We start from the raw sequence: 113,524 nt of genomic DNA on the forward strand, positions 1-113,524 counted from the left end.
ACCAGGTGGGCTTCATACCCGGGCGGGAGGCGCGTGATAATATAGGTAAAACCCTCCTAGTTCTGAACGCGGCTCGTGCGCGCTGCTTCCCACTCTGCCTTCTCTCTGTCGACGCCGAAAAAGCGTTCGACCGGGTCCACTGGGGTTTTTTGAGGGCGTCCCTGGAGCAGGTTGGTGTCGGGCAGGTGTTCCTTCACAGGGTACTTTCGCTATATGGGGATTCCTCTGCCAGGGTACGTGCGAACGGTATAATCTCGGAGCCTTTTCTGGTCCGCAACGGCACTAGTCAGGGCTGCCCCCTCTCTCCCCTTCTCTACGCTCTTGTGATGGAGCACTTGGCCGTGGCTATACGCTCTCGCTCAGACATTACGGGATTTTCGGTAGATGGTACCCAGGTTAAGGCTGCTCTGTACGCAGATGATCTATTGCTCTATGTTTCCCAACCCAACCGCTCTTTCCCTGCTATCCTTGATGAATTCCGTCGCTTCGGGGAGGTCTCCAACTTCAAAGTTAACCTTACCAAGAGCGAAGCCCTTAATGTCTCTCTCCCGCCTTCCGAAGTCGCCGGTCTGGCCGCCCAATTTCCTTTTCGTTGGCAATCCCGCTCCATTAAATACCTGGGGATCCGGGTCGCCCCCGACCCTAAGGATTTGGTAGATCTCAACTATTTTCCCCTCTTAGAGAGGACCACCTCCGATTTGAGCTCCTACGGCTCCCTTGGTCTATCCTGGTTCGGCTGTATAAATGTCCTGAAAATGGATGTCGTTCCCCATTTCCTCTACCTCTTTCAAGCTCTCCCGATCTCGGTTCCCGGGCATTTTTTTTCTGCGCTTAGGTCCCTTTTCGGTCGTTTCGTCTGGGGGCCCTTCCCGTAGTCGGATTCGCTTTAGGACCCTCACTCGGCGCAAAACTGCTGGGGGCGCTGGCTTGCCGGATCCTCTTCTTTACTACTGCGCAGCGGTCCTCCTCCGCTTGATTGATTGGCGCTATAGGTCCCGCGATAAACAATGGGTGTCCCTAGAGGCAAAGCTGACGTCTTCCCACCTTCCTTCTCTCCCCTGGTTACCCTCGCACTTCTGCCCTGCCTCGATCCGCTCTTCTCCGTTGGCCTCCCACTTCCTTTCAGTGTGGGACTCTTTGTGCAAATCTGCTGCTCTGGCTAGGGTACCCGGCCCCATGACCCCACTGTTTCGAAACCCTATGTTTCCACCGGGCGTAGCTGCCCGCCGCTTTTTGGTTTGGTCTGCGACTGCTGACACTAAACTGGGCAATATTCCCGATTCTTCTCCCTCTCTACCCCCTTTTGCCCACTTCCAATCTTCCTGTCCGGACGTTGCGCTCTCCTGGTTGGCGTATCATCAATTATCCGCCTTTTGGCACAAGTATTCTGTACAATCCTTCCTCTCCCCTCCCCTCACGGACTTAGAGACTTTGCTGAGGGGCGCTGAGTCCCCCCCGCACGCCCTCTCCCTTTTGTACGATATTCTACTGAAAGCTGCCACCCCGGGCCCCCCCCCCCTTCGTTGGATCTTGGGAGTCCGATCTGGGGTTTAGTCTATCTGCTGCTGATTGGGACCGTTGTTTTCTCCTTTCACACAAGCTGCCTTTACCTTGTAGTTCCCAGGAAAAGAACTTCAAATTGTTGACCCGATGGTATCGCTGCCCTACCCTCCTCCATAGGATTTATCCGTCGGTCTCTGACCGCTGTTGGCGCTGTGGTTCTGCGGAGGGTTCTCTCCTTCATGTATGGTGGGAATGTGAGGTGATCAAGCCGTTTTGGTTGGCTGTGTTCTCGCTTTATGAAAAGGTCACCGGCCGCTCCCTGACTCCTTCCCCGCAACTGGCCCTTCTCTCCCTTATCCCCGGCAAGCTCTCCAAGGTTAAGGGTGATCTTCTGCGTCACTTTCTCACGGCTGCCAGGACGGTCATTCCCCGCCATTGGCGCAGCCCTGTCCCTCCCTCCCTCCTGGAATGGCTGCAGGAGTTTCTCCTTATCCGTAGAATGGAGTTTCTTGTGGTGGAGGATATACCCGATACTTCCAAATTTAACGCCCTCTGGCAGCCGTGGGTGGTGTTCCAGGAGTCCTCAGATTTCACCTCCCTTTTTGCCTGATTTCCCTTCCTCCTTTGTTGTTTACCCTGCTCCGGGTTGTGCTCTCTGGTTGATTTTCCTCCCTCTCCCTCTGGTTCTGTTACACCTTCTGTTCGTCCTACCCCCCTTCTGTGTCCTGTACATTCGCCCTGTCCTGTCCTCCCCCCTTCTTGCCCCCTGGTTTGATGCCTTTTTTATTTTTCTGCCCTTGATTTCTCTGCTGGGGTTTTTCCCCGGTTCTGTACCTTGTCCCTCGGCCCTGCGTGGTCGCATTGTTTGTTCCTGGACCGTGCTTTCCCCTCCCTGCTGTTTTGTTACATTGGATGTTTGTTTTCTTTAATTGCAAAAACCTTAATAAATTCTGATTACACCTAAAAGGAAGACCTGTACAAATACTGGTCTCTTGATCCCTGCAGCTTGTAGGTTGCAGGCCTAGAACTAGGACTGGGGCTCCTCTTCTGGTTTCGGGGTATATGTGTTTTTCCAAAATGCCACCCCTTCATCAGATCTATGGGAGTCTCAGTACTTTTTTTCTTTTAGACCCACATGGTGGCTACAAAAAGCAATGGTTTTGTAGAAAGATTTGATGACTTGCAAGTGCAACAGGCTTGTTGTTATTTGGTAGACAAATTTGTGGCAATGAGAATATTTGAAAAGTGATTAGTTGGCTTTTAAAAAAAATAAAAAAGCACCAAAAATGATCCCTTCATAGGAGCAGATGTGAAATCAATTTGTTTGGTTTTGGTAAAAAACAACCCATGCAATGTGGAATATTTAGGTAGAACTTTGTTCATGCTGAATAGGTTCACCCATCTGTACATGAAATACAGTACATCAGAAAATACAAAAATTAATTAGCCACTTCCGGGCCACCCATAGAGTATTTACATCCAGAAAGCGGTTGCCTTGTTCTGACAGGAAATACCGGTACTTCCAATCAGAACACAGCAGCTGCATGGAGATGGTACACAGCTTCTGATACTGAGTGCCGGCTGTAATTTAAGGGGGAGCTCCGAGAGAGAAGACAGGGAAGGTTTATTACCTTCCCTGCCTTCTCAATCGCTGTGTATACAGCGTGCAATCAGCATTGTATACACGGCTATGGGTGCTGCCATGATGCGGCCACCCTCTGACCCGGTGGTCACGTGATCCGCCGGTGTCAGCGTCTTGCAAGAGCTGCTGGGTCCTACATGATCTGGATCAGCTCTGTAAGTCTAAAGAACAGTGTGCAGGAGGCTGGATTCCTCCTGCAACTGAGGCTAAATGTAGCAGCCTCATATAGGGGAAATCAGCCTCCCTAACAAAAAAAAAAAAAAAAGTGATCAGATGTCCCCAAAGGTCTCTTATGACATTATGGGGACACCATCTGAAAAAAAAATATTAAAGTTAAAAAAATAAATAAAATAATTTAAAAAATAAAATACGCCAATAAAACTCAGCTATTAAAGGTTATAGCACCACCCCCGACGACACCGTACAAAATAAAAATTACCATAAAGGAGAGGAAAAACTATTTTTTATAAAGTTTTTCAGTAGCACTTTGTGTTATTAATTTTTTTTTTTTTTTTTTAAAGTGAAAACCAGACACAATTTCCCTCCTATTATGTTTATATAAATGTAGATATAAAAAAAAAAAATGAAAATAAATTCTAAAATAAAAACATAAAAATAAAGCCCTATGTGTCCCCGAAAAAAGACGCAAAAATTAGTTGAATGAGACGTATGAGAAAAATGTTACAGCCCTCTAAACTGCACATACAAAAAAAAACCTAAAATTTGTCTGGTTCTGGACCACAAATTGGCCTGGTATAGAAGTTGTTAAGCTGTAATACTAAAGAATAGTAACAAAATGCAGAATAGTTAAATAATAATGAACAGAGTGCAAACATTTTATTTGCCTGCCAATCTCTTATGACACACCTTGTCTGACTTGCCAAAGCTAACTTCGCTGTAAAAGATAGCTACTGTATAACTGACTGCTGAACGTATTACCTTCTCCAAGCGATTGGAAACTCCAGGACACACCTGTGGCTTTACAAAACCTCAAAGTGACTTGTCAGAAATGTTTATAAGTACAGGTTTTGGTGCTTTGACTCCCACTGATTCGATGAAATAAAAGATCAGGAGCAAACACCTCAGGGCTATGCCTTTTGGCTACTTGACTGATCCTCAGATGTGTATAGGCTTCATGCTAAGAATATACTATTTGCACTTTATGGCTCCCTTTAGCTGTGTGCACCTTTTATTCTGCGGTATATTTTTATTCATGCCATTAATTTACAAAAAGGCATACAATGCATATATAGTGCACAAATTCACCTTGAAAGGAATGTGTTAAGAAAAGTACCTGGTTTTGTTTTTTTTTTTTTGTTTAAATCAAGTTTTGTGTTAAACATATTTTTAATAGGGTTGAGCCGATCTTGAGATTTCAGAATTATTTTTAAAATCCGATTTCCGATCATTTTCCATCCGAACCTGATCCCGATCCCATTTCCAATTCTAATGCAAGTCAATTGGATTTTTTAATGATTGAAAATCGGATTTTAATAATGATCCTGTTCACTACACAGCATGGAGTCCAAAATCTGAAGGCTTCAATTTTTGGACTCCATACTGTGTAGTGATTAAAAAATCCCCTGGCTACTTAGTCCCCCCCACTTACCTGCACAGAATTGCTGCTGCTGATGCTCCCCGTTGTTCTCGGTGCAGTCTTTTCTCATTCACAGGCCTGCAGACGTCCCCACCACCCAGGGTAGTTTTACTGATGCTGGGAGTAGGCGGGGCTTGTTGTGGGCGGGTGTGTGGAGTGTGGGCAGGTACAGGGAGGGGAGACATGAGTGCATCCTAGGTGAAGGCGGTAGGAGAGCTCAAAAAAGAACACTGCTACCATGGAGGACTTGATTAAATTACTTGGGCAGACCCAGCAGGATGCTGAGAAGCATCAACAGCGTGCTATGGAGGCGACTGAAAAATGGCAGTGAGAGATGACCGCCATGTTCATGAAGCAGCAGTCTGTAATGTGTGAGACCTTGGTTGCTCAGAAGGCGGTAGGTGAATCTTCTGCAAAGACCCCTGTCAATGAGATAGAACACAAAGTGCCAAGGTAACATATAATGTGACTGGTGGCCTGAAATATTTACCTGGTCTTCAAGGAGTCTAGATGGTCATCCCTGTTTTTGGAGAGACACCCAGAGCATTTGGGAGAGTTGGGATATATACAGTCGCATAACTAGGAACTTTTGACATGGGGCCCCCACCCCTACCAAAGACCCTGACCGACCCCCCCCCCCCCATTCCTCTCTATTATGCCCCATAGTGGCCCCTGCACACACTATTATGCTCCATAGTGGCCTCTGTACACAGTATTATGCCCCATGGTGGCCCCTGCACACAGTATTATGCCACATAGTGACCCCTACACACAGTATTATGTCCCATAGTGGTCCCTGCACAAAGTATTACATCCCATAGTGGCCCCTACACACAATATTATGCCCCACTGTGGACACCCATGAACAATTTGCAGACCCCAGAGTATAATAATCGGAGACCGAGAGGGGATATTAACATAAAAAACACTGTTATTTACCTATCCCCAGCTCTGCTGCAGTCCTCGCTGGTGTTGGCCATCTTCAATGACATCCGGGACATCACATGACCCGGGACGCAGGCCCCGATCATGTGACGTCCAGGAGAGTCACAGAAGTAGGCCCGAACCTGCCTGGAGAGGGAAGTAACACGGTTTTTTATGTTACCTTACCTCCCGTGGACCTCCGATCATTATACTCGGGGGGGGGGGGGGGGGGGGGGGGATCTGAGGACAACTAGAGGGGGACATTAAACCATAGGGGTAGCTGGAGGGTGACATTAGACTGGGGCAACTAGAGGCAGACAGGTCCCCTCCAGCTACCTCCACGGTTTAATGCCCCCTCCCTTTCTCTCCCAATTTCAATCCCCCTTCATCTGTCCCATTTCATGTCCCCCCATCTGCCCCAGTTTCATGTCCCCCCTCTGCTCCCAGTTTCATGTCCACCCCTCCATCTGACCCCAGTTTCATGTCCCCCTTCCATCTCTGCCCCTAGGTTACTGAGACACACACACACACACACACACACACACACACACACACACACACACACTCTCCAACCTGCATGACACAGACACGTGTTACTACTTACACAGGGAGACGCTGCAGGTAGTTCTGCTTTGCTTTGCTCTTCTCTGCACAGGACTGTGGAGGAGGGGGGCTCATAGGTCATGTGTTCAGTCTCCTCTCCTCTCTCAGTGGGGGGTGCGGCGCTATGCCAGGGCCCCGGGTAGGGTGGCATTTTTGCTCACCTAAGCCAGTTCAGGACAAGTTCCTGGACTGGCTTAGAGTCACCGTCACCAAGCAGTGGATTGGGGAGGCCACTGGAGCCCTCACGCTCAGACAGAGAGCAGGTCCTCTCCCTGCCTGCTCTCTGCCTGCTAACGCCGCTCCACCCCGCCCCCCTTCACTCCGCCCACCCCCTCTGCTCTGCCCCCTCCTCCTGTCTCATGCTTCCTCACAATTTTGATTCTCAAGTCCTCAGACAGTTCTTTGGTCACCTTTCTTTTCTCCATGCTCAATGTGGTACACACAAGGACACAGGACAGAGGTTGAGTCAACTTTAATTCATTTCAACTGGCTGCAAGTGTGATTTAGTTATTGCCACCACCTGTTAGGTGCCTCAGGTAAGTAACAGGTGCTGCTAATTACACAAATTAGAGATGCATCACATGATTTTTCAAACAGTGCCAATACTTTTGTCCTCCCCCTTTTTTGTTTGGTGTGGAATTATATCCAATTTGGCTTTTTGACAATTCTTTTTGTGGTTTTACATTGAAGACACATTAAATGAAGTTAATAATACCAAAGAATTTGTGACTGTAATAATTTTCTGGAAAAAAATGAGTATTATCTGACAGAATTGCAGGGGTGCCGATACTTTTGGCCAACACTGTATGTCTGAAAAGCAGAGCATTTCACATTGTCAAATTTAATTACATATTCCAAAGATATATCAGCAGCAATACCGGTTAATCCAGAAAACGCTTTAAGATTAGCACTAAATAGTGAAATGTATCCTATGACAATAGGTCGCACCGAAGATGCCCAACTAAAACAATTCATTTTGGGAAGACATTGCCCTTAGTCGTCACATGATTTTGTTTGAAGGGGATGAAGAGCGTAAGCCTATGAAGGACGTGACATGGGTTAGCCTTGTTGATATATAAATTCTGCAATAGGCTGTCTGAAAAGATATCACTCATTGTCATGGGTAAAATGGATGGGTTATCATAGTTGCAAAATTATTGGCAGTTAGCCAAGCATGGCAGAATTTCTGAAATGTTGCAGTTTTTGAACTATTCATATTCTGCTGCTGTAATAAAACTGCATATTGAGTGGACAAATGACACTATTGCATAATTACTGATGTGGGAAACAGGTGCCATTGATGTGAGAGGTGAATGTCGGCTATGATGAGGTCCAACTGATACGCTACAGTCGAGTAGTCCATGTGGAAGACACTCAGAAATGGTTTGGGCATAAATCCATCCTTGCAGATCATGTCCACCCATACGTGTTGTGTGTCTTCTAGGAGGCAGATGGAATCTTCATAGGACAATATGATATATATCACATGACTACAAGTATCCGAGAAAAGTAAGAAAAACATGTCTAAAGACTTCCAAGTACTTCCCTGGGCCTTTTGTTTTCCAGACTTGAAACCAATTGAGCATTTGTGGGACCACCTTGTTCACTCTATGGATCGTCCCCATACACCCTCCAGCACATGCGCAATGCACTGCTGTCAGCAAGGCTCCAGATACCTTAGAAAACCTGTCAGCACCTTATGGAGTCGCCGCTGGCCTTGCTGCACATGGCAGTTACTATGGATATCAGTGGTTATAATAATGTGACTTGACTCTATATATTTTAATATGCCTAGCATTTATTATATATTTATATATTTTTATATATTAGAGACTAATAGCAATTGTTGTAAATGTTTTTATGTATATTTTTTGAGAATTATCTTATTGTATCTCCCAGAATATAAAACATTGTACAACCTACTAATGTTAACAGCTATATCGCATTAATCTTGAGCCTGTCTCTTTAATTCTGCAATTCAGCTTATTAAAGGAGGAGTCTAGGACACTAGGGAAACTTTCGAGCTCTTAGAAATTCTCCCTGGACGGATATTTTTGTCATCGCACAATGAGGTAACTCAGTAAATGCATTGCTTTCCTAATACAGAACATGTATTGCTGTAGAGTATTGCATATAAGATATTAGCAGCTGTAAGACTTTTGTTATTAGTAATGTTACATGCTCCCTGTTCTATCATAAGGCTTAGTATTTCTGGGTTATCTAAGGACGTCTGCATTGTGTGATTACACACATGTCCTAATGTTAACTCATAGTGTGCTGGGCGTGTAGTGGCGTAATGTTGATGCAAGTTAGTTTTTTATGTACTTAGGCCAAGTTTCCTGTCAGTATATAAAAAACAAAAATGGTTACATTGAATATATGTTAGAAGGTTTCTCCTGGTTTCATTATGTTATTCCTGAAGCTAGTGTTTTGGCAATTGACTTGGGGTCTAAATTCTATCATTCTGCTTTATTATATATGTACAGATTTCTAGTCTTAGCTGATTGTGTTTTTAGTTGTTGGCTGGCAGGGCTCCTGGTCTATTACCATTCCAATAATAACACAATATGACTCTACTTAGAACTAAATCATATTTGTAGCTATTTAGATCATACAATTGTTGTGTTAAGGTTGAAATTTGCTTTGCTCGCTCCTATGAGAAGGATATTTTTCTACCATGTACACTTGATTTTGAATGGATTTTGAATTATTGGTGTTGCTGTTTTTTTTTTCTAAAATGTGCCTGTTATGGTGGCCTTGAGAGCACAACACAACATAAGGTCACCTGTTTGTTGGTTAGTATTTAGGGCAAAATATTTGTCTAACATAGTTGCAGTTTGAGGGGCATAAGAAGGATGGTGTAATACAAAATTATTAAGACACTATATTGTACTAGCAATCATCCGGTGGATGATCAATGGATAGAGGATGAGCAGGAATAATTTGACTACTAACAAGAATATAATTGATTATGTATAGGTCTTATGTTGTGAAGAGTAAATGTGACATTCCGTTCACCAGGATTCTTAAGGTATGTTCACGCGGTGGAAAATGAAGAGTAATTCCTCTTCATTTTCTGCCACTGGCATTTTCGCCATGGTCTAGCTGTGACAGGATGCTGATGCATCTCGCTGCTGATTGGGCCCAGATGAATGGGCCTAATCTTCAGAGAGTCTCGAGCTGTGTCTGTGGCAAAATGGAGCAAGATGCTTCTTTTTTTTTTGCGTTCTTCTACGATCTCTGCCTCCCATTGAAAACAATGGAAGGTGGGGGGAAATTTGCCCCCAAATCCGCAGCAAATTCCTCTGTGTTTACACAGCCTTAGTGTGTATTCTCCTCATTGCAATACTGCCTGCTAAAGTTACTTTTTGACTGCCATGCCGATATATGAAGTTTTTCTAACTCTGTAGCTAATCGGAACTTTGTGATGCTGAACCAGTCAGCAGCTGATCAGGATCCCAGGTTTCAGATACTCTCCATGATTCCTTAGGACTTTTATTGCCTATTACATAGCTAATTCCAGTGAGGTCCAATTCCTTTGTCAAATGTGACTACTACATCCATTGGTAGAGGGGCCATCATAATGGGGGTGATTCAAACTTCCCCCTCACTAAACTCTCCCCTCTACAATCTATTCTGAATGCAGCGGCCAGGCTCATCTATCAGGCTAGACGCTACAGTGATGCCTCTGGTCTGTGCCCGTCGCTACATTGGCTGCCTATTGAATATAGAATAAAATATAAAGTTATCACCCTCATCCACAAGGCTCTCCATAATGCCGCACCTCCCTACATTTCCTCCCTCATCTCTGTCTACCGCCCAACCCGTGCTCTCTGTTCACTCAATGACCTAACACTTACATCCTCTATTATCAGAACCTCCCACGCTCGTATACAAGACTTCTCCCGAGCTGCACCACTTCTCTGGAGTGCTCTACCCCGAACAATCAGATTAACTCCCAATTTCTACAGCTTCAAGCGCAAACTAAAGACGCATCTTTTCAGACAAGCCTATCACAATGTCTAACGTAAACCCTTAACCCTCCTCTGTCCCCGCTCCCACATTACCCCACATGATATGAGGCCATCTCAGGATAACTTTCTGTCCAAGCTCCATCCACATGTTAAAGGACACGACTGTTGACGGCTCATAAAGTCTTATATTTGTGTAATGACAGTAACCTCTATTACAAAAGTGTCTGACCTCTGCATAAGCAATACCGCCCCTGCTACCTCTTGTATCACCCCCTCTACCTCATAGATTGTAAGCTCTTGCGAGCAGGGCCCTCAGTCCCATTGTGTGAAATGACTTTCTTTGTAATGTATCTGTCTGTATTTGAACCCTACAAATTGTACAGTGCTGCGGAATATGTTGGCGCTATAGAAAATTTATTATTATTATTATTATTATTTATTATTATTCAAACTTAGCTGTAGACATTTCTTTAGACAGATCTGATCTGTATACCCCAGACTATTCCCACCTAGAGATGAGTGCAATATTCGAGATTTGAGATTCGTTTCGAGTAGAGCCTCAATATTCGACTAATCGATCGAAAAAATGCTCATTTCAGGGGAAACCACTATTTGACTAAAGGAGTGTCACCAAGTCCACGAGTAGCAGGAGGAGAGTGTTTAGGAGGAGCGCTGTGCAGTTAAAGTGCACAGACCCATTATAGTCTATGGAGTCCGTGCGCTTTAACTGCACAGCGCTTGCAGTTGCACTGATAAAAAGTAAGCTCCCTCATAACCGCAAGCTGCCAGCTCTCCCGACTAGCAAAGATGAGCCTGCGGCAAATCAACGCTGGTTGTGCAGCAGGCTCATCCTTGCTAGTTTGGAGAGCTGGCAGCTTGCTGTTACGAGGGAGCTTACTTTTTCTCGTTGGAATGCATTGAACAGCGTTGATTGGCCAGTGTACAGCATTCGGCCAATCAATGCTGGTTCTGCCGGAGGCTCATTTGTGAGGAGGCAGAGTCTAAGATCGGACCACAATGGAGACTGCTGTGGTCTGATTTTAGACTCCGCCTCCTCACAGACGAGCCTCCAGCAGAACCAGCGTTGATTGGCTGAATGCTGTTCACTGGCCAATCAATGCTGGTCAATTCATTCCTATGAGAAAAAGTCAGCTCCCTCGTAACAGCAAGCTGCCAGCTCTCCCAACTAGCAAGGACGAGCCTGCTGCAAAACCAGCGTTGATTTGCCGAATGATATACATTGTATAGCATTCGGCCAATCAACGCTGGTTCTGAATCGAATATTTACTGCAAATAGCTAGTAGTATTCGATCGAGTACAAATATTTCGAATACCTACTCGATCGAATATTAATCGCTCATCTCTATTCCCACCCAATAAGATGAATTTATCTTTGGTCCTTCATTCATTCTATCAATATTTTACAATTGTGATACAATTGTAATCTTACTTCAAGGGAATATGCTTACTTAGATACTTCCTCATCTCAAAAGATCCATACAAAAATAAATAAGTTCACTTTAAGAATTCTCCTATGACTTCGTCATGCCAACAATCTGAAACCACTAAAGTGGCCCTATAACTGTGTTTCACTAACAGAGAAGAGAAAACATCAACAATACGTAACTAGAGTTGAGCGAGTACTGTTCGGATCAGCCGATCCGAACAGCACGCACGCATTGAAATCAATGCACGCAGCCGGCACGTGGCGGGTTAAGCGGCCAGCTGCCGTCAAACCGGAAGCACCAGGTGCTTCCATTCATTTCAATGTGTGCGTGCTGTTCGGATCAGCTGATCCGAACAGTACTCGCTCAACTCTATACGTAACCTCTCAAGAGCCCTAGAAAAACTTAGGAAATTCCCATATCAATTATTATCAACTCTACTCTAAGCCTTTATCTCCAAAAGGCTTTTGACTCATCACCTTGGGAGTATTTATTTCATGTCCTACTTCAGATGTAGTTCGGTTCAACCTATTTATCCCTTCTGAACAATATCTATAATGATCCAATTGTACACATTTGCTTCAAAGGTTTTTTATCTCATATTATTTCCAAAGCAGGGGGCATTTTCTAATGCAGTGTCCATCTTAAACTAAGTGCAGATTAAACAAAGTACACTTATACATGGCAATTAGATAGGGAACCAGACAGGTTAACCATGGAAGAACATCAGGTAAACTTAAACCCAAAACAACAAGCTTAAACACGATATCATGACCTGTACTGTCACTTACCATCTTAGCAATTGTCTTCCTGCAGACCTCCCCCTCCATCTCTACCCCCAGTGCATACTATCCATATCAGTCACTCTCTTCTTCCTTTTCCAATGTACAGCTCTCATACACTTCTCGCTCTTTTTAACCACCCAAATCTATATACTTCTCTTAGCAGTGAAAATAAGCATTTTCATAAGTCACTGAACCACCGTCTGTCTCTGTCCATTTTGCTCCTACTAGCTGCTGGGGACATCTCTCCAAATCGTGGCTCTTCTTATGTTTCCCCTGTCTCTTTTAACAGCTGTCTCTGGAACACACACTCAGTTTGTAACAAACTAGAATATATGAATTACTTATTCCTCAGTAATTCTCTCAACCTGCTCACCTGGATCCAGTAGTCTGATACGGCCTTCCCTGTGCTCTGTCTCATGGTGGCCTACAATTCTTACATACCTCTAGGGCTGACAACTGGCAGGGTGGTGGGGTAGGCTTACTTCTGTTGCCACAGTGCATTTTTCAGGCCATTCCACCTGTACCCTCACTCACTTTCCCCTCATTTGAAATCCATGCCATCAGACTTTTTGACCCACTCTCCTTACACATGGCTGTGATCTACCAGCCACTTGGCTTACCCTACCGATTTCTGGATCACTTCTTGGCTTCCCCTCTTTTTATCCAGTGAAACTACTACCCTCATCATGGGTGACTTTAACATTGACACCCCTGTCTCTGCAGCTGTCTCACAGTTTCTCTCAATAACCACTTCTGTTGGTCTTTCACAATGGTCTTCCTCCACCACACATGTAGATGGCAACACGATTGATCTTGTCTTCCATCGACTCCTCACAGATTCTAAATTTATTAATTCTTCTCCGCCGTTCTCTGATCATAGCTTTCTGTCACCGTCAAAGCTTTCTCTCCTTCATAGGATACAACTACTCACCATACATATAGAAACTTACATGCTATTAACACCCAGCACCTCTCAGATACTCTACAGTGCTCTCTGGCCTCTTCACTCTCCTACCCGAATTTGGCCACCAGTCACTATAATGAAACCCTTAAAATTGCTTTGAATAGGGCGGCTCCCCCCTCCACTCAATAAGTTCGACGCAGGAGGCAGCAACCCTGGCATGCCACAGACGCATTTTCTTCAGCAGTGCTCTAGGTGTGCTGAATGTGGAGAAAATCATGTACACCTGCTGACTTCCTCCACTTCAAATGTATGCTTAAAACCTCAAGCTCTGTCCTTCACCTAACAAAACAAGCCTATTTTACCACTTTCATCTGTCTGATGAAGGTTGTGAATAGTCAACCAAAATGTTACTGTACTATATATGGATTGTACAACACAATAATACTCAATTTATTTGCCTCTGAACCCCTGCAGTGCCAAGTTCTATATAATATTCTTTACATGGGGTGGAACCCTACTTGAGCATTGAACGCAGGTGGAGTGACGTATATTCCTATGCTAAACACATCTTGTGCCACGCTAGACTAGACAATTTTCTGTGATTCTGGACTTCAGGCTGATACATTTTACTTACGAAGGAGCGCAATTTGTAATGTATATTTTTAGCTTACAGAAGTCTGGATACAAAGGTGTCCACCTTTTAGGAGTGAGAACTATTAGGATTGTCCTAAGTTTTAAGTTCTGGATGGGAACAAGAATGTTTTCCCGTTATAGAAGAAATCTTACAAGTGGTGAGGACTGAAATATCAAGAATATTAAAAAGTTGCATAACTTTTTATTAATATAGCAATTGAACTTTACTTCCACACAAGCCCTTACACTTTATTATAGATATTTATACAGTCACTTTAGTGAATAGTAGAGATGAGCGAGTAGTATTCGATCGAGTAGGTATTCGATCGAATACTACGGTATTCGAAATACTCGTACTCGATCGAGTACCACTCGCTATTTGAATGGAAAAGTTCGATGCAGAATCAGCATTGATTGGCCGAATGCTATACAGTCGGCCAATCAATGGTGGTTCTTCTCCTACTTTTAGAAGTCTTCTCCATGCAGCTTCCCCGCGGCGTCTTCCGGATCTGAATTCACTCTGCCAGGCATCGGGCCTGGGCAGAGCCGACTGCGCATGCCCGCTTGTAGTGCGGGCATGCGCAGTCAGCTCTGCCCAGGCCCGATGCCTGGCAGAGTGAATTCAGAGCCGGAAGACGCCGTGGGGACGCTGCATGGAGAAGACTTCTCGGAGGATCCAGCCCGACCCTCACTCGTGGACTTGGTAAGTATAATTTGATCGAACGTTGCCTACCCCTGAAACGAGCATTTTCCCCCCATAGAGTATAATAGGATTCGATATTCGATTCGAGTAGTTGAATATTGAGGGGCTACTCAAAACGAATATCGAATCTCGTACATTTTACTGTTCACTAATCTCTAGTGAAAAGTGAACATTTAGTAGAATCTTTGAGCATTCCCCATATTCAGAAATGCCAAGTCACAGTGAAAATACATCTACTGATATTCATCATTTATATCTGCTCAGTCATTGCAGATTTGGTTATTAAGCTGTGCATAGAAATCAGTTATGCCTTTGGCACATGTAACACAAGTACAAACCCATAACTAAACATAGTGTAACAAGTGTAAACATAGGCAAGGTTATAAAGTGAGATTAATGTTTCATTGTTAATGGTGCCAATTAAACAGCGTTCTGGTGGAACCACCCTTCTGGACATCCAGTATTAAAAGACATATAGTAGCCAGACTCACTGGTTCTTATGACTCTCAGCCTTCACAGAATGGTGCAGTCTCGTGCCTGGACCCTCATCAAACACTTTGAGGGAGCTCCAAAGTTGTCAGACTTCAAATTAAAGCAGGTGCAATTACCAAAGCTAAAAAATGGAGGTAAGTACACTAACTGAATTTAATGTTTTATTATAGAAGGAATTCTTTCAGAATTGGAGAATGTTATAACGTGTAATACAGCATGACTTCAAACAATGGTATCCCAACCAATATTACAAATTTGTGTGAAGTCTTTATAGAATACCTAGGCAATGTGCTAGATTTAAATGGTCTCATATAGTACTTTTCTGCAAACTTTGTAGTATATCTTTCCAAGTTAAATAGCTCTTTCTCCATTTATAAGGGTCTATTCCTTCTCCCCCTCCGAAGTCCAGTTTAATACAGCCAACTACTCAAAAAATGGCATGATGAAAACTAGATTTTATTGCTAACCAATTAAAATAGAAATGCTGGGTATAAATATAATAAATGAAGAAAATTCATATCTACACTACCTAACACAGGAAAGTGATCATCCCTTATTCCAGATATTCATATAATGAGGGTTCCTTCACTACCAAAGGAATATATTGGTTGCTGGTACTTCAGCTCTCAATATTGACATAAGCACAGAGCACACCCCAACTATGGGTCACAATTCATGGCGATATTCATTGTGTACTTAGGTGCACCTTAGATATCAATTAGGTTCCCATGTTTAGTAGTGTAGACAAATAGAATGAAAAACACATTTCCCCATGTTACCAAATAATATCACAAAAGGAAATAAATACCCCATCAGAAAAAGTTGTCACTAATGGGATATTAGCCATTTAACATTCATTGCAGTACATCAATCAAAAACAGCTTGGGTATAAAGTGGTGCTAGACATGAGCCATATATGATTATTGTCTGGCCGAAGCTCTATATACAGACTTCTCTGATGGACACAACTACAGGCTCATATGCACTCTCTTGATATGGAACGCAGCTGTGAGCACCAACTCAGTGTGTTAGCCGCATGTATGCATCAAGACTCGCTAGGGAGTAGGTAGCGGCTACAAAATATCATTGCCTAAATCAACTCGCTATCGGAAGGAGACTGTATCTCAATCAGTTTCTCCTCACAGAGTCAATTTAAGTCAAAAGTGAAGCTAGATGGTAACTAGCCCCTCTAAAAAGTTGCTCTTTAGAATGTTTATATTCTCTATGTGTTTCTCTCCCGATGGTGGGAGGAGACTTAGTTACTAATGACTCAAAAAATTTGTGGAAGACTCATTTAACAATGTGAGTTTTTCACAGAATCTGTCCAGCACATGATAGCGCAAAAAGTGCCTGGATATGGCGGTATAAGGTGATATTGGTGGTAAAAACCACCCTAGTCTTCCAAAGGGCCTGCCTTGTACTATCACCTTGTAACACCAGTATAGTACTCCCCAGTGGCTCACATACAGTATAATGGTCTCTATTGGCCCACACAATATAATGCTCTCTAATGATCCGGCATGGTATCATCCTCCCAGAGAGAAGTCTCTAGTTGTGTCATTAGTATTGATGACACTGACTTCTGTGTTAGCTCTAGTAAATAATAATGAAGCAAGAAACTCATCCACTTGCTCCCTGTCCTATTTTATCTACACGTTTTGGCAGGCACATTTGATCTTTTACAAAATGGATAATAACAATGGTGCCATGTTCATCATGACTTCTATTTTTACAAGAGAAATGAGGGATTATATATGCCGGACCCATTATACTGCAAATAGGTATGTAGTAGATTTTCAGATCTACAGGAACATAGGGCTAGTATCAAAATAGAATATGGACAATTTATATGTAAAGGAGAAAAAGCATTTGGTGGTATTAGTGATTTTATTATAGAAACAGTATATGCCACTTAAACATATAATCTAAAACGTGATAACTTGAATGGTGCTTAATTATTGTATGCCATTATGTTATGAATTTTTCTTTTACAGAAGTTTTGGTGGAAGCTGAGTATTTCAGTGTTGATCCATACATGAGGTATTAATATATTATTTTTTTCAAAATTAACTAAAATGTATTCAGAAATGCTGAAACTGAAGTCTTGAGCAACACAGAGCTACTGTAATCCCTACATTAATCACTAATAATCTAATGATTAGAGATGAGTGAACACTGTTCGGATCAGCCGATCCGAACAGCACGCACCCATAGAAATGAATGGAAGCACCTGTGACGCCGGCCGGCCGCCGGCAAAGTCAGCGTCACAGGTGCTTCCATTTATTTCTATGGGAGCGTGCTGTTTGGATCGGCTGATCCGAACAGTGTTCACTCATCTCTACTAATGATGTCTAGTAAGGCTGGGTTGACATCTGCATCGAGTCTCCGTTTAGAGCTCAGTGACTATTGAAAAAAGCGAATCCCATTATAGTCATTGGGGTCTACTGTGCACTATTGGTATCCACTAATTTAGCAGTCCCACTAATTTAGTAGTCCATGTGCCTGTTGTTCTGGTCCTTCGTGGGTCAGCAATTGTTCATTTTTGAGATTGGTTCTCATAATCTAGTTCATGAAAAGATTAGTTCACTTAGTTCATTATTTATGTGGCTGTGGTATACTGCTGGGAACATACACTCACCGGCCACTTTATTAGGTACACCATGCTAGTAACGGGTTGGACCCCCTTTTGCCTTCAGAACTGCCTCAATTCTTCGTGGCATAGATTCAACAAGGTGCTGGAAGCATTCCTCAGAGATTTTGGTCCATATTGACATGATGGCATCACACAGTTGCCGCAGATTTGTCGGCTGCACATCCATGATGCGAATCTCCCGTTCCACCACATCCCAAAGATGCTCTATTGGATTGAGATCTGGTGACTGTGGAGGCCATTGGAGTACAGTGAACTCATTGTCATGTTCAAGAAACCAGTCTGAGATGATTCCAGCTTTATGACATGGCGCATTATCCTGCTGAAAGTAGCCATCAGATGTTGGGTACATTGTGGTCATAAAGGGATGGACATGGTCAGCAACAATACTCAGGTAGGCTTTGGCGTTGCAACGATGCTCAATTGGTACCAAGGGGCCCAAAGAGTGCCAAGAAAATATTCCCCACACCATGACACCACCACCACCAGCCTGAACCGTTGATACAAGGCAGGATGGATCCATGCTTTCATGTTGTTGACGTCAAATTCTGACCCTACCATCCGAATGTCGCAGCAGAAATCGAGACTCATCAGACCAGGCAACGTTTTTCCAATCTTCAATTGTCCAATTTCGATGAGCTTGTGCAAATTGTAGCCTCAGTTTCCTGTTCTTAGCTGAAAGGAGTGGCACCCGGTGTGGTCTTCTGCTGCTGTAGCCCATCTGCCTCAAAGTTCGACGTACTGTGCGTTCAGAGATGCTCTTCTGGCTACCTTGGTTGTAACGGGTGGCTATTTGAGTCACTGTTGCCTTTCTATCAGCTCGAACCAGTCTGGCCATTCTCCTCTGGCATCAACAACGCATTTCCCCCCACAGAACTGCCGCTCACTGGATGTTTTTTCTTTTTCGGACCATTCTCTGTAAACCCTAGAGATGGTTGTGCGTGAAAATCCCAGTAGATCAGCAGTTTCTGAAATACTCAGACCAGCCCTTCTGGCACCAACAACCATGCCACGTTCAAAGGCACTCAAATCACCTTTCTTCCCCATACTGATGCTCGGTTTGAACTGCAGGAGATTGTCTTGACCATGTCTACATGCCTAAATGCACTGAGTTGCCGCCATGTGATTGGCTGATTAGAAATTAAGTGTTAACGAGCAGTTGGACAGGTGTACTTAATAAAGTGGCCGGTGAGTGTAGATCTAACTTATTATATATTATAGTTCTGTTTAAATAATTAGATAGATTTAATATACCATATATACTCGAGTATAAGCCGAGTTTTTCAGCACAGTTTAAAAAAAATATAATAAAAAATAAAATAGTTCTAAATCACTCCTTTCTCTAGAGTAGATATAAAAGTAGAAAATGACTGTGACACACATACACATTAGGTATTCCTATGTCTAAAAGTGCCCAGTCTACTGAATTTAGGGTATCTGCAGTGCTCCTCTTCCGTCGGGAAGGGGTTAATAGGAACACTGCAATTACCAGGCTGAATTCCAAGTGGGGTGAAAAAAAAAAACAGTCATCAAGCTCAGGGAAGGGACAGATTGAGAACCAAAACACCCCCTCCCCTTCCCCAGCACCCAGCAACTACTGCACCCAAAAACGCCGACCATTTTAATTTTGGAAATTTTCCAGTAGCTGCTGCATTCCCCCCCCCCCCCTCGGCTTATACTCGAGTCAATAAGTTTTCCCAGTTTTTTATGGTAAAATTAGGGGCCTCGGCTTATATTCGGGTCGGCTTATACTTGAGTATATATGGTGTGTTATATTTATTAATGTCTTAAAAGAACAATCACTAACACTACATACCAGAAGCATCATATAAGTTATTAATATTTTCATTGTCAATCTTATAACCTGGAATTATTGTCTAACATTTTGGTGACAGACAGTATAGTAAGCTTTGAGTTTTTAAGTAAAAGGAGAAGATTTGAAGAAAGAGGTGTGAATCCACTTCTTAAAAATTAGCCTTTAATCCATAAATATTAAAATTGCTTCACAAAGTGCAAAAAGACAGAAAAACATACATAGTGGAAAAAGATTTAAAAGACGCCAAGTAAGATTATACTAATGAATGTATTGGCTACTTACCTGCGGTACTGGATTCGCTTCTGATGAAATAGGATGATAAAGAGCTACTCCGCTTTTGAGTTTGAATATGCCGATATTGAGTATACGAGCTGTATCCTTATTGGCCAATTTACATCACGTGGGAATGAGGCAACAGGATGTATTAGGGTATAGGTGTCCGTACGTTCCTATGGGAACTGGTTGGGTTGTTACGTATGGGTTGACGTTTACACGTGACCCGGAGTCACATAGAGGAAAGTACGCAATCGCCCACCTCTCCTTTGTACATTTACCCTTGGAAGGGGGAAATCCAGAACAACATCATAACTACACATTCCAAAGGTACATATATATATATATTGATATTTATGTCAAGGCTTTTCTGCATAAAGCTTCCATTTCTATTTCCATTTGTATTTCAATGGGTATCTAATATGATGAGAATAGGGTAGCAGATTAAAAGTATTTGATTTGGATTCATTCAGTTGGTAGATGTGGTATAGTCCGTGGGAAGCCTTTAGGATTTAACTTGGTTGGAGGGTTTAGGCTTGGTGTCTATATAGAAATGGAATCCTCTAATAATGTGTTTTCTCAATCGTGAATACAATATATGAATAGGATATGTCGGTAATGTATATAATAATGAAATGCAATACATTTATGGTACGTAAAGAACACGTGTAGGCGATTTTGAATCTTTCAAACAACTTTATTGCAACTAGGAATTATAACATTGACGTAATGATCTTATGAGCAACAGGTGTTCATTGTGGCTATTTAAGAGGATGTTGGTTGAATATTCTTAGATGCATTTCCTTAGACCATGCTAGGACTAAGGGATCAAAAGGTCCCGAAACGCGTCAGTGGTGTCTTTTAAATCTTTTTCCACTATGTATGTTTTTCTGTCTTTTTGCACTTTGTGAAGCAATTTTAATATTTATGGATTAAAGGCTAATTTTTAAGAAGTCGGGCTGTGGATTCACACCTCTTTCTTCAAATGTACTAATCAGCTTCGACAGTCCCGAAGCGTGGATCGCACACCCCGAAGACCTCTTGATATATGGTGAGTGGCAATTGGATTTTTTCATTTTTTGTATAAAAGGAGAAGATACCTGGTGGAGCAAACAGACATTGTAGCCTATAGCATTCATACAGCTTTCATCTCTGTGTCTTGATGTGGCTTGTGAACTGAATGAACTATTGAACTAATAGGGTTAGTTCACGGTGCAGTGCAGTGCACGGCATCCCGTCGCGGCTTTCCGCTCTGGATTAGGCCCAAATGAATAGGTCTAGCCCGGAACGTGCTGCCGCGAGGCAGACGCTGCAGCTAATGCAGCCGCAGAATCTGCCTGAAGAGAGGGCAGCTTGTTTCTTTATTCCGCTAGCGGCAATATGCCTAAGGTAGTTTAATGGTAAAGGCTCATGGTGTGTATGACAGAGCTCAAAAGCTCTTGAATATTTAGTACAACGTAGACTGGAATTCTGGACAAAAAATATAGTGATACTATAACAAAACAGGTGACTTTTATGAAGATACTCACACATGCTGTCTTTCAGTAATGCATGAGTTTTTCTTATTTGCTTTTTTCTTTCATTAGCAAAAAAATATTTTTAAAAAAGGTAACAACAACACCATATTAATACCTCCATCCCAAAATGTTTCATAAATTAAAAAAAATAAATACATTACACAAATACTAGGTGTTGCGTTGTCTGTGAGGACCTTAGCATTACAGCTATAATGTATTTTTACATGCACGAGTGGCGGCATTAAAAAAAAAAAAAAAAATTTATGCCAGAAATGACATTTTTTGTATGTTGACCACTGAAGAAAACACTATGAAATGTGATCAAAAAGCACTCTGGTTCTCCAAAATGGCATCAATAAAAACATCAGGTCTTCCCACAAAAAATAAGCCGTCACACAATTCGGTTAACAAAATTTTTTTTTTTTTTTTAAAGAGGATCGTTCTTCACCTTTAACAAATTTAGCTCTCAATAGCTACTATTCCACTGATTCTGACATTGTTGCAATTTTTTCTGTAACCCCCACTACTCCTAAGCAATCAATTCTGGTAGTTTTGGTGCCTCATATTTTATTTAGGCTCTGTACTCTGAGCAAAGAGTAGGCAAAGAGTGTGATTCTGAGCACTGACATTCGTCCTGCAACCATGCCTACTAAAAGTTATATTGATAGAAAAAAAAAAAAGTTATAGTCCTTGGTATTTATTGACCGAAAAACGCATAAAAAAAAAAGTTTCATAGAAAAAGATAAAGCGGCACTACTGGAAAGAAATTTTATGGTCCTAAAGAAGTTCTGAAGCAACTGCAATACATGGAATATATAACGGGTAACCACGTTGTCGAATAAAAAAGCTAATCACTAGAGATGAGCGAGTAGTACTCGATCAAGTAGGTGTTCGATCGAATACTACGCTATTCGAAATACTCGTACTCGATCGAGTACTACTAGCTGTTCGAAGTTAAGATTCGATGCAGAACCAGTGTTGATTGGCAGAATGCTATACATTGCCAATTAACGCTGGTTCTTCTCCTACCTTTAGAAGTCTTCTCCCTGCGCAGCGTCCCCGCATCCTCTTCCGGCTCTGCATTCACTCTGCCAGGCATCGGGCCTGGGCAGAGCCGACTGCGCATGTCCACTTGTAGTGCGGGCATGCACAGTCAGCTCTGCCCAGGCCGATGCCTAGCAGAGTGAATTCAAGGCCGGAAGAGGACGTGGGGACGATGCGCAGGGAGAGGAATCCAGCCCGACCCTCACTCATGGACTTGGTAAGTAGAATTTGATCGAATGTTGCGTACCCCTGAAACGAGCATTTCCCCCCATAGACTATAATGGGGTTCGAAACCCGTTTGAACAGTCGTACAGTGTGCGGCTGTTCGAATCGGATTTCGAACCCTGAACATTTTAGTGTTCGCTCATCTCTACTAATCACGCTTCCCAGGTGGTGCTCTCTGTGTATAAAGTCCATACAAAAATAGTAAAAAAGTAGAGCAAAAAACAGGGCACTCACCAGACAACGGGTCTAAAATCAGCTTGCCTGATGAAATGCATATCGCATAAAACGATCGTCGCTTGAACTACCGGTATATGTCTTTCCATCTACTCTATTCCCATGCTCTGGAATTTTTTTTAAAGAGATGAAATAGTCTGCTGGTTTTAGACCCGTTGTCTGGTGAGTGCCCTGTTTTTTGCTCTACTTTTTTACAAAAAATAGTTTGGTCATCGCCTAAAATAGATCAGCCACTAAAGGGATAAACAATACCTAAAATTTTAAAACTTTTTTTTAAATTCATAAATCAGTAGAAAAGTTGAATATAACAAATATTATCATATACTTTATTAAGGAAAAGTGATTCAGTTTTTAATTATCATCCTCTTTTCTCTGCTCTTAGAATTCTTTGCATTTACTGATCGTATCCATACATAGAAGTCTGTACACAGACAGATCAGTTTCCAATAAAGTCTATGGAGAAGAAAGGGGGAAGGAGGGCAAGGCAGACAGATGGAGGATAAAAGGGACAATCTACATCATCTAGTGAATCATTTCTCTAACAACAGATAATCCAGCTCTATTGTAAAACAAAACAATCTCTCTATGTCTCTCTACTGTGTCTCTGCCTCCAGGAGCTTTTTATACCTTCCCTCTCCATAAACTTCTTTTGCCTGAACAGATTTCTGTGAACAGATTTTATCTTGAGCAAAATGTAAATAATGATGTACAAACACCATTCTTTAATAAAATATATTACACAGTTTATTATTATCACCTGCATTATTGAATAAAGAGTATTAAACATTTAGGTATGTTTAAAGAGGACCTTTCATGGGTTTAGGCACATGTGGTGTTATATATTGCTGGAAAGCCGACAGTGCGCTGAATTCAGCACACTGTCGGCTTTCCCGATCGGTGAAGAGCTAGCGGTGCCGGTACTGTAACTCTTCATCGTTAGAAGGGCGTTTCTGACACTCTGTCAGGAACGTCCTTCTGCACAGCAGTGCCTATAGCGCTGTACAGTGTGAGCAGGGAGGAACGCCCCCTCCCCTCCTGATAATACTTGTCTATGGACGAGCACTGTGAGCAGATTTTGGTTTCACAGTCACAGTTTGCAAGGTGCAGCATATTTTTAACATATTAGTGGATAACAGCAAAATCCTGCTTGTCTTCTGTATTAGAGTTTTTGGGAGTCTGAGCTCTTGTTGTAGTGGATGTTTGCAGTACATATAGTATATATATACACATTGTCTACACCTTAAAGGGGCTCTATCAGCAAAATCATGCTGATAGAGCCCCACATATGCGTGCATAGCCTTTACGGATCGTGCACCCTGGGCGGGCATTCAGGGTGTGTCTTCATCTTCCTCCATGCCTCTTCTTCCTCCGATCCTCCTCCGGCGCTTGCTCGCGGACACTGATATAAAAAAACGGCCTAGGCGCATGCGCAGTAGCATGCGGCTTCTACTACAGCTACTGCGCATGCGCCCAGGCTATCACTGTCCGTTCGCGAGTGCTGGAGGAAGACGGGACTGGAGGACATCGGAGGAAGAAGAGGCGTGGAAGAAGATGAAGACACACCCAGAATGCCCACCCAGCGTGCACTATCCGTAAGTAGATCACATTCTTTTTTAGGTTATTATTTTAAAACAGGGGGGGTAGTTTAATATAACATTTACGGTGCCTGAATAGCCTTTTTAAAGGCTATGCACGCAAATGTGGGGCTCTATCAGCATGATTTTGCTGATAGAGCCCCTTTAAACTATTATTTTAAATGTATTTTGTATATGAATCTGAGATTGAACATGAGTTTTAGGCTAAGGCCCCACGTTGCGGAAACACAGCTTTTTTTGTTGCAGATTTTGAGTGGATTGCGTAGAAGGGAGAATTATAAGAGTTTCCTATAGATCTCCCATTCCTCTTGTAGGCATTTTTGGCTTTGGCTAAAAAAAACGCAACAAAATCTGCAACAAAAAAAGCTGTGTTTCCGCAACGTGGGGCCTTAGTTCAAGGTGCAGATATGTGTTTTAGCGCATTTTTTCACTCCTTCACACGGAGTTTGCGCTCCGTGTATTCTGTACATTTTACACGTGTAAAAATACACGTGTAAAATGTAGTTAGCCATTGAGTTCAATGGCATGTTCGTATAACATGCGTCTTTTTGCGTGCGTTATACGAACATGCCATTGAACTCAATGGCTAACTACATTTTACACGTTTATTTTTACACATGTAAAATGAACAAAATGAGCGAAGCGTATACAGAATACAGGGAGCGTAAACTCCATGTGAAGGGGCCCTAAGTCACAAAGTTGCATGAAGGTGGATGTGGCTATTGATGACCCATTAAGACATTTGTAATATTAAGGTTGTCCACTTTCAAAAAATATATAGAGTTTAGGGGTTCACTTACTTCATGGTGTTTAATCCCTACATTTTAGAGGATACTTTTTTAACATTTCCAGCTTCAAAGCAGATTTTTGTTCCTTCCAGTTCTAGTGATTTTCTGAAGATATGTGCATGCGGGTGTAGGCCTTAGTGATATGAATGAACTCTGCACATGTTGAACTCTTATTTTAAGGAGGTTTGGTACATTTAATTTTTTGTTTGGTTTCCGCTTTTAGCAACTAATATACATTTATTTGAATTTTTTCATAAAACATTCACTTTAAATCAAAATTGCATGAAGGTGCCTGTTCGTATACAGTACCAAGTGGCATTGAGACAATGCTGCAGGTGTCCACTTTAAGAAAATATATATGTATGGGGGGGGGGGGGGGGTTGGATGCTTTTTTAATGTTGCAATTTAGGTTTGATTTGTCCATCTCAAAACTGTGAAAATTGCTCTGGCTACTGGAGGTGCAAAATTTCCAGAGACCCTTGGCAGTGAAAGGGTTAAGGTAGATATTATTAGAAAAAAATGTATGATTTTCATTCGAATATCCCTTTACCAATAACCATATATTCTTTATTCACATTTGGACAATGACTTCATAATGTGTTCAACTGAGTAATGCAAAAGCATAGCGTGTGAAAAGTATATTTGAAAAGTACATTGATCATCTGTACTAATTCGAATAGGGATCAACTAAAGGTAGACTACAGCATCATTGAGTGACTGCCGCTATTGTAATTGACTGCCGGTAAAATTGTAAATTGTATTGAGCAACACTTGTGATCACCATTGCTATGTTTTCAGCATTTTAATGCATTTTGGGCTATGTTCAATTGTATCTTTTTTGTGTGTTTTAAAAGGGCTTACAGTAAAACAAAGATGAAGGAGGGAGATGTCATGATCGGGACACAGGTTGGAAGGTAACATTCAGACATATCAATCTGTCAAATCTGTCAATCAGCAGTTTCTGGCCATACATTACATAGAATAAAATGTACTGTAAATTCTCAAAACTGCTGCACATTAACATATAAGTGACAGACCCCAGATATCAGATTGTCTGTCACTACTATATGCAGCCCTCTCTTTAGGCTGGTATGCAACGTGGCCAAACATGCGGCATTTTACAGTCCCTGCAAAGTGAACTAGCGAATCCCATCCACACACTGTAGAAAAAAACCCGCAGCAGTAATGCAGCGATTTCCAAAACCGTTGTGTTTTTGGAAATTGCAGCATGTTAACTATACCTAAGGAAACACTGTAGGTTTCCCTATAGATGTAATTGAAACGGAAAGTCAGCAGAGTAAAACTTCTGTAAAAAGCGGACTTTCTGTAAAAAGTGCTGCAGGAAAACCATGATGCGTTTCAGCCGTGGGTTTTCCCACAGCGCTTTTTTTCTGTGGGCCGCTACATGGAGCCTTAGCCTTAAACTATGATTTCTAAGGTCACATACTCCAGCCAGAAATCCCAACCACCCATAGATGCCTATTGGCACACAGTTTTGCGCGTATTTGCCTTTAAAGTGGGTCACATATGACACCAGATCCTATAGTCTTCCTTTAGTTTTTTGTCATTGTGTTCTATTGTTTTTGTGTTGAAAAAAAATCAGGTCACCACAAATGATTTTTCTAAAAGAATTTGGTATCAGATAGTTTCTGCTTCATTTCTTATTGTTTTGGTGGAGAACTTAGTGTAGTCTGCTTGCGAATATATAATGTAAAAATTATCTGATACATATGAATGTGGGTGTTGCTGACTCAACTTATGTGTAAATAAACACCCCTATAATATTGACTGACACCCTATAATAAAAGTACACTGTTGTGCAATGCATTGCAGGATATGTTTTTTTTTTATGCTACATCACCTACAATTATGGTTTTTTTTTTTATGCTACATCACCTACAATATAGTGCCCTGTGACATACCAGTAAACTGTTGGGTCATGATTAGAGATGAGCGAGTACTATTCGGGGCCGGCGTCCTGCTGCTTAACCCCCTGCGCGCTGGCCGCTCCCATTCATTCCTATGGTAGCGTGCTATTCGAAACTACCGTTTCAAATAGTACTCGCTCATCTCTAGTCATGATGCAAAACCCTGTAAGAGCCCCCAACCTACAGTGTCATTTGTAGTTTTGATGGTTTTACATGAAGCAGCAGGGTCTTTTGGCCCCTGAGGCACCAGTGACCAGTTATGACTCCTACCTCTATACCCCCTATAGCTATACCCCCGTCTGTACTCTTTTTTAACCATTATGTTCCCCAAAATCCTGCTTAACAGAACATGCTTTACATGGACACTGAATAAGCAAGAGCCGAAACTTCCAAATATAAGCAATGTGTTACAACTTCCATAACATAAATAATGATAATAACAATTATTACAGATATGTTTATTAGAGATGAGCGAACAGTGTTCTATCGAACACATGTTCGATCGGATATCAGGGTGTTCGCTATGTTCGAATCGAATCGAACACCGCGTGGTAAAGTGCGCCAAAATTCGATTCCCCTCCCACCTTCCCTGGCGCCTTTTTTGCACCAATAACAGCGCAGGGGAGGTGGGACAGGAACTACGACACCGGGGGCATTGAAAAAAATTGGAAAAAGTCATTGGCTGCCGAAATCAGGTGACCTCCATTTTAGACGAATAGTGGATTTCAAATCCGGGTCATATGAGAATGTGAACTTTGTGACTATGAGACAGGGATAGCTGTACAGGCAGGGATAGCTAGGGATAACCTTTATTTAGGGGGGAATGTTATTAAAAATAACTTTTTGGGGCTCTATCGGGTGTGTAATTGTGATTTTTGTGAGATAAACTTTTTCCCATAGGGATGCATTGGCCAGCGCTGATTGGCCGAATTCCGTACTCTGGCCAATCAGTGCTGGCCAATGCATTCTATTAGCTTGATGAAGCAGAGTGTGCACAAGGGTTCAAGCGCACCCTCGGCTCTGATGTAGCAGAGCCGAGGCTGCACAAGGGTTCAAGCGCACCCTCGGCTCTGATGTAGGAGAGCCGAGGGTGCACTTGAACCCTTGTGCACCCTCAGCTCTGCTACATCAGAGCCGAGGGTGCGCTTGAACCCTTGTGCACACTCTGCTTCATCAAGCTAATAGAATGCATTGGCCAGCGCTGATTGGCCAATGTATTCTATTAGCCTGATGAAGTAGAGCTGAATGTGTGTGCTAAGCACACACATTCAGCTCTACTTCATCGGGCTAATAGAATGCATTGGCCAGCGCTGATTGGCCAGAGTATGGAACTCGACCAATCAGCGCTGGCTCTGCTGGAGGAGGCGGAGTCTAAGATCGCTCCACACCAGTCTCCATTCAGGTCCGACCTTAGACTCCGCCTCCTCCGGCAGAGCCAGCGCTGATTGGCCGAAGGCTGGCCAATGCATTCCTATGCGAATGCAGAGACTTAGCAGTGCTGAGTCAGTTTTGCTCAACTACACATCTGATGCACACTCGGCACTGCTACATCAGATGTAGCAATCTGATGTAGCAGAGCCGAGGGTGCACTAGAACCCCTGTGCAAACTCAGTTCACGCTAATAGAATGCATTGGCCAGCGCTGATTGGCCAATGCATTCTATTAGCCCGATGAAGTAGAGCTGAATGTGTGTGCTAAGCACACACATTCAGCACTGCTTCATCACGCCAATACAATGCATTAGCCAGTGCTGATTGGCCGAATTCCGTACTCTGGCCAATCAGCGCTGGCTCTGCTGGAGGAGGCGGAGTCTAAGGTCGGACCTGAATGGAGACTGGTGTGGAGCGATCTTAGACTCCGCCTCCTCCAGCAGAGCCAGCGCTGATTGGCCGAATTCCGTACTCTGGCCAATCAGCGCTGGCCAATGCATTCTATTAGCCCGATGAAGTAGAGCTGAATGTGTGTGCTAAGCACACACATTCAGCACTGCTTCATCACGCCAATACAATGCATTAGCCAGTGCTGATTGGCCAGAGTACGGAATTCGGCCAATCAGCGCTGGCTCTGCTGGAGGAGGCGGAGTCTAAGGTCGGACCTGAATGGAGACTGGTGTGGAGCGATCTTAGACTCCGTCTCCTCCAGCAGAGCCAGCGCTGATTGGTCGAGTTCCGTACTCTGGCCAATCAGCACTGGCCAATGCATTTCTATGGGGAAAAGTTAGCTTGCGAAAATCGCAAACTGACAGGGATTTCCATGAAATAAAGTGACTTTTATGCCCCCAGACATGCTTCCCCTGCTGTCCCAGTGTCATTCCAGGGTGTTGGTATCATTTCCTGGGGTGTCATAGTGGACTTGGTGACCCTCCAGACACGAATTTGGGTTTCCCCCTTAACGAGTTTATGTTCCCCATAGACTATAATGGGGTTCGAAACCCATTCGAACACTCGAACAGTGAGCAGCTGTTCGAATCGAATTTCGAACCTCGAACATTTTAGTGTTCGCTCATCTCTAATGTTTATTAAGAGAAATTAGATTACTCCCTTTCTTTAGGAAATTCCTATATAGACACAAACTACACATATCATTCTAATAATTTTTTCCATAGAGTTTTGGAAAGTAGTAATTCTGCTTTTCCAGTCGGCAGTTATGTGGTTTCAGATGCTGGTTGGACAACTCATTCAATCTCTCAAGGCAAAGATATAACTCCTTTACTACCAAACTGGCCTGACCATATCCCTAAGTCCTTGGCTCTTGGAACAATCGGAATGCCAGGGTGAGTAAATATGAAATATGCTTTGAGATTATTTTTTTTAATATATATATCGTAAATAGACTTACATTTATTTGCTAACATTCTATCTATCATATATATATATATATATATATATATATATATATATATATATATATATATATATAACCTTTATACTATTCATATATATAAGACATATAAGAAATATGCATCAGCACATATGCTATAACATAAATTGCTATGTTTTACAGTTTAACGGCATATTTTGGCCTAAAAGAGATCTGTTTTGCGAAAAAAGGTGAAGTTGTTTTGGTGAATGGCGCTGCTGGGGCTGTCGGATCTTTAGTTGGTCAGATTGCAAAAATCATTGTGAGTGCTATCAACATTGGAAGACACAAATCTTCAGTTGTGATATTTGTTATGATTTCACTAATATATTTTGTTCTCAAAGTGGTTGTCTCATGTATTGAAGATGTAATGAAGATGGCAATCGGAGCACCAGCTGAATGTGGCAGGGACTGGTGATGGTTAGCGCTTCCGGTCACTTCAGCTGAAGTGCAGCTCTCAGGTCAAGTGTGGAGCGGGAGAAAAGTCCTGCAAACTTCACTTCATGCGACAACCCCTTTAATTATAATTTTTATTTACATCTATTTATATTACATATTTTTTAGTAATTAGACAAAGGAGAGTAACATTTTTTTATTGGAAGTGTACTCATACGACACTGTCATAGATCTTATAAAAAACCCTCCATATAGTGTAAAATTTCAAATACTATTATCTTACGGTCCCTAAATAAAACCATAATAAATAAACACCTTTAGCATTCTGTTCTCGAATAATACTACCTAAGGCTGAGGCCCCACGTTGCAGAAACAAAGTTTTTTTTCTTGCAGATTTTGTTACGGTTTTTTGAGCCAAAGCCAGGAGTGGATTGGAGAAACGGTAGAAGCATATGTATTTCCTACATATTTCCCATTCCTTTTGTACCCATTCTTGGCTTTGGCTCAAAAAACCACAACAAAATATGCAACAGAAAAAGCTGCATTTCCGCAACGTGGGGACTCAGCCTTAGACCAGGGACACAAAGTGGAACATGCTGCAGAATGTCGCACAAGGACACTCTGCAGCATGCACTTCTCCAAATTGGGTGTTTTTTGCTGGGACTCACCTGCAGGTCTCTCTGCAGACACCCTATTGTTTTCATCCTTTACATTACAAACTTTGGCATCTGCAGGTATAACCCACTGCAATAAGTGAAATGCTGTGCATTTAAAACCTGAAGTCATTTTGCGATTTTGATTTGTCATAGTATGTGTATGAGATACTCTATAACCATATATTGCAAGCCACCTATAGTCAAAAACTAAAATGCGTCTCTATACATAGTTGTAAAGTGTTAGTCAAATTTTACTCAAATAAAACCACCAGACCTAGCCCAAAAAATACTGTCTTCTACCTCGAAGCCCCCTGATGAAGCAAAGGGGTGAAACATACGTAGGGGCTTGGGCTGGCAGATGTTGGACAATTTAAAAATACGATAGTTGGATTTTAAAGGGGTTGTACCTTTATGGGCAATTGTCACCTATTCACAAGACAAGGGATAAGAGTCAGATCACAGGGGCCCCAATGACCAGGTCCCCCAGTGATCAGGACGATACAGGGCTGAAAATCCCCCTAAAACCTTCTTGCGAATAGGGCTGCCAGGAATGTATTTTCTAGCAGTGTCCACAGCCCCATAGAAGTGAATGAAGCAGCAGTCATACAAGTGCACTGGCGCTCTATTCACAAGAAGGCTTTCAGTTCCCCATTCTCCTGATCACTAGAAGGACCTGTCAATCAGACACTTATCCCCTATCCTATCCTTAGCAACAAAACATCTTTCACTTTGCCAATAGCTTCTAGCATTGGATATCTCCCCTCTCACCATTCAGGACATATGGCTAGTACAAGTAAGTATTGTACTTGTTAGCATTGTGCTCCTGGTTTTAGGTTTAAAGGGGTTTTCTCAAGAATGTAGCCATATTTAAATTTGTATACAAAGTTATATATTTTTTGCAAATATAAATTAATAAAAGTTTTGCAAGGTTCTATGCATTTTCTCTAACCTTTTCTCTAACCATTGTGAGAAGGTGACAGAGTGCTGGAGTCATGGTATATCTCCCCAGATTTCTGACATACATGTGGTCCAGGGTGGTTCTTGAATAGGATTCAGCCCTAGGTGTTGGTCCTGCGGCTCGTTACTGGGCCATAAGAGGCTGAAGAGCCTGCACTTCACGGCTGTTCCTCGGAGTGGGAGGAACTGCCTGGGTCTGTCCTGACACTGTGAATCTGGTGAGACTATATTACACTCTTTTTGTTGATTCATATGGCTGGTAGTAAGCTACCCATACAGTTAGTACGTATTGTCTAGTTAGCGCTCAGATGAGCAGGGTTTTATTTCACACATTCTGTATTTTATTTTGCTCACCACACCATCTTAGTGATTACAGTCTTTTGTCTTGATCAGCTACCAATGGATACAACCATGATTGCAGTTATTTTCTATAGTCAGGAACCCAGCAAAGATTTTCTTATTGTGGACAGATTATCAGACAGAGGTCACAACAGGAGAAGATAATCTATTCACAATAAAGAAATCATAAGTGTATGACATGTACCAGACCATAGAAAATTAGAATCATTAGACCATAGAATGGATAATTTGTATATAAATAAAAAGATGCCGGACTGCATAGTGATCTACTGGACCTCCGTCTGCAAATTACCAACACAATACAGGATGTCTGCCTCAGAGATAAGTTAATACAATTGATCATAGTCATATAATAATTGTTCTCTGATTGTTTTTCGGTAAAAGGTGCAATGACTTCACAATTGAAATGTATTAATTTTATTTCATATGTTTAATGGTTAACATTATTGCCAACTGAAATGTGCTTTTCCCCCTAGGGTTGTAAAGTGGTTGGCTCTGCAGGCTCAGAAGACAAGGTTCAGTATCTGAAAGATATCGGCTTTGATGAAGCCTTCAACTATAAGACAGTGGGTTCATTGGAGGAGGCATTAAAGAAGGCATCGCCTGAGGGTTATGACTGTTTATTTGAGAATGTAAGATTATTATTATTTTGGCTTAAAGGGAAAAATTCTGTTCGATCTGTAGGTACCATGCTAGGATGGGGACCCACATGGCATAAATGCTGCAGTTTGACGGGACAGAAATGTTGTGGAAAAAAACACAGCGTTTTTCAGTAACATCAAATTGGATGGGACTTTTGTGAATCCCATCCCAACTGCGCATAAAAATATGTGCATCACACATGCTGCAGCTTCCAAAACCATTGCGGTTTTGGAAATCCCAGCATGTCAATTACACCTATGGAAAGGCCGTCAGTTTCCCTATAGGTATAATGGAAGCAGAAAGTCCACAGAGGAAATCTCTGCGAAAAGTGAGAAATGTGAGAAAAGTGATGCAAAAGGAGCTGACCAGTTTAATATCTAGGTTTTTGGGAAAGTTTTAGTAGAATTTTTTTTTTTTCTAGAGGTCAGAGGCAGTTCTATCAGTGAATGACAGTTATCTCTGTATGCACAGTAATACCAGATACCAGTCACTGATAGACCTCCTTTACTTCTCAACATACAAAAAACAGAGATTTCAATGGACGAATGACAGGTTTTACTGAATATTTTCTTACAAACAGATAGCAGTCTGCTTAGGTCGCTACTTCTGTTCTATGACATACTGCATTCAGATAATACAGCATTTTCCATATGAGAGTTTCCCTTTAAACAATGTGGAAACCTAACTTTGCTTCTCCTAACATATGGCAGCCAAGCTAAAGGGATTAATAAGCTATTACTGTGCTTTCCTATAAACAGTGGCGCAACTAGGAATGGCGGGGCCACGTGGCGAACTTTTGACATGACCCCCCCCCCCCCCCGACCAACACCGAAGACCTCGACCGACCCCCTCCTACACATTTCTGCGCGTTCTATTATCCCCCATAGTGGCCCCTGCACACAGTATTATGTCACTTAGTGGCCCCTGCACACAGTATTATCCCCCCATAGTGGCCCCTGCAAACAGTATTATCCCCCATAGTGGCCCCTGCAAACAGTATTATCCCCCATAGTGGCCCCTGCAAACAGTATTATCCCCCATAGTGGCCCCTGCACACAGTATTATCCCCCATAGTGGCCCCTGCACACAGTATTATCCCCCATAGTGGCCCCTGCACACAGTATTATCCCCCATAGTGGCCCCTGCACACAGTATTATCCCCCATAGTGGCCCCTGCACACAGTATTATCCCCCATAGTGGCCCCTACACACAGTATTATCCCCCATAGTGTCCCCTCCAAACAGTATTATCCCCTATAGTTGCCCCTGCACACAGTATTATGTCCCTTAGTGGCCCCTGCACACAGTATTATCCCCCATAGTGGACCCTGCAAACAGTATTATCCCCCATAGTTGCCCCTGCACACAGTATTATCCCCCATAGTGGCCCCTGCAAACAGTATTATCCCCCATAGTGGCTCCTGCACACAGTATTATCCCCCATAGTGGCCCCTGCACACAGTATATCCCCTATAGTGGCCCCTGCACACAGTATTATGTCCCTTAGTGGCCCCTGCTCACAGTATTATCCCCCATAGTTGCCCCTGCACACAGTATTATGTCCCACTGTGGACACCCATAAACAATTATTATACTCTGGGATCTTTTCAGACCCCAGAGTATAATAATCGGAGACCCAGGGGAATAAAAACATAAAAAACTACTGCTACTTACCTGTCCCCTGGCTCCTACGCCGTCTTCTCCGCTGCTGTCCTTGTACAATGACGTCGGACGTCACATGACCCGGGACGCAAGCCGGGTTCATGTGATGTCAGAGACGTCAGGAAGGAGGCCTGGCAGGATCGTGGAGAGGTAAGTAACATGTTTTTTACGTTTCTTACCTCTCCCGGTCCGCCGATCATTATACTCGGGGGTCCGAAAAGACCTCCGAGTATAATGATAGCAGCGGTAGCAGCTGTCACCGGGCCCCTAATGTCCTGGGCCTGTGGCAGCTGCCTCCGCTGCTATGGCGGTAGTTACGCCACTGCCTATAAATGTATATAATGTAGCATGGAATGGGGCTGTTCACACTTTGGAAAACGAAGAGGAATTAAGACCTCGGCCCCATACTCCACTTAACTTTCCAGCCCTCCAGTTCTAGCTTTTGCCCATGACGAATTGGGCTGATCAGCTCAGTGTCTCATGATGCCCAGGCTGATCATCCCTAGTAGGATTGAGCAGGATGGTTATATTTTCAGCATCTTGGTTTGATCTCTGCATCCTATTGAATACGATAGGAGGCAGATGCAGGGTGGAATTTGCCCCTGATTTTGAGGCAGAATCCAAATTCCTACATATGAACATACATATATACACATGTACGGTTACGATTTGATGAGCTTCTCAACCATTGATATAGAAGATGATTCATTAAAATGGATGCCTCAAAGTATGATGTTTCCACATATTATCCCTTATTTAAGTTTTCAGAAGGATATTAATTGGTCTTTTCACTTTTATCTACTTTTTCTACCCTCTACCTTTTTTTTCTGTAATGTTCAGCATGTAAAAATTATTAAGCTAAGGCCCCACGCAGCGAATCGCTGTTGCAGATTTTGCTGAGTTTTTTTGAGCCAAAGCCAAGAATGGTTACCAAAGAATGGGAAATATATAGGAAGTTCTTATAATTCTCCTTTCTGCTCAATCCACTCCTGGCTTTGGCTCAAAAAAACGCTACACAATCTTCAACAAAAAAAGCTGCATTTCCGCAACGTGGGACCTTAGCCTTAGGTTATTTTTCTGGAATGTATTATTGCAGTATAATTTCAAAGTCAGAATAATGTTAACAGATGAGTCTTTTTCGTCCTATGACATGTTATTGAAGAATGTATGTTCTGTTCCTATATATAATTTAGGTTGGGGGACACTTTGCAGATGTGGCCTTACTACAGATGAAAAAATATGGAAGAATTGCTGTTTGTGGAGCTATTGCCCTATACAATGATACAACACCCAGAAAAGGTAATTATGTTATTTGTAGGCATAACATGCAAAAGGTGTTTACTTCAAAACAGGTAGGGTATACATCCCCTTAACAAAATACATCTTCTTCTCTTATCATTGAAAACTAATAGGTCTATGAATACACCTACAAAGGTACTTAACACAATACTTACCGTATATACTCGAGTATAAGCCGACCCGAATATAAGCCGATCCCACTAATTTTACCACAAAAAAACTTGGAAAACTTATTGACTCGAGTATAAGCCTAGGGGGAAATGTAGCAGCTACTGGAAAATGTCAAAAATTAAAATGGTCGGAGTTTTTGGGTGCAGTAGATGCTGGGTGCTGGGGAAGGGGAGGGGGTGTTTTGGTTGTCTGTCTGCCCCTTCCCTGAGCTTGAGGACTAGGTTTTTCTTCCCCCACTTGGAATTCAGTCTGGTTGAATATAGGGTATCTGCAGTGCTCCTATTAACCCCTTCCCGACGGAACAGGAGCACTGCACATACCCTATATTCAGTAGACCGGGCACTTTCAGACACAGGGATACCTAATGTGTTTGTGCTTCAGTGTCATTTTCTACTTTTGTATATATTCTGGTGAAAGGAGTGATTTAGAACTTATTTATATATATATATATATATATATATATATATATATATATATATATATATTTTTTATTTTTTTTTGCATTACTATACATTAATATTGTGGCTAGTCCTAGACCTCCCTCCTAAAAAAAAAAAAAAAAAAAAAAAAAAAAAATGTATTTGCTGACTCGAGTATAAGCCGAGGGGGGCTTTTTCAGCACAAAACCTGGGCTGAAAAATTTGGCTTATACTCGAGTATATAACGTATATACTCGAGTATAAGCCGACCCGAGTATAAGCCGACCCCCTTAATTTTACCACAAAAACTGGGAAAACTTATTGACTCGAGTATAAGCCTAGGGGGAAAATGCAGCAGCTACTGGAAAAATTAAAATGGTCGGAGTTTTTGTGTGCAGTAGTTGCTGGGTGCTGGGAAAGGGGAAGGGGTGTTTTGGTTGTCTGTCTGCCCCTTCCCTGAGATTGAGGATTGTTTTTTTTTCCCCCACTTGGAATTCAGCCTGGCTGAATATAGGGTATCTGCAGTGCTCCTATTAACCCCTTCCCGACGGAACAGGAGCACTGCAGATACCCTATATTTAGCCTGGCTATAGTCAGACTGAATTTCAAGTGGGGAGAAAAAAAACAGTCTCAGGGAAGGGGCAGTTAGACAATTTTATTTTCTAGCTACGGCGTGTACCGTACAGGAAAAATATTTTTATAGATTGGTAGAGCGGGTGTTTTCGGACACAGGGATACCTAACACACAGTTTCACAGTATTACTTTTATATGTGTTCTAGGGAAAGGGGGGGGGGGTGATTTGAATTTTTTATACTTTATTTTTTTTACTTTTTTTTTTTTTTTTTGCATTTATTAGACCCTCTAGGGGTCTTGAACCGCAGGGGGTTTGATCACTAATACAATGCATTACAATGCTAATGCATTGCAATACATTGCAAAAATGGTCATTTCTTTTGCAGGCTGCATAGAGCAGCCTGCAAAAGAAAAGCACTGCAGCCAGGGAGCCTTTACAGAGGCGCTGAGGGGAATCCCCGACTGCTGGAGCTGAAGGGGAACTGTGTTCGGTCACCTGCAAAAGCGATGAGGGGAATCCCCGGCAGACTCGGCTGCCTGGATTTCCCCTCTGCGCTTCTGCTGGCCTTAGTTTCCCTTCAAATCCGACAGCCGAGGTCTTCAGGTCTGCGCTCCTGCCGGGGATCTCTCTTTCAGCTTCGGCAGTGGATTACTTCCTTCAGGTACGTGCTCCTGCCGGGGATCCCCCCTTCAGCTCCGGCGGCCGGGGATCTCCCTCAGCGCTTCAGTGCCACATTTGAGAGAGCGGTCGCATCCGCTCTCTCCTCTCTCCAGGGGAATGACGGCGCCTGCCGCTTCCCCGCAGTTAAGGGCATCTCCACTGTAACTCCGCCATTACCACTGTAAGAGTTACAGTGGAGGTGCCGATTCTAATGGCGACCGCTCTGGAACAGAGCGGTCGCCATTATAGCTACAGACTACGCAGCTACCGTAGTTACAGCCCGGCATCCAGACACCGGGGCGGGTGCCGGGCCCCGCAGCATCGCCATGGCGATGCTGTTATTTCAAACTACAGAAGTACTTACGGTACCTCTGCTAGAAGGCCCCAGTACTTCTGCCAGGAGCGTGGGGCGATGCTGCGGCCTGGCACCCGCCTCCGTGTCTGTATGCCGGGTCTGTAACTACGGTATTACCGTAATGACCCGAATATAAGCCGAGGCAGACTTTTTCAGCCCAAAAACTGGGCTGAAAAACTCGGCTTATACTCGAGTATATACGGTAATATAATTTTTATAAACAAATTGGGTCCCAATATCCAGACTACTATAAAAATGGGATAGAACTTGTTGCTATTGTATTAGTATGGCCTTCTTTCTAATTATATCAATAAGATATTTGTATCCTAAGGCAGGACCTCACATTGCTAAAACACAGCGTTTTGGCTGTGGTCAAAACTCTGTGGCAAGAAATGATGCTCTGCGGACTTTCTGTGAAAAACGTTGCAGAGAAAAACGCAATGAGTTTCCACCACTGTCTTTTCTGCTTTAAACAAGGAGTATAGAGATCACTGTACACTTATCCTATGAATGGAGAAACATCTCCCTCTAGGAAATAAAGGGGTCTAGGCTAAGGCCCAACGTATCAAAATGTAGTACAAAAACATCGTGTTTTTCTAACCAAAGTGTATTAAATAGAATTTTCGCAGAGTATTCCTCTGCTGTCTTTTTGCACCTGTAATACCTATATGGAAAATACCACCATTTTCAGACATTTCTGAAATCATTTCATTTCCGTTGTGAATTTTTTTTTTTTGCAACGTGTGGATGGGATTAATCAAAATCTCAATCCACTTTGCTGGTAGTGTAAAAAGCTTCGTTTTTTTGCCACAGCATTTCTACCACAGCCAAAATGCTGCATTTTCGCAACCTGGGCCCCAACCTAAAAGTTCTTAGGCTAAAGCCCCACGTAGCATCCTGCAGCCAAAAAAAGTGCTGCAGGAAAAACCACAGTGGCAACACATGGCGGTTTTTCCTGCAGCACTAATAACAGAAGGATCACAGAGGTTAGCTCTGCAGACTTTCCGCTTCAATTTTATGGGGAAACTGCTGGTATAATTGACTTGCTGCGATTTCCAAAACTGTGACAATTTGTAAATCGCAACGTATCCGTTTTACTGACTGTAAATTAACTGTAAAATGCTGCAGTTTTTTTCCATTGCTTTTACGCTATGGGCAAACTGTGGCTTTTACACCCTGTGGGTCCCAGGCCTTATGTAGGGCCGTGTGATTTGTCTAAAAATAAGAACTGGCTTTTAGAGCTGCTTGGGCTCTTCTCAGGTACCAGGGACAACGCTTAATTCTGCCGATATCTTCACAGATTTTTCATTCATTTCACAGTAAATGTGTTGATAAAGTATATCCAGAAATGACTTTATCTTTCAGGAGAATATGTCCACCTTCCTTTGATCTTTCAAGAGTTGCGAATGGAAGGCTTTGTAGTACAACGGTGGCAACACAGATATAATGAGGGTTTGGAGAAACTGATGCAATGGGTTGTTGAGGTAACTTCTTTATTTTTAACACTTAAAACTTTTCAGTAATTCTAAGGCTGTTCACACAGAGGTACACACAGGTATTACAGAGCCACAGTCCGTCCATGTACAGTATCATAATAAGGGACTTGTATATGGTGCTGTATTATGGATAAAACCTCAGAGACATACAGAAGTACAGCAGGGTCCAATGTTTTGCACATTATGCTTCTATGCAACTCAGTTGTATATAATCACAATGCGCTACGCCCTTTGTTCTAGACTCTGTCTGAGTTTTTCATACAATGACTGCACCATCTGAATATACTGTAGTTCTTCTATAAAAGCACAAACATTTTGTTAATGTTGTTAATGGTACTACGGAGAGCGACTCGTATGGGGCTATACATCAGAACATAGAATAAACATATTCCAATTGTTGGAGGGAGCATTTGCAGTCTTGTATGTGACTATTTACTTATTAAAAATAATAATACAAAATTAAATACAATACTTTATTACAGTATTCTTCTTCCCAGGGTACATTCTATGCATGCTGCAGCTTAGTGCTTTCTGTCCTGCCAGGACAGTAAAATCTCCCTATAATCTCCCTTCCTTTGCCTTTTGGAAGTGACGCATCCAAGTCCGGACCATATTTGCAGAGTGTCAAGAACAGTCACTTGCCCATGTAGTTCTACAAAGCTGGGCTTTTCGTAGAAGCCAGCCGAGTGAGTGACTGTGATAGCCTGGAGAAGCAGTTTTGCACGAACCTGACGCATCCTCTATGTGAACAGGGATACTGCTGTGTTTCTGCAGGCCAGCAATTCTAATGCAGTCAGTGAAGGTTTTTACCTGCATTCTGTGTGGCTGCTGCAAAACTTCTGTGTTCATCTTGAGTGAAGACAGAGTATGTGTATTGAGATATTGTCCCCTAAATGTTTTTTTTTCTGTTAGATTAATATGGAATCTGACAACAAAACGCTCTATGTGCCTCCATATAACATCAAACATATATAGATGTACAAAAGAGAACTTAAAGGGATTCTATAATGTAAAAACACGTTTTTAAACTAAAAGCATGTAGGAATAGGCTTTATAAAGATTATTAGTCTCTTACCTTTATTTTGAAGGTCTGCGCCGCTGTTTTTGAATTTTTGTTCTTTTCTTCATTATGGTAATTGAGCTCAGAAAGCAGATGGGGCGTCCCCCTGTGCTCAGAGCAGTGCATTGGCATCCATTTCAGTGCGCCTCTGTCTTCTGTTCTGTTGGCCAGTCTCCTTCTCTTCACTCTTCTTACGCGAGACCACCGCAAGTGACCACCGGAGTGAAGAGGAGGAGAATGACCGATGGAACAGAAGACAGAGGCGGCCCTGAAATAGATGACAACGCTGTGCTCTGAGCACAATTACCATAATGAAGAAAAGAAGAAAAATTCCAAAACGGCGGTGCAGACCTGCAAAATAAGGGTAATATATGAACAGACCAACAAGTAAATATGAATGCAAAAAATATGTGCAATAATTAGAAAACTAACAAACCAAAATTGAAATGCACGAAAACTTGACCTTTATTAGTAATTTTAAAAGCCCAAAAAAGTGGTACCGTTTGACTACCACCAATAATAGGAGATATTAAAAGGTGGAATGGAGTGGTAATAACGTCCTAAATATGTAAGTCTTTTAGGAAAAGGCCTTAATGTTTGACCTATAAAATCCACCTGACATTGACTCACTAGCCTTCGGCTGGGTTACTGGTCTAACTGGTTTTTGTTATTTGGTTCCATGAATCACCCACAACCCCCACATGCTAGAGGACAGGCACGCATACAATCAGGCTGAGCCAATATTAGGACCTAATACACACTAGCAGGGCATGTAGTTATCACTCCCTCCTATTTAATACCCTCCACCCCACACACGCTCAATTGTCAGCACATTGGTAGATTAAAAGCTCGGCCTGAAGGTCCGTTTCACACAAAAGCTGGTTCATCAGAGGCAATAGGAGCTATTTAAATAATGCCTGAAATGTTGCATAGCATCAGTATGTGTTAGTAGCGTGTATTCGCTCAGGTAATGTATAGCTAGTGAGTCTATGTCAGGTGGATTTTATAGGTTGAACATTAAGGCCTTTTCTTGAAAGATTTAACATATTTAGGACATTATTACCACTCCATTCCACCTTTTCATATCTCCTATTATTGGTGGTAGTTAAACGGTACCACTTTTTTGGGGGGCTTTTAAAATTACTAATAAAGGTCAAGTCTTAGTGCATTTCATTTTTGGTTTGTTAATATATGAACAACCTTTATAAAGGCTATTCCTAGGTGCTTTTAGTTTTTAAAAAAAACCATTAAAAAGTGTTTTTTAATGATAGAATCCCTTTAGGCATTTTTATGGAAGTCTTATGGAGGAAAAGGAGTCGTAATACGGTTGTGTGCATGAGCTCTTAGTATTTAGATGACAAAGTGTTATTAGTTTATGTGCTATATATATATATATATATATATATATATATACAGTCCTATGAAAAAGTTTGGGCACCCCTCTTAATCATTTTTAGTTCTAAATATTTTGGTGTTTGCAGCAGCCATTTCAGTTTGATATATCTAATAACTGATGGACACAGTAATATTTCAGGATTGAAATGAGGTTTATTGTACTAACAGAAAATGTGCAATATGCATTAAACCAAAATTTGACCAGTGCAAAAGTATGGGCACCTCAACAGAAAAGTGACATTAATATTTAGTACATCCTCCTTTTGCAAAGATAACAGCCTCTAGTCGCTTCCTGTAGCTTTTAATCAGTTCCTGGATCCTGGATGAAGGGATTTTGGACAAACAATTCAAGTTCAGTTAAGTTAGATGGTCGCCGAGCATGGACAGCCCGCTTCAAATCATCCCACAGATGTTCAATGATATTCAGGTCTGGGGACTGGGATGGCCATTCCAGAACATTGTAATTGTTCCTCTGCATGAATGCCTGAGGATTTGGAGCGGTGTTTTGGATCATTGTCTTGCTGAAATATCCATCCCCGGCGTAACTTCAACTTCGTCACTGATTCTTGAACATTATTCTCAAGAATCTGCTGATACTGAGTGGAATCCATGCGACCCTCAACTTTAACAAGATTCCCGGTGCCGGCATTGGCCACACAGCCCCAAAGCATGATGGAACCGCCACCAAATTTTACAGTGGGTAGCAAGTGTTTTTCTTGGAATGCTGTTTCTTTTTGGACGCCATGCATAACGCCTTTTTTTTTATAACCAAACAACTCAATCTTTGTTTCCAAAATGAAGTTGGCTTCTCCAAATGTGCTTTTGCATCCCTCAGGCAACTCTATTTGTGGCGTACGTGCAGAAACGGCTTCTTTCTCATCACTCTCCCATACAGCTTCTCCTTGTGCAAAGTGCGCTGTATTGTTGACTGATGCACAGTGACACCATCTGCAGCAAGATGATGCTGCAGCTCTTTGGAAGTGGTCTGTGGATTGTCCTTAACTCTTCTCACCATTCTTCTTCCCTGCCTTTCTGATATTTTTCTTGGCCTGCCACTTCTGGGCTTAACAAGAGCTGTCCCTGTGGTCTTCCATTTCCTTACTATGTTCCTCACAGTGGAAACTGACAGGTTAAATCTCTGAGACAACTTTTTGTATCCTTCCCCTGAACAACTATGTTGAACAATCTTTGTTTTCAGATCATTTGAGAGTTGTTTTGAGTAGCCCATGATGCCACTCTTCAGAGGAGATTCAAATAGTAGAACAACTTGCAATTGGCCACCTTAAATACCTTTTCTCAAGATTGGATACTCCTGGCTATGAAGTTCAAAGCTCAGTGAGCTTACAAAACCAATTTTGTGCTTCAGTAAGTCAGTAAAAAGTAGTTAGGAGTATTCAAATCATTAAAATGATAAGGGTGCCCATACTTTTGCACTGGTCAAATTTTGGTTTAATGCATATTGCACATTTTCTGTTAGTACAATAAACCTCATTTCAATCCTGAAATATTACTGTGTCCATCAGTTATTAGATATATCAAACTGAAATGGCTGTTGCAAACACCAAAATTTTTAGAACTAAAAATGATTAAGATTAATAGGGGTGCCCAAACTTTTTCATAGGACTGTATATATATATATATATATATATATATATATATATATACACACAGTATATATATGTAAGTGAGCCATCGGTTGGGTGCGGTTTCTCTGGCCAGCACCCGTCGGTCTCTAGTATCTCCCAGTTTCGGGGGTCTGCTGACTCGGGGCACATTTCGACAATCACTGTTTACCTTCCACTTCGTAATCACATAGGCCACTGTCGATTTTGGGTAATTCAGTTCGCTTGCTATGTCCCTTAAGGGTCGACCATTTCTGTGGTACCTGACAATTACCTTTCTCAAAAATCGGACAACTCTGCACTTCGGGGCTTCTTGCATGTGACGAATGCCAATGCACTAATGCCAATGCTGTTTCCTATTTAACGGGGGAAGGCATGACATACATCACGACCGCAGATATCTTCATTTGCATGGGTGTCCAAATACTTATTGGTAAACAGTGTATATTTTGTAAGTTCTAGTATCCCACATTCTCTTATACTTTACATTATATAATAAATAATGTTCTATGCAACTTTTAACTTTATTAGTCCTAATGGTTTACTTATTCTTTTACAGGGTAAACTAAAGTACCATGAGCACATAACCAAGGGATTTGACAACATGCCTTCTGCATTTATTGGGATGCTGAAAGGGGACAACATTGGAAAAGCCATCATAACTTCCAAATAATCATTTCAGATGCCTTCACTTATATTAAAAGTTCCTAAAGCAAATGGCTTGAACTGCATTATTCATGTTTTACAAATATATAGCATTGAGTATATTGAAAAATAGCTAAGACATAAAATAAGACTGATGCTCATTGTAATCAAATTCCAACAGTCCTTTTTTATTGGAGTGATCACGTTGTTCTTCACATGACACCCTTTTTGTATTTTTAATATTCAAATACTTATTTCATATACAAATAAAACAAACAAAAACCATGTAATAACTGGTGAATTGTGTTATGATATTTTGTGCAATACTTGTTTCTGCCACATGTGGCTGCAGGGTGTCCTGCACATATTAGTGTGCAGTTAGTGTCCCTCTTATTACTAGGCTGACAGTGGTATACAATACCTCCCTAGATCATCACACCAGCCATTGGAGCAGTGTGTTGTTCCATAGCAAAGGTAAGGTTAAAGCGCTTACCACATTGCCTGTGCACTTGAACCTCAGCATGTTATAATTTCTATTATATTACAGGGTCAACGGTTCAAACTTGGAGATGGGGCCTTGGAGGCTCTGACATGCCCCATTGTACTTGAGTCTCATTTGCATATTAATAGAAACAGCTTTTTCATGAAAATGGTGCATCTTTTGGACTATCTAAAAGTGTGATGGGACTCAGCATAATTTTCAGTACAATGCACCATGACTGGTTAAGTCTTGCTGATAGAATGTCAAAACATATTTTATGTCCCAAACAAAAAATAAATGCAACAGCCCAAATCCGTAGTAAAAAGGTAACAAAAGGTTAAGTACAAATCCACTCACTTGATCCCGTTGCTGATATAACGTAGGTTAATGGATGCAATGCGATCGGTGCTCGGAGATCTCTCCCGGCAGAGACAGGAACAAATTAATGAAAAGTAGCAAGGTCCAGCACTAATGATCAGCCATCCATGTATCATAAAACGTAGCTTTTATTTTACATATATATAAAAAAACTTCATGTGCAGCAGTAGGGGTTACAAGAGCCTACATGTTTCGGGGTTGCCCCCTTACTCATGGCATATGGATGCGTGTTAAGCTGCAGTCTTTTAAACAATAAAAGAAACACAAGTAAAAACAAAGCCCCTCCCGTCTGCACAGAAACAGAAACTGAAACTGATTAATTAAGCATCAAGTGTGGTGCTGGAGAGACAGAGGAAAAAGAAGACATAATAATTACTTGTGTTTCTTTTATTGTTTAAAAGACTGCAGCTTAACACGCATCCATATGCCATGAGTAAGGGGGCAACCCCGAAACATGTAGGCTCTTGTAACCCCTACTGCTGCACATGAAGTTTTTTTATATGTACAGTCCTATGAAAAAGTTTGGGCACCCCTATTAATCTTAATCATTTTTAGTTCTAAATATTTTGGTGTTTGCAGCAGCCATTTCAGTTTGATATATCTAATAACTGATGGACACAGTAATATTTCAGGATTGAAATGAGGTTTATTGTACTAACAGAAAATGTGCAATATGCATTAAACCAAAATTTGACCGGTGCAAAAGTATGGGCACCTCAACAGATAAGTGACCTTAATATTTAGTAGATCCTCCTTTTGCAAAGATAACAGCCTCTAGTCGCTTCCTGTAGCTTTTAATCAGTTCCTGGATCCTGGATGAAGGTATTTTGGACAAACAATTCAAGTTCAGTTAAGTTAGATGGTCGCCGAGCATGGACAGCCCGCTTCCAATCATCCCACAGATGTTCAATGATATTCAGGTCTGGGGACTGGGATGGCCATTCCAGAACATTGTAATTGTTCCTCTGCATGAATGCCTGAGGATTTGGAGCGGTGTTTTGGATCATTGTCTTGCTGAAATATCCATCCCCGGCGTAACTTCAACTTCGTCACTGATTCTTGAACATTATTCTCAAGAATCTGCTGATACTGAGTGGAATCCATGCGACTCTCAACTTTAACAAGATTCCCGATGCCGGCATTGGCCACACAGCCCAAAGCATGATGGAACCTCCACCAAATTTTACAGTGGGTAGCATGTGTTTTTCTTGGAATGCTGTTTCTTTTTGGACGCCATGCATAACGCCTTTTTTTATAACCAAACAACTCAATTTTTGTTTCCAAAATGAAGCTGCCTTCTCCAAATGTGCTTTTGCATACCTCAGGCAACTCTATTTGTGGCGTACGTGCAGAAACGGCTTCTTTCTCATCACTCTCCCATACAGCTTCTATTTGTGCAAAGTGCGCTGTATAGTTGACCGATGCACAGTGACACCATCTGCAGCAAGATGATGCTGCAGCTCTTTGGAGGTGGTCTGTGGATTGTCCTTGACTGTTCTCACCATTCTTCTTCTCTGCCTTTCTGATATTTTTCTTGGCCTGCCACTTCTGGGCTTAACAAGAACTGTCCCTGTGGTCTTCCATTTCCTTACTATGTTCCTCACAGTGGAAACTGACAGGTTAAATCTCTGAGACAACTTTTTGTATCCTTCCCCTGAACAACTATGTTGAACAATCTTTGTTTTCAGATCATTTGAGAGCGGGTTGTCCATGTTCGGCGACCATCAAACTTAACTGAACTTGAATTGTTTTGTAGAAAGAAATGGTCCAAAATCCCTTCATCCAGGATCCAGGAACTGATTAAAAGCTACAGGAAGCGACTAGAGGCTGTTATCTTTGCAAAAGGAGGATCTGCTAAATATTAATGTCACTTTTCTGTTGAGGTGCCCATGCTTTTGCACCGGTCAAATTTTGGTTTAATGCATATTGCACATTTTCTGTTAGTACAATAAACCTCATTTCAATCCTGAAATATTACTGTGTCCATCAGTTATTAGATATATCAAACTGAAATGGCTGTTGCAAACACCAAAATATTTAGAACTAAAAATGATTAAGATTAATAGGGGTGCCCAAACTTTTTCATAGGACTGTAAAATAAAAGCTACGTTTTATGATACATGGATGGCTGATCGTTCGTGCTGGACCTTGCTACTTTTCATTAAAACATATTTTATGTTTGTACATATTGTACTGTATCTTTACACTGAATAATAATCTGTTGTATGGAAAGCTATGTACCCTTAAAGGGGTATTCCTCTTTTATTAATTATGGATATTTTCATAGGTTATGCCATAAATACCTGATACTTTTGGGTCTCAAAAAAAAACTAAAGAGTAGAGGGGGTTAACTAGAGGTAGTGGTGCCCTCAGAGTGACTGCTCATAAGGGCTTTGTGAGTGGAGTTTAGACAAGGAGCAGGCAGCCTGAAAGGTACATGTGTGCATGAAGCAGAGCTGGAGGACGGTGTTGGTGGTAAAGGAACCTGATACAAGAGATGGTACCTACGGTATGTTTCTCAGCTGGAAGAATAGACTGCCCAGCTGTGAAAGTATCACAGAGAACACCGATCAGCAGACTATATGTAGTTGCTGTAAAAAGTTGTTTTTTTTTTTTGTTTTTTTTTTAGATTGTGAGCCCCATATAGGACTCGATCGAAGATTTTTAAAGTGTTGCTAGGAGTCTGTTTGCATTGTGGACTTGAACCGATTGTGTTACTGAAGAAGCGGCCAGTAAAGCTAAAACATTGTCCTGTTTTTTTTTTCCTGCTTTTTTTAATTCATATTGTTATTATTTATGAGTAGCCCATAAACATAGAAAATATTACTCACCTCTCCCCAGGCCTTCCAGCAGTGGCAGGTCTAGTCATTTAGTGGACCACCAATGCCATTATTTTTTCCATATTGTCTTGTGAGCAGATCTTGCCGGATGAAAGTCTCCTGATCAAAACGTTGCATTACTTGGATCTGCAACCTCACTTTACCACATACTATTAAAAATGACGTTGTTATTGATTGTGAAACATATTTTTCATGAAAGAATGTGAAAAAAAAATATATATATATTGTCTTCACCATAAGAGTGTGTCCAGCAATATTCTAAGATTTACATTATAGGATGGAGAACCTTTTTTTGCTTAGCACCACAATTAAGAGAGTGTGATACCAGTTATTTTTCTCTGGATTGTTTTATTATTTAGACATCAAGCTTATCGTGTTCATGGTGGCCAAGTATAGCTCTATTATGACAAACAATTTTATGAGTGGAAGGCGGTTCGGACCAGTTTACACTGGGGCAATAAAGGTATAGGTCTAATTGGAACAGTTCTTTCCAGGAGAGCCCAGGGGGTTCTGACACTTTAGGACACTCATCCATATCCCTTAGGGATGTCTATTTTCTGTATAATGAGGGAGGTTGCAAGTTTGGCTGCAAGTGTGAGTTCATACTTGAGTGCTCCTAATGTGGGAGCACACCTCATGTGGGAGTGCACATGAGACTAAGTCAGGGGTAGGGAACATACGGCTCTCCAGCTGTTGCAAAACTACAACTCCCAGCATGCATACTTGCTCTGCTGTTCTTGGAACACCCATGGAAGTGAATGGAGCATATTGGGAGTTGTAGTTTCACAGCAGCTGGAGAGCCGAAGGTTCCCTATCCCTGGACTAAGTGATGCTTTAGAAACAAACAGAATGGAGCCACATCGTATTTATAAGGGGTGACTCGGGAGCATGTCTGGTCATGCAGTGGTGCAGACACGCTTGAATCCAGCTCTATCTCAAACCTTCTGTTTTTAAGGTCTCTAAGAATTGATCCATGGGCAAAACCCATACTACACGGGCCATAGAAGGCCACTCCTCATCCTAGACACCCGAAGTGCCCATCACCAACTTATATTTCTCCCACTAGGAAATCTTTGGCAACCTACCAACAGTGACACTGTGACCAAGGTGCCGACTTACCCAGCTTCCTCTGGCGGTCTTGTGCTGCAGAAGCTGGCACTCATCGCTCCTCCCTCTGGGCATCCCGAGCCGGCCGCTACAGCCCCTTCTCCATTAATGCCATCAGAGTCCTATGTCCACCTTTAAAGAAGCCCTGGTGAGTCTCTGCACCATGGCTTTGCTGTCCTCTTCCTCCCCCTCTCTAACAACAGGAACTCAGCGGCCATCTTGGCCCTTTCCATGTGCTCCTGTCATAACCCTGTCCTCTGGACATCCCACTACCCCACATATTGACAAAAGTTCCTGTATGGTCATATCCTGATTCGATATTGCTAGGGCCCACCAAGCCCTTAGACCTAGAAGCTCTGACCTCGGGAAGCCTCAAGACCAGTGGCGTAACTACCACCATAGCAACGGTAGCAGCTGCCACAGAGCCCGGGACATTAGGGGCCCGGTGACAGCTGCTACCGCTGCTATGATTATTCTCTGAGGTCTTTTCGGACCCCCGAGTATAATGATCGGGGCCCCCTGTTGGTGGAATACTTTCCACCAACAGGGGGCCCCGAAGCTGCAGCAACGGCTGAGACACAGGAGCTGCAGGTCTGGCTCCTTTCAGCGCTTCAGGACGCTCCCCCTCTCTCCCCCCCCCCCTCCCTTTCTCTGTCTGTCCTCTGCCCACCAATGAGAGGAGGAGGCGGGGCTTATTCCTGCCGTCCTGCACTGGAGGAAGAAAGGAAGAAGGAAAATGAAACTAAAGCTACACAGGTACGTACTGGGGTTACTTATTAATGTCAGGCATTTGGGGTGATTACTTGTGTTTTAGTAACTCCATGTGCCTCATAGTAATAGCAGTTAACCCCATCATCTCCCTAACATTAACCCCTGTGTGCCTCACCATAAGAGTTACTGATATGTGAGACATGTGGGGGTAATAGTAATGAAGATACTTTATTATTACCTCCATGTCTCTCACATATCAGTAACTCTTATGGTGAGGCACACAGGGGTTAATGTGAGGGAGATGATGGGGTTAACTGCTATTAATATGAGGCACATGGAGTTACTAAATTGTAATGCACATGACCAGATTTTTTATCCACAATTTGTCCTGGTATAGCGGTCAGCGGGTGACGTGACAGTATTTAGTCCTGTAGGGGCCACTAAGGGACATAATACTGTGTGCAGTGGCCACTATTGGGTATAATACTGTGTGCAGGGTCCACTATGGGACATAATACTGTGTGCAGGGGCCACTATTGGGTATAATACTGTGTGCAGGGGCCACTATGGAACATAATAGAGCGTGCAGGAATGCGTAGGAGGGACTCGGTCGAGATCTTCGGTGTCGGGGGGGCCCCATGTCAAAAGTTCGCCACGGGGCCCCGCCATTCCTAGTTACGCCACTGCTCAAGACGACATAGCTGAATCAGAGAGCAGGGTTGAATACTACTGGGTCAGAGAGCAGAATTGAATACTATGCTCTGAAGGAGTAAATCATGCTTAAAGCTGGGGAACTTAAACTCATTATTATGAATAATAATTATAATCATAATCTACCAATATACTTTCTGTATTAATTCCTCACGGTTTTCTAGATCTCTGCTTGCTGTAATTCATTCTGCTTACTCCCAGTGAATAAAAAAATAAATCAGTCCAACAAGCTGAGATCTAGAAAACTGTGTGGAATTGATTCTAACAAATATACTGGAAAATGTTACAACTTTTTTATTATACAAGCAATAACATTTGTCTCTCAATATTGGTCTGAAAATGGACAACCTCTTTAAGTTATGACTTTGTTTGGAAGGCAACAGAGATTTGATTTTGTTTTATTTCAAATAAATAAAAATGTTTGCCACATATAGTGAAAAAAAAATGCTGACAGGAATTTATGATACCCAAAATGTCTTTATTTATTTAAAATTGCAAGTCATTAGTTCTGGAACCTTAGCTCTTCCACTTTGTTGCACATGAAGTCAGCATTTCCTCCATGGAATCTATACTTCTAGAATGGAACAAACAAGTTAGAAAAAGTGAATGGCCCCGATTGTCCTTTGTAATTGTTGATTGCACTATTACATGTGACAGAGGTCTTACATACATGTATAATAATTTAAAGGGTTGTTTTCTGGACTTAGAAAATGTGACTAAATTCAGGAAATGCTTATTATACGAATGAATAAACATATCTACTTTAAGAACTTTCATGTGTGTTTGGACCATTTTACCATTCCTCATATTTTCAGACTCATGCAATACTTTTTGGTTTACACTTCTTGGTTGTGTGAGTGTCTGATTTTTCAGGAAACCCCTCCCAGGCATCTGCCCACTACGTTTTCTAGCGGTTTTTCATTCATGTCCAGTACACCCTCTGAAGTTGCGCAAAACTCTTTACTTTCTATATACATATTTAAATATATACTGTATACATATTTACCTATATAAATGTGTATATAATGAATGCAGGTTTCCAAGTTTTGGGGAAAAAAAACTCACTATGTGAACATAGCCTGAGCAGGATCCTGCATGAAACTAATACTCAAGAATTCACATCTATTGCACATTCTGCTCATCTCTTTAACTATCCCTTATCTATATACCATACTGCAAGTCTGTTGGTGTCCATAAAACCCATCCGATCACTCACAGAACAATGCATGTCCAATGGAGGCAGAAGAGAGTCTTGAATAGTTAAAAATAAGTAAATAAAAATGTCTTTGTCTACCTGTCCTTGTTACTGCTGCTGCCTCTAGTCACTGCTGTGATCATTTAGATGTGTGGAGCAGGTGCTGGCTTGTCTGGGGATCTGGACTAGCCCTCATCTCCTACTGGCTACTCAGGCAGTCAATAAAGTTTATACAAATGCTGCTTTCAACAGTAATGATATATTGTACATGATTGGTGTAGTTAACAAGTACACAAAGAATGGACCAAATCAGGGGCAAATAAAGATCATATCTTTTACCTCTATATATATTGAATTTTACCATGCAAGAAAATAAAAAATAAAAAATACTGTATTTTTGGACAATAAGACATTTCTGCATATAAGATGTAGATTTAGGGAAGCATAACTGAAAAAAAAAAAAATATTTCATACTAATTAAAATTGCCCTAGTGGTAGAAAGGAGTAGAGGGGTCAATGTCACTTGTCACTAATTGTTAAGATAAATTAGTCAAAGGGAATTATTGGCTAAGAGTGTGCGCCTGCTACTCACAAACCACATACAGAAACCGCTCTTCTGCACATACAGTACACATAAACACAAAGCTCATGTGCACACACAGTAAATATACACACAGACAGTTCGGCTGCATAGACTGTAAGCATACATGCCAGAGTTGTAGATAGAGTAGGGAAACAGGGGCATCTACCACAAGTGCTAAGTGTCATGGGGGCATCAGCAAGCCACTTTGCCTTGGTCAGAGTATTTAAATGCTATAAAATCTAGTTCCACTTCTGCACATGCACACATACAGCACTTTTGCATACTTTGTAAGTATTCATACACACAAAGCTCAATTGTTTTCACACTGAATTGCTTCTAATTTTACAATGTATTGTGATTAAATATACTTTATTAACAAATGTTGGATCATTTCTGCCAAATCCAAAATTTTTTTACTCTTCCCCTTCCTTCTGTATTGAGAGATTTTCCTGCCTATCACTGAATGTTACTGTGAATGGAGTATAGGCCTGAAGTTGGAGATGTGTAAAATATAGAGGAAATGAGAGTAGAGGAGGGTCACTTCAAACAGTTATACAATGATGAGCAAAAGGGTAACAAGGTTTCAAAGTTTTGTCTTTCGGGTTCCATATCTCACCATCCACTACAGCTTCAAATGTGAGACTACCATTATCTTATAGACAATTATCTTGGCTATCTCATACATAAATTGTAACTATTTAACATATGATTATAGTTATGCAAATTCTTGTCATGTAACTGTATTGCTACTGTTTTGCTCCTGGTGGTGGAAAAATATTTTTCTTCATGTATTCTACAAATTACAACCTGTTCTCACATTCTCTAATAGCTCAATGTGTTATTCGGTTGATTCCCAAGTGAAAGGTCACTGGTTCAAATCGAGTATCAACTATGATTTCCTAGGACAAGAGAAACAGCATTATCCAGCTCATCGATGGAGATCGCTCAGCTAAGAAAATAGCTAAAATGCATGCAAGTAAGTGACATGACAGTTGGAAAAATACAAAATGAAGTCCATCTATCCATTCAAACTCCAAGAGGTGGATGTCCAGGAAAAATATCGCAGTCAAGTCAGGTCATCACAAGGTCTATTAGTTCTGGTACAAAGATGACTCTAAACTTTGAAATAGTGCAATCACTGAGGTTCATGCCAGTCTGGAATGGTGTTCAGAATAAAGGTGAAGAAACCTCAGCTTCAATATTGTCATAAAAAGTGTCAGCTTGAGTTTTCCAAAAGGTACAAAAAGTGGACATTAGAAGATGGAAAAGGGTTATTTGCAGCAGTGAGATGAAAGTCAATAGTCTGGGCTCTGATAGGTGAAATGAGTCTGGGAGAAACAAGGGAAAAGGGGGCTAACAGATCAAGAAATTGTCAAGTTTGTGTCATGACCTAATTGTTTGTATATGTTGGTGTGTGTTTCTATTGGGGATTTGATCCGGGCTCCTGTGTTGTGCTGGTGGTTTCTTTGCCACTGGACCATCGGTTTGGGTATTTGGTGTCAATCCTCTGAGAATACTTGAGGTTCCAGGAATCGAACCTCAGGTGTTAATTATTGCCATCATCCTATGGGAGGTTTCTGGGGCCTTTATAAGGAAGAGGGCTGGCTCCACTAGTTGCTGGTTTTTGTGGTCCCAACCTAAAATTCGTGGCCCTGGGAGGAGGAGTGTTTTGCTTGTGCTGCAACTGTCTAGGAAGTAGTTTGTGTGTGAGTTTGGTTTGTCCCTCCACACTTCTACTCTGCCCTGTCCTTCACTTCTGTTTGCCTGGCACTATCTGGTTGTTTGAGGTGGGTTCCAGTTTATTTTGCCCCAGTCCTGTGTTAACCCTTTCCTCACCTCTCCACTGTCCCTCTCCTCATTCTCTTGTTTTGTATTGTGTTGTGCTGCGTGTCTGTTGTCCAGCACATCCCATCCTGTTTGTCTGCAGCTGCATCTTGATTTCTGTAGGGGTCACCACCTTAGAATCCCCAGTCCCTAGCTCTCTTGTAGCTCTTGCCCTATCTGTCGGCTAGGTCTTCGTGCTAGAGAGCCAGGAGTTGTCGGGGCCAAGGCTAGCTTGGGGGCAGCTGACCACCACCCGTAGGCAGGGCCTAGCTAGCCACCGTAGTGTCAGGGATAGTCTCCTTCCCCTGTTTCCTTAGCGGTGCAATCTGCAGTCCGGAATCTGGGTCTGAACTCAGACACGAACGTGACAGTTTGGTGGAGGAAGCCTAATGATTTGAGGTTATTTCATAGACAAAGGTGTTGATTAGAGATGAGCGAACACTGTTCGGAACAGCCGTTCCGAACAGCACGCTCCCATAGAAATGAATGGAAGCGGGGGGTTAAGCGACCGGCCGCCGGCAAAGCGTATGTGCCAGGTGCTTCCATTCGTTTCTATGGGATAGTGCTGTTCGGATCGGCTGATCCGAACAGTGTTCGCTCATCTCTAGTGCTGATATCTGACAAGGACTGTTGATGATCTCAATGTTGAGCTATATGTTAGTATCCTACAAAACAAGTTACTTCGTACATTCATGTACTTTGGATATACTGTAATGTTCCAGCAGGACAACGACCCAAATCATACGCCAAGATAAGCGAAGAAATGGTTCAGTGACAATGAAGTAGAGGTGTTGATATGCAGGGTGCATTTCATTTGCAGCATGCATCTTCACCAAATTGCATCTTAACCAAAGTGCAGATTAACCAAAGTGCACTTATACATGGCATGATTATGACCTTCATTCTTCTCATCACACAGGTATATGATCATCTATTTAATCCACCTCTGCTTGCTGTTCTGCATCTCCCTTCAATCATCTGCTGTAATATTGAATGGTATATGATCATCTATTTCATCCACCTCTGCTTGATCACTGAACTATATTCTAGCATTTCCATGTGTTCTTATCTGTACTAGTGTCAATCTTTTGATTCTCACTGATTTTATGGCTGATCCTGACCAAATGTTTACTTGGAGCCACACTGCCAGTCTCCTCATGTGTCACAGTTTGTAGATTAATTAGTTAACAACTTAAATTAGTGCTAGTTCTGAAGCTCTGCTTTCCTATATAAGTAGATATAGCATATGGGAAGCATTTCATTTGCAGCATGCATCTTAACTGAAGTGCAGATTAACCAAATTGCACTTATACATGGCACTTAAACAGGGCACGGAACAGGCAAACCATGGGAGAACACCAGGTAAATTGCAACCTAAAACAACAAGTTTTACCACATGGTATCCTATAGCTGCACTGTCTCTTACTATCTTAGCCATTGTCTTCCTGCACACCTCTCCTCCATCTCTACCACCAGTACACTCCATCCATATCAGTCCCTCTCTTCTTCCTTCTCCCATGTACAGCTCTCACACTCTTTTCAGTCTCTTTAATCGCCCCTTTACTACTTTTAGCAGTGAAACCAAATATAAGCACCCACATAAATCACTGAACCACCTTCTGTCTCTGTCCATGTTACTCCTCCTAGCTGCTGGGGACATCTCTTCTAACCCCGGCCCTCCTTCCTTCACTAACTCTTCTTCCTGCACACATAGAAGGCCTACAAACCTCATCAATATTTACCGTGTTCCTTCCCCTCACCTCTCCCCTGTCTCCTTTAACTGCTCTCTCTGGAACGCCCGCTCTGTGTGCAAAAAACTAGAATATATTAATGACTTATTCCTTAGTAAATCCCTCAGCCTGCTCGCCCTTACTGAAACTTGGATCCAGCAGGCAGATCTGCTCTGTCTCATGGTGGCCTACAATTCTCACATACCTCTAGGCCTGACAACAGGCAGGGTGGTGGGGTAGGCTTACTTCTGTCACCACAGTGCATTTTTCAGGCCATTCCAACGGTACCCTCACTCACATTCTCCTCATTTGAAGTCCTTGCTATCAGACTTTTCCGCCCACTCTCCTTACGTGTAGCCGTGATCTACCGTCCACCTGGCTCACCCAACCAATTCTTGGACCACTTGGCTTCCCCACTTTTTATCCAGTGACATTCCTACCCTCATCATGGGTGAATTTAACATCCCTATTGACACCCCTCACTCTCCAGCTGCCTCACAGTTTCTCTCATTAACCACTTCTTTTGGTCTTTCACAATGTTCTTCTTCTGCCACACATGTAGGTGGAAACACGATTGATCTTGTCTTCCATAGACTCCTCACAGTTTCTAAATTTACTAACTCTGCTCTGCCCCTCTCTGATCATAACCTTCTGTCTCTCACCATCAGTGCCCTCTCCCCTTCACAAGATACACCTATCCAACACACATATAGGAACTTGCGTACTATCGACACCCAGCACCTCTTAGATACTCTACAATCCTCTCTGTCCCCCATCTCCTCAATCTCCTGTCCCAATCTGGCCACTAGTCACTATAATGAAACCCTTAAAAATGCATTGGATGAGGTGGCTCCCCCCTCCACTCGTAAAGTCCCACATAGGAGGCAGCAAACCTGGCACACGCCACAGACACAATTTCTTCAGCGGTGCTCTAGATGTGCCGAATGTCTCTGGAGAAAATCTCGTTCACCTGCAGATTTCCTCCACTTCAAATTTATGCTTAAAACATATAGTTCTGCCCTTTACCTTGCCAAACAAGACTATTTCACCGCCCTCATCTCTTCTCTCTCCAGCAACCCTAAAAGGCTTTTTGAAACTTTTCACTCCTTACTCACACCCAAGGTGCAGATGCCATTCACAGACCTTAGTGCCGATGACCTTGCCACTTATTTCCATGATAAAATTGATAAGATCCGTCAGGAAATTACTGCCCAAGCCCCAGGTGGCATTGATCCCACCACCTACCATAGCACTGATTCCCTCACCAACCGCACTTCAGACTGTCCATTCTCATCTTTTGTAAATGTTACAGAAGAGAAAGTCTCCCAACTACTTTCTTCATCTCGCCCTACAACCTGCAGCAGTGATCCCTTCCCCTCACACCTTCTCCAATCTCTGTCGCCTGCTGTCACTACTCACCTTACTAAAATATTTAACCTCTCTCTCTCTTCTGGAATCTTCCCATCCTCCTTCAAGCATGTTGTTATAACCCCGCTATTGAAAAAACCCTTCCTGGACCCATCCTGTGCTGCTAACTATCGACCCGTCTCTAACCTCCCCTAATCCAATGGTGACTTCTCTCTTCTTATTCTTCTGGACCTCTCTGCAGCTTTTGACACTGTTGACCATCAACTTCTCCTCACTATGCTCCGCTCAGTTGGCCTCAATGACACTGTGCTCTCCTGGTTCTCCTCTTATCTCTCAGACTGCACTTTCAGTGTATCATTTGCGGGCTCTGTTTCCTCCCCTCTTTCCCTTGCTGTTGGGGTTCCTCAGGGCTCGGTCCTAGGCCCCCTGCTCTTTTCTCTCTACACAGCCCCCATTGGACAAACCATTGCCAGATTTGGCTTCAGGTACCATCTTTCTGCTGATGACACCCAGTTATACACATCATCTTGTGACATCACCCCTGCACTCATACAGAACACCAGCAACTGTCTCTCTGCTGTCTCAAATATCATGACCTCACTCTATCTGAAACTAAATCTCTCCAAGACTGAACTACTACTGTTTCCACCATCTAATAGATCTGTCCCTGATATATCCATTGCAGTCTCAGGCCTTACTATAACTCCTAGGCAGTATGCCCACTGCCTCGGGGTCATGTTTGATGCAGACTTTTCCTTCACCCCTCATATTAAATCACTCGCACGTTCATGTCACCTCCACCTCAAAAACATCTCCAGAATACGCTCTTTCCTTACCAGAGATACACTAAAGACACTTATTGTCTCTCTGATTCATTCTCGCCTTGACTACTGTAACTCCTTACTAATCGGTCTTCCCCTTTATAAACTCTCCCCTCTACAATCTATTCTGAATGCAGCGGCCAGGCTCATCTATCAGGCTAGACGCTACAGTGATGCCTCTGGTCTGTGCCAGTTGCTACATTGGCTTCCTATTCATTATAGAATAAAATATAAAGTTATCACTCTCATCCACAAGGCACTCCATAATGCTGCACCTCCATACATCTCCTCCCTCTTCTCAGTCTACCGCCCAACCCGTGTTCTCCGTTCACTTAATGACCTAACACTTACATCCTCTATTATCAGAACCTCCCATGCTCATATACAAGACTTCTCCCGAGCTGCACCACTTCTCTGGAATGCTCTACCCCGGACAATCAGATTAACTCCCAATTTCGACAGTTTCAAACGCAAACTAAAGACACATCTTTTCAGACAAGCCTATCACAATTTCTAACGTAAACCCTTAACCCTCCTCTGTCCCTGCTCTCACATTTCCCCACATGATATGATGTCATCTCATGCTAACTTTATAGGTCCAAGCTCCATCCACATATTAAAGGACACGACTGTTGACGGCTCATAAAGTCTTATGTTTATGTAATGACAGTCACCTCTATTACAAAAGTGTTTGATCTCTGCATAAGCAATGCCGCTCCTGCTACCTCTTGTGTCACCCCCTCTACCTCATAGATTGTAAGCTCTTGCGAGCAGGGCCCTCAGTCCCATTGTGTGAAATGACTTTCTTTGTAATGATTCTTTCTGTCTGTATTTGAACCCTACAAATTGTACAGTGCTGTGGAATATGTTGGCGCTATATAAATCCAATTTCTTCTTCTTCTTAATAATAATAATAATAATAATAATATTATTAGGCGGGGCTTGGTGCGGCTGGAGTGCATCACTCACGTCTCCCCTCCCAGTACCTGCCCACACTCTCCTAACCCCGCCTTCTCTATGATACTAATCTAGGGAGGCGGGGACGGGGCGCAGGGCGCTCTGAAGCTACATGAAGGACAGAGGACCGGACCAGCAGAGAGCAGCGGCAGCAGGTAAGTTGAGCAAGTTCACGAGTAGATAGATATTACTGTACATAGATACTACTGTACATTGACTTGTCTATCTCCTCGTGAACTTGCCTCGTCATCCTGACAGCAGCGCAGCACACAGTGATTCACCTGCTGCATTCGGACTATAAGACATACCCCCATTTTACTCCCATATTTGGAGGAAAAAAAGTGCGTCTTATAGTCCGAAAAATACGGTATTCTGTACAATGTACTAGGAAGCTGGAAAAAATTCAGAATGGGGTGGATTTGAAGAAAAAGTGTATTTGTGTAACTTTCTTACGAGCTTCGTTTCTACAGCGTTCACTGTGACATGTCATCTATTTTTTTATGTTTCGGTACGATTCTGGGGATACCAAATTTATATGGTTTTATTTATACTTTAATCCCTTAACAAAAATCCAAAACTGTACCAATTTTTTTTTTCCCTAAAAGTCGCCATATTCTGACACCCATATCTTTTTTATACTTCCGTGTACGGGGATGCATAGGGTGTCTTTTTTTGAGGGACCAGGTGTACTTTTTAGTTATACCATTTTGGGGAATTGTTATTGCTTTGTTCACTTTTTATTCAAATTTTTATCAGAGGCAAAACAGTGAAAAAAATGAAGGTTTGACACTTTTGATTTTTCTCCCTACTGCGGCGTTTACCATACGGGAAAAACATTTTTATATATTTGTAGATCAGGCATTTTCAGAGACAGGGATATCTAATGTGTATGTGTTTAACAGTATTTAAGTACTTTTATATGTGTTCTGGGGAAAGAGGGGTGATTTGAACTTTAAATTTTTAAAAAATTTTAAAAAAATGTTTTACTTTTTTTTCCCATTTATTAGACCCCCGTACAGATCTTGAACTCCAGGGGTTCTGAACACTAATGCGAAGCTATTACAATGCTAATAGATTGCAAAATACCAGCAGTTCTATTGCAGGATACTCTATGTAAACATATTGAATGACAGGCCGGAGAGCCTTCACAAGGCCGCCGATTGTAAAACACCTAGCATCTGCTGTACTAGTACGGTGGATGTTGGGAAAGGGTTAAATATTGCCTCTTAAAGAATCTAATAGGTTAATGAGTAGAGATGAGTGAGTACTGTTCGGATCAGCCGATCCGAACAGCACGCTCGCATAGAAATGAATGGACGTAGCCGACACGCGGGGGGGTTAAGCGGCCAGCCGACGTCAAAGCGGAAGTACCAGGTGCATCCATTCTTTTCTATGGAGCATGCTGTTCGGATCGGCTGATCCGAACAGTACTCTCTCATCTCTATTAATGAGTGCTACAATGCCTGTTCTGCTTCATTTTCACCACAATAGGCAAATGTGGGCAGAGTGGGTAGAGATGAAACAGGGGTGCCTCAACCCAACATATTTATTATAACTCACACTAATTTTTGTGTGGGTTATAATGGAAATATACACTAGCTCTGGAGCCTCAGTCTTGCCCTGAGCCAGTAAGTGCTTTTATTAAAACTGGCATATGAAACACCAGTCTTAATTATTCTGACCTACTTTGGTAAAAATCATTTAGAAATGCTAGTAGATCTAATTGCAAACAAATTAGCAACTAAAATGAATGTGCATACAAATTTGGTGTAACATACCAAGTTCCCATTTCTACAGAACAAAAATGTTGGTACTCCTTCGATCTGATATTCTTCTATAAGTTCCTGTGAATAAAGATAAATTAAATTATAGTAGAAAAATGGCACTGTCACCTTTGTAAAAATGGTAGAATTTTACCTAGATTACATTCACTTTTAATACTTACATCCTCTCTCTCAATGACAACTCTGGCAAATATTACATCAGGCATCTGATCGGACATTGCCTAGAAAATAAAGTGCTTGGTTAGCCAATTTAAGAAAGCATTTTTTTAGAGACCAAGTGCCCAAACTGCAATCCAAAACTCACTAAGTTATCGCGAAGTGCCAACACGGCAATTTAAACTTAATACACTGCAGATCCACAATTTCGGACAGTTACGGACCAACAAATCACAGTCGTGTGACTCGGGCTTTACACAGCTTTCAATAATACAAACAACTTTGTACTGAAATGTAAAGCTATCTTCATTTGATACTTTGGAACAATTAATGTTCACTATTTACATCGCACAGGATCTGTTTTATAGTGTTTTATTACAACCTGTATTAATATCACGTCTGCTATAAAACAGATATTGTGTGACATAAATAGTGAGGGGACCTCAGACAGTATTATATGCTCCGCAGTGGCCCCCCTACAGTATTATATGCTCCACAGTAGGCCCACCACACAATATTACTGTTAGGACGGGCCGGGGCCTCCTCTGTGCTGCGCGGAGGCATCCAACCCGATCCCTATCCAGCACCGGAGTGTCGGCCTGTTCCGGTGCTGGGGTAGGCCGGATACCTCCGCTTGAGTGTGTGGAGGTTCTGATTTCCCCCTAATGCCGGGACTGGCACTTCCAGGGTCGGGGGTCAGCGGTGGGCCTGAAGCTATTTAGGCCTCATTTTAGTTTCGTCCCATCGCTAGTTATTCATTTTCCTGCAGTATCAGCTCCCCTAGCGACGAGCCTCTCTCCAGTCCCCTGTCTCCTTTCCTGCTTCCTGCCTATTTCCTTGTACCTGGATTCCCTGGATGTGTATGACCTGGCTTGCCTTACAGACCTCCTCTCCATGATTCCAATTTGGCACCTTCTTGATCTCCTGTGTATGACCTTTGGCTTCCACCTGACCTCCCTTTTGGATGCTGATTTGGCTACTACATTTACCTCCTGTGTATGACTCGGCTACCTCGACTTCTCTGCCTCTACCACCTCGACTTCTCTGCCTCTGCCTTCTGCTACCACATGACCTCCAGTTACCGATTCGGCATGCCTGACCACAAATCTGCTCCTTGGGTATCTATGTGAATTCCCTGGATTACCCCCCTGTTCATCTACTACTCCAGACCATCTGGTTCTCTGGGACTACATTCTAAGGTTAGTGTCCAGGTTTCTGGGTCCTCCTACTTGGGGTTCACTGGGTGTGTGTCACTCCCTGGGCAGTTGCGGATCTGGGCCTCGGACTTTTACCAAGTCCAACTCCATCATCAGGAGCTCTGGTGAAGAACTCCAGGGTCTGGTTCGGCTCGTTCTCGTTCTGCATCAGGTTCTTAACAATTATATTCTCCACAGTACCACAGTATTATATGCTCCACAGTAGGCCCCCACACACAGTATTATACACTACATTGTAGCCCCCCCACAGGATTATATGCTCTACAGTGGTACACACACAGTAGTATATGCTCCTCAGAACCCCCCACAGTATTATATGCTCCTCAGTACCCCCCCCCCCCCCCACAGTATTATACACTCTTCAGTATGACTGACTGACACACACACACACACACACACACACACTCACACCCACGCTCACAGTCACACTTTTATACTCACCCATGAAGATCTGCCGGTGTCAATCTCCTTTTGACTGTGGGCACTGATGACTCACATCATTGCGCCTGCGTCGGGTCAGAGGTCAAACTCTGCAGTCAGTGTAGGCCACGGTCATGCGATCCGCGGCCTACACAGATAGCTTTCAGCTGTATGTGCATTTGCACATACAACTGAAGGCAGCAATCACTCATCAACGGAGAATCCTGTACCGGATTCCCTCTTACTGACCGTTCCAGGCGACCACACGCGTGCCAGCATAGAGGGTTCTGCATACCCTCTCTGGCACGTGTGCCATAGGTTCGCCATCACGGTTCTAGAAAAAAAATTCTATTTACCATTTACTTGTGGATATCACTTTTACAATGTTCATTGTTTGGTAATAAGTAGAGATGAGTGAGTAGTGTTTGATCGAGTAGGTGTTCGATCGAATACTACGGTATTCGAAATACTCTTACTCGATCGAACACTACTAGCTGTTCGAAGTTTAAGGTTCGATGCTATACATTCTGCCAATCAACGCTGGTTATTTTCTTACCTTTAGAAGTCTTCTCCGTGCAGCGTCCCCACGGCGTCTTCCGGCTGGAATTCACTCTGCCTAGGCATCCGGCCTAGGCAGAGCCGACTGCGAATGCGCGGGCATGCCCTCGCATGCGCAGTCGGCTCTGCTCAGGCGTCGGGCCGGGCAGAGCTGACCGCGCATGCGCAGTTGGCTCTGCCTAGGCCCCAATGTCTAGGCAGAGTGAATTCCAGCCGGAAGACGCCGCGGAGGCGCTGCGCCGGGAGAAGACTTCAAGGAGAATCCAGCCCGACCGTCACTCGTGGACTTGGTAAGTATAATTTTATCGAATGTTGCCTACCCCTGAAACGAGCATTCCCCCCCCCCATAGACTATAATGGGGTTCGAAATCCGTTCGAACAGTCGAACAGTGTGCGGCTGTTCGAATCGGATTTCGAACCTCGGACATTTTAGTGTTCGCTCATCTCTAGTAATAAGGACTCCATTAATCCACAATCAGATTGAGTAGAAATGGAGGAAATTCAAGACCTTGACCAACAAAGATCATACCAATACCAAAGAGTATAACAGTCCTTGAGGTCAACAAAGCAACCCAAGGTAAAACACTAACCAACTAAAGGCTTTAGGAATTAAGAAATGTTTTTTTGAAGCGGTTTTTTACATGAGGCATTTTTCGTAGCGTTTTTTGTAGCATTTTTAGTTTTTTGTTTCTTTCCTCCAGCACAGTGTATGGACCTTGAAAAAGCTACTAGCGGTTTTACCTCCTCCCATTGACTCCATTGTTTTTTTCAGGCAGAATCTGCAACTGCTAGCAGAAAAAAAACACTAGTGAAAAAAAAGCTAGAGGATCCTATAGAACTCAATTGGGAGGTGGATTTTGAAGAGGATTCCGCGTCAAAATCCAGACCAAAAAAAATTTGTGTGAACCCAGCCTTAGTGCTATTTTTAACCCCTCAAAGACACGGCCAAAAATCACCTTAACGACAAAGCTCCTGTTCTCTAAATTTGAAATGCACTGTTTTTCAGACCATAGTCATACCTCAAAAATTAAGGAATTAATGAATAAATATTGTCTACCATATTGCTGCTTTACAGGTGCACCCTTTTTTTCAAGCATACTTTAATTTTAGGATGTTAGTAGGCTAACAACTTTAACTGCACTTTTCTAATGTTTTAAGAAAATTTACAAAAAACAGACCAATTTAATTCTGAAGAGACTTTTAAGCTGAGGCCCCATGTAGCAAAACACAGCAAAAAAAAACCCAACGGAAAAAAACATGTAAACGCATCATGTTTTTGTCATTGCATTTTCAGAGTTTCCCTCTACAGATTTTCTGCGCTTATTATACCTATACATAAAATGCATGTTTCCCAGGTATTATTGACATAATGCGATTTTCAAAAACACTGGTGTTTTTGAAAACACAGCTTTTCCGCTGCAGATTTTTTTCTGCAGTGTGTGGATGGGAAAAGCCATAATCACACCCACTTTGCAGGTACTGCAAAATGTAGCGTTTTGTGCAGTGGCATTTAACCCTTTCACTGCCAGACACGTAGCTATACTTGCTCCCAAGGTGGCAGTTCAGTAGCCGAGGACGTAGTTATTACATCCTCCCTACTAATGCCGATATCTCTGGACTGCATCAGCATATCTTGATGCTTTAAAATGCATTTTAAAGAAGAGAATCTCATCTTTAAAATGATACCAGGGACTTGATGATTATACTTACAGTCTTGGAGCGATGTTGAAAACACTATTTGTCATTGAGATCCAACTGCAGATCTGAATTCCCAACAGCGATTCAACAGTGAATCGCTCCAAAACCGTAAGCATAATCATCAAGTTCCTGGTATCATTTTAAAGATGGGATTCTCCTCTTTAAAAAGCAATTAAAAGCATCAAGATATGTTGATGCAGTCCAAAGATATAGAGCTCGAAAGTGCCCCCCCCCCCTCCTGTCTAAGCAAGCAATTTGCAAACTTTAACAGGAAAGGGAGAGGGACACGAGCAGTTCAGAAGAGAGAGAGAGACAGAGAAACAATCAGACTCTGTACATACCCTGTATGTGACAGCAAGAGGGGAGTGTCAGGGACTCTATTGTCCCTATTAACCCTTCTCCTGCCAATCAGAGAACATACTATACCTTTGTCTCTGATTGTCACATACAGGTATAATGTAATTCCCCCCTGAGCTTTACTAGTGGGGTATTCTTATGTTATACCTCCTGAACATAACCAGGAAGTTTATTGGCGCTGTGACCCAGGCATTTACCATTGTCCAGGTCGCAGCGCCAAAAAAAAAAAGTCGCACCAAACACTTACACAACATATACATAAAGTCGCAAATAAAGTTTACATTTCACCCAATCCCTGTCCTGTCTATACCTGAGCTTTCTACAGTAAAATACGTCTCTAGTGATGTCCATTACGCACTAAAATAATAGTAATAACGATTTTCACTAGAGTTGAACGTATAGATTGCTAAAAGTTTTATAGGGGGATGGAAAATAACATTTTTATGTAAAGTCCTATTTAATTTGCATGCGCAAAATGGGATGGCGCATTTCTGCGATTTTGGCGATTCTTTAACACCCACCCCTGTAAATATATTCAATTGTGGTATTTATGAACTCCTCACATATTGCAGTTTTATGTACAGTACATTATGTTTGCAGAAAGGGATTGCTTGAGCCACACTTTAGTGGCAAATTTGAATTTTTGCGCAATTTTTGCTAGCAATCTCTGTTTGCCGCAAAGTTGAATGAAGTTGGTTGTATATATGAACTATTAAATTGTGTTTTTATATACGGTATGCTGTGTACTCTGAAAAAAGTTAGATTTTGGTATCACAGTCACCGTTTGGTAGGTGCAGTATAGCTTTTTAACATATTAGTGAACAACAGCAAAATCCTGCTTGTCTTCTGTATTCGTGTTTTAGGGAGTCTGAGCTCTTGTTGTAGTTGATGTTTGCGGTACATATAGTATATTTACACATTGTATACACCATAAGCTATTATTTTAAAAGTATTTTGTATATGAATGTGAGATTGAACATGAGTTTTAGGTGCAAATATGTGTTTTAGCGTATTTTTTTCAAAAAATTTGTGTTGGTCGCAAAGTTGCATGAAGGTGGATGTGGCTATCGATGACCCATTAAGAAATTTGTAATCTTCAGGTTGTCTACTTTCAAAAAATATATAGGGTTTAGGGGTTCACTTACTTTTCATGGTGTGTAATCCCTACATTTTATAGGATGATACTTTTTTAACATTTCCAGCTTCAAAGCAGATTTTTGTTCCTTCCAGTTCTAGCGATTTTCTGAAGACACGTGCATGCAGGTTCAGGCCATAGTGATATGTATGAACTCTGCACATGTTGAACTCTTATTTTTAGGAGGTTTGGTGCATTAAATGTTTTGTTTGGTTTCCGCTTTTAACAACTAATATACATTTATTTGCATTTTTTTCATAAAACATTCACTTTAAATCAAAATTGCATGAAGGTGCCTGTTCGTATAGAGTACCAAGTGGCATTCTGACAATGCTACAGGTATGTACTTTAAGAAAATATATAGGTATGGGGGAGTTGGATGCTTTTTTAATGTTGCAATTTAGGTTTGATTTGTTCATCTCAAAACTGTGAAAATTGCTCTGGCTACTGGAGGTGCAAAATTTCCAGAGACCCTTGGCAGCGAAAAGGTTAAGCAGAGGCAAAACAAAGCATTTTCACAATATGGGACTCCAGGAACAGTGTAGATGTAGGTGTTGTTGGCACCCGCTAGCTACACCTCCACGCTGAATTCTTGATGCAGCCTGTAGCTGTAACACTCAGGAGGGCCAGGGGTGGTATCACGGGTAATATATCAGATGTGGCCGGATTTCAGGGGGTCCCTGGGTCCCAAATGTGCACAAAATCTCCTTTTTGATGTCCCCGACTACCCACCCCCACGTTGATATCTGACAATGACAACAGACAACCAGGTCTCGGGGTAGCCGTTGCTCTTTTACTAGCAGGACAAGGTAATACAAATGTACATATGTAGTAATTCTTCACATACAATACAGCGATCTTTGTAGGTAGTGTCCAATTGAGCAGGTGATAGAGTTTGGAGCAGGAATGCTTTGGATAGCTTAATTAGTAGTTGCTTGGGTAGTTAAACTTGTATATACTTGTAAAGATGGCCTGTATCCAGGGGGTTAGTCCTCAACAAACTGGATACACGTATGTAGGGGAGCAAATACAATTCAGCAGCGGGAGACCCTCAATTTCTGCCAGACTAGCTATGGGCTTCTTAAATATAGATTTGTCCGAAAGACTTACTTGAATAGAGAGATACGTGTGGGGTCCCAGATGTGTGGATAAAACAGGTCCGTCAACTTTTAGCGCTTGCCGGCTTGGAACTTCAGAGGAAAACACTCTCTGAGGAGAATCTTGAGTACAGAGGAAAAGCCATCTCTGTTGGAAGTGCTCTCAGACTTGGCTGCCATTTTCCACTTTCCATGTGTCTGTTAGCTTCCCATGTCTTAGACTTGTAGCTCCACACCAAGAACAAGAGACAAAAGGTCCCCAACCCCCCTAGAGGGGGTGCTAACTCCTCCTCCTCCAGGTCAGTCAAGGGAGCTTGATTGGTCCTGAAGGTCACCTGATCATAATGGACACTCCTTCACAATGACAACTCAAATTACAATGGCAAGTATAGGCAGGTGTAGTTCACAAGATGGTGCATTAATAGACCCCCTGTGTGCTGGCTCTGGTAATATAGAAACACTGGTAAATATATAGAAGGAATGAAGGGGGAGGGAAACTCTTTACCTTATATGCAAATGTCCATACCATCTCTGTCTGCAAGGACTATTAAAGGGACATTACATAGCCATGCAGTTATCCATTTGAATTGGCAATGCATTTTAGCATTTGACACAAATAATTGAATATGATTTATAAAATTGATATAAATGTTAATCTAACTTTGAATAGATTTGCGGGTGTCTTATGTTTCTGCAATTGTGTCCTGTAGTCTGCACTGTTTAGTACGTGACTCCCAGAGTCGAGTGATTTTGTGCAAATGTGCAAAAAAATAAATCCAGTGAACACACGTTCGCCTGACCAGTCACTCCTATTTTTCTCACCAAAATCACAAAGTGGCACTTAGGCAATTCTAACAGCAAAACAGTTGCAAGAAAGGCACAACACATACCAAATTCAAGTGCAAACAGACTCTTTAACACATAATTCTATCATAGTTTTTGTATTTTGTTTTTACTTCATTCACTCTGCGATCACGGGCATTAACTCCTCTGGCACCTCGGTCAAAGCTGAGGTGCCATTTTGCCGGCGGCGCATGGGCATCACCATTTCTCTGGGGATCGCCGACATCCAGAGCAAACTCTGGGGCCGGAGTCCCTTTACCATGACAGCCAGGAGTCTTGTGAAGGCTCCTAGGCCTGTCTTTCATTATGTTCTATTGCAGGCTACTTTATGTAGCCTGCCATAGAACTGCCATTTTTTTGCAATGTATTAGCATTATAATGCATTGCATTAACCCCTTCCCGACATGTGCCATAATAGTACGGCGCATGTCGGGTCTGTAACTATGGCGACCGCCTGGGAGCCGGGCGGCCGCCATAGCCGCCGGGTGTCTACTGCTTTAAGCAGTAGACAACCGGCTCTAATGCCTCCGATCGGTTCCCGGACCGATCGGAGGCATTAACCCCTCCGGTGCCACGGTCAAAGGCGCTGGAGGCGCCATTTTCCCGGCGGCGCAATGACGCCGCCATTTTGCCGGTGATCGCCGGCTCCTGGAGCATGCTCCAGGGCTGACGTCACGTTGGCATGACAGCCGGGAGTCTTCACAAGGCTCCCAGGCTTGTCTGTAAATTCTCTCTTTTGCCGGCTGGTCTATGCAGCCTGCAAAAGAGATGATTTTTTGCAATGCATTAGCATTGTAATGCATTGCATTAGTAACACATTGCATTAGTAACACATACATGTTAGGTATCACCGCGTCTGAAATCGCCAGCTCTACAAATCTATAAAAATATTTTTCCTGTTCGATAAACGCCGTAGCCGGAAAAATAGTCAAAAGTGCCAATCCGCCGATTTTTCACTGTTTTGATTCTGATAAAAATTTGAATAAAAAGTGATCAAAGCAATAACATTTCCCGAAAATGGTAGAACTAAAAAGTACACCCGGCCCCCGCAAAAAACGACACCCTATGCATCCCCGTACACTGACGTATAAAAAAGTTACGGCTGTCGGAATATGTGACTTTTAGAAAAAAATTTTTTTTAACAGCTTTGGATTTTTTTTAAGGGGTCAAAATGTAAATAAAACCATATAAATTTGGTATCCCTGGAACCATACCGAAACACAGAATACAGGGGACATGTCATTTTGGCTGCAGAGTGAACGCCGTAAAACCAAAGCCCGTAAGAAAGTCGCAGAAATGCATTTTTTCTTCAAATCCACCCCATTCTGAATTTTTTTCCAGCTTCCCAGTACATTATATAGAATAATTAATGGTGGCATCATGAAGAAAAATTTGTCCCGCAAAAATTAAGACCTCATATGGCTCTGGGAGCGGAGAAATAAAAAAGTTATGGGGTTTAGAAGGAGGGGAGTCAAAAACGAAAATCAAAAGAATGCCATCGGCGGGAAAGGGTTAATGATCTGACCAAAAAAAAAGTAAAACAAAATAAAAGAATATTAAAAGTTCAAATCACCTCCCTTTCCCTAGAACATATATAAAACTACTTGAATACTGTGAACCTCATAAACATTAGGTATGCCTGTGTCTGAAAACACCCAGTCTACAAATCTCTAAAAATATTTTCCCATATGTTAAACACTGTAGTGGGAAGAAAAACCAAATGTGTCAAATCACCGTTTTTTCAATGTTTTGCCTCTGACAAAAATTTGAATAAAAAGCTGACCGCAGACGGAGATGGCTGCATAGTTCTGGAGCTCCATCTAAAACGACCGGGATTTAGCCTCTAAACAGCGATTTAACCTGCTAAAATGGTCAAAACCGGTGTGGAGTGTGGAGGGGAACGGGCTGACTCCCCGAAACCCACCAAATCTCAAACAGATATGCAAAGATTCCTGAGAAAGAAGAACCTCTTTCCTCCAGCCCGCGCACCTAAGATGGCGCCGGATGAACACAGCCAGGGGGACGACAACGGAGACTGACCAGGACTCGCAGGTAGATTTCAGTGCCTCCCTTATTACAAAGAGCTTCTTTAAAAAGACTCTGAACCAAGCCCTGGCTCCAATCCTAGCCGAACTGGCAGAATTGAAAACTGAAATGATACACATTGGCGGGAGAGTAGAAAAGCTGGAGGGTGCATATACAGACATATCTCAACATTCTAAGCAACTTGCTCAAAATCAAGACGCCACAGTGGAACATCTAAACCAAACATATACTATGATAGAGGATTTAGAAAATCGCAACAGGCGCCGAAACTTAAGAATAAAAGGTCTGCCTGAGGAGATTGACCAGGAATCCCTCCAGGAGGCGCTGGCAGACATTTTTCAAACACTAGTTGGACCGGAAAAGGCAGCCATGATACAAATTGAAAGAGCACACAGAGCGCTGCGTCCCAAACCGCGTGCAGAAGACCCACCTAGGGATGTAGTGTGGCTTACTTTCATCTGCAGACACCACCATGCTCCTGCAAGCTGCCAGGCAGAAAAATGAGATACTATATCAAAACCAAATTATTACTTTTTATCAGGATTTGGCTCCATCTACTTTAAACAAATGCAGACTTATGAAACCGCTGCTGGACGCTTTAAAGGCACATAACTTACCCTACGCATGGTTGTATCCCTTCGGGCTGTCAGTGTTAAAAAATGGCAGACGCATCAGGATTCGCACCCTATCTGATCTGGAACAAGCATGGTCCACCCTTGGCATCCCTCCGGTACAAGTACCCTCGTGGTTGGCGGTCCAGGATATCGATCACCTTCCTGATCTCCAGCTTGTGGAATTTCCAAGCCCTAGAACCCGCTTCAAATCACCCAGATAAAGAAAACAAGTTCCAAAACAACTGGGGCTTACCCCGAAGCATTAGATGTTATACGAACTTCATTGGCTTCCAATGCCACATAAGGAATGCAGGTTTGATTGAAATTTTGTTTGGTGGGTGTTTTAGTGGATAAACGGACTTATAGAGTGAGAACAAGGGACTTCTTCAGTTACATTGCCACATTATGAGCACATTAAGTTTTTTCTCCTCTGTCTTTCTTTGCAGCTACCCTAGCAAATAGGACTCTCTCTAACAATAGAGACTTTATTGACGTATTAAGGGCTGAATGGCACCTTGTGCCTTTATAGTTTAACTTGTATTTTATTGAGGAGTCTCGCTTGCTCTAGGGCCGCCATCTCTTTTTCTAGGCGGTGGTTGGGAGGGATGGCCGTCCTGAAGTAACCGATTCTTGTCTACCTTATGATGTTTGCCTTATAATGTGTGCTTTGGGTTTTCTAAACTATAGGATTTGACTTTGTTTGCCTATATATCCGTCCCTTGCTCACGGATTGCTCACGGATTGCTATCCTATACGCTACCCCGCATTACTTCCCGTTACAACGCCTCTAGTTTGTAATAATTCAGGTTAGTCGACAATAGTTATTGTATTTTTGGGTCTAAAGTGGAGGCTATCCCGGTCTCACCGATCAGGACCAACTCTTTCCCCATATATTTGTTTATTTTCCGTATCTAAACTTCTCAGTTGATCCGGTGCCAGAACACGGACAACTGACAAACCAAGAAATAGTTCATTACATTCAACGTCTTGTACCTACATTCTAAGCTCTCATCTTTTGCCATCTCCATCTTTCCTATTACTTCCCCCCCTCTCCCTGATCAATCCTCACGGCCCTTACGCCACTGGCTCATGGCGATAAAGGAGGTAGATTGATGACATCTCTTATAAGAAAAGCTAGAGCAAAAACCTTTATCTCTTCCATCAAAACCTCCAAAGGTAAAATAGTCAACACTACAAAAGATATCTCCACAGAATTTGTAAAATTTTATGAATCTTTGTACAACCTACAAAATTCCGCTGACTCGACTAAAATATCGTCGAGCGCACAGAATGAGCTCATTGATAATTTTTTATCTCGACTACACCTACCCTCAGTCCCACCTGATAAAGGAGAAGCCCTGTTTGCTCCATTTTCGGTAGAGGAGGTGAATGCAGTGCTGAAGAGCTTCCCTCCCGGGTAAAGTCCGGGCCCTGACGGCCTACCGCTCCAGTATTATAGAAAGTTCCAGTCCACCCTCTCACCGCATTTGTCCTTAATGTGTAATGCCCTACTATTAGGAAAAAAGCTACCAAAACAAACGCAAGAAGCCCACATAACATTAGTAGCGAAAGAAGGTAAAGATTCACAAGCTTGTGGCAGTTATCGCCCTATCTCTCTATTGAACCTTGATATTAAAATATGGGCAAAAATTCTGGCATTAAGGTTGAAACCCCTTATCCCATCTTTAATAGATGAAGAACAGTCAGGTTTTGTGTTAGGGAGAGAGGGCAAAGACAATACCTTCAAATTGTTACCCCTTCTTTACCTTGCAAAGAAACAGAAACTCCCCTTAGTCTTGCTTAGCGTAGATGCCGAAAAGGCATTTGACAGGGTGGACTGGAACTTCATGAAGGCCGTTCTTCTACGCTTTGGTTTTCCACATCAATTTGTTACAGCTGTTATGTCCTTGTACCAAAGCCCATCAGCTCGCTTAAAGATAAATGGCACATTTAAAAAATCTTTCTCCATATCAAATGGTACGAGGCAGGGGTGTCCCCTTTCACCAACTATTTTTATACTGGTTTTAGAAACTTTATTACAAGCTGTAAGACAACATCCAGCTATACAAGGTATAGATTTAGGCTTCAAGACTTTACAAGCAACTGCTTTCGCAGATGATGTGCTTTTTGTAATCACAAACCCAGAGGAAGGGCTCAGACACATAGCGGCTTTGCTAGAAGAATATGGTAAAATATCCGGCTACAAAGCCAACTTTTCGAAGTCAGAAGTTCTTAACATATCCCTCTCGAAATCTGCTCAACAATCACTTCTAACTCAATCTCCATTTATGTGGGCCGAATCATCTATTAAATATTTAGGAGTGACCCTCACTGCAAATCCTTTTCTCTTATATGAGAAAAATTTCTTACCTTTGTTGACAGAGATAAAGACTCAGTTAGCTTCTCATGACTCATTACCCCTCTCGTGGTTCGGACGCAAAAATTTTATTCAAACCTATCTGGTCCCAAAAATACTATATAAACTTAATATGCTACCTATATATTTACCACCATCCTTCTTTAAAGCACTACGACAACTGTTCACCCATTTTATCTGAAGGAGGGGCTCTTCCAGAATTTCATGGGCACAACTTACCCGTAAGAAACAAATGGGAGGTATTGGACTCCCTGACATCAGAAAATATTACCATGCCATTCAACTAAATAGATGGATAAATTTAGCTACATATATGGGAAATTCAGTAGCCTCTGCATTAACCTCGTCTTTATTAGACTCCTCCATGTTTAAGTATCTCTGGTTGCCATCCCTCTTTCCAGTTAAAGATGTCAGTGCAGAATCTCTTCTTCGAGGACCAGTAGAGATCTGGAGTTTACTTCAAGAATCTATAGCACCTTCACCTTCTCCGCTAACTCCCGCAGGACTCATTCCTTATCTAACCTCTAAAACAAAGAACCCATACGAATATCTCTGGAATGTTCTAAACACACACTGCATTAGGGACATGTCGACAGATGGAACCTCCATATCCATTCAGAAATTGATGACTCATGTTCAATCTTGGCCACTAACGATTCTCCATACGAAACATATGGAGCATTAAGTCTCTCAATTTGCTAAACTCTTCTCCATGCGTAAAGAACTTACCTCGTTTGAAAAACTTATGATGACCAAATCTAAGAAACTTATGAAAGTTTCTCATCTACTTAACACGTATATAGATCCGCATCTCCCTTATAAACCGGCCTTTCTTTATGCTTGGGAGAATGAATTAAATATCAATTTCTCAGAAGATGATATTTCACAGATCTTGAGACAGTCACATGGTCCTTCCAGATGTGTGCGGTTTCAAGAGACAAGTTTCAAGTTGTTGGCAAGGTGGTACCGCACTCCCGTTAAATTAGTACAAATGGGTCTCTCTACAGACGATAAATGCTGGAGATGTAGGCAACACCCTGGCACTCTACTCCATGTGTTGTGGACATGTCCAAACTTAACAAATTATTGGACTGATGTACAGACCTGTCTGAAGAAAGTGATGTCTCCGAATCTATCCTTAACCCCAGAGGGAGTCTTACTTGCATTCCCCTCGTCTGCTTATGGTGCTGACAAGGACTGTTTACTCAAACATCTTTTACTTGCTGCAAACTCAATTATACCCCAACATTGGCTTTCGAACTCACCCCCTTCTATTTCTCACTGGATAGAAAAAACAAACCAAATAGCTCGATTCGAAGAATTACTCAGTTGGAAAAATAGAACTCATCACAAATTCGAAAAGATATGGAAACCCTGGCTGACCTTAAGAGACGGGAACAGCTTAACTTAACCTATTTCTGTCTTCATAGTGTTTCATCCTTCACCCCCCCATCCCCCCCTTACCCCCCTCCCCCTTTTTTCCTCTCCTCTTCCTTCCTCCTATACCCTCCCCCATATTTCTTATTTCTTATTTACATAACTCACTATTATAGTATACCGTTGCTGGGAATGTAGGCCTGACCAAGAATTACATTTTATAGTACTACGATGTTCACTATGTCTCAATATTTGAACATTCTTTGTTATTTTACTGATCTGTCTACAGGACAATGTTTTTCACATGATGCTCAATATTTACATCTACTTGTTACTTGATCTTATGATTTGTTTCCTTTTATGTATTTTCTTTGCAACTTTCAAACCTTGATATGTTTGTCTGTTACAATTTTCAAACCTAATAAAAACTGAATTAAATATATAAGACCTCAAAATGAAAAAAAAAAAAAAAAAAATTTGAATAAAAAGTGATCATAGCAGTATCAGTTCCCCAAAATGGTATAAAAAGTACAGCTGGTCCCGCAAAAAAAGACACCCTATGCATGTCCCAGTACATTGTACAGAATAATTAATGGTAGCATCATGAAGAAAAATTTGTCCTGCAAACATTAAGATCCCATATGGCTCTGAGAGCAGAAAAATAAAAAAGTTATGCGGTTTGGAGGGTGTGTGTGTGGGAGGGGGGGAGGGGGGTCATAAACTAAAAATGCCTGCGTCATGAAGAGGCTAATTAAGGGGTATTAATAATAAGGGGGCGTGATTAATTGAGAAGCACTATTAATTTAAGAAGACACACAGGAGCTATTATTAATTGAGCACGGAGGGGAACTGTTAATTTAAAGTTGCACACAGGGGGTTATTGGAGGATTATATAGATAATCTGTTTTCCCTTATTCTAAACAGCAGCACAAGAATGTGGTATTCCTGCCCCTGTGTACTGTTAGGACAGGTGGAAATTTTAATCAATCAATCTTAATTCCCCTATAGGAGGTCAGATAGACCTTCCCCCTGTGTTAGTTATAAAGTATAATAATAATAATAATAACAATAACAATAATAACAACAATAGAAAAAAAAAAAATGGGAGGGAAGCTTTGTGCTGCTGTTTGGACTAAGGGAAAACAGATCATCTATGTAGTCCTCCATTCCCCCTACGCCCAACAGCAGCACAAGAATGTGGAAATAGCAATTATAATCCCTTAGGAAGGGACCTCTTCACATGTAGATGACAAAACCGAATGGCCAAAGGCAACAGCCTCTGAACTGCGTCAGTCTAATCTATAATGTTTTGCGAACGTTAGATGAGAACTCCAAGTGGCCTCTGTGCAAATCTGGTCTAGGGAGAGAGAATGTCTTTCGGCCCAAGAGGTTGAAACTGCCATGGTGGAATGGGCATGTACAAAATCAGGGACAGGAAGTCTCTGAGTGTGCAGAATGCAAAAAAAATTGCCTCCTTGATCCACCTTGATAAGGTGGTCTTGGAAGCTTTGACTCCCCTGTTGTGACCCTAAACATTGACCAGCAGATTTTCCGATCTCCTGAAAGAAGAAGTTCGCTCAAGATAAATTCGGAGGACCCTTACCAGGTCCAAGGAATGTAACCTTTCCTCCTCCTCAGAAACGGGGAAGGAGAAAAAGGATGGTATAGAGATCACCTGATTGATGTTCTGGAAAGAAGGAACCTTCGGCAAGAACCCCTGAACAAACCTGAGTTGTACCCTGTCAGGGAAAAAAGACAAGTAGGGCTCTGAGGAGGCCAAGGCCTGGAGCTCACTAATTCTCTTGGCTGAAGTTATAGCCAGAAAAAAGGTTACCTTATAGGAAGTCCACTTCGGCTAGAGGTTCAAAATGAGCATCATATAACCCCTGAAGGACTGAAGGCAGATCCCACTGCAGGACAGGGGCCTGAATGGGAGGATGGAGCCTGGTGGCCCCTTTTAAGAACTGTGCAACAAGAGCCAAGTCCCCAGAACAGCAGAAAGGGCGGACACATGAACTTTCAAGGTTGCTGGAGTCAAGCCCTTATCCAGACCATTTTGCAAAAACTCCAAAATTGTCTATATAGCAGAGATCTCCAACTGTTTGTCAGAGCACCAACTCTAAAATATTTATCCAATTCTATGGTAGCTCCAATTGGTGGACTCCGCTCTTGAACAGGGTGACATCCTCTGGACGGCTTGGGACAATCCTCTGCTTTTGTATAGGGAGCGGTCAACCTCCAGGCAGTGAGGTTGAATTTATTCAGGTCCTGGCAGTTGTTTAGGGTTACCAGGTTCTAAATCAGTGGAGGCCTCCAATATGTCCCTTGATTCACTAGAATGAGGTGGATAAACCATGCTCTTTTTGGCCAGAACAGTATGATCGCAATTACCAAGATCTGGTTTTTGCCAATACCATCGGTATCAAAGGAAGTGGAGGGAAGATGTAAGCCAATCCGAACCTCCAAGGTATTGACAGGGCACCTACTGCCTAGGGGTTGTCCTCCTGGTAGAGGGATCAAAACCTCTTCACCTTGGTATTGTATTGGGTGGCCATCAGATCCACCTTGGGGAGACCCCACATCCTGGTGAGATGAAGGCAAATGTCCTGATTGAGGGACCACTCGCCTGAGTCATAATGCCTCTGCTCAGCTGATCCGCCAGGATGTTCAGGCGTCCTTTTATATGGACCGCTGTCAGATGAGACAAGTTCACTTCCGCCCAGGAGAAGATCTGATTCGTCACTTTGAGAAGGGAGGGAGATCTGGTGCCTCCTTGCTTGTTTATGTAGAAGACTGTTGTCAAGTTGTTCGACTGCACCTTCACTGCTTTCCCATAGAGCAGGGGGAGAAAATGCAGAAGCGACGATTGAGCCTTCTCCAGCTGACTCCAGGTGCCTCTCACTGGAGTCTCCCCCAGATGCGCTCTCCATCCGATGAGGGAGGCATCTGTAGTCAACAGGGTCCAGGCGGGTTGGACCGTGGACTTCCTGTCTTTGAGACCACGATTCGAGTGATCAACGAGTTCTGATGGTTAACTGGACAGGCTTCTTTAGCCCTAGAGGGCTGTGGTTCCAAACTCTCAGGACTTCATTCTATAATGGGTGCATGTGCCACAAGGCTACTGCCTCCATGGTCATGGACATGAGTCCTAGGGCTTTCAATGCGGCCCTGATTGAGACCTTCTGGGTTACGGATAGGTGATGAACCGCTTGACCGATCTCCTTCCAAGGAGAGGGCAGGGAGATCTTCATCCTGAGAGAGTCTAACGATTAGATAGAACCACGACCGACTTCTGCCAGTTCACTAGCCAGCCCAGCTCTTCAAGAAAAGCCACCATAATTTCCAATTGAGTGACGAGAACCTCCTTCAATTGGGCTTTTAGAAGCCAATCGTCCAAGTTTGGGACAATAAAAATCCCTTGGAGTCGCAGGGATGCAACGACTGGAGGGGGGGGGGGGCGAGGAAATCCCGAACGGGAGAGCCGTGAATTGGAAATGACACAGATTTCCGTTTTTAAAAACAGCTGTCCTTAAGTACCTCCTGAGGAAAAATGGGTACGTGGAGGTATGCGTCTCTTAAGTCTAGGGTGACGAAGAAATCGCTGAGTGAACAGAGATTATATTTAGAGGCATTATCTGCTCTCCATGGCTTAAGCCATAACGGTTGTCTCGATGCAGTAGATAAGGCCATAGACCTAGATGTTAGCTTGATTTGGTATGAGGAGGCCTCAGCCTGAAAATCAGCTGCCAGGGAAATATTAGAGATAAAAGATAGTAAATAATCTCTAGATACCCTAGCATCAACATCCCTCTCAAGAGAGGCTAAATCAGAGTGAAGCTTCAGAGCCACCTCATTAGTAGCTATGCCGACTGAGGCTGCTGAATAGATCCGTCTGAGGGACCCCTTGATCCGACGATCCATGGCATCCTGTAAATTGGAACCATCCTCCGAAGGCACAACAGTGCGCTTAGAGAGTTTGGCGACTGCCATGTCAACTCTAGATGTTTGACCCCAGGAGCCAAGCTGAGACTCTAGGGAACAGGGTTCTAAATCTCTTAGATACAGTAAACAATCTCTCTGGGCGCCTCCACTCCACTTGCTCTTCTCTAGGTCAGAGCTCACTCTGAAAGTCTTGGGACCTCTGGCAGGAGGAGCATCAGTGATTTCACCATCGCGGTTGGAGGCCCAGACCGCCTTTAATAGTTTAGGAATTTTTTCCACAGGAAAGAGGGGCTTCTCAAAATCCTCCAACTCTTCATCAAAGGAGACCTCATCCACAATTTGGAGGTCCTTAAGTGGAAGAAGGGACCGAAGTTGGGATTCTAAACGGGACCTTTTGGTCAGTTGGGAGCTGGAGTCCCTCACCTCCTTCATGGACTCCTCCAAGAAGTCCTTCACCCAGGATACTATGTGACGGACAGATGTCTCTTCCGCAGGAGCGCCCCAACTGACGACAGCGCTGATACTTGTATCCATCTGGTAGAGGGATGTTGCCGCAGTCTCTGCAAGCTAAATGCTTGCGCTTGGAGGTGCTCTTTCTCCTAGGGTTATCCTGGGAAATAGAGGATGAGGATGACATCTAAATAGATAAAAAGATGGAAAGAGTTAATCCTACTAATAATATAAAGGTGAAAGTTTGTGTGTTTGGATGTTTGTGGGTTTGTGTGTTTGGATGTTTGAAGTTTGTTCTTCAATCACAGCCAAACGGCTGAATGGATTTTGTTGAAATTTCACACACACCGACATATTGCCCAGGAAGGAAGGATAGGCTACTCTAAATGTGGGTCACTCACCCCAAATCACCACCGTGACCCTCAAAAGTTCACTCCGGCTCTGCTGTAGGAGCTGGCATTACGCCAGCCCAGGTCTTTCCACGCACCTCCTATTGGTGCATGGCAGGGTGTGGGCGGGCTATGGAGCCAGCACTGCGGCACCATACGTTGCTGGCGAAGTGTGGGCGGGGCGATTGACCGGGGAGACGGTAGTCAACATGGCGGCAGCCCACATGTTCCGGCCGCCGCTGCCATCCCAGACCGCCTAGACACTGACAGCATGCCGGCTGGCTACACAGGACCACTCATGCCGGCAGATGTTGCTGCCTAGACAGCATGCACAAGGTGAGTGCATTGGGGTGGGGGGTAGCCAGTTTCTGCACTCATTGTCCCCATTAACCTTAATGGCACTTCAGTCACAGCTGACCGAGGCGCCATGTCCTCCGCCGGCGCGTGGGCGCTGCAATGTTCCTTCTCTGCTATGTTCCTTCTCCGCTCCGGCACCCGGACCAAGCTCTTGGGCCGGCGTCAAGTTGCTATGGCAGCCGGGAGCCTTGCGCAGGGTCCCCGGCCTGTCGGTTTTTCGCTCCTACTGCAGCCTATGCTACGTAGCCTGCAATAGAATCGCTGGCATTATGCATTGCATTACTAATCACACACCCTGGGGTTCGAGACCCCTAGAGAGTGCAATAAATGCAGAAACAAAATTTACAAAAAAATTACCAAAAATAAAAACCTCAAAAAACAAACAAAAAAAAACAAAACCAAAAAAAACAAACGTCACTTTCCCTAGAACACATTAAAAACTCATTACATACTTTGAAACACATACATCTTAGGTAGGGACTAATGGCGATGCAGACGAAGTCGTGGGTAATGCTAGTTTCCAATAAAGAGGAACACAGACAAAAGTCCCCAGCTAAGATGTCCTGACCTTAGCACAAAGATTAAAAAAAAAAAAAAAAAAAAAAAAAAAAAAAGAGCCACACAAGGTAGACAAATTCCCAAAACACAAAGCTCTGGAGTTTGAGCACAAAGAATGAGCAAGCAGCAGATGCCTGCATGATATGGGGTTTAAATAGACCAGGTAAAAATGGAAGGGGCGGAGTCAAACAGTTTCCCCACCTCAGAATACCAAACATCAATAAAATGAGAAGCAGGGGAAGCCAAAGGAGGGAATGAGCTGACCCAAAATCCCCTCCATATCAGGACACCAAGAAAGGAAGCTGAAAAAATCGGCTCCTGGTGAGCATGCGCACGCTCCCCGCCAGAAATGAAGCGGGGAGCACCATCAACAAAGCGCCAGCTGGAAACTAGGCCAGCAAAAGTAGGCCCACATAAGGGAGCTTAGAAAAAAGGTCGCCCCCCCCACGCTGGGCCCCCCTTATACCTCTCCCCCACAGAAAACCCCCAGGAGAGGAGACCCCCAGAAGATCTGGAGGGGAGAAGCCTGGAAGGACCCACAGGATCCAGGTAAGAACAAACAAAACAAAGGGGGGAGGCAGAGAAACCACACACAGGTCAGAAAAAAACACGGGGGGAGGTCTCTCTGACCAGTGACGCTGGGTTCACACCTGCGTTCTACTCTCCGTTCTGTGCTTTCCGTCTTCTGCATGCCAGAAGACGGAAAGCACAGACCGGGTCTGGCCGTGAGCGGCGGTGAGCGTTTTATGCTCTCCGCCGCGAAACCGGATTTTTAAATCTGGACACAGACTACTGCATGTCCGACTCTGTGTCCGGATTATAAAACCCGGTTTCGCGGCGGAGAACATAAAACGCTCACCACCGGACATCTTTCTCACCCATTCAAATGATTGGGTGAGAGACTCCTGCAGGTTTCTGACTCCTGCTCTGTTTTATGCAGGAAACGGATACCTGCAGTACGGAGAGGAGAACGCAGATGTGAACGAGCCCTTATAGGGTAATTAAGATTGATTGATTAAAATTTCCACCTGACCCTACAGCACACAGGGGCAGGAATACCCCACTCTTGTGCTGCTGTTGGACATAGGGGGAATATTCTTTTCCAGGTGAGTTTATATTAACAGAAAAGGGGACTTTGTTTAGGTTTGGACAGAGTGGGTTGAGTGCCTGGAAAAGTTTGGAATGAAACATGTCGTTATTGAAAACCTTGCACAGACAAATCACAGTATGAAGTAGTAGTCATTGCTAGAGATGAGCGAACACCAAAATGTTCGAGGTTCGAAATACGAACGGGTTTCGAACCCCATTATAGTATATGGGGAACATATACTGGTTAAGGGGAATCCCAAATCCATCTCTGGAGGGTCACCAAGTCCACTATGACACCCCAGGAAATGATGCCAACACCCTAGAAGGACACTGGGACAGCAGGGGAAGCATGTCTGGGGGCATATAAATCACTTTATTACATGGAAATCCCTGTCAGCTTGCGATTGTCGCAAGCTAACTTTTTCCCATAGGAATGCATTGGCCAGCGCTGATTGGCCAAATTCTGTACTCTGGCCAATGAGCGCTGGCTCTGCTGGAGGAGGCGGAGTCTAAGATCGCTCCACACCAGTCTCCATTCTGGTCCGACCTTAGACTCCGCCTCCTCCAGCAGAGCCAGCGCTGATTGGCCGAATTCCGTACTCTGGCCAATCAGCGCTGGCCAATGCATTCTATTGGCGTGATGAAGCAGAGCTGAATGTGTGTGCTTAGCTCAACTACGCCGGTGGAGTAGTTGAGCTAAGCACACGCATTCAGCTCTGCTTCATCACGCTAATAGAATGCATTGGCCAATCAGCGCTGGCCAATGCATTCTATTAGCGTGATGTAGCAGAGCCGAGGGTGCACAAGGGTTCAGGCGCACCCTCGGCTCTGATGTAGCAGAGTCGAGGGTGCACAAGGGTTCAGGCGCACCCTCGGCTCTGATGTAGCAGAACCCTTGTTCACACTGGTGCAGGTGCGCTTGAACCCTTGTGCACACTCGGCTCTGCTACATCAGAGCCGAGTGTGCGCTTGAACCCTTGTGCACACTCAGCTCTGCTTCATCACGCTAATAGAATGCATTGGCCAGCGCTGATTGGCCAATGCATTCTATTAGCGTGATGAAGCAGAGCTGAATGTGTGTGCTTAGCTCAACTACTCCACCGGCGTAGTTAAACTAAGCACACACATTCAGCTCGGCTTCATCACGCCAATGGAATGCATTGGCCAGCGCTGATTGGCCAGAGTACGGAATTCGGCCAATCAGCGCTGGCTCTGCTGGAGGAGGCGGAGTCTAAGGTCGGACCAGAATGGAGACTGGTGTGGATCTTAGACTCCGCCTCCTCCAACAGAGCCAGCGCTGATTGGCCGAATTCTGTACTCTGTGGCCAATCAGCGCTGGCCAATGCATTCCTATGGGAAAAAGTTTCTCACAAAAAACGCAATTACACACCCGATAGAGCCCCAAAAAGTTATTAAAAATAACATTCCCCCCCTAAATAAAGGTTATCCCTAGCTATCCCTGCTTATACAGCTATCCCTGTCTCATAGTCACAAAGTTCACATTCTCATATGACCCTGATTTGAAATCCACTATTCGTCTAAAATGGAGGTCACCTGATTTCGGCAGCCAATGACTTTTTCCAATTTTTTTCAATGCCCCCGTTGTTGTAGTTCCTGTCCCACCTCCCCTGCACTGTTATTGGTGCAAAAAAATCGCCAGGGAAGGTGGGAGGGGATACAAATTTTTTTCGAGTTTTCCACGTGGTGTTCGATTCTAATCGAACAGAGCGAACAGCGTGATGTCCGATCGAACATGTGTTCAATAGAACGCTGTTCGCTCATCTCTAGTCATTGCTGTCCAGTCCAGGAGTAGAAATAGGAACTATTATATTCACCTGTAAGCCACTAAACGTTTCTAATACTGTATTCACTCAAATGATTCTTAGAGCCCTGTGGGAAGCTCGTATCCACCACTATATTGATATCATTGGTATCTCTTGGCCTTTTTTAACCACTTCAGTACCGAGCCAATTTGTGGTCCAGGACTAGACACATATTAGGTTTTTTTTTGTATGTGCAGTTTTCAGGGCTGTAACATTTTTCTCATGTCTCATTCAACTAATTTTTGCGTCTTTTTTAGGGGACACATAGGGCTTTGTTTTTATTTTCAAATGTGTTTTAATTTTTTTTATATCCAGGAAAATATCAACAAAATAGGAGGGAAATTGTGTCTGGTTTCCACTTTTCTTTTTTTTTTTTTTTTTTTTTTAATTTAATAACACAAAGTACTACTGAAAAACTTTATAAAATAGTTTTTCCTCTCTGTTATTTTGTATGGTGTCATCAAAGATGGGGCTATAACCTTTAATAATGGTATTTTATTGGCGTATTATTTTATTTTTTAAACAATTTTTTTACATTTTTTAAAACTTTTTATATAATTATTATTTTTTTTTTTTCAGATTGTGTTAACATAAGGTCATAAGAGACCTTTGGGGATATCTGATAACTTTTTTTCTTTGTTAGGGAGGCTGATTTTCCCTGCAACTGGGGCTGGTAAATTTAGCCTCAGTTGCAGGAGGACTACAGCCTCCTGCACATTGTATATACACCTTATAGAGCTGATCTGGGTCCTGTAGGACCCAGCAGCTCTTGTAAGATGCTGACACCGGCGGATCATGTGATCGCCGGGTCAGAGGGCAGCTGCATCATGGCGGCGCCCACAGCTCATTGAGTGCGGCGCCCATAGCATGGCGGCACCCATAGCATGGCGGCGCCCATAGCTCATTGAGTGCTGTATGCACAGTGATTGAAAAGGCAGGGAAAGTAATAAACCTTCTCTCCGGGAGCTACGGCTGAAGTTACAGCCGGCTCCCAGTATCAACAGCTGCACAATCTAGTTCACATGGGCAAAGAGGGGGCGGATTATGGCGCTGAATCCACGTCATAATCCGCCCCCTCACAATGGAGGTCTAGGTAGACCGCCAGGCTACTTTTTTCCGTGAGCGGCAAAGAATCGACATGCCCTTTCTTCAGGCGGACTCTGCGGCTGATTCAGCCACGGCGTCCGCCTTGCGACACCACCCTCCAAAGTAGACTCATTTGAGCCTAGTCCGGAGCGGAGAGCCGCGACGGAATATGCACACGCGTAATTGCGTGTGAACTAGCCCTTATAGTCTATGGGCGGTCCGGAAGTGGTTAAGATCCTATTAACAACCCAGCATAGGATATTTATTAAACCCAAATATGCTTTTATATATACCTCAAAACGGGGTGTTGTAGTTCTGCATGCTCCACAGTTTTTTGAGGTAAAACAAATAACTACAAGCTTACGTCCTGAATTCTTCAATAATTCTCGTATTTCATGCTGTATGAGAGAAGAAAGAAATTAGTACAACATATACTTTAATGGCACACATTCCAAAATTGCTTTTCAGGGTTAGTTTGGTTTTGAAAAAGAGGTTATATATCAGAATATTTACAATACCATACATGAAAACATATTGCACCACACTGTTTTGATTAAGTTATCATAAATTTAGGTTGTAAAAAAGGCCTACTGTTGAATGTTGTCATTCCCTAAGAGAAAAGCAGCTGCCACATACAAAGTTGTAGTATAATGCTTCAGCACACCAAAATTCAATGTATGAAAATGAAAAAACTTTATTCCATAATCTTCATATAAAAAATTAAACACACAGAGATTGCAAAAATACAGCCACACAGCGGTTTTGCTCCATGTGATATGTCACATCAGATGTCATGCAGATGAAGGTCCTTGAGACCGAAACGTTTGGACTTTGACATCGAATATTCAGATGCTCTATTTTTTGACTGGCTGTGTGTTTAATTTTTTTTATATGAAGATTATGGAATAAAGCTTTTTCATACATTGAATTTTGGTGTGCTGAAGTATTAGGGTAAGTTCACATGGAAGAAAGTGGAGTGCAATCTGGCACGTATACACGTGCCGGCCGATTACGCGCTCAAAGTGCTCCCATTCATTTCAATGGGAGTTAGGAGCGTATACGCCGCGTTATTTTGCACCCGTAATTTTTCGGAACCCATTGAAGTCAATGGGAGGCTTTTTTTCAGTGCTGAATCTGACGCGGATTCCACACCAAATTCAGCGCCATTTTCCTCCGTGTGAATACACCCTTAGGTTAGTCTCAGCTCAGGCATAATAATAGAAATTAACAAAATGCAAACCATTTCTAGTTTCCATTACGCATATAAGCAGATGGAAAACCGTATAATTATTAAATAACAATATGTTCAAAATGCAAGGGTGTGGTATAGGTGGAGTACGTAGAATTGTGCCAACACAAACTTTGTCAGAACAGATTCACAGAAATTTAATTGTGACTATGAGGCATGTAAACCTGAATTACATAGCTTATATCATGAGACAAGAATCTGGATATGCCTTGGCAGCTACAAAGCAAAAGTCTATTCAATAAACTCCTATTCATGTTTGATCTTGTCTACAAAATTCAGTGCAACCTTATAGTAAGTAGTGGCTGGAACTAGGGAAGGAGTCATAGGCATAAGCCAGCATGACTGTGTTATGGAGGAATGTACTGGGAGCATATTGACAAAGTGGAGGAAGTGGGGAAGCAAGGCTTAAGTGTTTAGCCCAGAAAGCCTCATTTGGTGGGTAGACACTGCCTTCAGCTGAACTCCCTGCCATTGCTTAGCGGCATGCCAGCTTCTATGAGTAGTGTCGAGATCTCGGCACACATGAGGATGACTGGCTCTGGACACAAGAGGTGTTGTTGCTGCCCCAGAGAGGCCCCCCATTACCAGGCTTGTCCTCTGGCACAGCTTAGAAAAGTCATTGCACAAAGAGCGTGGCGCAGTCATTGCCATATACGGGACCCTTCAGATCGGGGACCTCATTCCCCAGCCCCTAGGCAGGGCCCTCTGTCCAGGAGGAATCCAACTAGTGAGCCGCGCTCAGTGGCAATGGGCACACCTAGCAATGGACATGCTGCTAGGTCTGCTGCCCCTTCCAGTTCAGTTCACACTGCACCCATGGTGGTGCATCCCCATGGTGATGAGCCAGTTGGTGGGGACTGCCAGACATCTACTGAGTTGAATTGATATGCAGCGTCAGTAGCATGCTGGAGAAACTGTTCAACAGCATCATCAATAACAGAATCCTCACCTTCCTCACGCAACACGAGGTCCTCGGCAAGAGCCAAGCAGGGTTCTTGCCAAATCACTGCACCACGGACCACATCTACACCCTGCACAGCCTCATCATGACCCACGACCACAACATCAGAAGAGGCAAGATATTCGTCTGCTTCATAGACTTTAAGAAGGCGTTTGACTCGGTGTGGTACCCGGGTCTGCTCCTAAAACTCCTAAAGAGCGGAATAGGAGGAAGAACTTATGATGTCATCAAGAGCTCCTACACCGGAAACCAATGTAGCGTGAAGGTGAACGGGAAAAGGACAGCATATTTCCAGCAGGCCCGAGGGGTCAGACAGGGCTGTCGCCTGAGCCCAACGCTCTTCAACATCTACATCAATGAACTGGCTACAGTCCTGGAGGCCTCACCAACAGCAGGCATTACTGTGAAAAAGGTGAAGTTCCTGCTATACACCCCACCGAGAGAGGCCTCCAAGACAGCCTGGCAGTACTGGAAAAATTCAGCACAACATGGGCTCTACCCATCAACCACAAGAAGACCAAAGTCATGGTATTTCAGAAGAAGGGCCACAATAAAGCCCCCACCCCACACTTCACACTAAATGGCTCCACACTGGAGAAAACCAGCAGCTACACCTACCTGGGGCTGTAGCTCAACCAATCAGGAAGCTTCAAAGCAGCAATAGCAACCTGGAAAGGAAAAGCCTGCAGAACCTTCTACACCATCAGAAGGCAACTATACCACCTCAAACTACCAGCAGGCATGCGCAGTCGGCTCTGCCCAGGCCCGATGCCTGGCAGAGTGAATTCAGAGCCGGAAGACGCCGCGGGGAAGCTGCACGGAGAAGACTTCTAAAGGTAGGAGAAGAACCAGCCGACTGTATAGCATTCGGCCAATCAATGCTGGTTCTGCATCGAACTTTTCCATTCGAATAGCGAGTGGTACTCGATCGATTCGAAGAGTATTTCGAATACCGTAGTATTCGATCGAATACCTACTCGATCAAATACTACTCGCTCATCTCTAGTGTTAACATATATCCAGGGAAAAAGGGGAAGGAAAAAAATACTCAGCCCACTTGCAGATGAACCTCTCAATCACGCTTTCCACTTCAATACTTTACTTCGGCTCTGACTGGATGTTCAACTCCCTCGGTTCGGAGTAAGACGATAAATTCATAGATAAAAAGGAAACTCCAAAGACTTTGAAGAAGGAAGGCTTCCGAAACGCATCAGTTTGACCCAGCATTCTTGTGATATGCATGTAAACATCGCTTTTATGTGAAGTTGCGAATAAAGAGGAAGTTTTATTTTTTTCTACTACGGCCATGCTGGATTTTCCTTTTTATCTATGAATTAACTGGGGTGTTAATCTGGCCTCATACATCTTAATAAAATTTGAAGCTCCGTTTTTTGTTATACAGAACTCTAAATCCCTGGCACAGACTTAAACAGCAAATATAACATGTTGGCTATCTGCAGCCACCAATAGAGGGAGCAGAGGAGTTTAGTGCATACTGTTACATATTAAACAGAATAATAATTGTTATGGTTCAGATGCAAGTTCACGCAAATCAAAAACAGGAGCTGGCTGATAACAGTGAGCAGTAGAATCAGCTATTTAAAATCAATACAGCACTGTGAGCCAAGACAGATGCCTTCATCAGAGCTTGCTGCGAGGTAAGACAGATTTTAGCAGAATTTGAAAGTCTGAATTGCCACCAAATAGAACTCTATACAAATAATTAACATACCGTAAAACTGAGACAAAAAATAGAACCAAAGAATTGATTTAAAGGGTAGAAATTGAACTTGAGAATAGTCATACAAGCATGGGTCAAAACCAAGAGGCAGGAGACAAAAGCAATATATGTCAGCAAGTCAAGGGTCAAAATTCAAACGAGTATGTCAAAGGCAAAATCAGCAGGCAAATTGGGTATCCAGGGAGCAAGCCAAAGGTCAATAAGCAAACAGGTGCAAACGTAATATGGAGAGCCAAACTAAAAAGTACAACTAAATTAACCAGCCCCTGTGTCAGGAGGGAGGAGTCTTATATAGGACTCCTCAGCTGCTATTTGGACCAACCCAGGAAATTTCTGAAATTGTAGAAACTTCCCAGGTTGCAACGGTAATCTTAAAGATGAAGTAACCAGATTGAAAATCCTAACAATAAGAAATATGCCAGATACTCTTGTGGCAGTTGCAGTCAGACAGCATGCTATCTTTTAAACTGTGTGCTTTAGATTTGGTTCATCAAAAAGTAATGGCATGATCCATCAGACTTTTTGTAAGTGATTTTCGTAGAAAAACATCTCCATAATACAGTGCCATATGATGGCACTAGATAGTCAGGCCAGTTTATAATATGATCTATAAGAAAAACTGTCATTATTGCCAATCACAGCCTTTCAGCACAGCTTCTATTTTTCAAGAGGAGAATATGAAATTAAATCTTTGTTGTAGAGCTGCACACAGATGAATAAATCTACCCTATAAACTACCTTTACAGTTTTGAAAATTGTCTAGAGAAAGGGTCAAGGATGAATGCTAAAGACATGTCATTCAGATGTGTAAGCTTTGAAGCCTATCTAGCTATCTAAGTTGAACTAAACTTAAAATGTCATATTCATCATTTAGATAAATTTGTGCAATTTGTGCTATATTTGTTGACTGGTGTTGACATTGAAAAACATATTGGTTTTACTGAATACTATACTGAAATTATGTGAATTAAAGGCATGGGCACCGCTTCCGCGGCCTCTTTCATTAAATGAATAGCAAGGCCCATATTTTGCGACCAGGACTGTCGGTCTGCATCTATTGGATCATCTGAAGGTATGATGCCTTAAGGTTGGTTTGATATCAAAGTTTCCTGATGACAGACTCCCTTTAAGTAGAGTTAAGAGACTTTTATTCAAGCTAATAATTAAATTTCCTGAACCATAGTACTGTGATCTGCTGACGAACAAACAAATAAATGCTAATTTTTCGACTGGTTGCACTTTTTGTGTGGTAAGGAAAACGATCCTTGTCAGTAACACTGAAGATCACCGCTCTCAAAATAGGAATGAGCTTCCAGCAGTGTCAATCAGCACTGAAAAGGTAGGTGGACGTACACATTCACACACAACACCAGGTGGTACCATACTACAGTATGTCAGTTAGTGGAATATACATTTTTTTAATGAATGCTAATGGTAAATATCGGAATCTACAAACAAAAATATCAATACACTGGAATTATCTCCCTGATATATATTGTCTTCAACTTAGCCTATGTGCAAATACTGTAGATGCAGCAAGAAAATGGGTATTGCTTGCTTCATCACCTATATATTTTAGTACCTATACAACCAATATTTACTACTGTCATTCCCATAATATCCAGTTTATATCAAAATTCATACCAACAAAAGGCAGAACAAACACTACCTCTCACTGTGCATAGAAAAATGCAATATACAGTCCTATGAAAAAGTTTGGGCACCCCTATTAATCTTAATCATTTTTAGTTCTAAATATTTTGGTGTTTGCAACAGCCATTTCAGTTTGATATATCTAATAACTGATGGACACAGTAATATTTCAGGATTGAAATGAGGTTTATTGTACGAACAGAAAATGCGCAATATGCATTAAACCAAAATTTGACCGGTGCAAAAGTATGGGCACCTCAACAGAAAAGTGACATTAATATTTAGTACATCCTCCTTTTGCAAAGATAACAGCCTCTAGTCGCTTCCTGTAGCTTTTAATCAGTTCCTGGATCCTGGATGAAGGTATTTTGGACCATTTCTTTCTACAAAACAATTCAAGTTCAGTTAAGTTTGATGGTCGCCGAACATGGACAGCCCGCTCTCAAATGATCTGAAAACAAAGATTGTTCAACATAGTTGTTCAGGGGAAGGATACAAAACGTTGTCTCAGAGATTTAACCTGTCAGTTTCCACTGTGAGGAACATAGTAAGGAAATGGAAGACCACAGGGACAGTTCTTGTTAAGCCCAGAAGTGGCAGGCCAAGAAAAATATCAGAAAGGCAGAGAAGAAGAATGGTGAGAACAGTCAAGGACAATCCACAGACCACCTCCAAAGAGCTGCAGCATCATCTTGCTGCAGATGGTGTCACTGTGCATCAGTCAGCAATACTTTGCACAAGGAGAAGCTGTATGGGAGAGTGATGAGAAAGAAGCCGTTTCTGCACATACGCCACAAATAGAGTTGCCTGAGGTATGCAAAAGCACATTTGGAGAAGCCAACTTCATTTTGGAAACAAAGATTGAGTTGTTTGGTTATAAAAAAGGCGTTATGCATGGCGTCCAAAAAGAAACAGCATTCCAAGAAAAACACTTGCTACCCACTGTAAAATTTGGTGGAGGTTCCATCATACTTTGGGGCTGTGTGGCCAATGCCGGCACCGGGAATCTTGTTAAAGTTGACGGTCGCATGGATTCCACTCAGTATCAGCAGATTCTTGAGAATAATGTTCAAGAATCAGTGACGAAGTTGAAGTTACGCCGGGGATGGATATTTCAGCAAGACAATGATCCAAAACACTACTCCAAATCAACTCAGGCATTCATGCAGAGGAACAAGTACAATGTTCTGGAATGGCCATCCCAGTCCCCAGACCTGAATATCATTGAACATCTGTGGGATGATTTGAAGCGGGCTGTCCATGCTCGGCGACCATCTAACTTAACTGAACTTGAATTGTTTGTCCAAAATACCTTTATCCAGGATCCAGGAACTGATTAAAAGCTACAGGAAGCGACTAGAGGCTGTTATCTTTGCAAAAGGAGGATCTACTAAATATTAATGTCACTTTTCTGTTGAGGTGCCCATACTTTTGCACCGGTCAAATTTTGGTTTAATGCATATTGCACATTTTCTGTTAGTACAATAAACCTCATTTCAATCCTGAAATATTACTGTGTCCATCAGTTATTAGATATATCAAACTGAAATGGCTGTTGCAAATACCAAAATATTTAGAACTAAAAATGATTAAGATTAATAGGGGTGCCCAAACTTTTTCATAGGACTGTAACTGTCTGCAAAAATGTGGATCCAACCCCTTTCCTCATCATCCACATTGTATTGCATTTCTGTATAAGGACATTGCATACTCAGAGTTTCCTGACTGCTGGTGTGAACATTGATATAGAGATATTGTGGTATAAAGTGGATATTCTCGGAGTGCAAGGAGAAGATATCCATTGTAATGACAGATATTGTTAGTTTCTCAATTCGTGTCTGTTAGCACAAGGGAGAAGATATACAGTAATATAGATTAGTGTAAGCACAAAATAGATTTACCTTGTCACATAACTCCAGTACAGGCATGATTTCCTTTCTTCTTTCTATGGCTCCACGTCTGACTCTTCCTATGAAGATGTTATAGCACACTCTAGATGTTTCTCACTGTCTCCTGGTATTTGAGAGTTCTCCAATGACCCTCAGGGAATTTGCCCAGCCCATCATTACAAAGCACAATAAGATCAGTAAGGTGCTTACCAATATTTGGGAGCGGCATAGATTAGTATGGGTGTTACGATTCTTGGGGTTAGAAATTTCCTGTTAAGTACAATCAAGATCACAAAACCCAATGTGTATGTTTTACAGATTGCCCTCTGATTAGCAATTTGTCTGTTTTTCAATTAACCCTGCTGTTCTGTTCGGGTCAATATGACCCGAAATGATTTTTGAGACCCTGCAGATTTTTTTTAATGAGGATTTGAAAATAGTGGTTCCTTGAGTTTTCCTCATTTGTGGAGCTCTACATTTTTTTTTGTTTTTGTCCTTTTTTTTTGTTTACTTTTTGCTACACGCTGATTGTTACACTTGTACTGTTCGGGTCAATATGACCCGATAGCATTTTATACTGTTCTACAGGTCTCTGATTATTTCTGACTGCAAAAGTTATGTTTTTTTATGTGTACTTCATTTCCAAATGGTGGTGGTTTCACTGTTCTTATCAGTAAGCAAGTAATTATCTAGTCTGTTTGTGAGAGAGGAGACTGGTTGTCTATCATTCAAAGGGTAAAAGTTTGTGGAATTGCGAAACTGGTCGCCACATATTTAGAGCTACAATGTGTCTTGAAAGGTTTCATGACATTTCGAGAGTACTGCGGTTTGAATCTAAAACAGATAGAATGGAAAGAAGAGCTAAAGATAAACTAGCCCCTATTAGAAATGTTTGGAATCAATGGGTAGAGATTCTACCAAAATTGTATAACAGTGGTGAAAATGTAACTGTTGATGAGCAACTGGTGGCATTCCGAGGTAGGTGCCCATTCAGACAATATATACCAAGTAAGCCAGCAAAATATGGCATCAAGATCTGGACACTTTGTGACAGAAAAAGTTCATATGCTCTAAATGTTCAAGTGTATACACGAAAAGCCCCTGATGAAAGACCTGAAAAAAATCAGGGTATGCGTGTTGTTCTAGATTTGACTCATGGACTAAAAGGACAAAATGTCACATGTGACAACTTTTTTACATCCTATCAACTAGGCCAGATGTTGAAGAAAAAACAACTTACCATGCTGGGTACTATGAGAAGAAACAAACCTGAACTACCGCAAGGTATCCTTCGCAAGAGAGAGGTGTACAGTTCTACTTTTTATTTTTCTGGAAATACAACTGTTGTTTCTTATGTCCCGAAAAAAAACAAACAGGTAATTCTCATGAGCACAATGCACCATGACAATGCCGTAAGTGATAGAGGACAGAAAGCCTGACATTATTTTGGATTATAATGCCACAAAGGGAGCAGTTGATACTTTAGACCAAGTAATATCAACATATACATGCAAACGCAAAACCAATCGGTGGCCAATGATTTTATTTTATAACATACTGGACGTTTCTGCATACAATGCATTTGTCTTATGGAGAGAAATCGACGCCGATTGGAACCGGAATAAGCTGCATAAAAGAAGATTATTTCTTGAGGAATTGGGAAAATCCCTGGTGAGGCCATATATTGAGAGCAGAAAAGTGACCCCCAGAAGTGAGGGAGCAGCAGCCATTGTAAAAAGTGTCCAGCATGCTCAAGAAAGAGACTCCACATCCACGGCCTCCACCAGCACAGCTACCAGCAGAAAAAGGATAAGATGGAGCTTCTGTCCATCTTCCTGTGACAATAAGACTAATCTGACATGTGCTGGATGTTCAAAAGATCTGTGTAAAGGACATGGGTCTTATTATTGTGCTCAGTGTAAAAACGCATGAACATGTTCAGTTTTTTCTTTTTTCTTTCTAAAATGGTTGAAGTTTTTATGATTTTTCAATTGTTGATTTATAAAATTTGTTTTCAAAAAGTTAAATTTCATGTTTTAGTAATAGTAATGTAAAGCTTCTTTACTATTTGTGTGCAGAATGTCAACAATCGAAGATAATTGCAAAAAGCCTGTGTAACCTTTTTATGAAAAAAAAAATAAAAAATTAAGTTTGAATTTAAATTTTTCTTTTGTTTATGATCAAACATGTTCACATACAGTATTTCAATGAAAAAAGTATTCAAATAAAACAGTTAGAGTAGCTAAAAATCAAGAATTAATAGGTCGGGTCATATTGACCCGGGAACAGTACAAGTGTATAGCAAATGTGAACAGAACAGCAGGGTTAATACAAATAAACCTACATTACTAGCTAACCCAGTCAAATAATGTAGATATTGTTTTAATTGTTTAAGAAATAGCCTATTTAGATTGTCCCATCAATTTAGTTATAAGAGGACTTGCATTTGTACCATTTACAGAAAGCAAGTTAAAGCGATTATTCATGTGCTCAGACGGCAGTAAATATACAGAGACAAAATGTATGTCACTGATTGTTGCATACAGCAGAAAGTACTGTATTTTAACATTTTCTATTACTTCCCTGTATCAGAGAATGAATGTGCCTCCCTTTACCTTGTAACATGTAAACACTAGAGATGAGCGAACAGTGAAATATTCGAGATTCAAGATTCGTTTCGAATAGCCCCTCAATATTCGACTATTCGAACAAATATCGAACCCCATTATAGTCTATGGGGGAAAAAGCTTTGTTTCAGGGGAAGCCACACTTCAACTCAGGAGGGTCACTAAGTCCACTATGACACCCCAGGAAATGATGCCAACACCCTGGAATGCAACTGGGACAGCAGGGGAAGCATGTCTGGGGGGCATCTAACATGCCCAAGTCCCTGTAGTATGCCACTATCTCGTCGGGATCCCTGTCAGCTTGCAATGTGCGGGAGCTGACTTTTTCCCATAGGAATGCATTGACCAGCGTCGATTGGCCGAATGTCATACAGAATACAGAGTACACCTGAGATGTAGCAGCGTTGAGCACACAGTCAGCTCTGCTGCATCTGAGGGTGTAGCAGAGCTCAGCATGCGCTCAGCGCTTCTACATCTCTTGTGTAGCAGGGTTCAGCACACAGTCAGCTCTGCCGCATCTGAGGGTGTAGCAGAGCTCAGCATGCTTGTCTAAGCGCTACCTAGACAATAGTACTAACTGTACGGATGGCTTACTACGAATCAACAAAAAAAATGCAATCTAGACTTACGAGACTCACAGTGTCAGGACAGACCCAGTCACTTCCTCTCTTCCCAGGATCTGCCCTGAAGTGCAGGCACTGCAGCCTTTCATGGCCCAGAAACGAGCCCAGGACCCACACCTGGGGTTGCAGCCCAATTTTTTTTTAAAACTATTTTATTAGCTCCCTTGAGGGGCTTAAAAATTGTAAGTCCTATAGACAGCAATACAACTGTATTATCTATAATAAATTACTTACAAAAAACACAGTTTTGACCACCATGTGTTTAAATTTTAATTATATTTAATATCCTGTATTGAATCCACAGCTTTGTACATGGAAGGCAAGAATATTACAACTATACCATAACACCGGGCATTCTAAATGAAGTAATGTTTCTGACCCAAGGATTCAATAATAATTTGGTTTTCCCGCATAATGTACAGGTACACTACAAAACTAACAAAACTTAATACTTGGTGGCAAAACCCTTGTTGGCAAATACAATAGTCACACTTTTTTGTAGTTGATGATGAGGTTTGCGTACATCAGGAGGAATTTTGGTCCACTCCTCGTTGCAGATCATCTCTAAATCATTAAAGGGATTCTACTACTAAATCAACATTTTTGGGAGGCCGCTCTTGTAGTTCAATACAGGAGCATACTGCGCAGGCGTCGGAGGTTGGACCGACACGGAAGACAGAAGAGGCGGGGTTGCAGCTGAAGATGGAGGCGTCGCTGGAGTGAGCTCTAGGGCAGCAGTGGGGACGCCCCCATCGCCGTTTGAGCACTGGGGCCCACCCTCATTGCTGCGGAGAACTCATTTGCATACCGATTAAAACCGGTATTTCTAAGGAACGGAGCCGCGGAGACCATGTCTAAAGGTAAGAGACGAATAGCCTTTCTTAAGGCTATTCCAACATGGTAATTAGAAAAAATGTGGTTTAATGGTAGAATCCCTTTAAGATTTTGAGGCTGTCTCTGCAGCTCCCTCATAAGTTTTCTATGGGATTAAAGTCTGGATACTGGCTAGGTCACGCCATGACCTTAATGTGCTTATTTTTGAGCCATTTCTTTGTTGCTTTGTCTGTATGTTTTGGGTTATTGTCCTGCTGGAAGACCCAGCCATGATCCATTTTTAATGTCCTGGTGGAGGATTTTACGGTACATGGCTCCATCCATTCTCCCATTGATGCGGTGAAGTAGACCTGTGCCCTTAGCAGAGAAACACCCCAAAACATAATGTTTCCACCTCCACGCTTGACAATTGGGATGGTGTTCTTTGGGTTATAGGCAGCATTTCTCTTCCTCCAAACACGGCGAGTTGAGTTAATGCCAAAGAGCTCAATTTTTTGTCTCATCTGTCCACGGCACCTTCTCCCAATCACTCACTGAATTATCCAGATCGGTAGCCTGCCCATAGCTTCATAAAATCACCAGAACTGGAATGAACAAAAATCAGCTTTTAGGCTAAGGCCCCATATAGTGAGCTGCAGACAAAAAGCGCTGTGTTGTCTAGGTGGTCTTTTTACACAAAGTCTGCAGAAGGAAGGAAATGTATAAGCTGTGCGAGCGTTTTCAGGGGACACCCCATATTTATTTATTTATTTATTTTTTAAAATGTAGATTGTGAGCCCCACATAGAGCTCACAATGTACATTTTTCCCTCTCAGTATGTCTTTTTTTGGAATATGGGATGGAAATCCATGCAAACACGGGGAGAACATACAAACTCCTTGCAGATGATTTTTTGCCCATGGTGGGATTTGAACACCAGGACTCCAGCGCTGCAAGGCTAACCACTGAGCCACCGTGTGGCCTCACACCCCATATTTAGAGCTTATGAGAGAGAATACACCAGCGCTGATCCCCCAGAATACCCCTCTTCCCCGTCCGTGACATAGGAGCTAGTGGAAAAATAGAATGGGATTTGGTATACCCAATTTACTCCGCACAGCTTACATATTCACTTCGGGGTTACTAATGCTCACTACATCACTTGATAAATTCTTTGAGGGGTGCGGTTTTCAAAATGGGGTCACTTTCTAGAGGTTTCCACTGTTTTGACACCTCAAGGGCTTTGTAAATGCGACATGGTTCCTGAAACTGATCACAGCCAGATCTGCCCTCTAAAAGCTCTTTGGCACGCCTTCCCTTCTGCTTCTCGCTGTGCGTCCATATATTAGTTTACACCACAAGTGGGGTACTATGGTAATCGTGAGAACTTGCATAACAAATTGTGGGATGTGTTTTCTCCTTTAACCCCTTGTGAATGTGCAAATTCTAGGGCTAAATGAAAATATTAGTAAAATAAAATCAAATTTGAAAATTTCACCTCCATTTTGTATTAATCCCTGTTAAGCACTTATAGGGTTAAAATACTAGGTATATGTTGTTTTGGCTTATTTAAGGGGTGAAGTTTTGAAAATGGGGTGATTTATGGTGGGCTTTAATACAGGGGTCTTTCAAAACCCCTTCATAACTGAATTAGTCCCTTAAAAAATGGGTTTTGGAAATTTCTTGAAAATTTTGAATATTGTTGTTTCACTTATAAACCTTCTAATGTCCGTAAAAAATAAAAGGGTGACTAAAGTTTGATGCCGACATAAAGAAGAGATCTGGGACATGAGATTTATGATATAATTTTGACAGTCTGACTATCTGTATGCAATACACATCATTTCAAACTTTATAAAATGCATATTTTTCAAAATTTCCACCAAATTTCCTATTTTTTCATAATTAAACACAAAACATATCAACCAAAATTTACTACTAACATGAAGTACAATATGTTACGAAAAAACATATCTCAAAATCACTTTGGTAAGTTAAAGCATTCCAAAGTTATTGCCACATAAAGTGACACTTGTCCTTTTTGAAAAATCGAGCTTGGTCAGGAAGTCAAAAAGTGCCATCGGCGGGAAGGGGTTAAAGGAGCTCTATCATTAGGAAACGTCATTTTTAACTAATCACATCCTTGCATAGTCTTTAGAAAGACTATTTCACACCTATCTTTTATATGTAAATTGCCTCAGTAGATTTTGATAAGTCCGTTTTATTCATATGCTAATTAGCCTTCTGCGTGCACCCAGGAGTGTCTGTGATCAAAGTCTGCTCTATGTGTATGTACAGCAAAGGCTTCTGTGCTGATGACTCATCTCTGCTGTACATACACATAGAATAGCAGAGAGGGTGTACACAGACACTTCCAGGAGCACACAGAAGGCTCATTAGCATATAAATAAAAACTGACTTATTCAAAATCTACTGAGGGGATTTACATACAAAAGTTAGGTGTGGAATAGCCTTTCTAAAGGCTATGCAAGTATATGCTTAGCTAAAAATGACTTTTCCTAATGATAGAGCCCCTTTAAGGTCTCATGTTGTGGAAGCGCAGCTTTTCTAATGCAGATATTGCTGTGTTTTTTTTTAGCCAAAACCAGGAGTGGATTGAGAAGAAGGTAGAAGTATAAGTACTTCCTATATATTTCCCATTTCTTTTGTAGCTCACAAAGAGGAGGCACCGGCAATGACATCTCCACTTCGAAGCTGAAAGGAAGCAGAGGTAAGTGTAGTGGGGCTGGGGGTCGAATCAAAGATGAAGTGTCAGCCAGTACATGTCACAAAGACGAAGTGCCAGTGGTACCTCCATAGAATGGGTGGCAGGGAATCCTGTCGGCATGTAGTGCCATATAATATGAACTGTGCATTCGCAATCCATATTATACTGTACGGGGGCCACTGTGGAGCATATCATACTGTGTAGAGGCCACTGTGGAATATTATACAGTGCAGGGGCCACTATGGAGCATATTATACTGTGTAGGGGGCAATATGAAGCATATTATACAGTGCAGGAGCCACTGTGGAGCATATTATACTGTGCGGTAGAAACTGTAGAGCAGACCTGGGTATTGTATGGCCCCTGGACCACATCTGGCCCTCTATCTATCTCTAACCGGCCTGTGTAGGGTAAAGGCTAAATGGTAGGATAAAGGTAGATGCTAAATCCTAGTGGGCTAAAGGACCTTTGATGACGTCATGACCATGTGATCAGAATTTTAGAGAGGGTTCCATCAAGGTGTCCTGCCAACTGCCCTTGCCTATGGACATAGTGAATGTATTTTTGCCATTGGGAAAAGTCATTTTTAATTAAGCACATACATAGCAGACGTTGCTCACAGATAATTCCGGGGTGCACACTGGAGGCTAATAAGCATATCAGTATAAGTATTCCACACATACCTTTGTATGTAAATTGCCTCCGTAGTTTGTGAATGAGCCTGGTTTTATTGATATGCTTATTAGCCTACAGCGTGCACCCCGGAATTATTTGTGAGCACCGTCTGCTATTCTCTGCTATGTGAGTGAGAGCAGTGAGATGAGTCATCATCATCAGCAGCAGCCTTTCTGCTCTCACACACACAGCAGAGAATAGCAGAGTGTGCTCAAAGACACTTCCGGTGCTCAGTGGAGGCTAATTAGCATATGACTAAAAACTGGCTCATTCACAAACTACTGAGGCGATTTATATACAAAAGGTATGTGTGGAATAGCCTTTCTAAAGGCTATGCAAGGATATGCTTAGCTAAAAATGACTTTACCCAATGAGCCCCTTTAACTCATTAGTCTAATAACGGCTTACGCGCCATCAGACGACTATTCAACGACTCCCATCTTAAGTCATTGTTTAAGGAATTCAAATCTCTTCGGTAGGGACTTCTATAAATATTTGCAAGTACGCTATATTTTCCAGTCATATGACATTTCCCTACCCTCTTCCCCTTGAGTAGTCCTCAAGCAGTTGCAAGCCCAACCTTCTTCTGATGGAGGATCCTCCACATTCTATAAGACTCTTATTCAGCTGTCAGAACTAGTAAAACCTTCTTATCTTATACAATGGGAGAATGATTTATCCTGACAAATATCCCTATCGAGTGGTACAAGGCCCTAGACTTTGTAAAAAAAGATCCCAAACAGTGCTGCTCATTGGGAGACGGCCTGCAAGATCTCCCTAAGGTGGTATCGTACTCCTTCCCAAATTACCCACATTGACTCCACCTACCCAAACTTTTGCTGGAGGAGTTGTAAAAATATAGTTAATCTTATTCAAATGTGTTGGGAATGCCCCACAATCCTAGCCTTCTGCTTAGCTGTTTTCCAATTTATGTCACTTCTCACCAAGACTGATATTCCTATGTTCTCCAGTCTGGCACTATGCTTCTCAGACACAGATATGTTCCTGGATGGTATAACAATGGTGTTAGGCCAGATCATATTAGCAGCACATTCTATGATTGTCCACCAGTGGAAGACCATGACATGACTCACTATAGGCAACCTTATTCACTGTACATTGGCATTCACAATGGAGAACTTACTTGCAATGAAGGGTAATTACCTACCAAGATTCTACTTTGAGGTGGGCCCTATGTCTAAAGTATAAGAGACCGTCTTGATCAAGTTCATAGACTAACATTTGACATCCCATATCTTTTACACTCTCCTAGTGGAATATATTTGTATGAATATAGATTGATGTGTTTTGCATACCCTACCTCTTTGTGCATGAGATGAACTATACTGTATGGTTATTTAATTGTACTTTTTTTTGTTATCTGATTCCCCATTTTTCTTCCCAGTTGGTCAATGCTACGTTCACAATCCTCTGGAATGTATTAAGCATTCCCAGAGTCCCCCATTCCCTCCAACTTTGACTTGTTTGGACCAAGGAGGACCATGTAACTGTAATTCTTATGTATTACTTCTTATACTTCACAGGTATTTCAAATCTTCTGTAATAAACATTATACATGATGTTTGTATTTTGTACCTTTACTACTTTCAAAAGAAATAAAAAAAGAAATACAAATACTGTGGCGGAAAAAAATATTATGTTAAACCGCCTCTCTTAAAAATGTAAATAAAAAGTGATCAAAGCAATAGGCATTACCCAAAATAGTATAACTAAATGTACATCTGAAAAGAAAGCCCTATGCTTCCCGGAAAAAAATAAAAAATATACATATATATATATATATATATGTATATATATATATATATATATATTAGAGGGAGGACCCGGCTTCGCACGGGTATATTACATTTTATGTTTGTGTAGTGGCCCCATAAGAATTGTCCAATTTTGCACTGGTGTATTTTGTATGTGGTTGTATGGTATTTTTGTGTGTGTATGTCCATAAGCGTCATGTGATTATGTGTATCTCATTTTGGATGTCAGTGAAAAACCTGTGATCAGTTGTTATGGATACCTGGAGTAAAGCTGTATCTAATCATTCCCCGTGTAGTACTGTGTTTAGATGCAAGTATCCAATCCTTGTTGGTGTGGTACTTTGTACAGATGCACATATCTAATCCTCCCCGTGTGGTATTGTGTGAAGAGGCGTGCATCTAATCCTCCAGTAAGTGAAACTGTGTGCAGACGCGCATATCTAATGACTCTGGCGTGTGGTACTGTGTGCAGATGCGCGTATCTAATCCTCCCCAATGTGGAACTGTGTGCTGAGACGCGTATCTAATTCTCTGGCATGTGGTACTGTGTGCAGAGGCCTGTATCTAATCCTCCAAAGTGTGGTACTGTGTTCAGATGCACGTATCTAATCCTCCACTGTGTGGTATTGTGTGAAGAGGCGCGTATCTAATCCTATGGCGTGTGGAACTGCATGTAGACGCGCGTATCTAATCCTACGGCATGTGGTACTGTATGCAGACGTGTGTATCTAATCCTATGGCGTGTACAACTGTGTGAAGATGCGTGTATTTATTCCTCTGGCGTGTGGATCTGTAAGCAGACGCATGTATCTAATCCTACGGCATCTGGTACTGTGTGCTGACCTGCTTATCTAATCCTCTGGTGTGTGGAACTGTGTGCAGATGCACGTATCCAATCCTCTGGCATGTGGTATTGTGTGCAGACGCATGTATCCAATCCCCCGGCGTATGGTACTGTGTGCAGACACGCGTATCTAATCCTCCGGCGTGTGAAACTGTGTGCAGATGTGCATATCCAATCCTCTGGCGTGTGGTACTGTGTGAAGATGCGCATATCTAATCCTTCCCCGTGTGATACTGTGTGTAGAAACACGTATCTAATCCTCTGGCGGTGGTACTATGTGAAGACATGCATATCTAATCCTCCAGCGTGTTGAACTGTGTGCAGATGTGCGTATCTAATCCTCCCCCATGTGGTACTTAGAGCAGACACACATATCTAATCCTTCAGCGTGTGTAACTGTGTGCAGACGCGCACATCTAACCCTCGGTCGTGTGGTACTGTGTGCAGATGCACGTATCTAATCCTCCCCTGTGTGGTATTGTGTGAAGAGGCGCGTATCTAATCCTACGGCATGTGGAACTGTGTGTAGACGCGCTTATCTAATCCTCTGGCGTGTGGTACTGTGTGCAGATGCGCGTATATAATCCTACGGCATGTGTTACTGTGTGCAGACGCATGTATCTAATCCTATGGCGTGTACAACTGTGTGAAGACACGTGTATCTAATCCTCCCCTGTGTGGTATTGTGTGAAGAGGCGCGTATCTAATCCTACGGCATATGGAACTGTGTAGACGCGCGTATCCAATCCCCCGGCATGTGGTACTGTGTGCAGACGCGCGTATCTAATCCTACGGCATGTGGTACTGTGTGCAGACACGCATATCTAATCCTTCCCCGTGTGGTACTATGTGCTGAGATGCGTATCTAATTCTCTGGCTTGTGGTACTGTGTGCAGAGGCATGTATCTAATCCTCCAAAGTGTGATACTGTGTGCACACACACGTATCTAATCCTCCCCTGTGTGGTATTGTGTGAAGAGGCGCGTATCTAATCCTTCGGCGTGTGGAACTATGTGCAGACGTGCGTATCTAATCCTACTGCATGTTGTACTGTGTGCAGACGCGTGTATCTAATCCTATGGCGTGTACAACTGTGTGCAGACGCGCGTATCTAATCCTCTGGAGTGTGGAACTGTGTGTAGACGCGTGTATCTAATCCTACGGCATGTGGTACTCTGTGCAGACGCATGTATCTAATCCTATGGCGTGTACAACTGTGTGCAGACGTGTGTATCTAATCCTCTGGAGTGTGGAACTGTGTGTAGACGCCTGTATCTAATCCTTCGGCATGTTGAACCATTGCAGATGCACGTATCAAATCCTTCAGTGTGTGGAACTGTGTGCAGAAGTGCGTATTTAATCCTCTGGTGTGTGGGACTGTGTGCAGACCCGTGTATCTAATTCTACGGAATGTGGTACTGTGCAGACGCATGTATCTAATCCTATGGCGTGTACAACTGTGTGAAGACACGTGTATCTAATCCTCCCGTGTGGTATTGTGTGAAGAGGCGTGTATCTAATCCTACGGCATGTGGAACTGTGTGTAGACGCGTGTATCCAATCCCCCGGCATATGGTACTGTGTGCAGATGCGCGTATCTAATCCTATGGCATGTGGTACTGTGTGTAGACGCGCGTATCTAATCCTCCCCCGTGTGGTACTGTGTGCAGACGCACGTATCTAATCCTCCCCCGTGTGATACTGTGTGCTGAGACGCGTATCTAATTCTCTGGCTTGTGGTACTGTGTGCAGAGGCATGTATCTAATCCTCCAAAGTGTGGTACTGTGTGCACACACACGTATCTAATCCTCCCCTGTGTGGTATTGTGTGAAGAGGCGCGTATCTAATCCTTCGGCGTGTGGAACTATGTGTAGGCGCGCGTATCTAATCCTGCTGCATGTGGTACTGTGTGCAGACGCGTGTATCTAATCTTATGTTGTGTACAACTGTGTGCAGACGCGCGTATCTAATCCTCTGGAGTGTGGAACTGTGTGTAGACGCGTGTATCTAATCCTACGGCATGTGGTACTCTGTGCAGACGTGTGTATCTAATCCTATGGTGTGTACAAATGTGTGCAGACACGCGTATCTAATCCTCTGGAGTGTGGAACTGTGTGTAGATGCGCGTATCTAATCCTACGGCATGTGGTACTGTGTGCAGACACGCGTATCTAATCCTACGGCATGTGGTACAGTGTGTAGATGAACGTATCTAATCCTATGGCATGTGGTACTGTGTGTAGACACGCGTATCTAATCCTCCCCGTGTGATACTGTGTGCTGAGACGCGTATCTAATTCTCTGGCTTGTGGTACTGTGTGCAGAGGCATGTATCTAATCCTCCAAAGTGTGGTACTGTGTGCACACACACGTATCTAATCCTCCCCTGTGTGGTATTGTGTGAAAAGGCACATATCTAATCCTTCGGCGTGTGGAACTATGTGTAGACACGCGTATCTAATCCTACTGCATGTGGTACTGTGTGCAGACGCATGTATCTAATCCTACGGCATGTGGTACTCTGTGCAGACGCATGTATCTAATCCTATGGCGTGTACAAATGTGTGCAGACGCACGTATCTAATCCTCTGGAGTGTGGAACTGTGTGTAGACGCCTGTATCTAATCCTTCGGCATGTGGAACCGTGTGCAGATGCACGTATCAAATCCTTCAGTGTGTGGAACTGTGTGCATACCCGTGTATCTAATCCTCTGGCGTGTGATACTGTGTGCTGCTCTGTGTATCTAATCCTCTGATGCATGTATCTCAGTTTGGATATCAGTGTTGTATTGTGCATGTGGAGTGACCGTGTGTATTGCAGTTGGAATATGAGTGAAAGTCTTGCAGGTTTGTATTGGCTAAGGGGGGGGGGGCACTGTGTTTGGAATGCTGTATCTCAGCAACGGTACGTCCGAGCGAGTTGGAGTCTCGTCTTAAACCTTCCCAGATATCTGAAGTATCTCTGTACCAAATTTGGTGAAGATCGGTCCAGTCGTTTGGTTCGCATTAGAGAACAGACAGACAGACGGACAGACAGACAAGAATTCATTTTTATAATATAGAGATATAAAATATATATATATATATATATATATATATATATATATATATATATATATATATATCTCCCTATCTTATAAAAATGAATTCTTGTCTGTCTGTCTGTCCGTCTGTGCTCTAATGCGAACCAAACGACTGGACCGATCTTCACCAAATTTGGTACAGAGATACTTCAGGTATCTGGGAAGGTTTAAGACGAGACTCCAACTCGCTCGGACGTACCGTTGCTGAGATACAGCATTCCAAATACAGTGCCCCCCCCTTAGCCAATACAAACCTGCAAGTCTTTCACTCATATTCCAACTGCAATACACACGGTCACTCCACATGCACAATACAACACTGATATCCAAACTGAGATACACGCATCAGAGGATTAGATACACAGATCAGCACACAGTATCACATGCCAGAGGATTAGATACACGGGTCTGCACAAAGTCCCACACACCAGAGGATTAAATACGCATTTCTGCACACAGTTCCACATGCCGAAGGATTAGATACAGGCGTCTACACACAGTTCCACACTCCAGAGGATTAGATACGTGCATCTGCACAAATTTGTACACGCCATAGGATTAGATACACGCGTCTGCACACAGTTCCACATTCCAGAGGATTAGATACGCGCATCTGCACACAGTTGTACATGCCATAGGATTAGATACACGCGTCTGCACACAGTACCACATGCAGTAGGATTAGATACGCGCGTCTACACATAGTTCCACACACCAAAGGATTAGATATGCACGTCTGCACACAGTACCACACGGGGGAGGATTAGATACACGCGTCTACACACAGTACCACATGCCATAGGATTAGATACGTGCGCCTGCACACGGTTCCACATGCCGAAGCATTAGATACCGGCGTCTACACACAGTTCCACACTCCAGAGGATTAGATACACAGATCAGCACACAGTATCACACGCCAGAGGATTAGATACACGGGTCTCCACACAGTCCCACACACCAGAGGATTAAATACACATTTCTGCACACAGTTCCACACACTGAAGGATTTGATACACGCGTCTGCACACAGTTCCACATGCCGAAGGATTAGATACAGGCGTCTACACACAGTTCCACACTCCAGAGCATTAGATATGTGCGTCTGCACACATTTGTACACGCCATAGGATTAGATACACGCGTCTGCACAGAGTACCACATGCCGTAGGATTAGATACACGCGTCTACACACAGTTCCACATTCCAGAGGATTAGATACGCGCGTCTGCACACAGTTGTACACGTCATAGGATTAGATACACGCATCTGCAGACAGTACCACATGCAGTAGGATTAGATACGCGCGCCTACACATAGTTCCACACGCCAAAGAATTAGATACGCGCCTCTTCACACAATACCACACTTTGGAGGATTAGATACGTGTCTCTGCACACAGTACCACAAGCCAGAAAATTAGATACGCGTCTCAGCACACAGTATCACACAGGGGAGGATTAGATACGCGTGTTTACACACAGTACCACACGGGGGAGGATTAGATACGCGCGTCTACACACAGTACCACATGCCTTAGGATTAGATATGCGCATCTGAACACAGTACCACATGCCGGGGGATTGGATACACGCCTCTACACGCCGTAGGATTAGATACGTGCCTCTTCACACAATACCACACGGGAGGATTAGATACACGTGTCTTCACACAGTTGTACACGCCATAGGATTAGATACACGCGTCTGCACACAGTACCACATGCCATAGGATTAGATACGTGCGTCTACACACAGTACCACATGCCTTAGGATTAGATACACGCATCTGCACACAGTACCACATGCCGTAGGATTAGATATGCGCGTCTACACACAGTACCACATGCCGTAGGATTAGATACACGTGTCTACACACAGTTCCACACGCCGTAGGATTAGATACGCGCCTCATCACACAATACCACACAGGGGAGGATTAAATACGTGCGTCTGCACACAGTACCACACGCCAGAGGATAAGATAAGCGCGTCTGCACACAGTACCAAATTCCGTAGGTTTAGATACGCACGTCTGAACACAGTACCACCTGCCGTAGGATTAGATACGCGCCTCTTCACACAATACCACACGGGGAGGATTAGATATGTGCATCTGCACACAGTACCACACCAACAAGGATTAGATACTTGCGTCTAAACACAGTACTACACGGGGAAGGATTAGATACAGCTTTACTCCAGGTATCCATAACAACTGATCACAGGTTTTTCACTGATATCCAAAATGAGATCCACACAATCACATGACGCTTATGGACATACACACAAACCACATACACAATACACCAGTGCAAAATTGGACATTTCTTATGGGGCCACTACACAAACATAAATTGTAATATACCCGTGCGAAGCCGGGTCCTCCCTCTAGTATATATATATATATATATATATATATATATATATACAGATATCAGAATATGGTGATTGCATATCATACAAAGCCTGCAAGAAAGATAAGATAAGATAAGTAACAAATAACCTTTAATAGTCCCACATTGGGGAAATTTCAGCATGTTACAGCAGCATAGTAATACAGGTACAGGATAATACACAGTAATATATTACAGAAGTAGACACACATAAGCTGAGAAGAGAAGATATACTAGGAGTCCATAGCGGCTAAGGAACGGAAGAGAAAGAAGGAAGACTTCATGGTCATCGTCATAATCATTAGTTCTCTGTGCGGAGTGATCTTCGCTTGGTTTGATGTAGATTATACAGCCTGGTCGCGGTTGGAAAGAAGGACCTGCGATAGCGCTCCTTCTCACACTTGGGGTGAAGCAGATGGTCACTTACAGTGCTGCCAAGTCCCATCAAGGTCCCATACATGGGGTGGGATTTGTTCTCCTGCATGGAGCTCACCACGGACAGTATCCTTCTGTCACCCACCACCTGTACTGGGTCCAGGGGGCTCCCCAGGACAGAACTGGCCCTTCTGATCAGCCTGTCAAGTCTATTTCTGTCCCTGGTTGATATACTGCTCCCCCAGCAGGCCACACCGAAAAAGATGGCTGAAGCAACCACAGAGTTGAAGAAGGCCCTAAGAAGTGTCCCCTGGACGCCGAAGGCCCTCAGCCTCCTGAGCAGGTAGAGTCTGATGTGGCCCTTTCTGTGCAGCGCCTCCAGGTAATCAGCCCAGTCTAGTTTATTATTGAGGAGCACGCCCAGATACTTATAGGTCCTGACTATCTCAATACATGTTCCTTGGATCTCCACCGGGGTCGGAGCACCTCTCCGTTTACTGAAGTCCACCACCATCTCCTTGGTCTTCCCAGCATTAATTCTGAGCTGGTTCCACTGGCACCATTCAACAAAATCCCGGTTTATGTCTCTGTATTCCCTATCGTTGCCATCAGTGATAAGGCCTACTATAGCAGAGTCATCGGAGTACTTCTGTAAGTAACAGCTGGAGGAGTTGTGCCTAAAGTCAGCAGTGTACAGTGTGAAGAGAAATGGGGCAAGAACTGTACCTTGTGGTGCTCCTGTACTACAGATCACAGTGTCAGACACACAGTCCCACAAATGTAGTTTTTCTCCAATTCAAGCCCATTGAGAATATTTTTCTAGCTTCACAGTACATTGTATATAATGCTAAATGTATCACTATGAAGTACAATTGATCTCACAAACTTTAAGCCCTCTGTGCACGGAAAAACAAAGTTATGGGGTTTGGAATGTGGGTGAGTCATAAGTCAAAAACAAAATCTGCCTCTGGCAAGAAGGGGATAAGCTATAACAACCCCCCCAGGGGGACTTACTGTGGTTCCATCCTACTAGGGGAGAAGGGCAGGAATTACAACGTGGATTTCATATACTGAAGGCAGATGGTCAGGACCAGGATACATAGACCTCAGCATAGGCAACCAGCACTGTGTCAGACCTGCTTGAGAATGGTTTCCACTCACCCCATTCCTGTAAGTCCCATTGGTGATGTCAGCTGAGCGTTGCATGTTTCCCAGGGTCACTTCTGGTGCACCAGAATTAATATCTACACCAGTCTTATACCGGTATAGATTTCAGGAATAACTTAACCCCCGTCTCCATCCACTTTCAGAAAAAGTGTTGGAGCATCTTTAATGCAAGAAAGGGCAATGTGAAGGATCTCGCCTAGCCACAGCCACTTTGACCCAGCCTCTGGCCTACCTGGCCTTGTCACGGGCAAAACTGCGATCACCTTCTTACCTTTACCGTCCTCTCTCACCCTGAGAGAGGGATCGGGTCTTATAGGATTATATGAGACGAGCTTTCTAAAGTTTGATATTTATTAACCCCTTCCCGCCGATGGCATTTTTTGATTTTCGTTTTTGACTCCCCTCCTTCTAAACCCCATAACTTTTTTATTTCTCCGCTCCCAGAGCCATATGAGGTCTTAATTTTTGCGGGACAAATTTTTCTTCATGATGCTACCATTAATTATTCTATATAATGTACTGGGAAGCAGGAAAAAAATTCAGAATGGGGTGGATTTGAAGAAAAAATGCATTTCTGCGACTTTCTTACGGGCTTTGGTTTTACGGCGTTCACTGTGCAGCCAAAATGACATGTCCCTTGTATTCTGTGTTTTGGTATTGTTCCAGGGATACCAAATTTATATGGTTTTATTTACATTTTGACCCCTAAAAAAAATTCCAAAACTGTGTTAAAATTTTTTTTTTCTAAAAGTCGCCATATTCCGACGGCCGTAACTTTTTTATACGTAAGTGTACGGGGATGCATAGGGCGTCTTTTTTTTGCGGGGCCGGGTGTACTTTTTAGTTCTACCATTTTCGGGAAATGTTATTGCTTTGATCACTTTTTATTCAATTTTTTATCAGAATCAAAACAGTGAAAAAACGGCGGTTTGGCATTTTCGACTATTTTTCCCGCTACGGCGTTTACCGAACAGGAAAAATATTTTTATAGATTTGTAGAGCGGGCGATTGCGGACGCGGGGATACCTAACATGTATATGTTTCACAGTTTTTAACTACTTTTATATGTGTTCTAGGGAAAGGGGGGTGATTTGAACTTTTAATTCTTTTTATATTTTTTTATATTTTTTTTTTACTTTTTTTTTAATTTTTTTTTTGCATTTATTAGACCCCCTAGGGGTGTTGAACCCCAGGGGGTATGATCACTAATGCAATGCATTACAATGCTAATGCATTGCAATGCATTGCAAAAAATCATCCTTTCTTTTGCAGGCTGCATACACCAGCCTGCAAAAGAGAGGATTTGCAGACAAGCCTGGGAGCCTGTACAAGGCTCACGGCTGTCATGGCAACGGGACGTCAGCCCTGGAGCATGCACCAGGAGCCGGCGATCCCGGCCAAAATGGCGGCGCCCATGCGCCGCCGGGGAAATGGCGCCTCCGGCGCCTTTGACCGCGGCGCCGGAGGGGTTAATGCCTCCGATCAGTCATTAGAGCCATCGGAGGCATTAGAGCCGGTTGTCTACTGCTTAAAGCAGTAGACACCCGGCGGCTATGGCGGCCGCCCGGCTCCCGGGCGGTCGCCATAGTTACAGACCCGACATGCGCCGTACTATTACGGCGCATTTCGGGAAGGGGTTAACTCAAGAGGGTCGATAGTAGACAAACAACATACATAGAGATATATGCTAGCGGATACAAGCTTATATGGTTACATAAAGGTATGTTACAGTGCAGTAAGATAAAAAGAATAAAAGATTAGAAACAGAATTATAATACCCAGGTGGGTCTCTGGAGTTCACCTCATGAAATGCAGGGCACAGTGCTTTAGAGTCCATAAGTAATCCTTAGGTGGTAAGGGTTTGACTCCCCATTAGCAGAACAGTCCAGGGTGCATGGTATCTCCATAGGCAATACAGACCTTAGTCCAAGGGATTAGCTTCCACAGGATCACAGCACTTCGTGACACATCTCAGCAGTCCAGGAAGAACAACAAGAGACCGGGGTTTTGTCATGTGTGACAATATATCTCCACTCAGCCCCCTCCCACGATGAGGTCAGCACGGTGGGCAGCTCTCCCCCTCACCTTGTACCAGTATGACTATATACAGTCATAACCCTTTGAAGATTTACTCTGAGTCAGGTTGTCTGCTAAAGGGTGATAGCAAGGCTCTCAGTCCACTGATCCCAGACACCCCCTGCTAAGAATAACAAAGTTAGCACAATCATGACAATGCTGTGCCCAGGTTGAGACAAAGGGATGAGCCAAGCTACCTCCAGGGAGGAATTAGTCTTGGACAATTGGACACTATCTCTGGCATCTTGCTAATCAGGTCGAGTAAATTAACAGGGCAAAAGGGGAATATATCTGAGAAGGCAGTGAAAAAAAGAACATAACTCTGGGCCATTCATCACAGGCGGTAAAGCAGAAAACTGGCATAGATGGGTTCGTGTGATCCTACCCTAAGAAATGTAATTGTGTAAACTCTGCCTAACATGCTCATAAAATAATTACAGCAACATGCTTATAGTGTAATAAAGAGCAGCAGAATAATTTTATATAATCTCCCTACTCACTCACCATTACACAGCAGTTCTTGTGACATACATCAGCCCTAGGCTCCCTCTCAACTATCCACATATTTTAGTCAATTTCTCTACTACTACATATTTCCATATAATTTCAGTTTCAGTACCAGTTTCTGCTCTTAATATAGAACTGCTACCAGAGAACAATGTCTGAAGTAAACAATATGAACTATATAACCTTTGAAATATTTTTGGAGGAATACAGGGGAAAGAAAGCATCAAATATATAAATTTACTTGGTTTGTTTTTACAGCACTCACCCTGCAGTAAAAATAACGCTGCCCCATTGAAATCTATACAAAGTGCTGCAGTACCTACACTTGCCGCTGCAGTTTGTACGGTGAGTGAGCAGTGTGGCTCGTGGAATGTACACAATACTGTGAATTGCGCGGTCTCAGTACTGGTGACCTGCGAGGGTCGCTGTCATCAGACCCCCACAGATCTAATATTGATGTTATATCCTATGGATAGGATGTCCCACCTCCACTGCCAGAAATTTTCCTCCAAATGGGATCCCGATCCCCACAAGAATGCATCCATTGCATCCATAAATAAAATAGGGTTTTCTTTTTCCCTAACCAAGACACCACCTCAGCCATTAGTTGGATAAGACCTGGGTGCCTGTGCTACTCCAAATGGCAGAGCTCTGTATTGGAGATGATGCAAAATTTCCCCCCAAACCAGGCAGCTAAATGCCAATATTTCTGAGAGGACGGGTGAATCAAGACATGATACTAGGCATCCTCAAGGTTTAAAGTTGCCCTCTCGCACTGAGGAAACAGAAGCTGAAAAGGTCGAGGATATGGTCTCCACCCTGAACTTCTTGTACTGTAAATATTTGGTCAGCTTTCAGAAGTAACTCACAAATAAAGCTTGACCTGAAGTCTTCTACTGAGGAGTCTGATCCAGAGCCCATTCTCTTTCCTCCTGAGCCTCCTCCAACTCTCCTTATACACTACAAATTTGAGGGGCTACTGACATAACTTGAGTGAGCCCAATTCTGAGGATAAACCTCCAATAGTGGAGGATACCTCTCTCTTAACCATTGTTTTAATGCTTTCCAAGAGGGAGGGCGATTCTTTAGCTACTCTACCTAGGCAAATACCACAGGATTTACTCTTGGATCTAGATTTGGTTTTGTTAGATATTTTGGATCCGGAACAACGCCGAAGACACCAGAAGAAGTAGCCACCTTTATTTGTCCAAATGAATCTGCCGACACTAATACCCCACCAAAGACCCAGTAAGCAAAATCTCACAAGTACTGCTACTAACCTTAGCCGCAGCTGAAGATTGGAGGAACTTCTAACAGCAGCCTGGGATTCTGGGATACACATGCATAAACTTGTTAAAGGAAGTGTAAGGCTGAGGCCCCACATTGCGGAAAAGCAGCTTTTTTTGTTGCAGATTTTGTTGCGGTTTTTTGAGCCAAAGCCAAGAATGGCTACAAAAGGAATGGGAAATATATAGGAAGCTCTTATACTTCTCCCTTCTGCTCAATCCTCTCCTGGCTTTGGCTCAAAAAACCACAGCAAAATCTGCAACAAAAAAAGCTGCTTTTCCGCAATGTGAGGCCTCAGCATTAAAGTGTAAAAGGAAGCACCAAATACGCTTTCCCAGCCCCCTGTGGACAAATGTCTTTCTTGGAGAATGTTCCTACTCCCACCCCATCCTGGGACAGGAAACCTAACTGAGGTTCAGAGGGGAGGGAAGGGGTGGACAAATTTATGTCTTCTAGGTTTCCCAGGTATGGA

The 113,524-nt window shown here is 42.7% G+C and overlaps 2 protein-coding genes across 4 annotated transcripts; one reads left to right on the plus strand and one right to left on the minus strand.

Moving 5' to 3' along the window:
• The first annotated feature begins 8,280 nt into the window (after positions 1-8,280).
• LOC142210837 (prostaglandin reductase 1-like) lies at positions 8,281-44,576 on the plus strand. 3 transcript variants are annotated; one of them, XM_075280301.1, is made up of 10 exons: positions 8,281-8,341; positions 15,224-15,339; positions 17,200-17,245; positions 26,202-26,261; positions 29,881-30,048; positions 30,279-30,396; positions 32,980-33,135; positions 36,001-36,106; positions 39,652-39,770; positions 44,419-44,576. In XM_075280301.1, the coding sequence occupies exons 1-10, from the start codon at positions 8,337-8,339 to the stop codon at positions 44,530-44,532; spliced, it is 1,008 nt and encodes a 335-aa protein (XP_075136402.1). In that variant the 5' UTR covers positions 8,281-8,336; the 3' UTR covers positions 44,533-44,576. The 3 variants fall into 3 exon arrangements, with proteins under 3 accessions (XP_075136402.1, XP_075136394.1, XP_075136411.1); XM_075280293.1 differs by lacking the exon at positions 8,281-8,341 and having other exon boundaries at positions 15,187-15,339; XM_075280310.1 differs by lacking the exon at positions 8,281-8,341 and having other exon boundaries at positions 15,212-15,343; positions 17,203-17,245.
• Positions 44,577-51,204: 6,628 nt separating this feature from the next.
• Positions 51,205-92,289, minus strand: LOC142210967 (thioredoxin-like). The gene is made up of 5 exons (XM_075280344.1): positions 92,089-92,289; positions 84,877-84,981; positions 61,156-61,215; positions 60,989-61,054; positions 51,205-51,306 (listed from the first exon to the last, which is right to left on the minus strand). Exons 1-5 carry the CDS (start codon positions 92,113-92,115, stop codon positions 51,235-51,237), a joined length of 330 nt encoding a protein of 109 aa, XP_075136445.1. The 5' UTR covers positions 92,116-92,289; the 3' UTR covers positions 51,205-51,234.
• Positions 92,290-113,524: the final 21,235 nt, after the last annotated feature.

The sequence above is a fragment of the Leptodactylus fuscus genome, chromosome 1 (genome assembly GCF_031893055.1).
Source record: "Leptodactylus fuscus isolate aLepFus1 chromosome 1, aLepFus1.hap2, whole genome shotgun sequence".
NCBI classification, from domain to species: Eukaryota; Metazoa; Chordata; class Amphibia; order Anura; family Leptodactylidae; genus Leptodactylus; species Leptodactylus fuscus.

Coding starts and splice junctions, on each gene's coding strand:
- LOC142210837 (XM_075280293.1), top strand. CDS start 15,213: ATGACTCTCAGCCTTCACAGAATGGTGCAGTCTCGTGCCTGGACCCTC. Junction 30,397..32,979: donor GTCAGATTGCAAAAATCATT/GTGAGTGCTATC, acceptor TTTTCCCCCTAG/GGTTGTAAAGTGGTTGGCTC. Junction 39,771..44,418: donor TGATGCAATGGGTTGTTGAG/GTAACTTCTTTA, acceptor ATTCTTTTACAG/GGTAAACTAAAGTACCATGA.
- LOC142210967 (XM_075280344.1), bottom strand. CDS start 92,115: ATGCCTGTACTGGAGTTATGTGACAAG. Junction 61,216..84,876: donor CTACAACACCCCGTTTTGAG/GTATATATAAAA, acceptor TTTATTTTCTAG/GCAATGTCCGATCAGATGCC. Junction 51,307..60,988: donor TCTGTAGAAATGGGAACTTG/GTATGTTACACC, acceptor GTTCCATTCTAG/AAGTATAGATTCCATGGAGG.